Source organism: Cibotium barometz, chromosome 12 (genome assembly GCF_041138505.1).
Source record: "Cibotium barometz isolate CiBa-2024 chromosome 12, ASM4113850v1, whole genome shotgun sequence".
NCBI classification, from domain to species: domain Eukaryota; kingdom Viridiplantae; phylum Streptophyta; class Polypodiopsida; order Cyatheales; family Cibotiaceae; genus Cibotium; species Cibotium barometz.
The window spans coordinates 22,454,546-22,598,724 of NC_141057.1; the positions used below are offsets into that span (position 1 = coordinate 22,454,546).

General features: G+C 39.8%; 1 protein-coding gene across 4 annotated transcripts; it reads right to left on the bottom strand.

Moving 5' to 3' along the window:
• Positions 1–6,233: 6,233 nt before the first annotated feature.
• On the bottom strand, positions 6,234–61,708 carry LOC147633182 (agamous-like MADS-box protein AGL11). Of its 4 annotated transcripts, none has more exons than XM_086806201.1 (8): positions 61,601–61,708; positions 60,842–61,212; positions 29,371–29,446; positions 7,376–7,437; positions 6,993–7,092; positions 6,876–6,917; positions 6,711–6,752; positions 6,234–6,595 (listed from the first exon to the last, which is right to left on the bottom strand). In XM_086806201.1, exons 2-8 carry the CDS (start codon positions 61,201–61,203, stop codon positions 6,440–6,442), a joined length of 840 nt encoding a protein of 279 aa, XP_086662327.1. In that variant the 5' UTR covers positions 61,204–61,212; positions 61,601–61,708; the 3' UTR covers positions 6,234–6,439. The 4 variants fall into 4 exon arrangements, with proteins under 4 accessions (XP_086662327.1, XP_086662324.1, XP_086662326.1 ...); XM_086806198.1 differs by lacking the exon at positions 61,601–61,708 and adding an exon at positions 61,406–61,584; XM_086806200.1 differs by lacking the exon at positions 61,601–61,708 and adding an exon at positions 61,401–61,582.
• Positions 61,709–144,179: the final 82,471 nt, after the last annotated feature.

Below are 144,179 nucleotides of genomic sequence, written 5' to 3' on the forward strand. Positions count from 1 at the left end.
CACCATCTACATTACATATCATGGCAGACTTGGAGGCGATGCTATCGTCCCTTTGTAGCCTTCACGATATTGTTTAATGTAGATGAGTGGATAGCCCAGCATCGCACTGCTCCTGTGTCACATGGCCTGACATATCATCAGGTATGTGATCTTGGTCTGATTAGGGATGGAGCCTACTTAGATATTTTCCTAAATAGTCGTGGGTTGAGGCTTGGGGCGGGAAAGCCCCTTATTATTTCACGGTGTTCGCATCCTCGTATGGTGGCACATATCTACAGTCGATATGTTATCGCATATATGGGAGGATGCTGAACAACTGCCAGATTCCCATATACTTTTCAAAGCAATTATATGTGGAGTTTATCTTAGGGAAGCAGGTGGATTACACTAGCCCCATCAGCCTTGTGCCTATGTCAACTCTTGTGCCTATGTTGACGGTCAAGGCTCTTGGCACCTAGGTTGGCATCGACATACATAATACCACGGAGAGCATCTAGCACATGGTGCAATTGTTCTCACGATCGATACCAAGACAGATGGTACCACGGAGAGCATCTAGCACATGGTGCAATTATTCTCACGATCGATACCAACGACAGATGTCGAGGTATTTACACATTTATTACTTCTTAAGTTTTTTCATAGTCATTTATTTACATGTTTATATGTAATTTTCTATATTTTAAAAATGAGCGGCATGGTTGATTGTGTCACGTAGGTCCCACACCTACCACTGAGATGTTAAATTTGCAGCAATGTGATGAGCTATGGTGGATCAAATGCTAGAATCAACATCATTAACAAAGAGACTAGATGATAATTGACATGATTAGTGAGCAATTGATTGATAGCTTAATGTAGGCATGGATAATCGAAAACCAACAAATTCTCATTAGGCCAATGCCTCAATTTATAGAGTTTATATCAAAGCATCTAATCCCACTGATTTGTCCTTGATTCACTCCACCTCTTTTACTTGATTCTCTCCACCTTTTCCCAGAATATCTCCACACCTCCTAAATCTTCTCATGCTATCCTTTATTCTCTCCCAATAGATACTTCTCACCTTTCCATAGGTTCTCTCACATTTATAGGTTCTCTTTTACAACCTCTTGTCAAGGGCTTGTTCCTGCACACACCGTATTCACTTGTATATTTCAACACCTCCCCTCAAGTGAATACTCCTATCACATCTGGACCCTATACCAAGTTTTCCTGAAGGCACTTTGGTCAAGACATAGATTAAGTAATGATTTCTTTGCTTAATCAAATATTTAGGGTGATGATTAGCTATTGAAGCATGTTGAAGCTTTTTTGAAAATGTTTAGTGAAAGGCATCCATTCTCACTCCAAGGTGGCCCAGTTTTTTTTGGTTTTTCAAAATAGTGAACTTAATCACTAATGAGTGATTAGTGGACACTAATCACTATTTTTTTGTAAGCTCAACATGCCTTCTTCATGTGAGTCCAACAATGCAAAGTATGTCAAATATATTAAAGCCGTGAAGAAAGCCAAAGTCAAATCCATCAACAAAGTTCATGCCAAAAACAAACCCACTTCTCAGATTCCATCATCCTATCTTAAAGTATTACACTTATATGGGGAAGGCAACTTTGATTTCCCATGCATGTAATTTATTTGAGTGAGTCATTTTTTGGTATGTCAGAACACAAGGATAAAGGGCTTACTAGGTTTGATGGCACTAATTTCTTTACTTGGTCAGTCAAGGAAAAATTCCTTCTCATAAAGAAGGGACTTTGGAATATTGTCAATGGTAAGAACAAATGTCCAAACGGCAGAGACAAAGAAGATGAGAAAGCAGAATGGATAACTAAAGATGAAAAGGCACTTGCCCTTCTAGTGCTTAGTATGGATGATAATTTCATTCATCATATTAGTGCATGCAACACCTCCAAAGTAGCATGGGATACATTGGAGGAGTTATTTGGCGCCAAAGGGAAAGGCACCTTAATGAACCTCATGACAGAATTTTTTGGGATAATGATGCAAGCTAATGAAAGTTTCTCAACTCACCTCAATAAGGCTAAAATCCTTCTCTATCAGCTTGCCGGTGAAGGAGAAGTTTTGATGAAAGATGAAATAGTCATTGCTGTTTTGCTTAAAAGTTTACCTTCCACTTACAGCACCTTGATCACCACTTTAAAAAATGTACCAGATCTAATCTTGAAAAAGGTAGAATCTTCTATCCTGTAAGAAGAAAGAAAGATGGGCAAAGAAGGTCTCTTTCAAGTTGACAATGCAATGGTAGTAGGCAAATCAAAAGTATCCTGCTCCCATTGTGGAAAGTCAAGACACAAGTCGACACATGCAGGTTGAAGATGATATGCAGTTTTTGTGGTCTTAAAGGTCATTCAAAGAATTTTTGCTTTAAAAAGAAGGATAAAGCACACTTGGTTGAGGAAAAAGAAGTTTTTACAAAGGAAGAAGAAGCAAATTTTGCTTCTGTTGATTCTGATTGGGCTTTTTGAAGTCTTTTTTGATGTATGTTACCTCTGAGCACCACATGATGTAGCTCATGTAACTTTCTTAGTAGTAGTAGTGGGACTTTTGTATGTTACCTCTGAGCACCACATGATGTAGCTCATGTAACTCTCTTAGTAGTAGTAGTGGGACTTTTGTATGGTTACCTCTGAGCACCACATGATGTAGCTCATGTTACAACGTTTTTGCTTCCTAGGAGGGTAAATCTTTTTAGTTAGTCCCATAGTGTTTGGAACATGGAAGGGTATTTTGGTATTCCTTCACACTTCTTGGATGCTCTTGTCTTATTTTCAGGCCATGTTGAGGTCCAGGGAGGGTATTGGAATTTATGGCCCCTCTACATGGCTTTAGTAGTGGACCTTAGTAGACTATTTCTCTAAGGTCTAGTAGCTTGATTTTAGATTTGGACCTTAGTAGATTATTTCTCTAAGGGTTAGTAACTCCTTTTTGGATGGTCCTATTTTCAGCATTTTTATATGCCTTAGTGGAGAATCTCTACTTCTTGCTCTCTATTCTAGGCTTTGGGTGCTCACTTCTAGGCAAGTGATAAGCATCTTGATTAGGATTAGATCCTAATCTCCTCCTTAATCCTTTTGTACTTCAGCCTATTTAAAGTCTCCTCATCTAATGAAGAAGTCACTTTAGTTTTTGCCTTAATCAAAACAAAGAAATGAGTTGCATTGGGTGGGTCGTTTGGCCAAAGTATGTCCCTTTGGTAGCAAAACTAATAAATTTGGGTCTCTAAAAAGCTTTTTTGTCTCTTGTCCACCCACTTATATTGTTGAGTGCTCATGAAAGCTTATCTTTTGTTCTCTAAATGAGAATACTTGTAAAGGAGTCAATAGGGGGATTATACATTTTGGCTGTCACATGCACCTTGTTGCTGAAGGAGTGACTAGACGAGATTTTGTTGAGATTCAGAGTAGAGTGAAAGAGATGGTGTCAAAAGATTTTAGTGGAAGACCAAGATCAATGCAGCAAAAGTTAGCTAACGAGATTGCGATGCAGTCAACACTATTTGGGAAGCATGAGAATGATGCCAAACCTTGAGACAAAGAAATCAATGACTTACTAGTAAAGTTAGCACCTATATTAGACAAGTGAGAACTATCAAGGTGGAGAAAGGAAGCCCAAGTGGAGGAAGGTCAATCAATGGGAGATTATGATGCTATTTTCAAGCTCAAGAAGAATTTAATATTTGATTATTTCCAAAGCATGGTGTTTCTAGGACAATTGTAATTCTCAGGGTTTGATAGGTGCCATGTGTTTAAGATGTTCACTCAAGCCCTAGAAATGGTGCAGAGCTTGTTAAAAAAATGAGACCAGGAGGTAAGCTAGGTAGCTATTGGATTTTTTTTAATTTTGTGAAGAGGATGCATGACTGGACTACAATGGCTTGCAATATCTACAATCCATATGTTCAAGAAATGCAAACCATAGCGATTGGTGATTTTAAGGTCGAGGATACAGAAGCTCAGACCCTATTTTGGAACCTTCTTAACAATGTGATGGAGAAGGAGGGATACGAGAAGCTAAAATTTAGAGGATTCATGGCTGATAAGGCCCAGGCAAACTGGCATGGTCTACAATGGTGGCCCCAACAATGGGATGACGGGTGCGGAAAGATCTTGCTTATTTCATTGGGAATAAATCTTACAACAACACTACAAAAAATGCATTCTGCCACACAGTCAGGAAGAGTTTAAATCAAGATGCCGACGGTGGAAGTCTCACCATCAAAAGAAGCTACTGAGATATAATTAGATTCTTTACGAGCTTGGTTGAGACAAGGACATGCTGACAAGCCAAAGCTATCCATGTTAGAGACATGGCTAGTATGGTGGCATGTGAGAGTGGCACATTAGGGTGAATACATGATCAAGGTATGAACGATGGCTTGGTAATAGTAATTTCTAGAATTTTTAAACTTCTAGATTAAAAAATGTGTACTTGTTATGCTTGTTGATAAAGATATTGTGTGTGGTTCTCTTGTCAATAGGCAATCGAGACCAATGAGAAGTTTTTGGTGCCAAGAACAAACTTGGCAATGTCTGTGCATGGTAGCTACTTGACATCAAATGATGGAGTAAAGTATATCTCTTTGTATAATGCTTGTCAAGGTGATCTTATGACAACCCTTTTGCAACAATCAAAGCATCCATACTCCCATCAAGGATGGAGACTCACATCATCCAGAGTATGAGTATGTGACTCGAAGGGTAAGACGGCCTAAGCCATCCCAAAGAGAGAAACAAAAGAGATCAGGGACTGAAATTGACATTCACCCAACAAGGTGGGCTATTCCAAGGACCAATCCAGGAAGTGAGGTTAGATACCTGCGCAACAAGGGAAAAAAATGCAATGATTTGATTGATAAAAAAGGAATAGTTGGGTTATTAGGTGTCCCAGGTCCTTGTTTTCAAGGCTTTGTTCAAGTTGCATTAGGTGTCGAGAAGATCCAATATGTGTGGTTCTGTGGGAATGACATTGATCATACTCGAGGACCAAAAAACATTGTATTGGAAAGACCAACATTGTATTGTTTGAAATGATAGTTTTATCAACCAAATTTGGTCTACACACACCTTGTTTTTGCCACGAAGCATATGTCTTTTAACAACTGCAGTAGCTACGTTTTGTCTTCTCACATCTTGTTGGCACTTCAAATGATCTATCTTTTGATAATTGTCCTAGATAAATTTGGTATTGGCATACATGTTAGGACTATAGATCAACTATCTTTTGAGAATCGTGCATTGTACATTAAGTTTGACCACACATGTTAAGGCTATGAATCGTGTATCGTTTGATAATTGGGTTGCCTTCTTACAATGAGATGGAAGGATGAAGGTTATGTTTGATGTTGTAAATAATGAGATGGTTGGTGTATTGACATGCAAGATGGAGAAAGCAATGATCTTAGGCCATGTGTGATGGAGAACATAGCACATATGTTTTGATAATTGTATTATCCAAATATTGTCTACACACACCTTGTTTTAAGCAAGTGTCTTTTAACAACTGTGTCTTGGTACAACATGTCTGCTCACGTCTTTTCGGCACTTCAAATGATCTATCTTATTGCTTTGCAAGATGGAGAAACTTATGCCACGGTTTTCTTGTGAAATATGTCATATTTTGTCATTAAAGTTCACTAATGTTTTTAAAGAGATGGACTCTTTTTTCCCATCGGTTGTATTGCTCATACAATTTTGCTTGTATAATGCTTGCCCCCGTGACCAACAAAGATGATGTGATGTATGTATGCATCATGATCAAGAGGCCATGCTGGGGATAATAGTCTTTTCTCTTGTATGCTTGCCCCCGTGACCAAGTTGGAGGGCCAATGGGTAGTTCTCATTTAAGTCCAACATCTCCATGTTGCTCACACTTAGCCAATCATGGATTTCTTGGTCATGTATTACCATTTCAAAAAACTGTGACAACAATGCGTAACTTTCCTTGCTCATGGATATTGTCGCTAGAGGTTGAAGATTGTGGATAGTGTGGCCTTTTGAAGATTGTGTACATGGAGGTTGGGGATTAGCAAAGCAACGGTTGTGCCTAACCAAGAGTGGCATACAAACTATTTGATAGATTTTTAAACAAGCGAGGTTGGGCTAGGCTCTCGGAATAGTTATGGTGGGCACCTTAGAACCCTTGTTGATAACAACGAGCCTTACACACGACCTCAACACGATATTCTTTTAAGACCTGTTTTTGTGTAGAAGTTTTTAGGAAATTAGGTCATGTTCATTATACGCGCCATCGTGCATGGTCTCACACTTTTCTTTACATAAACCAATTTGTTCAGAAGAGAGTTTTTGATACAGAGATTTTATGAAAGTTTTTGATTTCTTGCCGGAGCAAGATATATATATACGCACATTTGGTTTGCATGAAGGGTGGTTTCATCCGCAATAATCATCCTTATTATCTAGGAAGAGTAACCCAGCTGAAGGGTGGTTTCAGCAACACTCATGATGCTTGATTCTTCTTCCTTTGAGGACGCCTTAGCTGCACTCACCCTGTCTATGGGGCCTGTTGTCGTAGACACACCAGCAGGCGCTTGCCATGCATGAATCTCAGCCAACTAAATGACGATTATGTCAGTAATCACCCGAATTAAGGCGCGGTTTGGGCGTGCAGTTCATTAATCAACAAAGTTAGTGCGATAAAAGCTATATTGAGCCTTGGGGTTTGATTACCTTGGATCTTAGGGATTCATTCTGCGCTCGAAGCAAGTTCTCCTGAATGTAATTACCAATCCAAAACCCATTTAAGCTCTTTGTTATGTGTGTTCTTATCGTATTACAAAATTAGTTTGTAAAATATCTATCCTACAGAAAAAGAAAAATGCATGAAACACGCACCTCTGTACGCAAATCTTCAACTTGTTGCATGAGCAGTTGTGTCTGTTCAGGAAAAAAAAAATGTATTTAGTTTAGGATAGAAATGTCGTATTCATTTAACAAAGTATCGACAATTACCTTTCTTTCTCTCACACGAGATAGGCCATTTTGAAGTTTGTTTTCAAGTTTTTGCAAGCTCCTAATCTGCAATTTGTCTAGATTCTCACCTGACATATTTCTTTAAAAATCGAGAAAAAAACAGAGAAAATTTAGTATACTGCTTCGATAGTATATACGCTGTATACATACTTCAAGTCATGCGATACGACACAAGCTACCATGAAATGCTTACAAGCATTTGAGGTGACAAATTTGGCACAAGCATATATTCAATGCAGGAAAAGTGTTCTTACCTGTGCATTTCTTCTAGGACTTCTAGTTGGTTCTTCATTCGCACAGCCTCATGCCTCCAACACAAATTTGGCACAAGCATATATTCAATGCAGGAAAAGTGTTCTTACCTGTGCATTTCTTCTAGGACTTCTAGTTGGTTCTTCATTCGCACAGCCTTATGCCTCCAATACTAAACAACACAACATTATTGGTTATTAGTGGTCTTACCAATTGTTAAGTGTGAAGACCAAATTTGCCAAAGTCAAGACATGTTGTAAAAGTCGTCTTTGAAGTCAAGCACTGGGGAGAGCTGTGGCTAAAAGTATAGGACACGTCATGAGAGATAACGGATAGAGTAGCTCTGGGAAGGTTGCACAAATCGGGAAGCCTACACACAAGTTCAATGGAGACGTCAGCGATCCTAGAACTCGAGGTCTTTGATCAAGTTTACGAGGCCTTATGTGGTGAGAGGGATGATCTTGCAAAGATCAACACATTTAGCCTTACAGTAGATGGCAAGGCTGATGATTGGTATCAGACAGTGAGAGTTGAAGAACGTCTAAACTTTATTAGGCTTTGAAGGTTATTGCTAAAGCAGTTTGTGTGTGAGGGAGCTTTGTGGAGTATGGCTTCATAGTTGCACAAAGCTGAGAGAGAAGAAGATGAGTTAGTGAGAGATTTTATTACCGCATTTCAACTCTTGTTGTGCTGTACATGAGTACTTTTCCAACAGTCAAGTGCTCCATCCATTTATCCATAGGCTTAAACATAAACATATCCATAATGGTTTGGTAATTAGAGGTATCACCACCTGGGAGGACGTCACGGCTAATGTCATCCAACTTGAGGATAACTTGATGATAAAGGGAGTAAAAGCTTCAAATTCTAAGTTTGTTGTGTCAACTAGCGGTTGTAGCACTACCACTGCAAAACCTGTAGCTAAAGGTAATACTCTAGTAGAAATGACTTGGACTCACTTCTCAAAAGACTATAAGAGGAAATGAAGGTTACCAAAGCTTTGAGCAATGCGCACATGTATCCAAGGAGAGAGCTACATTGGTGTTCCATTTGCCGTTAGGGACATACCACTAGCAAATTTTCAATTTTAAGAGCTCGTTTACAATGGTAACTATAGCTTTTGTGGGCGCTATAGTCACAAAGCCCGAGATTTTTGAATATGCCTATAGGCTATTGCCAATACAACAAGACCATATCTAGCATTTCTGGCAATGCAACAAACGATAGCCCTCGGTCTTGTAACAAATCAAGAAATGGTTCAACATCCCATGCAACAACTCTTATGAAAGGGCATACGCCATGCACCCATTATGCCATTACCTCCACCTGTCTTGGGACCACAACCTCCTCCACCAAGGGTGATACCTCTGAATCAAGGGTGACACCAAGGGTGACACCTCTGAATCAAGTAAGCTTTGAGGAACCTATTAAATTACCAAGAATATGAGGTAGATATCAAATCCACCCCCAACCATTTGAGGACCCCACAAAACTTCATCCTGTAGTGGATGGGAGAGGGGGAGTCAAGCCAATTTACCAACTTGCTACAATGGGAAGGGACTCAGACATTAACATCACAGCTAAAAGAATGCCTCTTCAATATGTTACCACTATCAATGGATTAAGGAGTACTCCAAAAATATTGTGGTGACAAGCCCAAAGATAGGACCCATCTTTACACCCCTAAACATGATTGGGATAAGTAATCAAACTCAAAGGCAGATTCTAAAAAATCTAGGTCACAAATATTTTCATGCTATCATTTGCCTACAAACCCAAAACCAACATGTTTTTAAGCAACTATTAGTGGCCTCGGTAGCAAAATCTAAGAAGAACAAGAAAATCGATCGACCAAGGTGTGAAGGCTGGGAGCCAAGACAAGAATAAATTTGTATTCTCACCAATCATTCTCTTATGGAGCTAATAGAATGCCCTTCTTCTCTACTCTCTTTCTCTCTTGTGTCTTTATTTCCTAATTCAATTAAAGATGTTATATACTCATTGTGTATGCATGAGTGTATGTGTGAGAGAGAGAGATTGAGTGAGAGGAGGGTCGAGCTTCCATTGGAGTGCAGGCAGAGTGGAGATTTGGAATGTGGTTGTGCAGCAACATCGTCTCTTATGAGAATATAAGCATAAGTATTCATGAGGTGAGTGACACACCTTTCGGATGAAATTGTGAGCTAGGTCATGGCATATTGGCTTCTTGATTGAGATGTTTTATGCTCCCGAGTGTGGTTGGATAGTAAAGCCCCATGACATTGGTTTGTTCTTCCACTCTTTCCATGGTACAAGGGCTTCCCATCCAGCTTATACAAAGAGGCAGACATGCATGTAGAATGGCTGGAGAAGATGGACCTAAAGGAATTTGCAAACCTGCCTTGGGAAGTTTTGCAACACAATTTCAGGGCAAGTAAACAATTGGGGCAGCTTCAATGCTCCAACATCATCATGCTCTCCTCAGGGGAGAGAAAGAAGTTCACGGCCATGTATGTATTAAAATTATTTTGCTTTCTAGTATAGGGGGAGATCAAAATCAAGCTAGCAAAAGATGAAGATCTCATCACAGTGTTTAGCCCACTAGAAGGAAAGGCAAAGGCAAAGGAATACAAGATAACAGGAAATGCTGATGAGGACAGACAAAAGTAGATAAGGTTTATAGTGGAGATGATCAACCTTACACACAAACCCTATAAAATGTCTAGAAAGGCTTTTGGGATGGTCAAAGCTACAGAGGCTGGCACACTGGTGGCATGGGTGGAAGTTATGTTCCATAAACCAAATCGGCAAGCTCACGAGGTCTAGCACCAAAACCAAGATCGGGCCGTATCTCAAGGAAGCCAAAAGAGAGAAGGTGGAAGACACAAAGGACCACACCCCTAGGAAACTTGAAATCACCAAGCCATCTGGAAAGACCTTGGAAACAACCATCGCCAGGTGGGACAAGAAAAGAATGTTTGTGTTCGGGAAAGTCAGGTCAACACTACCAAAAAGAGGAAACTCTCTGAAGGAGATTTTAGTGGGAGAATGGTGTTGCGGCATTTACCGGTTGATCTACCTTTTTCCTTCCCTTTCTGTGATACATGTGTACCTGTGTCATTTCTCAACTTGCCTGACCATGGGCTAATGTGGGATCCACTACTCGAGGACTCCCTAGGTCCACTCACCAGTGATTGCTGCTCGAGGACTCCCCAGGTCCACTCACCAGTGATTTCTGCTTTACATGTGATGTAACATCATCACTTCTTACATCTGCATCTTCTATTGCCTTCACTACTGGTACATACCAGCTACTCATCTCATCGAAGACAACATCTCTGCTTACTCGCATCTCACGAGTGGTAGAGTTATAACATTTATAACCTTTTTGGTACATAGCATAACCACAATGAAGATGCATTTCTCTGCCTTTGGATCCAACTTTGTTCTCACCTCATCAGGAACATGTACATATGCAATACACCAAAACACTTTCAAGTGAGACCATCCGATCTTATGCATGTAAACTTATGTTCAGGAGTCATACCATAAACAGCTGCAATGGGTGTTCTATTCATAATGTACACAACAATTGCTACTGCTTCTGCCCAAAAGTAATGTGGCATATTCTTTTCAGCTATCAAGACACGTGCCATTTCTACAATGTGCCTGTTTTTCCTTTATGCAACACCATTCTGTTTTACAGAGTGTACCTGCACGTAAGCTGCCTCTTGATTCCCTGCTTTCTCAAGATATCACTGAACTCATTGGAGAAAAATTCTCCCCCACCATCTTATCTTAGGCATTTTATTTGCATGCCTTTTTCCTTCTTGACCAAGGCTTTCAATCTCTGAAAGTGAGAAAACACCTCACTTTTCTCCTTCATGAAATAAACCCACACTCTCCTAGTGTGGTCATCAATGAATATAACATAGTACCTGCAACTTGCAATTGTTGAAGTCTTGGTTGGTCCCCATATATCTGGATGTATGACATCCAATGGCCTTGCACACTGACATGCTTTTCATGTGGGAAAGCATGTTTGGCCTGCTTACCAAGTTGGCATGCTTCACATATCTTATGCATAGCCACCTAGGATGTTATTATGTCTTCCCTCTCTCTAGACGCACCACGATTACCCCAAAGAAAGGATGCCAATGTGTCAAGCAAGGATAATAGTACCAACTCACAATAAAGCTTTAAGAGCTAGAGTCCTCATGTTCACATCAATGTTAGGTTTCCAAATGAGTGCTAAGGGCACATGGATACTATGAAAGGATCAGAAAGATATGGGTACCTAAACAATAAAGAATGAAGTAAAGCCATGTATGTAATAACCTTGTCATTGACCACCACCAATCACCCAAACAACTACATCAAAGCCAGCTAAAAAGATTTGGAAAGGATAGGAAAGGCAAAACTAGATCCCTATTAGAAAATCAACCCTCCCAAACCAAGTATCAAAAAAGATGTGGGTGCCAAAAAATATACCAAGTCAAAAAACTAACTCAAGTGGCCACACAAATTGGTGCCCATTGAAGAGGTGACTGGGAAGCTATAAGAAGCTAGACAAAAGCCACAAATACCTTTACAACGTGACATCACACAAGATGCCAATCAAATTGGGGTAAAATAGGTGAACTACATAATTCTCTGTCTCAAGGGCAAAGCTATCGTAGCATGCACACACGAACACATGTCCAAACAAGACATGTTCACACAAGAACCTACTATAGATTCTATGGATTGGTTGATTCAATGGATGAAGTAAGAGTTGTTATGTTCCATAGAAGAACTATAAGTGTTATATCAACACACTCCTTATACATTGAGATCTTTATCCCGATGGATTGAACCAATGGAGTATCAAGCTACTAAATATAATGGCGATCTTGTAGTACAAGCTCCGGAGGACTAACTTACTAATTGAGTTCTAACACTACTAACAACCCTGTAGAAATCACTTCACTCACAATTCAATCGGATTCACCATCATGATTTTATAGAATCACGCCGATGATTTTGGCTCCCATCTTGGAAGCCATAAATTACTCCTACAGTGCATCATCTTCCACTCTCCAACCTCACATGTTCATAAACTCACATTCCTATCACTGTGATTCTACATAAATCACGGCCGTGACTTTGAACCCTATAGAATCATGCCATAGAAAATGAACCAAAACTAAAATATATTAAGCCCTCAAGACGTGTTGTGATAGCTTGTGCTTGAATTAAGTTTTATTCAGATGCATCTCACTTGACATGATTGGAACCGTGATATCGCCTACTATTGTTTGCCATGATTATAGCCATTGTTGATGTGATCACAGTAATGGTAGTAGACGTGATCACGGCCTGCACTTGTATGCTAGTAAGAATCAAGATGCTACCACATGTCACATGCATTAACCATAATCCCGCAGGCAGCAATAAGTAGGTGAATACTTCTTCATTTTTTTATTTATCTTTTCCATTTTTGAGTTTTCAAGCTTCTGATAAAAAACAGAAGCAGGAGGGAGCACACATAAGAGAAGCAAACCCTAATCCATATCCTTCAATCATAAAGAAGGAGAGAAGCCATAGTCATCATCTCTCTCACACACACAAAAGAGAACACAACATAGTGTTATGTCCACACTACAAAGTAAACCTAATGTAATGTCCACACCACACATGACCAGCTGGACGCGGTCATAAACACACCACACGATATCTATCTACCATACCGTCACTCTGTCAGCACCCATGTGCTATCCTCCAGCTATATACGAGCTTGACATTTCAACACTCCCCCTCAAGCTCGACATGTCCATCTCTAGGACTCCCAATCTAGTACGGAAATACTCGAACTTATCCTTACCAAGTGCTTTGGTAAAGATATCTGCAACCTGCTCATCTGTCTGTACATATGTCAAATCAACATGCCCATCTAGCACTTTCTCTCTGATGAAGTGATAGTGGACCTCAATATGTTTGGTCTTGGCATGATAAACTAGGTTGCTAGCAAGCCGAATACTACTCATGTTGTCACAATGAATGACAACTCTCATATCACTCTGTAACCTGACATCATCTAGCAACTTCTTCAACCACATAGCCTCACATGCAGCTATGGCTGCTCCACGATACTCTGCCTCTGTGGTAGATAAAGCAATTGTAGGTTGCTTTTTACTGCTCCAACTCACAGCTCCACTACCAAGGCTGAAAACATAGCCACTGGTAGACCGCCTGTCATATGCACTACCGGCCCAATCTGCATCTGTATATCCATAGGCATGCATGTCTTTTCCTGCCTCATAGAAAAGACCATAATGCACGGTAGTTTTGACGTATCTCAGAATACGTCTCACAGCATCCAAGTGAGGTTTACGAGGACTCTGATCTTGTCACTCCAAGCACGAGGTGCTTGCTTCAAACCATAGATTGCTTTCTTTAACCTGCAAACAAAAGTAGGATATTTTGGATGTACATATCCTTCTGGCTGTTTCATGTACACCTCTTCTTGTAGTTCACCATTCAAGAAAGCATTTTTTACATCCATTTGATGTAAAGCCCAACCTTTTTGTGCTGCTAGTGCAATGATAGACCTCACTGTAGCCATCTTAGCCACTGGGCTGAAAGTTTCATCATAATCAAGACCATAAGTTTGTGCATATCCTTTAGCGACCAGCCTTGCCTTATGTCTCTCTAGGCTGCCATCTGACTTGCACTTTACCTTATACACCCATTTGCAACCAATTGCATTCTTTCCTTGAGGTAACTCAGCCAATTCCCATGTATCATTTTTGTCCAAAGCATCCATCTCTTCATCCATGGCTTTCTCCCATACATGCTCTCCAATAGCCTCTGTATAGCATGTAGGTTCCACATGCTTTACCATAGATGTCATGTATGCATAGTGCATAGAAAAATCTCGATATGTCAATCTTTCAACTGGATATCTGACTCTCTGGGATCTCCGCAATGCATGCGGGTCACTCTGTACACCTGTAACTCTAGCATGTGATGGCACATATCTGTCCTGCCTAGCACCAGGTGTGCGTAAAACAGGTATGCCGAGCTCCTCATCCAAACTCTCAGAACTAGATGACTCATAACCTGTGATTCCAATTCCTTCAACTTTCTTCTTGCCTTTATCCAGAGCACTACTCCCAGTGCTCACACTCTCATGCCTCAAACGTCCTGACCATAGACGTACACTGCTACTCTCAGCTTCTGCTGCTGGCCCAGACATAGTAGTAGAACTAGAACTTGCTTGTGGCAAGTTCACAGGCACATCTGCTTCAAGTGAGTCAATGACTCCCTCATCTTTTGCTTTGTACCAACTAGCAAGCTCATCAAACACCACATCTCGTGAGATGACTACTTGTCTAGTTTGAGGGTTATAACATTTGTAGGCCTTTCGATCCTGTGCATATCCAACAAATACACATTTCTCTGCCTTAGGATCCAACTTCTATCTTCTTTCGTCAGGCACATGGACATAAGCTACGCATCCAAATACTTTAAGATGTCCAATGTCTGGCCTGTAACCTGTAAGCCGCATCTCTGGCGTGCTTCCATGAATGGCTGCTGTAGGTGTTTTGTTCAGGATATACACTGCAGTAGCACACCCTTCTGCCCAATAGTAATCTGGCATGCTCTTTTCATTGAGCATTGCCCTTGCCACTTCACATATGACTCGATTCTTTCTCTCAGCCACACCATTCTGCTGAGATGTATACGTGCAAGTCAACTGTCTTCTTATTCCATGCTTCCGCAAGAAATGCTCAAAAGCTTTTGAGGTGTATTCACCACCTCCATCTGTTCTCAAACATTTAATCCAACAGCCATATTGCTTTTCTACAAGAGCCTTGAAATCCATGAACTTTTCCAACACTTCACTCTTCTCTCTCAGAAAGTATATCCATGTCATCCTGCTGAAATCATCTATAAACGTCACATAGTATAGACTGCCTTTAATAGATGGGTTTTGTGCAGGACCCCATACATCACTGTGTACTATCTCAAGTGGCCTGTTACTCATATTTCCTTCTCTAGGAAACCTCAACCTTGCCTGCTTTCCAAACTGACAGGCTTCACACACATGCATATGTCCATCATATTTGAATCTAGGCAATCCACTGACAATGCCTCTTGTTTGCATGTTCTTTAATCTTTGTATATTGACATGTCCAATCCTCTTGTGCCACATATCAATATCCTGCACAATCCCATTGCTCTTTGAAAACATGGCTAAGCTCAATTCTGGTATGCCTGCATCCAATTTGAACAACCTTCCTTCCTTCTTGCCCTTGGCAACCAATCTACAGCCATGCTTAAAGTCTTCCACAAAACAGCCATTCTCATTGAATCTTACTTGTAGTCCCTGCTCAACCATTTGGCCTACTGATGCCAAATTCTTTGTAATGGATGGTACATATAGCACTTTTGACATATTCTTCACATTTCCATCATGCATCCTCAAAGGCTCACTGCCAACATGTGTTATAAGATGCTGAGTATCATCTCCTGTGACCACATAACCATTTGTATCCAATGGTTGCATCTTCTCAAACCACTCACCATGACATGTCATGTGGTTTGAGGCACCCGAATCCATATACCATGACTCATCTCCAGCATTCTGAGAATCCATCGTCCCCATAATGTGCTTCATTGCAAAAAGATGATTTGAACTCCCATCATTGTTACTAGTAGATGCATAATTTCCATGTTGTGGTCTTCCATTCCTGACATCATTCTGCTTTTTGTAACAATCTTTTGCCATATGTCCAAGTTTGCCACAATAGTGACATTCAATCCCATTCAAATTTTGTTGAGGACCTTGCCATCGTCCTCTACCACGAGCACCTGTTCCAACTCTCCCCCTATGGGATTGAAATCCACGACCTCCACGTGATCCAAATGATGACTGTGAATTCTGTAAATTCTGATTTGATTGTGGTTGAGTAGACCTGTCATTCCAACCACGTCCTCCACGGCCTCGAGGAGTAAATCTCCCCCTGCCTCGAAAGCCTCTAGATGAGTAAAAAGCCTGATTCCTTGCATGCTCATCATTACTGGATGAGGATGCACCACTTGTAATATTCATACCACTAAGTCCAAGCTTCAATTCTTCCACAATGAGCAATGACAAAAGCTCATTAAAGTCTGGCATTCCTCCCAACCTTACTGAGATGGAAGTGTCAAAAGATTTGTATTCTTTGCCTAAACCACGCAATGTGAGAGCAACCAAATCATCATCATCCATTGGGGCATGGATTGATGACAAGGAATCTGCATAACCCTTGATTTCCTGAACATACTCATGTATACTCCTATTCCTTCGTGTTACACTCTGAATCTGTTGCTTTAGTTGTATCTTCCTTGCACCAGTGTCTGTCTCATACATTCGGCACAATATACCCCATGCTTCTTTTGGTGTATCTGCATCTTGGATGTGAATAAGCAAGGCATCTGTTACACATATTGAAAAGTAATGCAACACTTTCGAAGACCGTTCTACCCATTGCTTGTGAGCCAGCAACAACTGAGCATTATTTGGTTGAGGAGGTAGGAATGGCTCCGGGTCTTCATCCGACACGAGACTCCATCCCGGGGGGTGCACCTAAAAAAATGTAAGTGTAGCACGTGAGTTCATCAGGAGGGTTTTTTTAATTGACAAAACCTACAGGATTACATCTACAAGAGGGGGTTTTTTATTACACTTTTGAAAAAAACCCGTAGGTTCCTTAAGAAAGAGGGGTAATTTTATTAGTTGATAGCATGTAGGTAGAGGGGGTTTTTTATTACCCCTTGAACGCACGTGATACATATGATTTCTTAGTGGTGGACCCCCCGAGGACTCCATAAACCTTTGCCTTTCAAAAAACTCTTCATTCGAAACTTCCACACTTGAAAGTTAGTTCTGTCGAGCTTCTCTCCAACAATTTGTATCGGACCATCTCCCATGTTGGCAAGGTAGTAGATGTACCCCTTTGATCACAATGTATGAAGTACCTGTAATGCTCCAAATCTCTCCAAATCACATCAAATGATTGCAATATATGTGCTTTTGGATCCCACAATGCTTCATCAACAATGTATACTCGATCAAGGTTGAAAACAAATGATACTTCTTCACAAAAAATTTTTTGGTTTTTTTTCCTCGCGAGAGAACCAATCAAAGATCTTGCTCTAATTCCTTCAAATCTTGTTCAAATTTGATGTTTGTGCATTCATTGGCTTCATAACACATTGCTCCAACATATCCTAGAAGGGTTTGATCAAATTCTTCAAGGTTAATGAGAACCACCAATTTTTGTAGCTCCCTGGTTTGCCTTTTTCTGCATATGTCAGGTACCACCTCTCACTAAAAATGCTCTATCTCCTTCAAATCTTATCCAAATTCAAAACTTTTTGAATCAAAAGTTTAGCAACTCATAGGAATCTACTTGTACCAAAGGAATTAGGCCAATTTGATATAGACAAGGATTAATGCCTTGATTAATAATGCTATGTTTCTGGACAGACTTTCTGCAAACCTGCACACCTCTGATAAATGACTTCAATGAGCTCCAAATACATCAAATGAGCTGAAACCAAGCTTCACAATGCCTTAGCAATGTCTTTGCTAAACTCCCCAAGCTTTGAATGGCATCAAATGGAGTAGTAATGAGTGAATTAGACCAAAAAGTATTCAACCTGTCCAAGAACCTGCAGAGAGATGCGCCGCCTGCTCTAGAAGGTTGTAGAAGAGGGGCAATTCACATTTGAGTTGATAGGTCTCTTAGCAATGACCTAATCTATCATGGGTATAAAGGGCAAGCTCCAATTTTGAGTAGAATTGCCACATTTGATCCTCCACGGGGCATGTATTCTCTGGTTTGCAGGAGTGTAAAAAAAACCAAAATTTTTCTTTCACAAATCTCCTGAAATACATCAATGTTTCATGCAATGGTTTGCTCCAGTGTTGCTAATACGTGTGCCCTTTCACAATACATGAGAACCTCTGTGTTTCCTTTGTATTTGCCCCAATACATTTGACAAAATACATTCCTTCACAAGCTTTCCATGAAAGCTTCAAAACCAGAAATTTTCTACTTGCTTTATGCACTTCAATCTTCACTGAACTTGCTCTTTGGCACCTGCAATCCGCTCAAGGGAGTTTTGCTACTCTTACCAGTTAGGCCAAGCTTCAGATCTGTAACCGAGGTGAGCTCCATAGCTTTCTTTTGCTCCACAGCTTCAATGGAAATCTTCATAGCTTCTTCTTCTTCTTCCCTCTTCTCTCACTCACTCTCACAACACAACTAATGAGCTCTAGGCTCTGATACCATGATAAAAAACAGAAGCAAGAGGAGCACACACAAGAGAAGCAAACCCTAATCCATATCCTTCAATCATAAAGAAGGAGAGAAGCCATAGTCATCATCTCTCAAAAAGAGAACACAACATAGTGTTATGTCCACACTACAAAGTAAACCTAATGTAATGTCCACACCACACATGACCAGCTGGACGCGGTCATAAACACACCACACGATATCTATCTACCATACCGTCACTCTGTCAGCACCCATGTGCTATCCTCCAGCTGTATACGAGCTTGACATTTCAACAGCTTCCTCCGTCAACGATTCCGCCTACACACCTACTACTTCACATACATTCATTACCATCACCCATAGCCATCTCCAAGTAGGAGCATCTGGTTTCCCCTATATCCTTCATAAGAGTTCTTAATGTGTCTCTTAATCTACATGCATGATTAATGATGGCATGGTGAGTATGATTTGGTGTTAATCTTCTCTCACTCTTCCCCTCCCATCCTTGTATTTAATGTACATTCATTTGGTAGCACAAACCTAGGTGACCTCTTTCTAGCCCTCACTATCAATATCTCATGAGCGAAACTATGATTTTGCATTCTACAAAAGCACGATCCTCCTCCATCACTGTGATTGCATAACCATGGCTACCAAAACCAAGCCAACTCAAAACTTACCCCTTTCCATTCAAGGGGCCAACGGTTCTCATTGTTGATGCCCAATGAATTCAATTAATCACCATGATTCTACAATCCATGGAATCACAACTGTGATTCCTACATCACTAAGCACAATGCCAAGTCACCAATCCAAAGGCTTGCACATGCCATGGTTACCACATCATCAATCATGGTGCCATGTCACTAATCATGTCCTAGAATGTTACGTCAGCACTGATCATGCAATCACAATGCCAAGTCACCAATCCAAAGGCTTGCACATGCCATGGTTACCACATCATCAATCATGGTGCCATGTCACTAATTGTGTCCTAGAATGTTACGTCAGCACTGATCATGCAATGCAATCACAATGCCAAGTCACCAATCTAAAGGCTTGCACATGCCATGATTACCACATCATCAATCATGGTGCCATGTCACTAATCATGCCCTAGAACGTTATGTCAGCACTGATCATGCAAGCATAGCTCAGCTTTACAGCATCAGTTAGCCACTCTAATCGTCCAAGAGACTGTTTTAAGAAAAATATCCACAATATTTTCACCATGATTCTGTAGTCTATAGAATCATCACCCCGTGATCACCAATCATGGCACCACATCACCAATCATGGTTATATAATACATCATGATTTCCATGTCATCGATCTAAAATCAAGTCACCAACAATCATGTACAAAACCACGAATCAATTTCCATCATGCATAGTCCCAATTCTTTATCCTTGATACCAGTGTTCTGCTTCCCAATGGGTGAAGACCATGAGGTATATCAAACCATGATTTGATAGTTCGCTAAAGTCATTCTAGAGAGCTATAGCCTATAATTCATCCTCTAATACCCTCAAATAGTTCTATGCGAACATTCACAACTTATCCTAACACAAAATTCTAACAAGAAAAACTCTTAACAAGAGAAATGGTACTCTTGCCAATCAGTGAACTGATAAAGCTCTCTTTGTTTTAGTAGCATGGTAGGTAAGGATGTGAATCTTGACCCCTTTTATAAGGACCCAAGGTCACCACTATCCTCAAAGGGAGATGGTATAATCCCAAATAAGAAGGCCAAAGAAAAAGTAGCCAGACCTTTCCATCAAAAGACTAGCTACCTCAAGCCCCTCATGGATCAATGCAACAGCACCATACTCAGCCATACCAAGACAATGGTGGAGAACAAAAATGTGTATTTTAAGTACCACTCTCCTAGGTGTATGCAACACAGAGATAAAAGAGAAGCTTAACCAAAGAGGGTTCAGAAGTTGGGTAGAGGAAGTACAATGCAAGGTGTACACCAAGGTCGTGCCAAATTCCTAACCTCTTACTAGCAAGGATCCAAAAGAGGAACAACCACCGACATAGATGGGTCAACTAAGGTAATATTGATGATAGAAAAACTCATCCAAGAAGCCATGCACCGAACGTTTTTCCTAATCCCACGCCCTTCTCAAAGAAGCTGGATTTCTTGGATATTTTCCTAGCCAACAAAGTTAACAATGTTCAAAGGTCTTGAAATCTCTACCCTCAAAGATCCAAAGCTAAAGAAGGCATGCTGAGTGTGTCATAAATGATTATGAAAGTCAAGTCAGACATATACAATAATGCACAAGGTTTACAGGTTGCACAAAGGTGACAAAGATGATTGGGCTAGCATTCTGCATAGGGACTTCACCCATTACTTAGTCAAGCATGGAAGCAAAGTGGTCAACCAGTATATCCTCACATAGGTGCTTTACCACACTGCTCGGATTCTAGAGAGCCACTCCCAAGAATCAAAGAGATTTCCCTGGATAAAGAAGCATTCCAGAAGTGATTACAAGAGCATTCGGTAGTGTTAGTAGAGTAAAAGGATTTGATGGCAATGCTTGAGTTGGGCTCCCCGCCAATAGAACATTTAAAGAATAAAAGAGTTAATATGAACCCCTAATGACTGATCTCTATTCTCCCAACATCCTCGGCCCCACCTCATGAAAAGAAGAAGGAAAGTATGGTAGGCAAGGTTTCAAGAAACCAACCACCCACTGCCTTCTCCATCTCTGCAAGAACCCACAACCATGAAAATACATGAAGAGGCCACTCTCCCTAACATGCCCATCCTGGAGTTTGAGGTGTTAAGCATCATACAAAACCAAAAGGGAAGCCCCACAAAAACATGAAAAAGTGGCACCTCCTTGGGATTTAGATGAGACTTTCTAGTTGGAGGAACTAATTGCCCAAGTGTCTACACCCGAGTCATAGAATGAGCAAATTGAAAGCATTCAAAGCAACTCTAGCAACAATGAGGTGGAATTGGTAGCAAAGCACCAAAGTGAGAAGAATAACAAAAAGAAGAGGAATCATTTAAGTCACTCCTCCCCTCTAGCTTTAGGATATAGACACAACATCAAGGAGGGTGTTTTTATACATGAGATCAAGAAGGGTCTCCTTCACTACCTCCAAACAAGTACAATATGGTAAAAGAGTACTTGAAATAGGGTGAAAGAGAAAATTATGAGATGGAGGCCTATGTCTTGGACCTTAATATCTTATCAACCCAAATGATGGAGAGAAATTTCTACATGTAAGCCTCTACCAACCGCATGTTCAAAAGACAAGCTAGTATCCTAGGAAAGGTAAATGTCCAAGTAATGGCTCAAGGACATTGATATTAAGCGTAAGGAGACACCAGGATCTTAACACAAAAGTATAAGAACTCCTTGCACAGTTGGAGTACCATAGGTAGGAGGTAATATATGAAAAAGACCACCATACATAGTTGCAAATCTAGGTGGAGAGCCTCACAAAAAAAGACCACCATACAGAGTTGCAAATCTAGATGGAAAGCCTCACAAAAATAGTTGTTATGACCTTGAAATACACTAGAAGAAAAGGAGGAGTTATAGGCTACTAAAACAAGCTTAAAGGTTGTGAGAATTATGAAGTACAGGCCCGAGATATCAAAGAATCCTTGTAGGACTTGCAACCTAAAAAGGTAAACATGATACACAAAGCCATTAAATCTCACATCTAAATAAACAAAATTTGGATGCACACACAATCAGAGAAGGTCTATAGATCGACGTGGTGATCCTCACAAAGAAGAGAGATGGCCTCACCACTTAGAACCTACAACTCAGTGAATCTCGCCACCAACAAAGCGAAATAGAGGTGGAAATTCTCACAAAGAAGACATATGGCCTTGCCACTCAGAACCTATAACTCATTGAAGCCCACCAACAAAGAGAAATAGAGGTAGCCAGTGTATTAGCTGACCAAGAAACCCAGGTGTAGCAGCTCTCCAACAACAACTAAGCTACCCCAAGGAGCTGATCAAAGCCAATGACAATTCTTTCCACCGTAAGCTAGTGGGAAAGAGAATCTCCCCTGGTTGGCCTTCCACAGGGCTCTTACACAGACCTTTACCTTGGTTCCTAGGGCTTTTACACAGACCTTTACCTTGTTATTTATTTCACTAACACTCTCTCTCTCTCTCTATCAATATAACATAAATCTAAGTGAGGAACTAACCCAAGGAGATTTGGCATTAATTTAACAAAATACCACAAGATATGTTGATCCCATAGTCAGAATGGTATACTTATGGGGGTCCTCGAGCTAAGGATCAAGCTCGATATATATGTCCCCTACACTTTATTATACGTAATGTTCAATCAATTGGTGTAGATTGCTCATACACCCAACTAACTTTAATGAATGTGAGGAGCTCCTAGAGCTCATGAAACTTACTACCATTAATTCTTTTATTGCTTCTCTCCCTAAAATACAACAAATCTTTAATTGTATACTCACACATGGGTGAGTAGAAGCCTGGGATACATACCAGTATCTTGTCCTCCATAGTAGTAAATCTTACTACCCTTATGGCATTCTCAAAATTTTTGATATCATTTGTGCACATCTGTATACTTTACTAACATCATTAGTATATGATTTTGAGAAAGTACACATTGAATACCCTTCATTTCTTGAGGATGAAGACCTCCATGCAATTCATGATTTCTTTATAACACCTACTTGATGTGTTTAGTCCAATCACTCTTATATATCTAATATATATGATAGTAAAAAACAAGGATGACACTAATGTACCACTAACTAAGAGTGATTTTCCCTCTTCCTCCTTTGATTTCCCCACCAACACTCTCAACCCCGAGGAACCCCTGGATGGCAAACCAAAGGCCGAACCTACTACTCAACAAAGTCATGAAGTTGCGGATTATTACTGCATCGACCCAATCTTAGATCTGCCAATAGAAGAGTATGAGAAAATCCATTACTTAAACCCTATCTCATGCACCAAGAACTCTTACAAATAACCCCTTTTGATCCCACGATTCCTATACAAGTAGAAGCATATGAAATGGCAACCGAGTTGCTATAGGTTTACCATATCCTTTAGTTCGTTAGGACCAACCAGAAGCAACAAAGCTTGGGTAGTTGGATCAACATGATTCATTATGTACAAATGTGGTGAGAATCTCAAGGCTCGCTAACCCATGGCTTGCTAATTTTCTTGAAATATGCATTGACACATTTATGATCTCCCATGCTTATAAATGATGAAAGCAAGAGCATTCAATAGAGTCAAGGGGAGATTATGAAGAAATCTAGATGAACACTTATGGCAAAATTCCAGTGGAAAACTTTGGTATCCAACAGCAAGCTTGGCGGAGGTGCCATTCCTTGCCATAAGGCAATGTGCTGACATCTACAGGGTATCCCCACGGCACCTTTGCATAGATCCATTATACATGACAATTAAAATACGGTTCATTGGTTCTGATCGAAGCATGCATTCAGCTCAAATTTCATATTTCTTGGGAAATTGTTTTTTTTATATATTTGAAGATGCGAGATGGAACATGATTTGTAACATGTTGAATCGGAATTGAGGGTTGTCAAGTTGGCATATGAGATGTAACTGCTTCTTGGTATATTAATATATATTTATATTGCTCCCAAAAAAAAAGGACTAAAAGAGAATTCAAGTAAAGTCAAGCTCGGGATTCACACTTCCTTTACAAATTTCCTTACTTTGAGCATAACAAATTTGAGACTCTCAACAAACAATGGTAGTTTATGCTCACCACAATGCATACATGGAGGGAAATCCTAGATCTAGTTGTAGTAGCCTATCTATAATTTTTTTAATTGATCTTCTTCTCATTGACATCCAAGATGATGTCTACAGCTATAACCAAGAGGAGACATGCTTTGATCTTAACAGGGCCTTCCGATAGTGGTATCATGTACTACTAGCATAGGCTACATTGTCTACCATCAAGCATGCATACTAGTTTTGAGAATATGATTCATACCAACTTTTGGAGGTCTCTCTACTTTCTCCATAGAACGTGGTCCAGAAAGAGTTTCTACAAAGAATATCTAGGTCAACCGGCCCTACAAAAATAGATTCCAAGGATGGAATCTCCAATAGGTAGGGGAGATATTAATCCCATTTTGAGGTTAACTTAGCATCTCTCCATTACAGAAGAGATATAGCACAATAAGTGTCATGAAATGGTACTATAAATGTTATAATTATGGGAATGGTTTGCAATGCCAAATCCATGTATCTTGTAATCATTTAGCTCTTTTTTTTTAACATTTTGGGTAACCAACTATGAATAAGGGCCAATTGTATAAATAACAAATTCTCATAATGCAAGACCCAATCCCCCTTTGTACCAAATTGAGTTTAGCCTTATCTCCTTGCTCTCTTGTGACTATGATGCGGAGAGAGAGAGTTAAGGAGAGAGAGCTTCATTCTTGGTACACATTTCTCCTATGCTTGTGCTCATGAGAGTGAGAGTAGAGAGAAGTAAGTGTCATTGTATGAGGAGAGACATCCTTATAATGATAGTTTGAGGAAGGAGAAAAAGGAATGGTGCTAGCTACCACTAGAACAACATGGAGTTCTCAAAGATAAGAGCTTGGATTCCATCAAGTTTCCCACAACATGTTAAGGAAAGCATTATCCATTGCATTTGGAGAGAGATAGTGTAACAATGCCTTATCTTTTAATGTGGCCGAAGTAGCAACTATAGAATTTGCAACAAGAAATGGTTTCCCAAAAGTAGCAATATAGGATTTGCAAGAAATGGCTCCCCAAAAGTAGAAACTATAGGACTTATAGGAAGAATTCTCAAAAAAGATTGTAAGGTTATAGGAGACCCAAACAACTCATGAGATGCAAGACAAGATTAAAATGGCAAAGAATGCAACAGAACAAATAAAGAATCTACTACACAATTGAAAAAACAAGCTTAAGAAATGAAAAATAAGCCAAAGAAATAAGTTTAAGATATAAAAGTACTTCCTGTATCAATGGATTATGCAAAAGAAAACTTTAAGGGAATTACATAATAAGGCCCACTTCAGAACAATGTTTACAAAGGTAAGAAAAGATGGCAATAGTGAAAAGAGTACTAAGCCACCGAGTGGTGCTTAAAATGCCACCAAAAGGTACTAAGGAACCTAAATGACAAGCTATATGCTACAAATAAGGAGATAACTAAGGTAGAAATTTAACTTAAAAAATTATAAAGTAAGGCAAAACAAACCACAAATCAAGTTGAGATTACCATAAAGAATCACAAGGAACTGCTAGCAGTAAGACATGTACAGGAAGATTTTATCTTCCGACTCCTTATACACACATAAGCACAACAATTGACTATTCACCTATAAGATCAAGCCAAACCAAGACCACAAGAATAAGAAGGTGATAATTTCATATACCAAGTTATTGTAGGGCTCATTAATAGGTATCCTCCTTAAAATGTCTTCTTATTATTCCTACATGAACACTCTCTTATTCTATTTTCACCTTAGGACATATATCCCTCATTAGGTAAGAGGTGTGAGACCATATGATGATTATATCTATCTTTCATGCTTACATACACCTCTCTAATGCTACATCCATGAACTCATACCCTCTACACCACAATATAGTACTTAACTTATGTCCTCATACCCACTACACCCTATACTAAATTTTAAATATCAGTATGCAGTGCTACAAAATTCTACCATCTTTGATATGATATAGGGAGAGGATGCTAGAGATTCATTTTTGCAATTGACTTAACGTATGTACTCATACTCTCTACACCCTATCCTAAATTTTAAATATTGGTGTACATTGCTATAAAGCTCTACCATCTTTGATAGAGGATGCTAGACATTCATTTGCCCAATCCACTATCTTCAACACCAGCCTCTCCAAACTAGCCTCCCTCCAAAAGTTACAACAGAGTTTTTATGATTTATTCAAAACACAAGGTTAGCTCAAAGCTTATGAAACCTATGAGAACTTACTCCTCCATAATATCTTCTTATGAAACCTATCAGACTTACTCCTCCACAATCTCTTATTATGTTATCTAGTGGGTATTCTTGCTTTATATCATAGAATATATACTTATTTAGAAAATCTTTTATGATATTTAGTTTTTGACTTTTATATTGATCATATACCCCACAATCACATGTCAATATGAGCAAGAAGTATGTATATTATTTGATTCTATCAAGACTTCCCCTATGACCATAAAGATGAAACATAATAATAGCAAGAGAGAGAGAACTTACCTATCTCATTGAAATTGTCCTCTAACTTTAAGACTTCTTCCATCTCACCTTCCTAGGAAAGGTGAGGCCCGTAATGGTCATGTAAGTGAAAATATTAGTAACTATTATTTCTTTCCTCCTCATCACTATTCACCTACTAACCCTGTATTTTCCCACTACTCAATGGGTGTACGTTGTTTTTCCAAAAACAAGGTCCTTCTATTAGTTAATAGAAAAAAACTCAAAATCCTAGATAAAACTTGCCTCTGTATGGAACGAGGATCAAAGAAAAAAAAGGAGAAAGGATGTAAGGCTATCTCATACAAGGGATGGTGGAGGGAATAACTACACAAGTGGTCTGTAGTGCAAAGTGGACTCACCACCCCTTTCTGTGAGAGAAGGACCAAGTTGCTAGAGTCTCAAGAAGTCTTCTCCACACATACATATGGTCAGAACTACCTTGATGCTTCCCCCACCATTGACTCCATGGGAGAGTGTACTTGGAGGAAGACCTGCATACAACATACATTCAAAGGGTATTAAAAAATACCCTTTTGTGAACTTTGACTTAGTATAATGATCTCTTTTTCTTTATAAACTTACAAGTTCTTTTTAAAATACCATTTAAAACCCCTTTATGTAAGTACATTTCTGTAAATGTTTCTCAAAATATTGGTTTAAAAACCCCTCCTAATGATCCCACATAGTAGACTTACATATTTTTAAGTGAGCCCCCTAAGACCTATTAACTCTCTCTCATCCTCACTGTTATCAATTGTCCCTCCTACTAATCCTTTAGAGCATGAGGACTTAGTGGCAGCATAACCAAATATAGTGATTTTTAAAGGTCAAGCTAGAGAATTTGTTGCATTAGCAACAACAGTCGAAGAGCTCCAACAACAAACAAAGTCGAAGAGAAGTTATGCTAGCTACACCTTTGGATGAGGACAATAGCATGGTCCATATTGGTATAATAAACTATACTAAATCCTAAGTTAAGGCTCATTTCCTTGTTTAGAGTAACATCCTTTCATGATGCCACATACACTTTTAGCCTAGTAAAAACCTTGAATGTCATACAATGCTAGATATGATTGAGCTACCACTTATGAGTGAAAAAGGAACCTTAAGGGAGAATGTGGAAAAGCATTAAAATTTAGCCATATTTTAGAAATCAAGTTAGATAATTATGTGCAACTATCACATGTGGAGGCAAAAGAATCCAACACACATAAGGGGATGACATAGAGATGATGGTACATAGATATGAACAAGATAAAGAGAATCCTCATCTCATTAAAAACTATGAAATATAGCCAAGATAAATATAGAATGACATAAGTATTTCCTAAAAAATGAAGCCAATATAAGTCTTAGATGCATGCTCCAAGGGGATTAGATCCATGCTACATGCCAATATAACATAGGTATAAACCAACATTGGAGTTTTGTGGTGAGAAGGAGAAGAATTCATGCTTTTGTTACAACTTCCCTTTTTTCCAACTTGCACCTTCAACTTGGAGGTTTCTAAAGATATCCGTGGTGTATCGGCCACTAATCTAAATAAAAACTTGAGTCATTTTTCTTGAATAACTTATAATTTGATAAGAACAAAGGTCTAGAACTAAGAGTAATCAGGTATTACTAGCATCCACTACACTCCTCACACCTCCATACATGCACAAACTTTTGAAGATATGATTAACAGAGGATTTTGGATAACACTTCCATATTTTAAATAAACTCCATGTTGCAAAAGTACATGAACTACTGCTCACACACTCTTGATGATTTTCCTTTCAAACAATAGGTAAACTTTTAAGGACAACATTATATGTATTAAGTAAGGGGGATGTTAACCTCATCCCAAGGGTTTATAGTTACACTCTGCTACACATGAGAGAAAGTGATAAGTGTTATATGTAACGGTAGTATAGACAAATCTATCATTTTGTGAGAATCTAGCCATGTCCAAGCTATCCGTGTAATGGCAATATCAGCAAATTTAATCTTTGTGAAAGGCTAGCCATGTCAAAGGTCTATTTAGTTGACTTTCGAGTTCTCGGTACCCAAGTATGAACAAGGTGCAATTGTGGGGGTACCCAAACACAAATAAGTACCAGTTGTATACAAGTGATTTTATGCAAGACACAAATCCCCTTTGTGTTATGACTCATGATTTTATGCTATCTACTTACTATGTAGCTCGTTGTATATGTGTGAGAGCTTAGAGTAGAGGTATGCTATTCTTGGTCCATGTTGAGAGGAGTAAATTTCCTACTTAGAAGATAAATTGTAGGAGAATAGAGCTTCAACACCTAATTGAGCTTACAAAGTTCAAGAGGCTTAAACTTGAGAGAAAGGTATGTTTCCCCATGATAAGTTACATTATACTCTTCCGTAAACAGTCAATGTGTAGAGTTCTAGAAAGGGTAAGAAGGAGAAATAACAAGTTCATATCAATGGGGAAAATATATATATTTTAATTTAATATACTTTATATTATTGTTGAAAACTCATAAAACATAATCACTTTGTATAAGTAACATTTTTTGTACCTCAGTATTTGATGCTATAACATTTCCACTCTTTATCCTTGTGCACATTTCATGTCTTTCAAATATCTTTTGCATCCTGTCAAAATAAAATTTTTAAATTTAATCTCTCTCTCTCTCTCTCTCTCATAACTATAGGCATACTTTAGGAGGAACTACTCTACTCCTTTCCCCTGCCTCATTGAGGGGAAAAGGGCATGGAAGAAAAAGATACATTGCTATTTTGTAAATATCCAGATGGCCTCCAACTCTGTTGCTTGATACCCATTTCCTGATTAAGTAAAGGAGATTTAGTTCTCATTAGACCCTATATCAGGTGACTCAAGGAGTTAAGAGGAAACCCATGGGACATTAGTACTAGTGGAATTTTCTCTCTTACTCCACGATACATAGATGTTGTTTCATTATAAGTGGATAGTTTTTAGCAATCAATCTTACATTTAGTGTAGACAACATAAACCCAACCTTTAATTTAATTAGTTGATTACAGATACATCTGAATGTATTGAAATCTTATACCTTACATGTTTCATCTTGATGATTATATGAGCTGAAGAATTGTTCTCTACTAATGACATTATAACAACCTTACTATAAGAAACAAATATTTACATCTCATGATCATACATACTTAGAGAAATCTCCATGGTTTTTCTTTGTTTCATGGAATCATTATGGAATCTAAACCTTGATTCTCTTTGCTATTTTCTATTGAGAATCTAAGGTGCTAGGGATAGCCTTAGTAGAGTGTTGCACATAACGATAGAGATTAGAGAGAGATCAGATTAGGAAGGCTTAAAATAATCAAGATAATCCATGATTAAGAGATGTGAGCACACCAATAAGAGCACTCAACAATAATGTATTGCAATAGCTTGTGTCAACCATAGAAAGTGAGAGGTTTCTAATATAGATAACCTCAAGCCAAATATCTTTGAAATGTGGAACTCTTATCCTTGCCATCTTACACCATGCGTTCACACCACACACTCCATTTTTCCAAATAACTTCTCACGCTCAACTTTAACATAAAGACTTTCAACCACATAATTTAGCATATTATGTGTGCAAGTGTGCCTCTAAACACTCCCCTGAATCACATTAATTTGTGACACCATATTTTGTACTGCTCCCCCATGGTGTCACACCACAAATCTAAGAGCACTTTCTTTCTCTCACTAAATTTTCAACACCCCTCTTGGTGTTATATTTGCAAACTCCCCTACTATGTTCACATGAACTTACCATGTCTCTCTCATGGATGCAACTCAACACACACATACATGCCTCTTTTGGGTAAAATTTGAGTTTAAGCCTCTTCTTATCCTGGGTAGAGCACCCTCATACATATACAAAGAAAATCGTGACACTCAAGATCACCATCATATCTTAACATGACTATGACAACACCTCGTGTGTCCCTTAGACATGTTATGATGGGATACACATGGCCCCAATGTGGACTACATGACCACCAAAAAACTAAGTATGCCTACCCTTGGGCACCTTCACACCAATGTGACTTTGCATGTATACTTTCATAGAAAATACATCATGCAAACTAGTCACAATTAAACTAAGAATGAGTTTCTTGTAGGCTCCATGTGAATAACCCTTAGAGAGGTCCTTTTTACACCATATCTTTGAGGCTCTAAAGGTTTATCCCTTTCGATATGCTTTGAGACAAAAAAAATGATCTTATCTCAAATTATTGTTGGTGGAGAGTGCCTCTCTCTTTTTTGTGTACCTGGTTGCTGCTACATTCTTTAGTTCCTCAAGTTTGACTCATGGTAGTGTGAAGTAGAAGTCAAAATAGCTTTCACAACAAAAGCTATATAATTTCTTTCCCACTCGGCATAGTTTTGAGGCTCTAAGGATTTATCCCTTTAAATATGCTTTGATGCACACAAAAAAAGATCTTATCTCAAATTCTTTTTGGTGGAGACTGCCTCTCTTTTTTGTGTACCTTGCTACATTCTTTAGCTACTCAAAGTTCAACTCATGGCAGTGTAAGAATTAGAAGTCAAAATAGCTTGCAGAACAAAAGGTGCATAATTTGTTTCTCACTCAGCAGTTTTGAGGACTAAGGGTTTATCTCTTTTGATATGCTTTTAGCCACAAAAAAATGATCTTATCGTCGCAAATTATTGTTAGAGAGTGCGTCTCTTTTTTTTTCATACCTGCTTGTTGCTGCATTCTTTAGCTACTCAAGCTCAACTCATTGTAGTGTAAGAAGCAGAAGGCAAAACAAAATTCATGACAAAAGGTGCATAATTTGTTTTCCACTTCATTGTTCAGCGTTTTTCAACTCTTTCAGTATCACTTGGACATCCTTGAAAAGATTAGCAGCTATGTTATTTTCTTATGAAGGCTGACTTCAATGAGACAAAACTTCTTCAAAGCATTAGGCCTACGCTAGCTCTCACTTATCGTTCAGCACCTTATCCTGAAGCTCTGATACCCTATTGCGAACCTAAGGTGCTAGGGATAGGCTTGGTATAGTGTTGTACAAAATGAGAGATATTAGATTAGGGAGGCTCAAAATAATCAAGATAATCCATGATTAAGAGATGTGGACACCAATAAGCACACTCAGCAATAATGTATTACGATAGCTTGTGTTAACCATACAAAGTGATAGGCTTCTGATATAGATAGCCTCAAGCCCAATATCTTTGACATTTAGCACTCTTATCCTTACTACATTTACACCATGTATTCACACCACACACACTCTCCATCTTCCAAATATCTTGTATTCACACCATGGTGTGAATACATTTACACCATGTATTCACACCACACACACTCTCCATCTTCCAAATATCTTGTCACACAGTTAACTTTAACATGAAGCCTTTCACCAACATAATTTAGCGTTACGTCATGTGTGCAAATGTTTCTCTCAACACCCCCTCTCAAGCACATAAATTTGTGACACAATATTTTCTAACACTTTCTTCTTCCTTAAATATAAAAACAAGACTAGTAGACACAACATCCATAAGAACCACCTCTTCACTCGTTTCTTTTTTTTCTTTGAGAAACAAAGGTAAACTCATCAACATATTGACCCACATCAATGAGTATACTTATGTAAGTGTTCTTGATCACATATGTTTTACTATTATTAAGGTCCTCATTATCCAAATGTTTACTGACTAACATGGCTATGATATGCTTTCCTTCCTAAAACGTTTTCTTTCCTTCCTCATCTAACATGATAGTGCATCGTCATAACATACTAACTCATGTACTTGTTTAAACACTCTCGTTCATAATTTTTGTGTCAAGGTATTCCCACGGTGTATACAATTTTTAACTTCATGAACAAATTCCATATCTTACCATACATCATAATATTCTTGGAATTAAAAGAATGATTTACTAGTTCTTTGATTAATATCTTTAAGATTCTTTCATGACTCTATGCCATCTTTCTATTCTCATCCATCTTCTGCCTCTTAACTAAATTGTTAGAAAGAAGATTGATTCAAATTCCAAGGGAGTTTGTCATGCCATAAGTGTGCAAACTTCTTAAGACCTTAGCCCATTTACATCCCTTTGTTGTAGTTCCCATGAATATGTCATTTCTTGCATTGCATCCTCATACTATAATTAAAATCTTCCACATCTTAAGACTTATGTCGATAGACATAATTGCCTATATTTGACTCAATGAGAGTAAATTCATATCCACATACTAAGATCTCAACATCCAATTCCTCTTCCTTATTTAATAGATGTAAGATTATCCCTTGAGGTATCCCTTGGGACAATTTGAGCTATAAACATGGTTTTTTTAAAGAATATTGCCAATTTATCAACTCATGGAACATTAAATATTCTCAAAACGCTATCTCACTTATTAAGAACAAGGTTTTTGAGATTCTATTTTTTTTTAATATGTAGATTAGTGAAATAACTTACTAATTTTTCAAGAATACTTAGTTTAGAAGATAATGCTTGTGGAGCACATGAGTTCTTATTGAAGAAGACACATGAATTCATGCTTGTGGTGCTCCTTGTAATTGAGGAAAAGACACATGAGTTGAAACTGAAGAATCCAACTTAATATTGAGTGGTTGCAAGATTAGGTTGCCTAGTTTGTCCACTTAGGCACCCTGTAAATGGTAAAAAAACAAGCATCTATTTACCTTTAGTGGTGGCCAGTGTCTCCTAGTTAATGAAGGAATTTCCTTTCAAGTTCTTTTGTTGAAACATCGCAAGAAAAGTTGAGAATATAGTTACATAATTTGATTAAGCATTAGATAGTCAAAAGTCCTCATTTCCTTACGTAAAAAGTCAATGTATACACCTTGTCCCAAATTTGGACAACTGATTCCATAAAATGCTAATATCTTTTACATATAAACTCATATGAGATTCTCACTTTGGACCTTAGATCTTCACATAATATAGAGCTTAACTTGATTTTTTGAGAAATTTTTAAGCTATGTGTCTATTTTCTTTAAATATTTCAAGGTCTTTAAAGTGTGATAATATATGACACTTTTTGCACCCACAATAACTACCACTTAAAATGCTCAATATTGTAGATCAAGAGAGTGGTAGATAGTGAGACATTAGTAGAATGTGGTGGTTAGTCAAAATTGCAAATCCAATGGTTGGATGTTTAATGATATCTTTTCTAAAATTCTCCCAAGCTATCAAAAGGCTTGTAAATATTAATGATCTAATTTGTAAAATTACATTCTTGATGTAAATCATATAAAACCTATAGGGATTAGTGTACTTATAATGGTGCATCTATGAAAAAAAATTGGATCGCTATAAATACGGAAAGATCAAATTTTTATTATTTTATCATATTTTGGATTCCTTTTGATTAATTAGACTAATTTATATTAATTTAAATTATTTTAGGTTAATTTCAATGCATGTATATTTTCTATTAGTTGCTTGATCTCATTTGAAGTACCTTACCTCCTAAATTTTCTCTCTAGGCATTATCCTAGTCGAGCATAAACTGGACAAAACTAGACACCCTGAGCTTCCAACAACCTAATTCATTGTGTAACACATACATTAGTAAAATCACTTACCAACATTCAAGAGTACTTAGTTAGAAGATAATGCTAGTGGAGCTCCTTGTAATTAAGGATAATACACATGAGTTGAATAGTAAAGAATCCAACTGTCTTTATCTCCTTCACTTTTACTATCCACACTTTAAAAGAAGTGGGATTTTTAGCTTTTTTAGCTTGGAATTTTTGATGAATTGCTTAATATAATAAGCTAAAAAGATGATTCAACTTAGTTTTAACTTAGTCTTTATCTCCTTCACTTTTACTATCCATGCAAGAAAGATAAAAAATTAGGGATAAGTTTAGAGATACACTCAAGTGGAGTACCATCATAGCCAAGAGCTTGGGCTCAAGATTTATATTAATGATTGTAAAAGATAAGTTCCCATCTCCCCTAACTCACTTATATGGTCCATGTTGTGTTCACATGGACTTCAAGTCCATTATTTATTTGCATGTCTAGGCACCCATGGCTAATTTCCCAATTAATGTGTTCCCCTTCATTACAAACCATCCCAAACCAAATGGTTTTGTCCTCAAAACCTTTGATTAAAATCACACAATCACAAGGGTTGGATACAACATTATGGAGAACACAATATCTCCTCAATTCCAAATGTGAATGTAGCATGTTGAGGTAAAACATGCCCATTTACTTCATCAAAGCATCCAACAACACTTGGTGATGCTCCATCATAGAAGCAAGTTGCCATGAAGCCTCTTCTTTGGGAAATCCTTTCTATTTAACAAGGTATTCCACATGAGTTTGATTACCAAGAACCCTATCTCGTTTTTCCAAAATCTTATCCATAAGTTATTCAACTAATACTTCTTCATCCAAAAGAGATAATTTCTCATGAATATCTACTTCTGGCCCCCACATAGCTTTCAAGTGTGAAACATGAAAGACATCATGAATCCTTGTTGATGAAGCTAACAACAATTGAAAGGCTACTTCACCAACCTCCCTCAATACTTTGTAGGGTCCATAATGTTGAAATATACAAGTGAATAAGCTGTGTGCGGGAACAAGCCCTTGATTAGAGGCTGTAAAAGAGAATGTGTAAATGTGAAAGAACCTGTGAAAAGGTGAGAAGAATCTACTAGGAGAGAATAAAGGGTAGCATGAGAAGATTTAAGAAGTGTGGAGATATTCTGGGAAAAGTGAAGAGGTGGAGAGAATCAAGCAAAAGTGAATCAAGGAGAAATCAGTGGGATTAGATGCTTGGATATAAACTCTATAAATTGAGGCATTGGCCTAATGAGAATTTGCTGGTTTTTGAGTATCCATGCCTACATTAATCTATTTATTAATTACCCACTAATTACATCTTAATTATTTGCTAATCACTTTGTTAATGATGTTGATTCTAGTGTTTGATCCACCATAGCTCATCACAATGCCCTAATTTCAACATGGTATCAGAGCCATGCCTAGAATCCATCATTTTGTGAGCTCATTATCTTGCTAATTATTTTTCTAATTAAGATTAGTAGAAAATTATAATTCTCCCTCTTTTTTCAACTCACCTCTGTATCCCCAGCCAGTGGAGGAGCTCCCTCTCCTTGCACACATAAAATTAGGCCAAACCCTTCTAGCACATGATAGCTATCTCATTGCTCTTCAAGCTCATCAAGAAAGAAGCACAAACTGCCAACGGAGCTGGGAGAAATCGCATTTTTAGCAGGAGCCGTTTTTTTGAGTTGATTTTGATATTTCTCCTTTCACAAATCAAATGTGTCTAATTCCTCTTAGCCCCGGGGGTTTTCAAGCATGCTCTATAAGCTGGTGAAGACAAAATTCAATTTCATCAAGTCTACAGTGAGATCCAAGCTCTTCATAAAATCTGCAGGTGACTTTGGTAAGACAGAGATTAAGCTTTCAATATTTGGTCAAATCTTGTGTTTCTTGGCTTAATCCTCTACTAGACTCATTTCTATTGATGTCTTTGAAAGCATTTGAGCTCATTTGAAGTCTAAAGCACCAGATTTGGACTCCTTGCATACTCTGTTTTTTGCACACAAAATAGTAGATTAATTTACTAATCATTGATTAATCAATGCTAATCACTATATTTTGGTGAAATTGAGGGTTCAAATTAACCATTAGGTATCTGATACAGATCCCTATAACTTCATATTGCAATTCGGAGTTGGTTTGATACTCTAACCATTCCGTATAAATTAGTTACCCTTGATTTAATCTAATTTTTGGTGATTTTATGCTGATAAATTTGTTGTAATCATCTCTTAAACACCAAATTGAGTTGTAAAAGAGTAGACAATACAAAAGTATTAAGCAACAACTGGCAACCATTGGTAAGAAGATAGAGAATGATGAGGCACTAGCAGTGCTTCTGAAGAGTGTGGACAAAGGAGAATATGAAAACATATGGCAACCTTAAAGAATGTACCTGAATTGAAGCTGTATGAGATAGAAGGAGCTCTACTAGAGTAAGAGACCAAGGTCAAAGAGAAGAAAGGGATGGACCCAATAACTAGAAAGAAAAAAGCATTCTTCACCCGAGGAGGATTCTCACAAGGACAAGGACAAGGAAGAGGCAGGGAAGGAGGAAGGACCTTCACTTGCCACAACTGTGGGAAGCCAGGACACATGGCAAGAGATTGCTATAACAAACCCAGTGAAGAAGGATCAACATCGGCAAACTTCATGGAGACTCCTAAAAGAAAGTGGAGTCAGATCGTCTTTTCTAAGAGAGAAACTCAACAACCCAATGTAACCTGCGCCAACAGAGTAAAACCACCACCAATGATGTAGGCCATGTGGTCAATGTATGTGTGAGCACTTTAGTCAAGGTCATGGACACTTGTAGTAAGCCTTGAATACATAGAGAGAGAGTGTCAAGGACTATGAGTTAGGAACTTGAGGCACTGGTCGCGGGCTACTAAGTAAGAGGGAAACTTGGTATAGGATCCAGGTGTACTAGGATTTTTCACTTGAGGGGAGGTGTTGAAATATACAAGTTAATGGGTGTGTGCATGAACAAGCTCTTAGCAAGAGGCTATAAAAGAGAGTCTGTAAATGAGTAAGTACCAGTGAAAAGGTGAGAGGTATCTACTGGGAGAGAATAAAGGGTAGCACGATAAAATCTAAGATGTGGAGATATTTCGGGAAAAGTGAAGAGGTGGAGAAAATCAAGCAAAAGAGGTGGAGTGAATCAAGGATGATGTGTCCTCCCAGATGTAGGGGAGGTGGCACAAATCAAGAAACAAATCAGTGGACAGATCATGGACAAACTTCTATAAATTGAGGCATTGGCCTAATGAATAGTTTGCTAGTTTTTGAGTATCATCATCTAATCTTATCTTAATCATCTAATCACTTACTAATGATACTTCTTGAATTTGATCCACCATAGCTCATCACTTTGCTTGCATTTTAACGTAAGCATCATAAGAAAGTGTGCACAACTTTGCATCATACCTTGTTGCTCTTGTAACACACATGGCTATAGGATATCCATCATCATAGATGTCTTCATTTGATCCCCTCGAATCAAAAGGAAACTTGCCACATTGGACTCATGATCCTCATCATCACCCAAAGAGTCAATGCACTCATCAAATATCTCCACTTCATCCTTGTGCACATCCTCTATAACTTCAGAGAGCACCATGTTGTGTGTCATATTCCTTACTTTACATGACTTTGGGTGCTCTTTACTCCACTTTTCTCCGTACAAGTCCTTACTTCTCAAATCATCGATACAATCTTCTTTAAAAATTTTACTTTTTTTAACCCCATTAGAAACTTTTCTATCACCAATGGGTCCATTTGACGGTGCTCCACCAAATCTTAAATTGGTCTTTTCACCTCTATCATACACCGTAGGATACCTTGGAACAATGGTAGTGGTTGCAGAAGATTCCTTAGATGACGTCCATGATGGTGAAGAGGATACATCAACCTTATAAGTGCCCTTGTGAAAACCTTGGCTAGTATACTTTTCTTCATAGTTCTCGGCCACAATACTATTTCTTGCTTGAAAATGATAGGATTTTGAGCCTTCACATTAGCTCCAATGTTTGGGTTCAAACCCTTGATGTACTTGACAATCTTGAATTACTTACTAAATTCCTTCATACACAATATGAGCTTAACAAACTTGTGAGTGTATGCCCTTACACACCCCGTTTGTTCTAAAGCATCCCATTCGCAAATGAGCTTGTCCTTTTGAAGTATAGAAGTGAGGATCTCTCTCATCTCTTCCTTAAAAGCCTCCCAATAAGTGACGACGCAACCATCACTTTGCAAATCTCACCATCAAGTATGGGCATAGCCTTCCAAATGTAGGGTGTCAAAAGTTAACTTTGTCCTTCTCATTTCTTAGACTAATCTCGAAATATATATCTTATTTGTTGGCCCATTCTTTGAAATGCTCATTGGTAAAATTAAATTTGTCTTTTGCTCCTTTGAATTCATCATTGTACCTTGGGTTAGTGACGACCAAATATGGGACCTTGTTCAAATGAGCCCAACTCCTTTCAAAGCCATCAATAACAGTTAGTCTAGTAGAGGATTAAGCCAAGAAACACAAGATTTTACCAAACACTAAATGCTTAATCTCTGTTTTACCAAAGTCACCTACAGATTTGATGCAAAGCTTGATTCCACTTCTCCTTTTGAGAAATTTCACAAATCTAACATCACCAGCATGTAGAGAACCCTTGAAAACCCCTGGGGCCAAGAGGAATCATACCAATTGCTTCTGGTGTTGAGAAGATCTCAGTTTTGCTTCAAAAAGAAGGTGTTTGAAAAATCATGAAAATCTATAGCTGCAACTGACGGTTTGATGATTTGAGTAGATAAGCTTATGCGTGGGAAGTATAACTATGTGTGGCTAAAAGGGTTTGGGCTAATGTTGTGGTAAGAGGGAGATCAAGCCCCTCCACCAGCTGGGGGTACAGAGGCTATTGAAAAAAAGAGCTAAAAACTTGATTATTTTTTAATCCTAATTAACTAGGTGATTAACAAGATAATGAGCTCATAAACTTGATGGATTCTAAGCTAAGCTTTGATACCATGTTAAATTTGCAGAAATGTGATGAGCTATGGTGGATCAAATGCAAGAATCAACATCATTAACAAAGAGATTAGACGATGATTACGATGTAATTAGTGAGCAATTAACTGATAACTTAATATAGACATGGATAATCAAAAACCAGCAAATTCTCATTAGGCCAATGCCTCAATTTAATCTAATCCCACTGATCTCTCCTTGATTCACTCTACCTCTTTTGCTTGAGACTCTCCAACTCTTCCCAGAATATCTCCACACATCCTAAATCTTCTCATGCTACCCTTTATTCTCTCCTAGTAGATACCTCTCACCTTTTCACAACTTCTCTCTCATTTACAAATTCTCTTTTACAACCTCTTTCTAAGGGCTTGTTCCTGCACAGACCCTATTCACTTGTATATTTATAGAGAAATTAGGTTTAGGGTTAGAGATACACTCAAGTGGAGTACCACCATAGCCAACAGCTTGATGCAAGAAAGAGAGAAATTCGGGTTAGATGCCCTCAAGTGGAGTACCACACATATGCACTCAAGGGAGTACCACCATAACCAAGGTCTTGGGCGTAAAATTTATATTAAAGATTATAAAAGATAAGTATCCATCTCCCCTAGCTTACTTATATGGCCCACGTTGTGTTCACATGGCCTTGGGATCCATTATTTATTTACATGGCCACGCACCCATGGCTAATTGTCCAAATAATGTGTTTCGCTTCATTAAGACATGAAATTTTAGAATTGAAATTTTAATTAATATAATAAGGGGACAAAATGATTCAACTTCATTAAAACACTTGGTAGTGTTTTCGACCTTGTTCACCAGCTTGGATTGGGCTCCAAATGTATGAATAGGGGAATCATTGTATTATCAATTATAATTATAAAAAACATTACATTTTTTATGTAAAAGGTGGTAGCTTGTTTCATTGTAAAAGGTGGTAGATTTCTTAATTATACATGTGGAGAAGGCAAAAAATTTTGGTAATGTAAAAGTGAATTACACAATCATCATTGATGATGAGATTAATGTGCAATGGTGGACTCTTCTCTATTGAGAGAAAACTTTATCACTCTCTGTGCCCATATGTGCAATGCCATTGGACGTGTAATAAAAAATGCAAGGTGATCTCTAGCTGCTAGAGACACCACAATGAGTCACCTGTGTGGAAAGAGATAGTTTCTTAGTTTTTCCTCGTTTTGTTGTTATGTGGATTTTCTCTTTATGCTTACAAATTTCTTGCAATGTATATAGGAAGGAGTTTATAGCATAATTTTGTGTGGACCAATTTTGGTGATGCCTACCTTATACGTTTTATTAAATTATGCATGTGTACAACTTAGTAACTTTGGGTGTAATGGAGAGATTTTGTCTTGCTACAAGAGGATTACTAACAATTACCATGTGTGATGTAAGTGAGAAAAGCGAATAGCATGTAAGTGAGAAAAGCGAATAGCATGTGAGTGTGTCCTTATGGGACTTTTAGTGTAAATAGGTAAGTATAGGCTCAAATAGGGTGGATGATCAAAAAAATTCAAAACACATGAACTATAGAGCGATAAATGTGGAGACATGACTACATCAAGGGGAGGAATATTGAGAGGCCATAAAAGAAATGACTAGATATAGAAGGAAGCACATGCTATAGCTGCCCTCTATGTAAATCTCTTGAGATCCAAACCTTTACCCAATCGAATACCTCACTAGCTCATAGGGGATCATTCAAGACTCTCTCGTGCCATCCCCTTGGATGTCAACTTGGTTGGCACTAGCTACCTATTATAGTTCCTCCTATGTCACCTATCATTGCCAATGCCAAAATCCACAGATGTGTTCTAGAAAGGATGACCTACTTTTTTCTTGGAACCTCTCGGGGTTTGTAAGGAATAGAAAGAAAAGATAAGAAGTGTTATGGTGGTTTTTTTAATCAGAATAAGCAAATAAATAATGGAGACAATACATCTCTTTTTACACAATAGTAGGTCACCGATAAGAAGTGTTATGGTAGTCGTTTTAATTAGAATAAGCAAAGAAAGAACAGAGACAATACATCTCTTTTTACACAGTAGTAGGTTACCTTTGTTGAGATGTTAAGCTCAACATGAGTTGACACTCATGACGTACCTGGCTAACTGCTCCACCATTACACCATTGGTGTGTTTGGTAGTTGACATGATGGATCTTTGCTTACATACTTAGTGTATTGAAATTATGGACCGCTTGTACATATTACTCTAATACTTATGTTGGTTTTTACTTATTTTTGTAGAGCTCTTTTAAGAGAAGAAAGTAGAAGAAGACTGCATCCTTCCATCTATGTGTGTCTTCTCCATTGTTATAAGAGAATGTGTGCTTATAAGAGCTCAAGCTCTTTCTCCTCTCCCTAATTATATTAGAGCCTAGTTCACGCTAAGAAGATAAGTGACAAACAAAGGAAGTTACAAAGACAAAGAAAGCGGTACATGGATAAAAGCCATCATCATCTCTTTCCCTTCTTGTTTTGGTAAGACACTCCTTAGTTAGTTCTAGGAGCTATACATCTTTGAATGAGGAGCTAACTTTGTGGGCGTGAAGGTACCTATATTGTGCATAGTACTTTGTACTAAACTTTTATGGCTAGATTTGCATTTTTGGCATATTTCAACCTCTCCTTGGCTATAAGGTGTTTTTGGCCACTTATGGGAAGTTCTAGTTTGAAACTACCTCTATTCAAACTTTGGTATAGAGTACAGTAGTGCATTTTTGATATGCAAACAGTGATTATTTCACGTATTTCTGATTGTGGGTGTATGTACCTATACTCTGGTCATGTATTGTGACATATAGATTGTAGGTGTATGTACCTATACTCTAGTCATGTATTATGACATAGATTGTGCATATGTACCACTATAGGAGTTACAACAGATGCTGCTATGTTGCAAGTTACATACAGAAATTACATATTATAGATTTCTAGTTAGTGCAAGCAAAAATGTCTAACTTCATCAGCCAAATTGTCAGTGAAAAGTTTAACAAGAATAACTTTCATGCATTGAAGTTCAATGATGACCAATTTCTTGATGGGAAAAGGTTTTTAGGACTATGTTGAAAGAGAAAATGAGGAATTTTCTAAAGAGACTTAAACCAGGGTACAAGGAAAGTCATGCATTGGCTTTCCATCACTTTGATAGATATGATAGGGCATATACAACATGCCAATACTTTAATAGTTACATGGCAAAACCTAGTGAAGAGTTCTAAGACAAACACAAAGGTAAGGAAGTTGTAGCTAAAATAAGAGCTGCATACAGTGGAGAAGAAGAACATTCAATGGATATGCATTAAAGTCAAGGGTATTGTTGAATCTCTTGGATCTATTAATGTCTATGGATGATGATAAGTTGGTGAGCATCTGTTTGAATAGACTTGGAAAAGAACAAAAGCCATTCAAGACATCTATTTTTGTAAGAGAGAATATTCCCAACTTTTGAAATTTGGCATCTATGTTTATTATAGAAAATAAGTCTTTAGGTGAAGATTGTTCCTCCAAAAGTAAGAATAATTTAGAGATAACAAGCTTTTTACTCAAATTTAGATAGAGGTCCGGGTCTTGAGGCCAAGGTGATGACTGTTTTGAAAATTAGGATTATGGACAGTAGCAGTCCAATGACTCATAGCAGTAGTAGCAACAAACACACATAGGTGGAAGAGGCCAGTCTCAAGGGAGATGGAGCCAAAGAGGTGGAGGTAAATGACAAAGACAACATTCAAGATCATGTTCAAAGGATTGCTTTTATTATGACAAACCATGTTACTTTATAGGTAGAATGTTGCAAAGAGCATAGTGACATAGAAACACTACTAGAGGTTTAGGGCATACCGATGCTAGAATACCGACGCAAATGTCGAACGTCGGTATATACGTCCTAAACTTGGAGGCAAAGAGTATGGGCGAGTAATTTTCAAAAGGGAGTATATCGACGCTTATACCCTAGCTTATACTATAGCAGATACCGTAACAGATACCGACGCTTATACTATAGCGGATACCGACGCATATTCTGACGCATATTTCGACGACGTAGATATCGACGCCCGTAACTTTTTTACAGCCGAGAACCTCTCATTCTCTATTTTGCAAGGCTTGAAATGTCAAGACAAGGTATGCATGTCTTTCCCCTCATCTCCCGCAAGCGGCGTTCGCCTTGGTCCATTCGACCCACTCTTTATGTGTGTATGTGTGTGTGTGGAGAGAATTAGTGAAGTGTGTGTGTAGATCTCCCTCTCTCCTTGCGCGTTTTGCCTCTCCCCATCTCCTCATCTTCTTATGTGTGTGTGTATATCTCCTTCCCCTCTCTCCATCCTTCTTCTTACCTTCTTAATTATGTTTAAAGAGAGGATTTGTATGTGTGTGTAGTGAGAGATATAGAGAGTGAGAGCTTGTGTATGTGTATTTATTACTAATGTATGCAATGTGTGTAGGTTTATTCCTCCCACGTGTGTCCTAGCTTGCAGATCTGCTTCGAACACGTACTATCCAATCCACATTTGAGAGGTAAGCACATTACCAATTATGTTGTTTTATTACTTTTTTTTTGTTATATTTTAATTTGATCTCAATTTATAATTATTAATTAAAATTATGAGTATGCAAGCTTATTTTATGTACATATATACTAATATTAGCATATATGTGAGTGCATAAGAAATTAATGTATGTGCTTATTTGTCTACACACACACACTTTGCAAGAGAGAGATAGATTTTCTTTTTGGCATATACCCAAGGCGTTTCGGTCTCTTTTTCGACTTGAAATCTAATGTCTAAGACATGCATGTCAACGCTATGTCTATATGTATATACTCTAATGTATATACCTAAAGCACATATCCATAAGCTATTGTATATGCCTAAACATCGCTAATGTATACTTGATCTCCCTTAACAGCTAAAAAAAAGAAGCCCGTTTGACGCTTTAAATGTTATTTTTAAAATCTCCCTCACGACTGAAAAAAAGAAACCCTGTTTTATGGTTTACATAATGCTTAATTATATGTATAATACGTAATGATTTGCATTTAATGAGCTACATATACATGTTATCCTGCTAGATGGAGCCTCTCAATCTTGAAGAGAGAATAGCGTATCCATGCATGCGATGTAAGTACCAAATATTTCAAAAACGAAAGATTTACAACCAACATATTTATGACGTTGGCATATTTCCAATGGAACGCTTACAAAACTTACGGTTTCAATCGTACAACCAAGCAAGTGTGCAACCACATCTTGATAACATTGCACCTATGAATTCTCGTCTCCAGCAAAGGATGAGAATATCGAAGGAGGGAGTGACAGATGGAGCTCAATTAACAGCACTCGAGGGAATGGAAGAAGGTCTGAATTCTCGTCTCCAACAAAGGATGAGAATATCGAAGGAGGGAGTGACAGATGGAGCTCAATTAACAGCACTCGAGGGAATGGAAGAAGGTCTAATGGAACGCTTACAAAACTTACGGTTTCAATCGTACAACCAAGCAAGTGTGCAACCACATCTTGATAACATTGCACCTATGAATTCTCGTCTCTAACAAAGGATGAGAATATCGAAGGAGGGAGTGGCAGATGGAGCTCAATTAATAGCACTCGAGGGAATGGAAGAAGGTCTAATGGAGAAAATGTTGGATGCCTTTCTCGAGCAACAAGAAGGTGTTGTTAATTGAGCTCCATCTGTCACTCGCTCCTTCGATATTCTCATCCTTTGCTAGGGATGAGAATTCATAGGTGCAATGTTATCAAGATGTGTTGCACACTTGCTTGGTTGTACGATTGAAACCGTAAATTTTGTAAACGCTCCATTGAAAATATGCCAACGTCATGAATATGCTGATTTTGCAAATCTTTCATTTTCGAAATATTTGGTACTTACATCGCATGCATGGACATGCTATTCTCTCTTCAAGATTGAGAGGTTCCATTTAACAGGATAACATGCATATGTAGCTCATTAAATGCAAATCATTACGCATTACACAAATCATTACGCATTATGTAAACCATAAAGTGAGGCTTCTTTTCTCCAACCGTGAGGGAGATTTTAAAAATAACATTTAAAGCGTCAAACGGACTTCTTTTCTCCAGCCGTTAAGGAAGATCAAGTATATATTAGTGATGTTTAGGCATATACATTAACTTATGGATATGTGCTCTAAGCATATACAATAGAGTATATACATATAGATATAACGTTGACATGCATGTCTTAGACATTAGATTTCAAGTCGAAAAAGAGACCAAAACACCTTGGATATGCGTCAAAAAGAAAATCTCTCTCTCTCTCTCTCTCTCTCTCTCTCTCTCTCTCTTGCAAAGTGTATAAGTGAGTGTAAAGACAAATAAGCACATACATTAATTTCTTATGCGTGCATAAAACAACAAGCTTGCATACTCATAATTTCAATTAATAATTACAAATTGAGAACAAATTAAAACATAACAAAAAGAGAAGTAATAAAACAACATAATTGGTAATGTGCTTATCTCTCAAATGTGGATTGGATAGTGCGTGTTCGAAGCAGATCTGCAAGCTAAGACACACGTGGGAGGAACAAACCTACACACACATTGCATACATTAGTAATAGATGCACATACACAAGCTCTCTCACTCTGTACATCTCTCACAACACACATACAAATCCTCTCTCCAAACATAATTAAGAAGGTAAGAAGAAGGATGGAGAGAGGGGAAGGAGATATACACACACATCACACATTTACCCTAATTCTCTCCACAAACACACATAAGAAGATGAGGAGATGGGGAGAGGCAAAACGCCCAAGGAGAGAGAGAGATCTACACACTTTACTAATTCTCTCCACACACACACACACACATCAAGAGTGGGTCGAATGGAACAAGACGAATGCCTGAGAGAGATGAGGAGAAAGACACGCATACCTTGTCTTGACATTCCAAGCCTTGCAAAATAGAGAATGAGAGGTACTCGACTGTAAAAAAGTTACGAGCGTCTGTATCTGCGTCGAAATATGTGTCGATATCTGTGCTACGATAGAAGCATCGGTATCTGCTACAGTATCTGCTACGATATAAACGTCGGTATACCCCCTTTTGAAAATTACCCGCCCATACTCTTTGCCTCCAAGTTTAGGATGTACATACCGACGCTCGTCGACATTTGCGTCGGTATGCCCTAAACCTCTAGTAGTGAAGTTATAACAAAATAATTATGCAAAATAATTATTCATCTTCAAGTAATAATGTTGAAGATAGATGTGAGTATTTGTTTGTTATGTAGAATATATTGAATTCAATGTGGATGTATCCACAAATAGTGATGATGTATGGTAAGTGGATTTAGGAGCCTTTAACTACATGACCTATCAGTGTTTGTGGATGTATATGTATCCACAAACAGTGATGATGTATGGTAAGTGGATTTAGGAGCCTTTAACTACATGACCTATCATGGTGGTGAGTGGCTTCAAGATGCCAAAAATTGATGTTATTGAGATGAAAAATAAGCACATTGCAAAGGTTTCTCATGCATTGATTGGTTAAGAAGAGCATGCCTCATCATTATTAGGCTGAAGTAGTTGACAAGTGTACTTTATAATTATGAACAGGACTTGCACAATGTGACAATACATGGTGTGACTCCAAAAGAGTATACTAATAGAAAACTAGATTTGTCACACTTGAAAGTATTTATATGCATTTCACATATAAACATTCCTGATGAGATACACAGTAAGTTGAATCCCAAAGCTAAAAAATGTGTGTTTTTTGTTAATTTCTTGAGGAAAAGGGATACATATATTATAACCCTGTTACACGAGATGAGGGTGAGTAGGAATGTTATCTTTGATGAGATAAGTAGTTAGTATGCTACTATAAAATACTTGATTGGGACTGATACACAAGAGCAGGTGGTTGCACAGAATACATATTAATAATCAAAGTCATTAAGTAGACTAGGAGATTCCTCTAGTAGTGGGTCATGTCGAAATATCATGGATTGGCAAGCTACATCATAAAATTAGCCTTAAAGGTTCAGAAAGTGCATCACATAACGGTAAAGAGAAGATTGATGAGTCTCTTGGTATGCTTGGAGTTTCATCAGAGCATTCATATATTGATGAAGAGTCTAATAGCTCAGAGTAGAGCCTTGATGAGGAGTTTTGGATTCCAGTTATTAGAACACCTAGTGCAAGGAAGGCTAAGCCTATCATAAGGACAGTAAGGATAGATCTAAGACCATGCAAGTTAAACCCATATGTTTTGAGGATATTATTGGGCATGTACATTGGGAGAAAGCCATGGACAAAGAAATGGTTGCATTGGATGCAAATAAGACATTGGAATTGGTGCCTTTTCTTGAGGGTAAAAAATTTAATTGGATGTAAGTGGGTCTACAAAGTGAAGCAGAACTCAAATGGAAGCATTAGTAGGAACAAGGTGAAAATCAAGAAAGTTCTCTTGATGGAGCTCTAAAACTAGTTGTATTCTTTACCAAGACCATTGAAGGTCACGAACACCATATCATTATTATCTACTAGAGATTCAATAGAAGCAAGGACACCTATAAGCCCTTTAACCTTCATTAAGTAATAATTTATACATTGCTTTCCTCTGGTCACATTATGCGGCTTTTGAGCTTGGGTTCTTAGGTTGTACATCTTCAATAAGGTGACCCAAGTCTCCTTAGATGTTTGCGTATCTTGTATATACACAACCATAGAATATATCACACTCACAAATAACTAGTATAACACCTTTATAGCACTTTCAAGCCATGCTTTATATGCTTGCATTTGTCGAGGGGAGTGGTATTTTCTTCCCCAATCTTTGGCTTCCTTTTTATCATCCATGATGAACTCCCAATATCTTTTTCCCATAAGGAAATTAGTTATCATGAACTTTCATGCTTGGAAGCTATTCCTATCTAGCTTCTCGCTCACAATTTGGGATGGATTGTCAAACATGATCTCTTGCTTATTAAATATTGTTTGAAAAAACTTATGCACTTATAGACAAAACTTGCAATCTCTAACATTGTGGTACTAGAAAATTGTTATAATGCCACTACAAGTGAATCAGTTTACACACATACATTCAACAACACTTGTAAACACTTAGATTCTCTGACACTATATGAGCCAGTGAGATATACATACATTCACCAATACCTATATATAAACTTGTTATATTACCACTATATGTAAACTTACTATAATGCCACTATATGTGAACCTCAAGGGGGGGAGGGGGGTCACTGTACTAACCCCATATATAGCACATGCATTGAAAGGGCATTTAATAAAACTCCTACTTACTGATTTTTAAATTTTAAAAGCAATCCTTTTGTAACACTTCCCCTTATGTATCAAAATTTTCACCATTTCAATTAAAAATTCCCTTATGTATGTAATTTTTTTGTAACTCCACAAGAGAAAAAAACCCCCTTCTGTTGAGCTCACATGCTATCTTACATATTTTTATTGAACCCTCCCTCTTCCCCCCCCCCTCCCTGCGGTGAGATATGAACGAATCACATGTACATACATTCACCAATACGGTAACACTTAGATTCTCTACACGAACTATCCTCCAATGAAATGTTTGTTGTAACTTTGTAGTAAACCAAAAATTGAGCATAGACAGTCAATATCGACATTTAAAGAGAGTATCTGGGAAACTTGCAAAGTTAAAATAGGACGTGAAGCGTCCCTTAATCATGCCAAAATGTGTAAAAACTCAGTTAACAAAGTTTCTTACACATAATATGGTCTTCTTCCTTCATCCAAGAGGATGCCTCAATTTGATATAATGACTTCCTTATCTTCCTGTAGCTCTCACAGCTACCAAAGGTGTTGCTTCAAAATCAAAGATGGAGAGATATGGACATACCTTTACCCATGTACCTCTTCTTTGCTTGCCTTATTCTTGCCTCTAAAGAGAATGCAGAGAGAGAGAGAGAGCTTCAGTTCCTTGCAAGCAAACATGGACACACAACAAAGAGCAAGATACAAGATAGATGTATAAGCTAAATTTTCTTATATCTTCTTCTCTTCTCTATAACCATTTAACATAAAGAGATAAGAGTATATACTATAAGGAAAATTACTCTCCTACTATAACATACAATGATCAGTCCATGGTGTGAACCCGACTATATGAGTTGGCACTATACCTATGTCATACTCTAGTAATCTAAATATGGCTATCAAACAGTATGTTTTCCATTGGTAGAATATCAACCATAATCTCACCAACCATGAGAATGGTAGAAGTGTAGAAACTATCACCTAGGTGACTCATCAATATCCAAAGCACTAGTTGATCTCAATATCTCAACAAGTATGAGCTAAGTGAGCAGGAATATTACACGAAGGACATAGCATGCCTCACAACCTTCTTATCCTTTAGAAGTCCAAGTCTCAACAATAGGTTCTCTTTTACAATGAATTTATCAAGTTTGGAGAGACTTATCTGACTGGATGACTGGGAACCTAAGAGTCCACAAATCTGAGCTGAAAGAGGAGGAGCATGAGCTGTGTGACACTAAGCATTATTCTCTACTTCATCTTGCAATTCAATGATTTGTATTGTAAAGTTCTCATTTGTACTGCTATGTATTTTTTCTTACTTGGTGTAAGCTCTAGGAAAAGCTTTTTTTGGAAGTTTTGAAGGCATATCTAGAGAAATGTCTAAACTTTCAAATTACACAATTGTTCATACCTCCACCATGCGATGATGGATAGTTGAATGAGAAGTTCAAAATTAGTCTTATTATTGATTCCTACAAGCTGTAGAAATCCATAAGATGGGTTTATGCAAAGAAAAATCTACTCAAGATCTAGTAGATCTAGTACAACCATGCCACATTGGCAGATCCACTACAAACCATAGTGTCAAATCCCTCTCTTGCTTTGGCATAGAGGCAAAGGAACACAAAAATTCTATTTGTCATCGTCAATAGAGTCATTGATTTGATGATGATCGTGATTCAACATATTACCATATCTTTTGAAGCATAGCAAGTTCTTAGAACCAATATGAAACAAGGACTAAGACAAGGATTCAAAACCTTGAGAATCAACTTACAGAGTAAAAAGGCATTCTAAAGGAGTAGTATACAAATTCATATCATAGACAAATAATGTGCAAGTGCATCTGAGTGTTGTCCCTAAAATATGACAATTTGGTGACTTCAATGAACATGTAATTGGACTACCTGCTTCTTAATTTCGAGGAGTTTGGTGCAATGCTTATGGAGGAGTAGATGTGTTTTTAATATAGAGATGGTAGTAATAGTGCATTCTCTATAAACACAAAGAAAAGAAAGGGAAAGGGCTCCAATAAACCCAATGCTTTTGAGAAGAAGAAATCAAATGCAAAGTGTTTCTAATGTGAAACCTAGTCATGTGATGAAATCAGGTACATTGACTCTTTGAAGCCACTTTAAAGCCCTTGAAAGAGTTCAAGAATAGTGTTGAAGCGAAACTAGATCTATTTATGATAATTGAAGAAGTCTATGCAAAGGTAGAATATTCCTCAGAATCTATCGATGGTTCATAGATCATCGATATTGGAGCATCCCAACATATGATAAAGTCTGTAGGGAGATTCCATCCTAGTGACCAAAAATGATGCCAGATTCCTAGGCGTAGGGGATACCGTACAATTTCTTTTGTTTCTAGAAATGGCAATTTTAAGTTGTTGTTCGATGTCCTTTATGTCTATTTTTATGTCCATAGTTTACCTTGACTTGAAGCTTCTCATCATAAACACAAGCATAATGTCATAGGGAGAGAAATCTTATAGGGAGAGGAATCTGACACAATGACTTGTATGAGCTATCAACTTTCATAGCTTGAGTTGATATCAAGACAAGAAAGCTACAACACGAAAGATTTAGCCACATGAGCTTTGTAGTCTTAAATGAGATGCAAAGGTCTAGGATTGTGGCACATCTACCAACATTTTTTGAGATGTCAAATATATGTGAAGCTTATAAGATGGCATACCCTTAATAACAAGAGTTACGTAAAGGCATGGTACCTTAAGAATATTATTTTAGTAAGAAACTTTAAGTTACATATTTCAAGACATTTGGATATGAATATTATTTTGTGCGTGTTCTTGACTCATCTAAAAGCAAGTGGAATTCAAGGAGTAGGAAGTGTATCTTCTTGGGATACAATATGGATTTAAAGGGTTACCAATTATTTTTTGCATGTTCTAGACTCAACTAGGACCAAGTGGATTCCAAAAGTAAAAATAGTATCTCTTTGGGATATAGTTTAGAGTTAAAGAGTTACCAATTATAAAACCTAGAGGCATTGTCATGATGTGGTGTTTGAAGAACACCCTCATTAGGTGGAGGAGAATGCTTTATCACTTAGGGCATAGTCACTCTCAAGAAATGTCCATATCACGTGCCTTAAAGCACTTATATATATCGCCTTTTTAAATTTGTCACTTATTTTAAAGGACCCTCTACTATATAGAAACTTCTTTTTATAAAAGGATCTAATGTATATATACATTTATCCTTGCATATTTTTTATAGCCCCTATACAAAGGAAACCTATAAATATACTCCTTGTATACACTGTATATGAAAATATTAGGAGAGGAGAGACTTATGCTCTTGCAAGCACATATACACATCACAACAATGCATAAAACACATAGAGAGAGATGGAAGGTTAAAAAATTTTACTTGTTCTCTCAGAAGAGGTCTCAAAAGAGACTGAAACCTTTTTCCTTGTTGCTCTCAAAATAGGTCTACAAAAGATAAGTGATGAAAACCAACATAATTACTGGAGTACTATGTACAATCGGTCTATAATGTAAACACGCTAAGTAGGTGAGTTGGCATGACAAGTATCCCATAACTCAGTTAGACTAGGTAGGTGTAGTTCAATTGTAGAATCATCAACGAAGATCTGTCGTGTCAACTACCAAATGCACCAATGTTGTAAAGGTGGAACGGTCACCCAAGCATGTCGTGAGTGCCATCTCATGTTGAGATTCACATCTCAAAACTCTCCCTCAAGCTTGACTCAATCTCTAAGACTCAAAGCATGTGCAAAATCTATGAAGCTTCTCTACTCCCAAGGGTTTTGTGAATATCACCTACATGCTCCTCTGCGCTAATGTATACAAGATCAACATCTCCTTCTCTCTAGTAAAGTGATAATGGACCTTTATCCATGCATGAAACACTGGATGCAATAGATGACATGCAACTCCATATCTCCACATTCTGTACTTATACTCATCCGTTCAATACTTTCAATACGTATCATACTGGTACCATGATTTTTATACACATACTTTTAAAAAAAAGTTTAAAGTGACTAGTCACTAATACTACTAGTGAATACATAATATGTAGGTCGATGTTGAGGAGTTCGAGCGTCGCAAACAATAGCATACCGAGGAGAGTGACATAGTATGTGATGATCTAGAGGAGATATATAGATAGCTTCACAAAGAGCTCGAGGACATTGATAGATGAGTCACTCAAGATCAATATCAAGCTCTCATGACCACTTCTCTCACATCTTTAGCTCAGGAGCATGCCAAGGGGAGTAACATAGTACGTGATGAGCTAGAGGAGATATATAGACAGCTTCATAGAGAGTTCAAGGACATTGATAGATGAGTCACTCAAGCTCAATCTCGAGCTCTCATGATTACTTCCCTCACGTCTTTAGCTCAGTAACATGTCAAGGAGAGTGACATAGTACGTGAATGAGCTAGAGGAGATATATAGATACTTTCATAGTGAGCTCGAGGACATTGATAGACGAGTCACTCAAGCTCAATCTCGAGCTCTCATGACCACTTCCCTCACGTCTTTAGCTCAGCAGAGTTGACTTTCCACCTCTAAAGGCACCAAGGTGTAGTGTCACATGCAAAATATCTGGGAGTCTTCTTTCAGCCCTAAACACCAACTTAGAACATGATGATGCAAAACGCATGCAAAAGAGAGGAGAGAGAGAGAGAGAGAGAGAGAGAGAGAGATAGCTGAGTACTCATTATATTCTATATTACAAAAAGATACATACAATCTTGTAGCCCTTGGATACCTTCATGAAAAGGTGTAAATCCTAATGTAGGCCTATCTCTAAGACTCAACCCAATGCTGGACTGAATGGTCTAAACGATGAGCAACTAATGCCTTTTATAGGCCTTAGGAAGTCCTAGTAGACTAGCTGACTGCTAGTTGGCTTCCCAAACAAAGTATTTCCTCAAATATTGAGGCCGACAAGTCTTCAAAGCTTTCAGGCACTAGCCAACAACATCCCATTATCGTCCCTAAGTCACATGCCCGTATCAGCAACAAAAATTTCTCCAAAATTAGATTCAAGTCTAGTTCTTTTATCGGTTGCCTCTTCAGGATTAGCTTTGGGATTAGCCAGTGCATGTCTTGCACATGACACTCTTGGTGCACATTCAAGAGGGAGAGCCACCAGAGCAACATGTAGAGGTGATTCAGAGCACTAACTGTTGACTCTTCCCGAGAGACCTGGACCCTCTACCATTGTTGAGGAGATACTTGGTACTGATGTACCAAGTGATGTGGCGAAGCGAGAGTACTATATAATTTTGATGGGAATCTCCTCACGGATGGAGACTACTCATCATCCTCATCTGTAGTTTTAGATGATGAGTGAGTGGTGACTCATCATCATCTTTAGATGATGATGAGTGAGTGGTGACTCATGAGACTTGATTTATTAGCCAGTATCCTTGTGGTGATTGGTCGCTCTTACTAGTTAGTAGTTAGCATATCAATATTTATTTTAGTAATGACCATTGACTAGTCACATATTCAGCTTATAGCTACTAGCAGCTAGCCTTGTACTTTCATGATTTATGATCAAACATGTATGATGTCATTATTTTGTGGCGGCCATATGACTATTGGCATTTGTACTAGTATTTCAGATTCAATAGGACTTCATGTTGTATGCTCGTAGCTCATTTGACATTTGTAGAGCATAGATGTTTGAATTCAATTATTTTTTGCGCAATTTTGTGTACCAATGTTGCCAAATTACGAATGGTTTATAATATATGTTTTTTATTATATATACATTAATGTAAAATAGTAAACGTACTTAAAGTACTCATCTTGATGCACACTTTACGTACTCGTAATAAGCATACTGTACCGTACCACACCGTACCTGAAGTACGCAACCATTATGTCTCCAACTAGCTTAAGTAACCAAGATACCTCAATGTTGCCATCGTAGCATCCGTATACTCTTCCTCTCTACTATTGTTGGATACTTCTTGTTGCTTCATACACCACCACTACCAAGGGAAAATATTGACTTACTGGCCATCGTAGCATCCCTATACTCTTCCTCTCTACTACTTTTGGATGCTTCTTGTTGCTTCATGAAACACCACCACTCTCAAAGGAAAATATTAACTTGCTTGCTGGTAGATCTTCTGTCCAAGATGTTACTAACCAATCTCCATGAGCGTATCCATATACATGCAACAATTTTATATACCAACCTCATAGAAGAGGCCATAATCAATTGTGGATGTCACATAACGTAGTGTGAACCTCACACTATACAAATGCGGATTCTAAGGAAAAGTTACATAAATTGGCTCTCTAACTTAACTTTGTAGTTCATGTATGGCGTGGATCATCATCTAAATCAAGATGCCCACTATCTTCTTATACATAGTGTCATTCTCCAAAACCTTACCTAAATTTGCATTCAGCTTACCATTTTGATCCAACGGTATAAAAATGGGCTTATATAGCTAGCCATATCATGTTTGGAAAACATGTACGATGCATACTGTCTTTGTGGCCTCAGACGTCTTGATGATCTCAATGCCAAGAAAGTATTTTGGCTCACTCAAATCCTTCATATCAAACTTCTTCTTCAGGAGACCTTTTATATTCTCAACTTTCTCTTCATTGTCATCCCCAACAATCACGTCAACCACATAGATCGTGTGATAACCACAATGCTCGTATAACTCTTTTTTCACATATAGTAAATGATTAGCATTTTCCATATGAAAGCTAATGGTGATAAGATATTATGCAATCTTATCATGTCATGCTCTTGATGCCTGCTTCAAGCCATACAAGGCTTTACATAGCTTGCATACATAATCTAGGTCATGAAGTCTCTCTCGATCCACTCAATGACTATGATTGCTGGCATGTATTCTGCACAATCACCTGCTCTTGTGTATCAGCCCTAATCAAGTCTTTTGTAGTAGCATACCAATTGATCTTCATTGTCTTTGTTATGTCTAGGTTGTTGATTTACATGAGACCTACACTAAGATACCCTCAATAAGATTCCTCTTTTGGTTAAGGTAGTGGCCATAAAAGGTGATAAGGGACTTAGTAACTCCAATCAAGCCAAGCTCTATCACACCACTAGATGAAAACTCAACATGATCAAGGTAGAGGCAACTAATCTCAAAGAAATCTCAGAGCCTCGTGAGGAAGATATAAGGCATGTTTCTAAATACTTTTAAGTTCCACAACATTGGGGACATAGTAGTACATAGAAAGAGAGCCTAAAGAATCTCAATTGGAGAGCCTAATATCTCTTATGATGCCCCATTAAGGTCCTCAACATTGGGGACATAGTAGTACATAGAAAGAGGACCTAAAGAATCTCTAATATCTGTTATGATGCCCCATTAAGGTCAAAGAAGTAAACCTCATAGTACATACAATCTAATGCTTTGTTTTTACCATCAAATAATGTACGCAAAGAGTGGGGTTAACACCTAAAAATTTGGTAGATATCCTAGTTCTTTGATAGCAACTCTAAATTTTGAAAGTTGATAAAAAATGTATGGATTAAACGATCAATATACTTGAGGATGATCTTAGTTGTGACAATACAAATTGTAGCATACTGTAGTACGATCTTAAGAAGATATGGCCTTACTGTACATATGCAAACCTCCATGCTGAACACACACTCCAACAACATATCTTTTTTACCAACCAACTCAAATCCACAATGTACGAGTGATCAAGCTCAACTTCACTTACTGGAAGCATACCTAGCGTTTGGGGAGGATACCTCTTGGATGAGAACTCCTATGAGCTCTTAGTGGTGGAAATGGATGCTTATAAGAGCTCCAGCCTAGAGCATATACATATATTTACAAGGGACACATAGAGAAATTTTAAAAAACTTTTCAATTTACCTCTTGTAGAATGTAAAATTTTGGACAAGGACACAAGAGACTAATCTAGCGGTGGACCAAGAGAACAAGGTGACCAGTTTGGTAATCCAAACTCATCTACCGAACTAATCATCACTCCTCTATGTATTGTGCCTCCATTTATTGTGGTTCCTAATCCATCTTGCACTTCCATAAACAAAGGAAAAACAATACTCAAAGGTACCAACTCTATTCATGGCTCGTATACTTTTCCAAATATTAGTATGTCTATTCTCCAAGAGTAGGTGGATAGTCTATGCACAATAGGCTAAGGACTTGAGAGAGAAAGTTAGCCAACTAAAATCTCAAGGAGAATGATGCCAAATACAAGAGCAACAACAAGTAGATAGAAAGAAGATTAAGAAATTAAAGGAGGCCTATAGTAAGGACCAAAAGAAAATCAAGTAAGGAATTACACATGGTGGGTACAAAGCTAGATGGATATGAGGCCACCATGGTGAGAACGCATGCACACAATGAAGAAGATTTGTATTTATCTAAAAAATATATTGCCAGCCTACAAAACAGGTGAAACTTATAAACAAGGGCAAGAGAAGCTTGGAAATCATAAGCTCACATGTTGTACATTTATATATCCATGTGTTGAAACCTTGGTAGATCACAACCTACCCTATCTATCAAATTGGCCTTTTATTGACCATATGCTCTATACCTTCTATACCTATAGGCCAATGTGATTCTTGTTGCAGCTAGGCCACTATCTCCAACAACTATTAGAGAGCCAAATGCATGTTCTCTAGTGCATGGGGTTTTCTCGCATCAACATTGGTTTATTCTCAACCTCCCCCATGCTTTTTGTGCCATTATAGTCTAGTCAAATGATTATAGCCCCTAGACTTAGCAACCTTAGCTACTATCATGAATCTAAAGAGATCATAGATACCAAAAGCTAGTAGTAGTACTTAGATACAAAGAAGTCTTAGCTACTAGCATGACACTAAAGAGATCATAGATAAAAAGTCAATAGTAATACTTAGATAGAAAGCAGCCTTAGCTACTAGCATGACTCTAGAGTCTAAAGAGATCATAGATATACAAAGTTGGTAGTAGTACTTAAACACAAAGTAGTCTTAGCTACTAGCATGACTCTAAAGAGATCATAGATATGAAGATGGTGGCAAAACTTAGATACAAAGCTTGATGAAGCCATTTCTATAAAGGTCATCCACCAACACATGGAAATGACGTTAATCATTCTATAAAGGTTATCCCACTAACACATGGAAATGGCTTCATCAAGCAAACAATATTTTGTCCGTCCATAAATGCAAGTTTACCTTGGATATATCAATTTTATACATCAAATAGAGAAATAATGCATAAGTAGCATAAAGGATTTGTTTCGCCTATGAAAAAGTAACTTGACCAAGAGATTTCTAGATAAAGATTAGATAAGAAATGTCATTTTAGAGACGTGTATTTGCTCTTTTCATGGATGTTAATAATACTTCACAAACCTAGAAGGAGGAAGAGACAGACTTGTTAACATTAAAAAACACCATATATCATAAATGCTAAGAGCTAATAGGAACTTTCACTCTAAAACTTCAAGTCTTGACTTATTTTGATAAATATTTTAAATCAAAGATGTATGGTCACTAGAGGCTACTAGGAACTTGCACTCTAAAACTTTAAGTCTTACCTTATTATTCATCCTTACTTTGACAAAGTATAGAAAATCCCTTTTCTATGAAATTTTCATGAATAAAACATACATTTTTCTAAACCTATAAATGTCCCCTTTAAATGGTACCCTTCTCTATGTAAAAAAATGTGTAAAAAATGGATTTTAAAAATCCCTTTTGTTGAACCCACGTGCTACACTTACATATTTACGAGTGGCCCCCTCAGGCTTATATAAGCTAGGTTATCAAAGATATTAAGGAGACCAAAAGTTTCATTAAGTTAGATAGATAATACGGTTCTTACTTCAATTCCTAAATGTTCTAAAGTTTGAATATGCATATAAATAATGGAGAGTGAGAGTTCCATTAAGTTGGATAGATAATACGGTTCTTACTTCAATTCCTAAATGTTCTAAAGTTTGGATATGCATATAGATAATGGTGAGTCAATTGATACCATGATTTATTCGCCCACATCAGAGCTTAGTCTCAAAAATATTTTGCAAAATCATATTAATTTTTTGTCATTCTATATGTCTAGCAAGGTTAGGATCTACCTTGCAAAGATGAAGATGAAATATCTTTATTAACCAAGGTCATTAATAGTCATTACACATTAGAGTAAGTTTGAGCTCATTTTGGGACCCTTTGAGGATATCACATGAGAATATTCCTTTAAAAATGGGGACATGAAAAATTTTCAATAAATCAGCTCTAAATCTGTCAGAGTTTGCATTTTCAAAACTTTCTCTCTAGGAGCTTTCCGATGATATATAGCATGATAGGAGTTGGACATGGGAAGGGAAAGGTACCGAGAAGATTCTTTTCTTCTCCCAAAAGATTCACCCACGTTAAGAAGAAAGGAATATTCTCGGTACCTTTCCTTTCCCATGTCCAACCCCCATCATACTATATATCATCGGAAAGCTCTTAGAGAGTAGGCTTTGAAAATGTAAACTTCGACAGATTTGGAGCTAATTTGCTGAAAATTTTCCATGCCCTCATTTTTAAGGAATATTCTCATGTGAAATCCCAAAATGAGCTCAAACTTTTCTTAATGTACTTTTAGTTTATCAAGTTCAAAATCAAAGTGTGCTCTTTTGTTTCCTTATCACTTAGCCTTCAAGCTTCTTCATGATCCATACATATAGAATAATCACAAGAAAAAAGGCTAGTTAAATAGCATATTCATATTTTCTTTAAAACAAGACACTACACACATGCCAAAGTAGTTATTGGAAAGAATTAAGTGTTTGAAGAGTATCTGAAGTTCTTTTTAAAATTTAAGTTTTATCCAAAATAGCTACTATCAAGTAAACTAATTCTTATTTTTTTGGACTTTTTCCTAATTAAGGACTTGCATTGAAAGCTACCTTTAAGCATAAGAAAGCCGAGTTAGGAAATTTCTTGTGATCCTACTACTTATAAAGGGTAGTCAAATGATATACCTTAGACTCAAGTGTTTTTTACTCTAGCTCCTTAAAATATCAAAGTTAAAGTGCTCCTCAACATATGAATCTTGTTTGTTAAAAAAGGTAAATTTGTAATCTTACTCAAGGGCAAGGTATTTCTTTGATATGCCCAATTTATTTTATAGCCTTTTGGTATGATTACTAGCCATTGGTATAAGTGATACTAATGTATCCACGAGGTTATCCTACAATTTAGCACACGCATCACAAGGATGGGTAGCCATTGTTATTGCGTTTGAGAGTCCTTGATGGAAATTTCAAGACCTTTGATCTTTGCATTGACTCTATCATTGCCTCTATGAATCTTGTAGAGCCTTTACAACTATGCCTTTAGATAAATAAGGAGATATGCCTTTGGAAGATCCTTACATAGGTAAAGAGAAAGGCAACTTTAGAGCCATGTCTAGAGTGGAGATACTTCTTTAAACAACGATGACTACATTAACCAAGAAGGTGGGAAAAAACGGCCAATTTTTAAATCAATCCCTAGCAAAGCACATGAAGGTAAGGTATATTGTGATAATCATGACAGGAAGGATGATCTGGAGAACTAGCTAACGATTGGTTTGTCTTCCTCCGTACATCTTTTGTACACACCCTCTTCAAATGAAAAACCGTCTTGATCTTCTTTCCTCAAGGGTTCGATTCAGTCATATTATAATACACATAAATACATACATGTAAGTAGTAAGTATGTATGTAAATACATGTATATATTATAATACACATAAATACATACATGTAAGTAGTAAGTATGTATGTAAATACATGTATATAATATAAATACACATACATGCATGTGTGCAGTCATGCAAGATGCACGTACACAAATGGAAAATTTGAAGAGGTTATATCAATGAAAAAATGAGCATATATACACGTATACGCGTGGGATGTGCACGTGTGCGTGGGTGCTTGCACACACATATGACGATTACGCATCACTGAAAACTTAAGCACTATACATTCAGGATCGCCTTCAAGAATATATGAGAAGCTTCAATTTGCAGGAATTGTACCTGGAGCTTGCGTATTCGAAGAGTTTGCCGGTGGCGGAGAAGATGATGAGGCCGATCTCGGCATCGCAAAGAACAGACAGCTCGTAGGCTTTCTTCAGGAGGCCATTCCTACGCTTGCAGAAGGTGACCTGGCGGCTGGTGGTGTTATGGATTCGTCTGATCTGGATCTTGCCGCGAGGGCCGACAGCAGCAGGAGCTGGGGCAGGCATATTGATCTTATGCTGCAGCAGGTCCAGGCAACCGTCGTCGTCGTCGTCGTCGTCGTGTGTGTACTGGGTCTCCGCGTGATCGCGCTCTTGTGCTTGCACTGCTGGAGAAACTGTTGCGTGGGCATCTTCAGCTGGAGCTTGAGCGGCTGCCATTCTTCTTAGCTGTAACGTGCACGGAGAGAAATTATATCCCGAGAAGATACAGGCTATGCTTCTAATCTACTTATACTTAGAAGATGAGGAGAAGAAACCTAAGAAGCCAGGAACGATCTCCACGCATCAAGGCTATGTTTCCTATTCAACACCAAGCTTCTAATCTACTTTAGAAGATGATCTCCACAGGGAGAAACCTAACAAGCCAGGAACGATCTCCACACATCTCCACAGGAAAAACAAATTAAGCCTCGCGCATTATTACAGCACCGCTTCTTCTTTTTTTACAAAATTAAAGAACGCTTCTTTACTTGGAAATTGCATCCATGATCCCATTTTCCATTATTTATAAATTGAAAATTATAATGGAAAATGGGATCATGGATGGGAACAGTACCGCCTGAAAACGAAACCTGAAGCTTTTCTTTTTTCTTTTGCTTCACTTTCCCGTTCTACCCACCCCCAGTACCACCATTCGTGTCTCTTGTCCTTTCTTCAATATTTTTTACATTGCTAGAGGACAACACCGCACCACCATTCATGTCTGTTGTACCCCCCCTTTTTTCAATATTTTTTACATTGCTAGAGGACCACACCGCGTGCTAGATGATTCTTAAATTCAACAAGAAGCCTCAATCAGTTTCTACAAGGAAAACAAGGTATAAAATCCAAGATAAGTTTATGGTCGCCTTCGGCCTTAAGTGTTCGTAAGGCTCATATAGGAGGTAGACGTTCACCCCATTTGTACTCCGTTCGTCCGCCTTTAATATTGTTATGAGGCGTACAATGTACATGCCTATTGATGTGTCTGCTTTATTATTGGTCTTACATACCTTAATGTGTCCCCTTAGGCAAAAGATCATCAATCATGAAAACGTCAGGCAGCCCTCAGTTTCTTTTATAATGGCCACTACTAGAAGGGAGCAAATTGGCCACTACTAGAACGGAGCAAAGTACTCCGTGTGGACCCCTCGTATACTCTACAAAGTGAGCGCAAGGTAACATCAGGTGTTCACCCAAGGATCGAACCTAGTACCTTCAGGTTACAAGCCACCCCCATCAATCGCTAGAACAAGCGTCCAATGTTAAGTAACCCTCGCTTTTGAAGACTTCCCACTAACTCCTCTTAACCCTTCACATAATGGCACCAAAACTTTTGCCCCTAAAAAATTTTAAAAAGCCTTCCAACCCACTCTTTGTCCTACTACTACTACTACAAGTCATCATAAACTCGCTTTTGAGGGATTATTGATTCACGAAAGCATTCTTAAATTTTTAAAATAAAAAAATGAAAGTATGAACAAGCTCCTAAGTGAGACACATGTGTACAGAGGTTCGTATTAACGTAGTTACAATGGTAGAATATGGTTCCTTAACTTCTAAATTTGATAAGGCTTTCAATAACTAACCAAACATTATAATACTTTGATTGATGTTTTTAAATTTTGATTACAACCTCAAACTAGTATCAAGATCATAACAATACCACAAACTAGGTGTGTGTAACCAAAATAACCCATTATTTGTATCACAAACCACAATGGAGTACATGTTTACAACGGTCTTTTTGAAAAGAATAAAAATGTCACACCCTCTATTAATACATTAGCATCCATACATGTATATTTTTCGTTTTGATTAGTAAACAAAAAGGTTTATGTTTACACTCTTTAATGTTTTTGTAAAGTTTATGTTTACACTCTTTAATTTGCGGTCTACATCTTGACACATATCTATTTGTCTCATGAGGAAAATAAAGGCATGGTTTTTGAAATGTTCCTCGTTTATAATGAATTACAATTAATTAATACTTTCAAATATATAAAAAAGATAGCATCCCATTCACAATCACATAAATCAAATATACAAGAATAGGGAACAATAGAAATTATTTACAATCAAGAAGCATGTGCCTGTAGTCATTCGAGAAGATAAATAAGTTTGCACACCAAAGTCACTACAACACTCGAGAATAATCTCGATCTGTTGAAATGTGCAATGTAAAATGAATGGGTTATTTGGTTGACTGTGTGAAAGCACCCTAGAGGTGCAAGATATTGTGGCAAGATAAGAATGCCACATGTAATATTGAATGGTATGTGAGTGTTGACCAAAAGAGTGGAAAAGGGAGTGCCACATGGATGATGACATGTAAAGTGAGATAAGGCTAAAAAGCCTATATCATTGTATGGTTCACTTGAGATATGCAATAGAATTGAGTGTTGAGTGTGCATTCTCTCTCACGTATGGAATTCTTAGTGTGGTTTAACCCACCTTAATTATGTTGCTTAATCTATGTCTATCACCATGATCAATCCCATTTTAGGATTGTTTAACGTGGTATCAGAGCTTGGGTGGGCTCTTGGTCATGGTGAATATTTATGTATAGTTTTTCTTAGTTATGAGTTCTTTGATTAAGCATTATTTTTAGTTTATTATTAAAAAAATTAGCACACTCATTGTCATTAGTATTGCATTTGGAGAGAGATTATGCTCATGGAGGTTTGGAGATTATGGTGATGCCCCCAAAGAAGCTAAAAATGGAGATTTCAGTAAATATGAAGGTTATGGAGTCTTCGATGTCAACAAGGAAGCTGCAAAGAAGTTTGTGGAGGTAATTTGTGAAGTTTTACCTCAATGTTTTTGGTTGTTAAGCATGGGAGAATGCTCTTGTGGAGGTGCATGCTTGTCAAGATGATGGAAAGTGAGATGGTGGACTCAATGGAGTTCACATGTGTGTGCATCAAGAAGAGGATGCACTTGTGAATGTTTCTCAAGGAGATGAGCAAGTGGTGGAAGTCATGGGGGATTTTACTATGTTTGGCACCTTGGTTTTTTGTGGGAAACCATTAAATTGGATAGAAATTCTTGAACATTGCATGCTATGATGAAGAAGCATGCATTGTGCGCGGAGCTCAATTTAAGAGCTCATGGAGGCCAGAATGGTGGCTATGTGGAAAACCTCATGATGGAGGTTCACTGAGAGGTAAAGATATGTGCATCAAGACAGATGCACTCTTAGATATGTGCATCAAGACAGATGCACTCTTGAAGCAAGATCAATTGTGGAATCTGCATAGGCGGCAAAGTCTACGCTTATAGCAACAAGGGTTAGCCGTGAAGCTACAAGGCTATAGTGGTAGATTTGTAAGTGCTACAAGCTTGTGGCTATGGCAAGAGGCTCAGTTGGGTGAATGGTGCATAACAACTAGGTGAGCAGTCGCTCGTTGCAGAGCATAACGCAAAGAGGAGCAAAGCATGAAGCTTGGGGACTACGCTCAAGTAGAGGCATCAAAGAGAAAAGCCAGGCTTGAAAGCTTTGGCTATATTCAGCTCGAGCATCATGGAAGGAAGAGAGAAAGCGTAGCATGGACACTCTCAGCAGCACATTGCAATTGCAAGGCTGCCATGGAACCTGCAGAAAGCAAGCCACGTGTTTGAAAGAAGGTGGAGAAGAAGACGCGTGGGTCCCAAATCTGCCAAAGATAATTGCACAAAGGTGCAAGCACTGAAAAAGAGCTAGAATTATGTGATCCTTTCACCTAACATCATGAAGGTTTCAGACTGCAAGGCAGTAAAACGTCATTTCCAGAGAGGATGGCGAATGCAGCTGGCAACATCTAGAACGTTAATTTTGAAGAGAGTATTTTTAAAGATAAGTTGAACTCTTAGTCATTTAAAGGGTCCATCTATACAGCAATATTGGTGTTGAACTCAAGTTGGAATTCTCCTTTAAAAATATGTGTTCACACATATACTCTCCTCTAGCCTTGAAATATCAGGCAAATATCGGCTTTACAAAAGCCGTGGTATTTTTGACCACTTGGATTTTGTGGGTACCCTGCCCTTTCTTAAACACACAAAATGGTTGTATTTTTCCTCAACCAAAATTATGAGGGTGGTCCCCTGCCCGAGCCCATGGGTTCTCGAAACGGTTTGTAATGTGGTGTGCGTTGAGTTGTGCACGCATAGGCAATGCACTTCATGGGTTGGTAACTTGGTTCCCACCCAAACTTCTATGTTCAAATTGGACTCAGTGGTTCCGCTGTGAGCGAGTCGGTTCAAAATGGACTTTGTGTCTATGTTGGCTAGGCACATGCACACACACTTGTTGAACACTCCAATTTGCATTGAGGGGGAGTGTTGAGATTGGCAATGCCAAATTGGTTGATGATGAGAGGTGAGTGATCAAATTGATTGGAGAGATTTTATGCACACACCCAAGTTGACATTGAGGAGGGGTGTTGAAATGTGCAATGTAAAATGAATGGGTTATTTGGTTGATTGTGTGAAAGCACCCTAGAGGTGCAAGATATTGTGGAAAGATAAGAATTCCACATGTAATATTGAATGGTGTGTGAGTGTTGACCAAAAGAGTGGAAAAGGGAGTGCCACATGGATGATGACATGTAAAGTGGGATAAGGCTAGAAAGCATATATCATTGTATGGTTCACTTGAGATATGCAATAGAATTGAGTGTTGAGTGTGCATTCTCTCTCTCTCTCTCTCACGTATGGAGTTCTTAGTGTGGTTTAACCCACCTTAATTATGTTGCTTAATCTATGTCTATCACCATGATCAATCCCATTTTAGGATTATTCAACACGATCCACATGACCACCCCTAAGATACCTTACTCCACACTCGCCCTTACACTCGTACTCATGTCATTGTGCAGATACTCTTTGAACCTCCATACAGTATTTGTCACATGTGCACTTGTATCTCTGTAGGGAGTCTTTCAGCCTTCATATAACGAATTTCTCATAATTGTATTCTGTGTAAAGAGCCATTCTTGCCTATGTAGAGGTCTTATCACACTTTGACTTACACTCTCACTTGTGTCTCTGCAAAGTCTCATAACAATTCATCATATTCTCGCCTCCATAAAGTTCTCTCCTCAAAGGTTCAACCATAATCATGAGAAAAATAATATAACTAACAAGACTATTTATCTTTATCTTGATCTCAGTCTCGATCTCGATCTCCTTCTTCATCATTTTCTAAGTCTTACTCGCACTCATATCACATGAGAGAATCAATCTTGATCTCAATCACCTATAAACTCATAAGGAACACATGTATTATATATATATCTCTCTCTCACTCTCTTATTAACTTCTATTTCTCTTTCTCATAAAAATATGAGAAGAAAAGGCCACACTTCTACTATGAAAAAGAAATTACATGTATAATTACATCTCAAAACATAATTTATCTATTAAGCATGCATAATAAGAAAACATTAGGTTGAGAGAGTGTACTTCCTTTTCAAACTTGTCCTTTCTTTTTGCTGGGGTATCTCTATCTTGAGTTTAAATTGGAGGTTTGGAGCATAGTCTTACAGTAGTCATAAGTCTAAGGTTTTGAGCATACTCATGTTTGTACATAAAAGACTAGATCAGTCCTGATCTATAACTCCTAGCAGGCCACTTTGCAAAAGACTCTTTCAACCTTCATAGAGAATTAATCACACTCTGCTCACACTCACATCTTTGAAGATATTTTTCAACAACCTACATACGAGATTTATCATGATTATAATCTCTGCAGATAATCGATCTTACCATTCAAAGAGGTTTTACACACTTACTTGCATGTGCAATCTTACTCACACTCATGTCGCTACAGACTTAGATATAACAATTCAGTACATTCTAGCCCTCGTAAAGATTGAAATCAATCCCCCTCCCTAGCAAAGGTACAATCATAATCATAAGAAAAATAATATAACTAAGAATAATATTTGTCTCGCTCTAGATCTTGACCTTTATCTCCTTCTTTATCTTTATCTAAGTCCCGCTAACACTCGTATCATATGAGCGAATCAATCTTTATCTCAGTTATGATTTAGATCTCAATCACATGTAACTTAAGGAGAAAATATGTTATATATATGTATGTATGTATATATGTATATGTATATGTATATCAATCTCTATTCATCTTTCTCATAAAGCTACGAGAACAAAAGAATCATGTTTCTAATCATAAAAAGGAAATTACATGTATAATCACATCTCAAAACATTATTTTTCTATCAAGCATAAGAAAATATTAGGTTGAGAGAGTGTACTTCCTTTTAAAGTAGTCCTTTCTTTTAACATGCATGTCTCAATCTTGGGATTGAGTTGCAAGTTTGGTGCATAATCTCAGAAGAGTCATAAGTCTTAGTTGTGCAACAAAACATAAATTTTATTGGTACTTATAATTACCATAGTAGTCCTCCTTTATAGCATAATGTGTGCCATTTTCTAAAATATCGACATACATAAAAGTCGACTTATGTATGGTATATTTTTATCATAAAAGTGGATTTTTATAACTCTTTTAATTTATTATAATTATATAAGGTTTCTTAAACATATTATCTTGAAAGAAGTTAATATCATAATTGTTTTCCTTTTTGGAATCTAATTTGAAAAAAAATACATATCAATGAAGAAAATCTAATCTATTCTTTTTCAAGTTAGCCCAATGTGAATCCTGTTAAAGATATCAGGCTAAAACAATGCTATGGACATTAATGACCCACTTGGGTGATAGCTTTTATACTTATGCCACATGTGGGTTGGTGAGATTATGAGTGATATGCTGCCAGTTATTTTACAGGTTGTATGACCACCACTTTGGTGTACTAGAGTTATGACATAGCTATAGTGCTAGCTTATGTAGTAGTAGGGTTCACATTATGGACCAACCTTTGTAGGTTATAGTAGAAGAGTACTTTCCCTTATAGTATGTACTTTCCCTTATAGTAGAAGAGTACTTTCCCTTATAGTATGTACTCTTATCTCTTTAGTTTATGGTTAAGAGAAGAGAAGAGAAGAGAATAAATTACAGGTTGTATGACAACCACTTTGGTGTACTAGAGTTATGACATAGCTTATGTAGTAGTAGGGTTCACATTATGGACCAACCTTTGTAGGTTATAGTAGAAGAGTACTTTCCCTTATAGTAGAAGAGTACTTTTCCTTATAGTATGTACTCTTATATCTTTAGTTTATGGTTAAGAGAAGAGAAGAGAAGAGAATAAATTACAACCATCCATCTCTCTTATGTGCTTACCTAATGTTATATGTGTGTGTTTATTTATAAAGAGCTTAATCTCTCCCTCTCCCTTGCATTCTTCTCATGGTATGAGAGTGCTAGTTCATGTGAAAATCTCAAGAGACTCGCAAGAGGCAAGCATAGGAAATGATACATGGGTAAGTGTAACTTCAACTCTTTCCCTCTTTGATTTTAGAGCAACACCTTAGGGTAGCTGGTAGAGCTATAGGCAGATAGGGAAGTCACTATCTCAGATTGAGGCATCCTCCTAGGTGAAGAAAGAAGACGTTGTGTGAAGTTAACTTTGTTAACTAAAAATTTACACATTTCAAGGCACTTCGGGCTTTGTTTTGGCTTTGCAAGATTTTTACAGGCACTCTATAAAATTGTCAATTTTAACTATGTATGCTTAATTTCTAGTCAGAGTAAAGTTACAAAAGAAATTTGGTTACAAAGCTCCATATAATTTGAGATTTGCAAGTTGTTAGTGGATGTATGTTTGTGTGAATATTTCATATGTAGTTATAGTATAATAGATTTACGGTACCACTATGTTGGAGATTGTAAGTTTGTTGTAAGTGTAGAAGTATTTATAAGCACTAATCATGTCTAACAGTCTATCTCAGATTTTGAAATTAAGGCAACCAATGTGTTTGCGCATGGGACATATATCATTGGCAATATTCACATATGGGAAAAGTGAATTGGTCATGTGAATCTCGATGTGAATATACAGTGGGCTAAAGTCTATACAAGACTAAACTATTATTGTAAGTTTGACGAAGTTTAAGGTTGATCGTATGCGTAAAGTACATAAAGCACGATAGCTTGGTAAGTAGGACAAACACAATTTCTCGCATAAAAAGCACATCAGTTCAAGGCTATTGGATGTTATACATTATGATATATAGGGACTAACCAAGACTAGTTGTTGTAGGTATTATGTTACATTCATTGATAATAATCACACTAGAAAAGTGTGGGTTTATTTCAAGAAAGAGAAAAGTGAAGTGTTTTCTCACTTTCACAAATTTCAAGCCTTGGGATGAGAATTAGAAAATATGCAAATCAAATGCCTAAGATCAAGATGGTGGAGGAGAAAATTTCTCTAGTGAGTTTAGTGATTTCTTAAGAAAGCAAGGAATCAAGAGGTAATTCACATACACATAAACTCCACAGAATGGTGTTGTACAAAGGAAAAACAAGCACATTGTAGAAGTTTCTTGTGCTTTGATCTGAAAAGAATATGCCAAATTATTTTTGGACTGAAGTAGTGTAACTACTTGCGTACATTATGAATATAACCCCCACTACAATCTACTCCATGCTGCACTAGTCTCTAATTTGCCTTACACTTAGTGGAATGAGGCAGTTTACTACATCTTGTTATCTCCAAAACATGACCTTCACATCAACCCTTCCAAATCAAATACCGTATTCCATTTGGTTTGGTTAAACTCTTGAGACCCATCACATCTTAAGGTGTTGGTTCACTAGCCTATTCAGTTCTCCTAGGGCAAGCTAAATTCATATGCCGCTTGGGCCATGTTTGTAGGCTACATGGATTGTTTTGGTGTCAAGGCCTATAAGCTATATAGTCCCCACACTTGGCACTTCTTCTCTAGTTGGAGTGTCATCTTTTATGAACTCACTCTCCTTAAAAGTGAAGCCTCATTAGATCCCTCACTTAACTCTTGAAGAACTGCTCATACCATAAAATACCCAAATATTACATGGGATGAGGTAAAGATGGACTTACCTATGGCTCAAGTACCACCTCTTGTCATGGTTCATAATCCTCCACTTCCTTTGGTGCCACACCGGTAGATTCTCCAACTCTAAATAGCTCTTATCCTTAGTCATCACTCACGACCTAAAGAGAATGTGGGGGAGAGAGAGAGAGAGCTTGAGTTCCTTCTTGTTGCAAGCACACACACACACACACACAAGAGATTCCAAGACACAAGAGAGAGATGGATGGCTGAATTTTCTTCTATCTTCTTCTCTTTTCTACAACCATATAGCTAAAAGATAAGAGTACATATATAATGGGAAATTACTCTCCTAATAACTTCTTCCATCTGCATCTCATGTTGCCTTCACAACTGGTGCATACTAGCTACTTATCTCATCAAAGACAACATCTCTGCTTACTTGCATCTCAACGAGTGGTAGGGCTCTAACATCTATAACCTTTCTACTCCATAGCGTAACCCATAAAGATACATTTCTTTGCCTTTGGATCCAGCTTTGTTCTCACTTCATCACAAACATGCACATATGCAATATACCCAAATACTTTTAAGTGAGACACATCCAGTCTTATGCCTGTAAACTTTTGTTCAGGTGGCATACCATGAACAGCTGCAGTGGGTATCTTGTTCATAATGTATACATCAGTTGCTACTACTTCTGCCCAAAAATAATGTGGCATATTCTTTCCAGCCACACCATCAAGGCACGTGCCACTTCTGCAATGTGGCTGTTTTTTCTTTCTGCAACACTATTCTATTGCAGAATGTACCTGCAATGTAAACTATCTTTTGATTCCCTACTGCCTCAGAAAATTGCTGAACTCATTAGAGAAATATTCACCCCCATCATCTGATCTCATGCATTTTATTTGCATGCCTTTCTCCTTCTCGACCAAGGATTTAAATATCTGAAAGTGAGAAAACACCTCACTTTAAATTTCTCCTTCATGAAGTAAACCCACACTTTCCTAGTATGGCAATGAACATGTGGGAAAGCATGTTTGGCCTGCTTGCCAAGCTGGCATGCTTCACATACTTTGTGCATACCATCAACCTTAAAGTTTAGCAAACCTACAACAATATTTTGGGTTTGCATAGACTTCAGTCACTGTACATTCACATAACCAATACATTTGTGCCACATGTCGATATCTACAATGAGCACATGTTCCATGCGCAAACATGGCTGCCTTTACTTTAGGAATGTTCACATCCAAAGTAAACATCCTGTGATTTCTATTACCCTTTGCAACCAAGCGACAATTATTTTTGAAGTCTTCCACAAAATATCCTTGAGGATTAAACTTGCTTAACCATCTTTCCAACAAAAAACAGGTTCTTTGTAATATTTGGAACATGAAGTACATCTGTGAAGTACTTTATTTCGCCATCCTGCATACACAATGGCCCTTTACCAACATGCGCAATGAGATGCGTAGTATCATCACATGTTTCTACATAACGTGGTTTTTCCATTTCTACATGTCTTTAAACCTGCTATTTGCATTCTGATTTCTTTGCCAACCACCTTGGCCTCTTTGACTCCCCCTGATTGTGCTGCTGTGAATCATTGGATTATTCTTGTCCAAAATTCTAATTTCCTTGTCGACCACTAGCTTGGCCTCGACCACAACCTCTACCTCTACCTCTACCTCTACCTGAATTGGAGTAGAAGGCATGTTCTCTTTGTGAAGAAGAGTCCTTACCTAAAGACTTTTGTTCTATGATTAGCATAGACACAAAGTCCCGAAAGTTAGGAATATTCTCCCTCACTTTAATGGAGGTCTTGAATGGCTTATACTCTTTGCCAAGCCCATGTACACTTACCAATTCATCATCTTATACTGATACATTGATAGATCCAAGGGATTCAACAATGTCCTTGATCTTTAAAGCATACTCATTGATAGACATGGTTTACGTTTCCACAGTATGCAACTCTTGCTTTAGCTGCAATTTCCTTGCCTTTGTGTCGGTCTACAACATCTATACCAGATTCTGCCACGCAACTGCTAGAGTGTTGGCATTATTTATGTGTCTTATCATCGTGTTTGTCATACTAATTGAAAGCCAATACATGACTTTCCTTGCACCTTGATTCCAATCCTTGAATGCCTTTATATCTGCTGGAGTGGCATTCTCTTCAGACAACTCTGGAGGCTCCTCATTGTCTCTTTCCACATAGTCCCAAAATCCTTTATCCATCAGACTTTATATCTGCTGGAGTGGCATTCTCTTCAGACAACTCTGGAGGCTCCTCATTGTCTCTTTCCACATAGTCCCAAAATCCTTTATCCATCAGACTTCCAGGCATGGAAGTTATTCTTGTCCAGCTTCTCACTGATAATCTGATTGATTTCGTCAGATATGTTCTTCTACAATAATCAAAAAATTGTAACAGATAATTTCTGTATGCAAATTGTAATACATTTAGTATCTTCTGTGACTACTGTAGTTGTACTTCACATTAGGACATTTTGAAGGTCTTTTAGAGGAGAGAGAAAATAGAGTGCAACCAATCAGGAAGAGGCTAACGTAACGTAGAGAAATAGCAAAAAAAATCAAAAAACTCAAAAAATAGTCAAGTGCACATTGAATGAGGGTACCTTTTTCAAAAATGGTCAAGAACACATTCAATGTAGGTATCTTTTTTAAATGAGATGGAGATACTTTATTCAATACGGCTACGGAGAAGTACTTTGGAGCTAAACTTTATAGTCACTTGAGTCCATACATTTCTTTTGATAGTATATTGGGAGTATAATTTAGTGTTTTTGACATCACCATTGCGTTCAAAGTGGCCGAAAACCCCCATAATGACTTTCGAATCACTTAAATCGGACACCCAGAGAGGTAAAAACGACCAAAATAGGTCTAGAAGAGACTCATTGCCATTTGGCGGGCAAATAGAGGCTTTCAATGTTATTGAAAGCCTCTATTTGCACCAAATGGCAATGAGACCATCTCCACCTTTTTTGGCCTATTTTTGCCTCTCCCGGTATCTAATTTAAGTGATTCAAAAGTTGTTCTTGGGGTTCTTGCCCGCTCCGAACATAATAGTGATGTAAAAAATAACAAATTCTACACCAAAATACCACTAGCAAAGGGTTTAATCTTAATGTAGTATCAAAGTTTTGGAAAAGGTACCATAACGAGAACCAAGGAGATAAACAAGTGTGTTGAATGGCGCTGGGATCCAACTTTGACGCACCGGGAGAAGTGATTGTGATGCCCAAATCCATGCACAGAGTGATGTGGACATAGAGCAACTTCCCTAGCACAAGTCCGTGTGGTCCGTTCTCTGATGGGGTCCCGGATCCTCAACTTCTAACTCTCCGAATCCTGGTTCTCGACAAAAATGCACGAGCATGCTAAATGGCGAAAATTTCCAACCGTGGCCCAAACGATGCCCACGAGGCATGAAAATCGAATCATGCATGGACAAATGTGTGGCAAGAAACCCAGATCTTTCTTGTTGTGTTCAGATGTGATTCGGACTCATTTCGGACCCGAAACTCTGTTATGGCGATTTTGCACTATCTTCGTCGGGACCCAACTTTGACGCGCTGGGAGAACTGATTGCATTGTGCCCAAATCCATGCAGCACGAAGTGATGTAGACATAGAGCAACTTCCCTAGCACAAGTCCGTGTGGTCCGTTCTCTGATGGGGTCCCGGATCCTCAACTTCTAACTGTCCGAATCTGGGTTCTCAAAAAAGATGCACGAGCATGGTAAATGGCAGAAATTTCCAGCAGTGGTCCAAACGGTGCCGAAGAGGCATGAAATTCGAATCATGCATGGAAAAATATGTGGCAAGCAACCCGGATCTCTCTTGTTGTGTTCAGATGCGATTCGGACTCATTTTGGAGACCCGAAACTCTGTTATGGCGATTTTGCACTATCTTTGCCGGGACCCAACTTTGACGCACTGGGAGAACTGATTGCGATGCCCAAATCCATGCACGGAGTGATGTGGAACTTCCCTAGAACAATTCCTTGTGGTCCGTTCTGTGATAGGGTCCCATATCCTCAACTTCTAACTGTCCGAATCCTGGTTCTCGAAAAAAGATGCACAAGCGTGCCAAATGGTGAAAATTTTCAACCGTGGCCCAAACGGCGCCGAAGAGGCTTGAAAATCGAATCATGCATGGACAAATGTGTGGCAACCAACCCAGATCTTTCTTGTTGTGTTCAGATGTGATTCGAACTCATTTTGGATCCGAAACTCTGTTATGGCGATTTTGCACTATCTTCGCCGGGACCTAACTTTGATGCGCTGGGAGAAGTGATTGTGATGCCCAAATCCATGCACAGAGTGATGTGGAAATAGAGCAACTTCCCTTACACAAGTTTGTGTGGTCCATTCTCTGATGGAGTCCCGGATCCTCAACTTCTAACTGTCCGAATCCGGGTTCTCGAAAAAGATGCAGGAGCGTGGTAAATGGCGAAAATTTCCAACAGTGGCCCAAACGGTGCCGAAGAGGCATGAAATTCGAATCATGCAAGGAAAAATGTGTGGCAAGCAACCCGGATCTCTCTTGTTGTGTTCAGATGCGATTCAGACTCATTTCGGATCCGAAACTATGTTATGGCAATTTTGCACTATCTTCGCCGGGACCCAACTTTGACGCGCTAGGAGAAGTGATTGCGATGCCCAAATCCATGCACGGAGTGATGTGGACATAGAGCAACTTCCCTAGCACAAGTCCGTGTGGTCCATTCTCTGATGGGGTCCCGGATTCTCAACTTCTAACTATCCGAATTCGAGTTCTCGAAAAAGATGCCCGAGCGTGCCAAATGGCGAAAATTTCCAACCGTGGCCCAAACAGTGCTGAAGAGGCATGAAATTCGAATCATGCATAAACAAATGTGTGGCAAGCAACCCGGATCTTTCTTTTTGTGTTCAGATGATGCGACTCGGACTCATTTCGGATCTGAAACTCTGTTGTAGCGATTTTGCACTATCTTCGTCGGGACCCAACTTTGACGTGTTGGGAGAAGTGATTGCGATGCCCAAATCCATGCACGGAGTGATGTGGACATAGAGCAACTTCCCTAGCACACGTCCGTTTGGTCCGTTCTCTGATGGGGTCCTGGATCCTCAACTTCTAACTGTTCGAATCCGGGTTCTCGAACGAAAAAGATACATGAGCGTGGTAAATGGCGGAAATTTCCAACAGTGGCCTAAACGATGCCGAAGAGGCATGAAATTCAAATCATGCATGGACAAATGTGTGGCAAGTAACCCGAATCTTTCTTGTTGTGTTCAGATACGATTCGGACTCATTTCGGATCCGAAACTCTGTTATGGCGATTTTGCACTATCTTCGCTGGGACCCAACTTTAACGCATAGAGAGAAGTGATTGAGATGCCCAAATCCATGCACGGAGTGATATGGACATAGAACTTCCCTAGCACAAGTCCGTGTGGTCTGTTCTCTGATGGGATCCCGGATCCTCAACTACTAACTGTCCAAATCCGGGTTCTCGAAAAAGGTGCACGAGCGTGCCAAATGGCAGAAATTTCCAACCAAGACCCAAACGGTGCCGAAGAGGCATGAAAATCGAATCATGCATGGACAAATGTGTGGCAAGCAACCTGGATCTTTCTTGTTGTGTTCAGATGCGATTCGGACTCATTTCGGATCTGAAACTCTGTTATGGCGATTTTGCACTATCTTCGCCGGGACCCAACTTTGATGCGCTGGGAGAACTGATTGGGATGCCCAAATCTATGCATGGAGTGATGTGGACATAGAGCAACTTCCCTAGCACAAGTCCGTGTTGTGTGGTCCGTTCTCTAATGGGGTCCCGGATCCTCAACTTCTAACTGTCCGAATTCGGGTTCTCGAAAAAGATGCACGAGCATGATAAATGGCAGAAATTTCCAACAGTGGCCCAAACGGCACCAAAGAGGCATGAAATTCGAATCATGCATGGACAAATGAATGGCGATTTTGCACTATCTTCACCGCGACCCAACTTTGACGCACTGGGAGAACTTATTGCGATGCCCAAATCCATGCACAGAGTGATGTGGACATAGAGTAACTTCCCTATCACAAGTCCATGTGGTCCGTTCTCTGATGGGGTCCCGGATCCTCAACTTCTTACTGTCCGAATCCAGGTTCTCCGAAAAAGATGCACGAGCGTGCCAAATGGTGAAAATTTCCAACCGTGGCCCAAACGGCACCGAAGAGGCTTGAAAATCGAATCATACATGGACAAATGTGTGGCAAGCAACCCGGATCTTTCTTGTTGTGTTCAGATGTGATTCGACCCATTTCGGATCCGATGGCAATTTTGCACTATCTTCGCCGGGACCCAACTTTGACGCACTGGGAGAAGTTATTGCGATGCCCAAATCCATGCACAGAGTGATGTGGACATAGAGCAACTACCCTAACACAAGTCCGTGTGGTCCGTTCTCTGATGGGGTCCCGGATCCTCAACTTCTAACTGTCCAAATCCGGGTTCACGAAAAAGATGCACGAGCATGGTAAATGGCAAAAATTTCCAACAGTGGCCCAAACGGCGCCGAAGAGGCATGAAATTTGAATCATGCATGGACAAATGTGTGGCAAGCAACCCGGATCTTTCTTGTTGTGTTCAGATGCAATTCGGACTCATTTCGGATCCGAAACTCTGTTATGGTGATTTTGCACTATCTTCGTCGGGACCCAACTTTGACGCGCTGGGAGAAGTGATTGGGATCTCCAAATCCATGCACAGAGTGATGTGGACATAGAGCAACTTCCCTAGCACAAGTTTGTGTGGTCCGTTCTCTGATGGGGTCCTGGATCCTCAACTTCTAACTGTCCGAATCCAAGTTCTCGAAAAAGATGCACGAGCGTGCCAAATGGCCGAAAGTTCCAACCGTGGCCCAAATGGTGCTGAAGAGGCATGAAATTCGAATCATGCATGGACAAACGTGTGGCAAGCAACCCGGATCTTTCTTGTTGTGTTCAGATACGATTTGGACTCATTTCGGATCCGAAACTCTGTTATGGCGATTTTGCACTATCTTCGCCGGGACCCAACTTTGACGCGCTGGAAGAAGTGATTGCGATTCCCAAATCCATGCACGGAGTGATGTGGACATAGAGAAACTTCCCTAGCACAAGTCCGTGTGGTCCGTTCTCTGATGAGGTCACCCATACAAAGAGAAGAATCAATTCACTATGCATACCCAGATTGTCTCACAAATCTTCTGTTGCATAAATGTAGTTGTACCACATGGTAGAGCTAGAACACTCTAAAGTCTAGCTGGGGTGGAACCATGTGGTAGAGCTAGACTTAAATGGGAGTGACTAATAAGGTTAGCCATAGCATAGAACCTTGAAAGGCCTAGTAGGTAAGAGTAAGTGATTTTTGACTCTTCAAGTTAAGATCGAGGTACGATACTAGATGGATGGTTTGTCATTTCAAGTCATCTTGCACTAGTTTAAGTCATTTCAATTCTAGCTCTACCATGTGGTAGAGCTAGAATGCATTTCTCTAGCTCTAGCATGTGGTAGAGTATTCAAATTATCCCACCAAATTTTAAATTAAAATTATCCTGCCCTTTAAGAATTTAAAATGGTCTTGCTCTTTTTCAAATTTTCCTTGACATCCATGTCGCTTATGTAATACAAACCTACTTTCCCATATTGTCATTGACAACTAGCACTTGGACATCATCGCATCCATTATCAAATTCAACGATACAACAAGGTACATATATTTTTGTCTCATATTAAATCATTATCTATGATTAGCTTTAAAGTTTTGAACATGTCAATTAGAATTTAGATCATACACATTGACATAGAGTAGAAAATAAAAGTATGCAAGAATTCAAAAAATCAGGAATGGTTGAAGAGAAAAAACTTGATACAGATTTGGGTAGCACTTCTTAGCAATGGTGATGTTGAAACTGATACGGGGGAGAAGATATTGAAACTGATACGGGCAAGAAGATTGGGTAGTGAAAAGCTGGTACAGGCCAGTAGAGAGCAGAAGCAGTAGATAGTCAAGAATCTACTTGAAGCTGAGCCAATATCTCCAGAGCAGAGGGGTGCATAGGGATGACCTCCCAGGCAATACTGGTGAACTCTGCCAGGTGCATGGAGCTAAGAATAGTGAAGAAAACATGGGAAGGGTTTTACGAGAGGATCGTCGAAGATGATTACGATAAATGGCATGATAAAAGGAGTGACATGGGCATAGATAGGGGCATAGATGGAGGCTTCAAAGGGGACAATCCTCTACATCATGTACTAAATCCATCTGCTAGATCCATATTTCTTGAGATGAGGGGCATAGATGGGGGCATAGATAGGGGCATAGATGGAGGCTTCAAAGGGGACAATCCTCTACATCATGTACTAAATCCATCTACTAGATCCATATTTCTTGAGATGAGGGCTTGGAGAGTGGATTCGTTTGGGTTATTATCAATGTTACTTCATCATGGTGTGTTGCCTTCCGACCACTAGTATCACCTTCTCGTTCCCATATCCACATTTTCTATACAGCAAAATTTCAATTAAAACCATATTATGAACTATGTTTCAGTATCTTATCATACATTGGGCTCTATGCATTGAGAGATATGTGCATGTGAGATCTCTATGTGCTGAGAGTTCTATGCATTTGAGAGCTCTATGCATTGAGAGCAGTGTGTATGTGAGAGATCCATGCATTAAGCTCTTACATGTGAGAGATCTTATGTATTGAGCTCATGCATGTGATCACTCTAGGCATAACAATCTCTCACATGCATGAGCTCAATGCATGTGAACTCTATGTAGCTCTCATGCATGAGAGCGCTTACACTCATGAAAATGAGAGCTCTCATGCAAAAGAGCTCTCATGAAAATGAGAGCTCTCATGCAAAAGAGCTCTTAATAAATGAGAGCTCTCATGGATAGAGAACTCACATGCATATAGAGATATCATGCAGCGCACGAGAGCTCGTACACTCAATGCAAATAAATGAAAATAAGAGATCTTATGCATAGAGATCTCTTGTAGCCATGAGAACTCTAATGCTCTTATAAAAAACTCCCATAGCACCCTTGTGGGTTGCAACATAAAAAAGAGAGCATTGGGTTTAGAGCTTACCACAACTCGGTAGGTGGTGAGGACCTAACACCAAAGCATGGTCGGGACGTGAGGTCAAGAGAATAACACAATAGAGAATTATTTACATACTTTTATTTACTCTGATGCATGTGATATCGATTATGCATAGAGGGCTCTCATGCATAGAGGGCTCTCATGCATATAGATCTAGGATATATCTATGCATAGAGGGCTCTCATGCATATAGATCTAGGATATATCTATGCAAGGTGTGAGAGCTCTCATGCATAGAGAGTTTTCATGCATTGTGAGAGATCTTACATAAAGCTCTCAAGCATGGACATGGAAGAGATCCATGCATATAGATCTCATAAATATAGAGCTATCATTGTGTGTGATTCATTGTGAGAGCTCCCATGCATATAGATCGCAAATCTCATGCATAGAGAGATCTCATGCATATAGATCAGCTGTTATCAAGTGCGAGTCATTGTGAGAGCTCCTATGCATAGAGGGTTATCATGCATGTATATCTCATGCATGAGAGCTCTTATGCATATCGATGAGCTCTCATGCATATAGAGTTATCATACATGACATCTTATGCATGGAGCTCTCTTGTATTCTAAGAGGTCTCATGCATGAGATCCCTCTTGCATTGTAAGAGCTCTCATGCATTAATAGCTCTCATATGCATAGATCTCTCATATCATGCATGAGAGCTATAGAGATCTTGGTCTTGCACTAGAGCTCTCATGCAAAGAGCTAGGTCTTGCACTAGAGCTCTCATGCAAAGAGCTAGGTCTTACATTAAGAGCTCTCATACATAGAGCTCCTATGCATAGAGATTGGTCTTGCATTAGAGCGCTCATTCATAGAGCTAGGTCTTACATTAAGATCTCTCATACATAGAGCTCACATGCATAGAGCTATATCTTGCATTATTATAAGAGTTCCCATGGATAGATCTCATGTATAGAGTGAAAGAGCTCTCATGCATAGAGCTAGGTCTTGCATTCAAAGCTCTCATACATAGATCTCACATGCATAGAGTTAGATCTTGCATTATTATGAGAGCTCTCTTACATACATCTCATGCATAGAGCTATATCTTGCATAGAGCTATATCTTGCATTATTATAAGAGCTCCCATGGATAGATCTCATGTATAGAGTGAAAGAGCTCTCATGCATAGAGCTAAGTCTTGCATTAAGAGCTCTCATACATAGAGATCGCATTCATAGAGTTAGATCTTGCATTAATTATTATAAGAGCTCTCATACATAGAGCTATATCTTGCATTATTATAAGAGGTCCCATGGATAGATCTCATGTAAAAAGTGAAAGCATGCATAGAGCTAGGTCTTGCATTAGGAGCTCTCATACATAGAGCTCACATGCATAGAACTACATCTTGCATTATTATGAGAGCTCTCTTGCATAGATCTCATGCATAGTCATGATAGAGTGTAAGAGCAGGAAAGTACAATTTCAAGCAAGGAGAGAGGGGAGAAGCTATGCTATGAAGAAGGTGGGGAGGGGTCTTTTGTGCATGCTCTAGGACAAGGGAGCTTCCATAACCGGCTTAGCAATGTTCTTGGCTACCATTGGGACACAAGAAGTGCTTATTTGAAGACACCCATACAAATAAGCACTGCTTATTTGTATGGGTGTCACTTCAACTCCAGCTCTACCATGTGGTAGAGTTAGAATGCATTTCTCCAGCTCTAGCATGTGGTAGAGTATTCAAATTATCCCGCCCAATTTTAAATTCAAATTATCCCACCCTTTAAGAATTTAAAATGGTCTTTCTCTTTTTTAAATTTTCCTTGACATCCATGTCGCTTATGTAATACAAACCTACTTTCCCATCTTGTGATTGACAACTAGCACCTAGACATCACCGCATCCATTATCAAATTCAACGATATCACAAGGTACACATATTTTTGTCTCATATTAAATCATTATCTATGATTAGATTTAAAGTTTTGAACATGTCAATTAAAATTCAGATCATACACATGAACATAGAGTAGAAAATAAAAGTATGCAAGAATTCAAAAAATCAAGAATGGTTGAAGAGAAAAAATCTGATACTCCGCCAAGTGCATGGAGCTGCAGTGCATGCCTTGGTTGTCAAGCATCCATCTCACTCTTTCAGAGTAGAGGCTAGCAGTGCCAAGAAGATCTAGACCAAGACCCAACTTAGTCCCTCTGGAGACACCAAGTTCAAGGGTGGCCTTGATGCATCTGGCAGGAAAGCTAAGGGTAAGGGTGTCTGATATGGCGATCACCTGATTGTCTCCTCTTTTCCCCTCCTCTTTATCTCCTTCGTAGGATCTAGCTATGTAGTCTTCCTTTTGAACGATTTTGTCATGATGTTTGGGGGAAAGAGAAGAGATAGTAGAACAGAGTTTGAAGAGAAGCTGGCGATGATGAAGCTTTTCTGGCTATGGTGTCCTGCTGATCTAGGCAGTGAGTCGCATCACAAGCAGTCGCAAGCAGCCACAGGCCAACGAACCAGCGCGCTAATCTAGGCAGTCAATCTCATCGCATCGCAAGTAGCCAGGCCAACGAACCAGCGCCACAGAGTCTAGAGAGAGAGAGAGACGCGGGATAAGGTTTCGTGGAAGTAAAGAGTCTGCAGAGAGAGAGAGAGACGCGAGATAATGTTTCGTGGAAGTAAAGATTTTTTTTTTTGGAAATTGCGGACAGCCCAATACCATGTAGGACATGTAATGATATATATACATTTACATAGGGTTGCATGTATTACCCAATCTACTTCACAATGAACTCTGTAATAGTGCTTATGGTACTACAACCCACTCTAAGATGTAAGAAATCAAGTAATACAAACAATAAGGAGGATCTTCACATAGGAGGCAATGGAGGATGGGCGAGATTGCCCAATAATGGCTCATGGGAAGAAGAGATTTTTGCCTTTCTAGAAGAAAGAGCAAGGCTCCTCAGTGAAAGAGATATTCACATGCAACAACAACAAAGTTGCAGGAGCTTATACTATGCATGGTGCATATTTTCAGAGACCCAACAACAAAAGTATGTATGCATCATCCATGACAAGATGGATCAAAAGAAAACAGCCATTCCCAGGCTACAGGTCCTTCCCAAGGGTGTGGATTCAGGATATAATTTACCAATTGCATTGATTGGTATAATCACTCATGGCCATGCAGAAGGTCATTATGGACACTTTATTTTGAATGGTTTATGGCCATCTGATCCCAATCTAACAATTGGCTCAATCGCAAGTTGTTTACATAACTTAGAGAGGATGGATAAGCATCCTCTTGGTGATCTAGTAACAAATGGGCTTCCAAGGAGCAATGTTTCACTTCTACATGCTTTAAATTCAAGGACAGCTTTAGACAACCACAATATGAGTGATGGTAAAGATCCCATTGTTGAACCATGTATAAATCAGGGAGACACAATGAATTGGGTTTCCTCATTTCGCAAGTTGCCAAAAAACTTGTTGCTACAACTAGATAATTGTGTTGGGGAAAATAAAAATCGGTACTTATTTGCCTATTTGTCATTGCTTGTTGCACGGGGTGCTTTCAAAATTGTACAGTTGGGATTTCTAATGGTCGGACATACACATGAGGATATAGATGTCATGTTATGCAGGTTTTCACAGAAATTAAGAGTGGGGCAAACCTTTAATTTACCACATTTGATGGTGGATACTTTAAGAACCAGTTCAACTTCTTCTCCAGCTCCCTTCTTGCTTATACAGAGGTCCCTGACTTCAAGGCATATTGTGATGGCTACATTTGTGATGGACAAGAAGCACTTATAGGTCACTCCAAACCACTTCTATTCAGGTTCTTCATGGAAGGAGACACATCGGTAATGCAATTTAAGGCACATGTAGCTATTCATAATTGGAGTGGAAGTATCCCTCTTTGGAAGACAGACAATGAAGGTAAACCAAGGTTACCAAAAGGAGATCCACCTCTACTACCAATGGCCGAGCATATAAAGATGCATGCAGAAGTAATATCAGGATTGAAGGGTTACATAAAATTTTGGCAGAATCTAAGTAATGGTTCATTTGTGCCAAGATATTATAGGCCCGTGATAGATTATTGGAGTAATGTAATCGAAGAGCTTGGAAAACCAATACAATCAGAGACAAGAAAGTACATAGATTTTTGGCCAAAATCTGAAGGGTCCCATCAATTAGATGATATGAATGTTGAACAATTGCAGGCACAAAGACTCTTAGGCAGCATTGAAGAACATAATGATCATTATTGTGGGCCTGCATGGGATAAACCAAGGGAGGCATTTAACCCTATGCTACATGTTCCGCAAGGACACTTTATCATGCTGCACCCAGATGACATAAACACCTATCCAGTTTGGCTTGCTATGGCTGAATCCGATATTGATGAGCCTACATCACCAAATTACAAGAGACTCTTGATTCAATATTGGGGACCTTGTGCAAGGAAGAAAGGTTTGACAGATGCTCAACTTATGCTGATTGTTGGAAGGGATATTGGCAAATTAATGAGGCAGAACAATAAGTATGGAAAAATGCTGATGCAATTCTTTGGTCATGTGGAAACCAAGGAATCCACCACCATACAATAGAATCAAGATACCAGAAAAGGAACCCCGTAAAGCAAAAGCATGCTTAGGCTTGGCTTGTGAGGATGAAGCTCATATTGATGGTTCCTTCAATGAGGAGTAGCATTTGTAGATTCAATATTGACAATGTGGATTTTTAGGTTAATATAGCTCTAATATCCAAAAGAGATGTACTTTGGTATCTTCTTCATTTTTTATTTTCACTTATTGAATGAAATTTTTCTTTGTGCCTCCTACATTTTTTTGATATAATAATGTTTCTATCTTATTTGTTCAATTGTTTCATAAATTTTGGGCAGTGTACAACTCCAATTGGTGCAAGTCCTTGCAAAGAAACAAATACCACTTTCTTATTAATGGTGTTTATCAACACCTCGTCCACCTTCCTACATGATTATCAAACTCCTTTCAAATATGTTTATGCACAAATAATAATACCACTTTTTTGGTTTGAACGGTGATTATCAACACTACCTTCCTCCGTTCTACATTAAGAAATTCCACAATAACTTTTCCCACATTAAGTGGGAAATTCCCATAATACATGAAACCTCTCAATTTCAAAATTCCCATAATGCACGATTTTTCCCATAATACCTAATACGGTCTTCATGGCACATCATATTGTGAAAGATCTTAAGAAGTCTGGGGCACATCATATTGTTGCTCAACAAATGTCAATGAGCGGTGCAAAGGCAAGGCAATTCTTTCATCCTATGAACGATTGAGGGAGGAGCCTGTGATGATGGAAGCATTGGAAAGATATTTGCAAGTGCACAAGAGATCTTGACAAGGATCCAACTCTACAAAACAAGCAAAAGAAGGTGTGGGCTTACTTTGACAAGGTTGTGATAACTATGTTTGTAAGATTCCTCCCCAGCCCCTCAAGATGTCCAGTTTCTTCCCCTTCAGAATAATAAAAGATCTTGTTTCTACATGTTTTGGCCTAGAGAGAGAAAATGTTTTAGAGAGAGATAATTCAGTTTCTAGATATCTTTGGATGGAAAAATATCCTTTCTTATTAAAATAAATTTTCCTGAAATAGAGCCTAAGGATCCATATTTTCTAAAAATTTTGGATTAAGGTTCTTATGGACCAATAAGATTAATCCAAATGTAGGGAGGAGATAAATTGAAGAATAAAAGAAAAACCTCCCAAAAATGAGTAAATGCTCACATAAGATGAAGAGTGGACTAAGGACCAAAGAAAAGATTTAAAAACTGAATTTTGACACCTCAGAGTGGGGATCTCCCCTCATGAAGTAGGTGCCTTTCTCTCATCATTACCCCCCAATTTTAATATTTCATCTCTCCTCTCTCCTGTCTCAAAACTAGATCCAAAAAGTAAGCTGAACTGACTCAAAAATGGTCAAAAATTGACCAAACTAATCTCAAAAATTTTAGAATCACTTTGCTTGGTTTGAGCTCACGTTTTCCTATAAATAGAAGCCTCACCCTTTGTAAAAACTTCATGGTGTTTATGCACTGTTACTCGCCCTGAGCCATCTACATTGAATTTCTTGATAATTCAATTGTTTTTAGCCTAATCCTCTCCATAGTGAATTGGTGGCCACTGTTGCTTCAAACAAGAGCACAACCCTCAATCCCTCAAGCCAAAGGAAAGCTTACAAGCTCCATGTAAGCTATTTTTTCTAACTTGTTTAATTTTTAAATCTATGGTTCTCTTGATTTTCATGTTTTACTGTTGATTGAATTAAATTCAAATACTATGTCTTTGAGGAAAAGGCCACCCCCTTCTCTTCTTTACATTTCAGCCCTTCTTAATCCTAGAAAGATTAACTAAAAGGTTAAATTCAAATGCTATGCCTTTGAGGAAAAGGCCACCCCCTTCTCTACATTCCAGCCCTTCTTAATCCTAAAAAGATTAACTAAAAGATTAATTAAACTTTTCTTATTGTTTACTCTCTTGAATTTTAAAAATTGTGTAGATTAGAGTCCTATATATCTAAATTGGGTTAATTTAAGTCAATTAAAGAATGCAAAAAATGAGAAATGGTCAGCCACACAAAAGAGGTTATAGCAATTTTTTTCAGAATTTTGTGGAAAAGAAAGTTTGTTTTTATGTTATTCCAAAAAGAGTAATTCCCACCATTTTTGCATCTAAAAGAAATATTCTAATTACTCCATGTACATATTCACCTATGAATATGCATGGATATCACTGACATTAATTATTAAAATTGATTTCTATGCATAGAAAGATGCATAATGAATTTTTTTTATTATAAAAGTGTTATTCTCATTAAATTTAATTTCTATGCTTAGAAAGATGCATAATGGAAATTTTTCTATTATAAAAGTGTTATTTTCATTAAATTTTATTTCTATGCATAGAAAGATGCATGATGGAAAATTTTTTTATTATAAAAGTGTTATTTTCATTAAATTTAATTTCTCTGCATAGAAAGATGCATAATGGAAATTTTTTATTATAAAAGTATTATTCTCATTAAATTTAATTTCTATGCATAGAAAGATGCATAATAGAAATTTTTTATTATAAAGGTGTTATTCTCATTAAATTTCATTTCTATGCATAGAAAGATGCATAATGAAATTTTTTTAATTATAAAAGTGTTATTTTTATTAAATTTAATTTCTATGCTTAGAAAGATGCATAATGGAAATTTTTCTTATTATAAAAATGTTATTCTCATTAAATTTGGTTTTTATGCATAGAAAGATGCATAAAGGAAATTTTTATTATAAAAGCATTATTCTTGTAAAATTTTATTTTTATGCATAAATAGATGCATAAAGAAATTCTTTTTATTTTAAAAGTGTCATTCGTATTAAAATTGATTTTATGCATAAATAGATGCATAAAAGGATTTTTTTAGTGTTATTCCCAGTGAAGTTGATTTTTATGCATAAATAGATGCAAAAAGAATTTTTATATCAAAACTAGAATTATATTAATTCTATGAGAAATTGATAAATGAATAATTAAATACTCTCAGAGAGAAATTTCTATCGTTTTATACTCACACACATTGTAAAAAGAAAATTTAGGAAATCTATTGAGATCGAAATTTTCAGATAAATGATTAATTTATTCCTCATTGGAATTTGTAATTTAGAAATCAGTTAAGTGAATATTCAAAGAACGAAATTCAGTAAAATAGTAACTGAATCATCAAACCTTTTCGAGAAAGATAGTTCAAGAAAAATCTTATCAGACTCGAACCTTGAATCAGACTATGACCAAGACCAAAATCTTTCGTTAGTTTCGAGGAAAGAAGATGTGACCAATTTTAAAAAATACCCTCAAAACTCCCGCCAAATCTGAAACTAAGTTTGAGATCGTTTGAATTGATCTGTGGATCAAGGTTACAGAATTTGAGGAATTCTGGTATGAAATTTAGAATTCTGGTATGAAATTCATAATTTCGTTCAAGGAATTTAGGGGATATTAATTCAAGATATACTCATTGTATTCAAAAGAAAATAGAACTAAAAACTTGCATAGAAACCCTATTTTCTTAAAGGAATGTCTTACGCCAAAATGCTGGGAGGGAGCATTTGGGATATGTTCTTCTAAGGGAAGTTCGGTTATAACAGCTGGCGCGGGGAGTGTTCAAAGGACAACTCACGCGGCAAAGCCTGGGTCTTGACCAGCCTCGGTACGGTTGTTAAAATGGTGCGCTTCCAGTATGATGGACAAGGGTCGACAAAGCGGTCTCCCTGAGTGAAGTGCCACGACACCTAAGGAGGATCCTTGAGGGTTTTGACTAGGCGATGCACGGGCTCGCGATGCCTAGGACACCCATGCATATGTCATGGAAGATATGTATGATGGACGAAATGATTATTGTAATCTGTTACCGGATCTCGTTGTTGCTGACCAGCTGGTCTCAATGAAGAGTCCAGAGTGATATTGTTTTTTTTTAGAAGTAAGGGATTGGATGGAAATTTTGAGTTATGACATCTATAACCAATAACTATTTGTCAATGGATTGTTTTATAAGTTAAAGTTTTAAAGAGGAGTGTGTACGTATGTGTATTCGAAAGCAAAAGTTAAGAAAGACATTCAATTATGGGTGGGTGAGTAATTGTCTGGTTCTACCAATTCCAATGGTTGGGTGGTGTCTAACCCATGGGCCGGATGGGGTTAGGCTAGAATCAATGGAGTATTAAAAATGAAATTAAAATAATAGGAATATGCTTAGAATTCGAGTAGTTAAATAAAAACCTGAAGACTTTCTCAAATGATTAGGTCAAGGGCTATGCCTGATTTCGGTTAGAAAAAAGCGTTGATTTCTTCAAGTTAAGTATGTAATAGTTTTCCTTCTATCTGGTTTAATCAGGTGAAGGATAGTTTAGTTCTCTTGACCCCGTTAGAAAATTCGTTTAAGAAAATCAAAAAGGTGGAATTGTCCCCGTTTTCCGGGCAAGGAAAATTTTCCCGATTTCGGTTTCGGAATGACCACCACATTAGTCTCATGTCCGGCGGACATTCGTGGGCGAGGCTCCGAGTGGGAACCCTGCCCTGTGCAAGAGGAAGCTACTTCCGCTGTGCTAACAACCAAGAATCCAGTGCGCGGAGGCGCAGAGGAGTCCCATAGCTGGTATCAGAGCGTTGTTGTAAATTTATGAAATAGTAACAAAAACTGCCTAAAATTTAAAAGTAAATCTGGGAAATAATGTTTTCACTTGTTAAGATTATGTTTGAATTGAATTCATAAATTGAAAACTCATAAATTGAACTGGATTTTTAGATGGATACTGTGATGGCCGTACGGACGCGAGCCCAGTACGAGCGGACGTCCGGCACGAAACACCACGTCTTTGCCGCACGCGGCCCTTGAAAGCTCATGACGGCTCCGCCGGCCCGTCGAGCGCGTTGCGCGCGTTTGCCTTGAGGGTCTCACCGTCACGTGCCCTTCATGCCCGGCTCGGCTCCAGGAGGCCTCACCCGGGACTTGCCTTCAATCCATGCTACGCCGGCCTAGGGTCCATCGCGGCCCCGTCGGCACGGCCCGGCCCGCCGGCCACGTCAGCGGCCGTTTTTCCACCGTCCACGGTCCCCCGTCGGCTCATTCGGTCCCGACTCCATCAAGGTAGGGAGGGCATCCCCCGGGCACACGGCTCCCTAGCAACCCCGCTCGCGAACGGGATTGAAGGCAAGTCCCGGGTGAGGCCTCCTGGAGCCGAGCCGGGCATGAAGGGCACGTGACGGTGAGACCCTCAAGGCAAATGCGCGCAACGCGCTCGACGGGCCGGCGGAGCCGTTATGAGCTTTCAAGGGCCGCGTGCGGCAAAGACGTGGTGTTTCGTGCCGGACGTCCGCTCGTACTGGGCTCGCGTCCGTACGGCCATCACACTTGGTATCAGAGCAGACCAACATGGGCTAAGGAATGCAAAAACGACGGGACCGTCAGAAACGGCGGAAACGTCGAAAACGGCAAAAACGGCCGAAAAACGGCGAAACGGCGAGTCGAGCCAAAGTGACGGCCACGAGCCGAAAACGGCACAAAACTGCCAACTGAGATTCGGGCCTCAAGACAAGGGAATATGCCCGTTGTGACCTTTACCGATCTCGTGGAGCAGGGTGAAGGCTACAGGATGGCATGGGTGGCCGGACCCGACGGGACCCCGAACTGACGGCGCCTGGGGGGGTGGACCGTTCAGTGCCCGTTGGGCCTCAAGACGAAGGAATGGGGAGGAAGTGCTTGGAGGGGCAAAGCATGGACCTATGGTAGGCACCGAGACGCACTCATGCACGGGTAGGCACGTTAGGCCTCCCGCGTTGGGGATGCCCTCCCTACCTTGACGGAGTCGGGACCGAATGAGCCGACGGGACCGTGGACGGTGGAAAAACGGCCGCCGACGTTGCCGGCGGGCCGGGCCGTGCCGACGGGGCCGCGATGGACCCTAGGCTGGCGGGGCATGGATTGAAGGCAAGTCCCGGGTGAGGCCTCCTGGAGCCGAGCCGAGCATGAAGGGCACGTGACGGTGAGACCCTCAAGGCAAACGCGCGCAACGCGCTCGACGGGCCGACGGAGCCGTCATGAGCTTTCAAGGGCCGCGTGCGGCAAAGACGTGGTGTTTCGTGCCGGACGTCCGCTCGTACTGGGCTCGCGTCCGTACGGCCATCACAGATACCCTAAATCTGTCTAGCATTCTTGGACTCTCCGAGAGTCAGGATATGATTGCCTTTACCTTTGAAAATCTCATCAACTCCACTACAACCTGAGAAAGCAGAGTGAGGCTGGCTCGCGATCTATACTTTCCTGATCTAGTAGAGTGACGTCAGCATATGTGGTTCCCTGGAGGGCGAAGTATTAACGTCAATACCAATCAACATCAGAGACTCAGACAGAATATCTCGCTAGCCATGATCTTGATAAGGCTAGGAGTTATTCATTAGGTCCAACTCTATAATCATTCACCCCAGAATTTTAGAAATTCTTGTCGTATTTTTAGACTTCTTAGCTGCTTTATTCCTAGGAGAAGAATTACAGCACCATTATCACTAATTAATCGTGTAGATCATAGCATGTCTCCATCGCAGTATCGCCTTTTTATGCGTACATGATTGAGGCAGTGACTTTTGGAGCCGAGACGCTCTATGTATATATATTAGAAACTTTTGATAATAAATGATGTTTTGCAAAAGATTTCAAATTGATTTGGTGGTTGTGAATATTGGTTAATAAAATTATCAGAAGTGAATCTTGTTTTTAAGAATTATGATGGAATATTTATTTGTTTAAGAAATAAATCTCAAAAATTAAATAGTCATAAATTTGATGACAAAGTTAAGTTGACAAAAATCTTGTTTTATCAGAAAAATGAGGCCCACGCCGGGCTGTGGTAGGCAACCCGATCCTCTTACTGATGATGAAGAGTTAGATCTGGACATTGGTAAAGCCCTGCACCGATCCCAACATGTTCTCTTCAAGGGTGAAGGGGAACAGTGTGCGCTTTTCCTGCACGAGTCAGAGATGGGGACTTGTCGAATACCATATGCGAGCCACGAATGGCTGCAAGCATATAACTAGAAAACTAGCAAGCTCAAAGAGAAAGCAAAGATGTGTCACTCACTGCTCAAACCGCCGTCGTCAAGGATTCTCGCGTCGCAGTGAAGAAGTCGCAGTGAAGAAGGAGCCGCCGTCGTCGCTCTATCGCCTCGCCACCGCCGTGCTGCCACACAGTGCTCGATCGCTGTCTCTCTCTCTCTCTCTCTCTCTCTCACACACACGCAGGAGAAGGGGACCGAGAAGATAAGACAAGGGTACACTTTGTATTCAACACATTTGAGAATGAGAGTTTTAGGGTTACATTTGACTCTTATATGAAACCTAACCGTTCACACATGGGCATCCACACATGGCCGGCCGATCCTAACCCTTATCCCCTGCTGATATTCAAGGTGCGCCTCTCATCGGCGGCGGCAATCACCCAATCCCTTCATCCTTTATATATGGTGCCGACAAACCCGGCCCATGACTCAGAATACTTAAATTAATTACATGACGTAAAACATAGTACGTCTCAATGTCCGTCATAGGTTAACATGCCCCCTTTCTTGATGTAGATTCCGTCCTCGAAATCTATGGTATGGTAAGCTCGATAGGGTTTGTTGTGGTAGACCATCTGCAAAACAGGAAAGTAGAGTGAAAGTATGCTGGAATCTACCGGAAGATATAAAGTGTAATAAATTCAAGCATGTTAGACCACAATGGATGTTGCCATGAGACTTTAGTTTAAGGGGTTACACGAAAGAGTTAGTGTAGCAAATTAACAAGAGTTTAAAATTATTAAAAGTAAATCAAGAGTTAGCAAGGTGTCAAAGGTTAATCAAGGTCTATAATTGGTCTAAGTCAAGGAAAATTACCAAGCTTAATAAATAAATAGATGACCACAATGTGTCTTCTCTAAGAACAAGTTAATACCACGAGTCTATGGACACAAGAAACATTAGAGTTACAGGAGCCTTTTGCCTTTATTTCTTTATGCACGTGACATTTTTACACACAATGGCGACCTCCCTAAGGCAAAACTAACATCGATCCTGGTACCATGTTTAACACAAGGCATTCTCCAGGAATCTATTAGTTCACCTTAGGCAAGGCTACCCCCTACCAACCCAGGGCATCGGTCTGGAGTAGAATACTCCTCACCGACCAACTGTCAATAAGGCAATAAGCCAACATTAGAGCACATAATAGACTTGCATTGCCATTTATTGTAGGCTTTTTTTTAAAATTTTATTTCTTTTGATCTTCGCTCCTGAACTATAATGTGTTCTTACATCCTTTCGATAAAGGGGTAAAAGCTATGTCCGAGAGGTCTACATACACACAGCCAGGTTGTTCAAACATTAAGATGGTTATAACCCTAGACTTAAGACAACCATATTCCCAGGTTAACTAAAGACTTCATGCATTCTCAAGAATATATCCAATAAGGTTAAACTCATTAATGATTTACACTAGCATGTCAGGCAACTTCAAAAACTAAGTAGTGCTTTGACAAGTTCCATGTGGTCATGCATTATAATTCATGCAATTAATTGAGCAGTAAAAACAAAAGAGAGTGGGCATGGAAGAATTACACCTGTATTTTGGAGATCTCCTTAATTCGATGAGAAATGCTTGTAATTTGATGAGATATTTATGTATGAACGTTGCGGCAGTCTCAGGACTTGAAAGCGAACCCACCTCAAACTTTTCAACCTGTACAACCAACTAACAAGAACTATACCTCAAGAGGTACATCAGTGTGAAAAATTAAAGATTGTTTAAGGACTCCAAACTAGAAACAACTTGAGAACACTAACCTACCTACCAGTCACACTACTACTAAGGATATGGTAAGAGGATGTTGTAGAGTCTTGGCTCTAGCCCTAAGGCTAAGCCTCTATCCGCATCATCCAAATAAATAAAGTCAGCCTCGGTAGTGCCATGAGTTTCATCCGTCCATTCATCGTTGTCAGATATATCTTTTTTCCATCCACATAAACTCATCAAGAATGTAACTATGCGAGGGTAGTCATCTTGTGGAAAAGGAAAGTCTTGGGCTATCCGGGATATGTCCTCTACGGAGTAGGGGTCAGTCATGGTCAATAGGTGAATTAGCCATTCTAATTCCTCAACATTTTCCTCTCTGGCTAGTACATCTATATGATCCAATTCGGTTTTAATTACAGGATAGCACATGTGAAATATCTGAGAAAGGTACAGATGATACCTCTCACCCGAGGTGGGAGTGGATGAAGTGTGTGATGCTTGTGCATATCTGCAAACACAACTAGAATAGCAGTAGTAGTTTGACAGGTCAATCTAGTTCCTGATTGTATACGGATATTTCTCCTCTTAATGTGCTCTTTTTACTATTTTTCTTTTCTTTTCTTTTCTTTTTTGTGTATGAAGCTATATATACATCCCCTTGAATTTGGCAATTACATGGTCAGGGGAGAAGGTTAGGGAGGAAGTAATAGAATGTCGAGCGTGAGTACATGCTCCCCCTTTCCTTGGGTAGATCATATTTTTTGCAATGATGTTGCAGCCTCTTGGAACCAATTTGTCCAAGCGTCATAGGTGGTGATGTGGGCAAATAGCTTTTTATGACCCTTGTGGCCACATCAAATTGCAGAGATGGTAGTGTACGCTCCCATGAACGAATGGAGGAAATGGTTTCCGACGATACTTTTACAAGGGGAGACATAGACTCATCGGTCTCTTGTTGGGTGTTGACAAGAGTAGGTGTAGAGCATGAAGAAACTATATCAACGTGTGCCTGGCATGAGGAGCTAGAAGCTTCATGTGGCTCCCCCCTTCCTGAGCTAGGTGGTATTGATCGATATCGTTTGGGAATCCAAACTAGCTCTGGAAGAAGTGGTGCGGAGCACTCTGTTACCTTTCCCTTACCACGGTCTTGAATTATCGTTGTTAGGGTGGCAACATTTGGTTTGCCAGGTGTCAAGCGTTTTTCTGAGAGGTATTCTGGGCTTGTGTACATCCGTGTGCATGGTGTGAATAAAGGTTTTGCTATGGAATGTGTTGCCAGGTGTTCAGTGTGGATGGATTTGTTTTGAGGCTCGTGCAGGCCTGTCCAGAACGAGGTTTACTAGAGGTTGGCTGGGATGATATCAATTCCTCAGTCGCCTGATTATGTGCGTGTCCAATGTATAAATGGGCACTAAGTTGCATTTGAAGATATGGAAGGCATGGGGCCAGTGTTGCCTTAGATTGGTGTGAAATGGAAGCATAGGATGGTGGCCATCCATTAGGCCTTGGAAAATAAAAAAAATGATAATGTTGATGTGGCCACTAAAAAGCATAGCCACGTAGAGGATACCAGCGCTGGCCAGCACGTGAAGGAAGGTTGTAGAAGTGTGAATTTGGGAGCGAAGCTGGTAAAAAGGGATCCGCGGAGAGAGAACAAGGGGCCACAGAGGATTATAGCGAAGAGGGGCTGGAGACCACCTCTGTGTGCACTTGACAGGTGACAGACTGGTGGCTGGGAGGCTCTCTGGCGCAACTGTAAGAAGAGTTGCAGGGCAGCTGGAAGCGCAGAGTGTGGCTGCTGGAGGACCAACGTGGTGGCCAACTAGCGAAAAAGAAGGCCGCCTGGTGCGAGAGCTAGCTGGAGAGACTCGGGTGATCAGCGGCTTGGAGCGAAGCTGCAGGCGTGCAAAGAAGAGGCCAGAGTATGATGGTTGTCAGCGGCTAGAGACGCAAAGGCAGAGCCGCAGGCGTCCCTTGTGGAGGGCACGCGTAAGCAAAGAGCAGAGGGCGCAGCCGTGTGTAGGAGAACTAGCAAGCAAAAGCAAGGCTGTGAGGAGTAGCTGCCAGTGGGCTAGAGCCTTTGAAGCAGGTAGCGAGTGCAGACTCGGCGGGAAGAGAGAGTGCCCGCCTTTGAAGTGGATAGCGCAGCTGAAAGTGCTGCAGTAAGTGAGTGAAGCCGGTTGTGGAAGCACTGGCGGGTGCTGGCATCAAAGGGAGCTGCTAGCGAGGACAAAAGGGGAGCAGATAAGCTGCAGGCGAGACACAGGGCTGGTGTGGGCCGCATAAGTGAAGATTGGAGCATGGACGGACTGAGGTGGTGTGGCCTTGGTTCGGTTAGTCAGAGAAGACAGAGCAGGGTGCCGAGTGAAGCAGAGAAAAAGATAGGTGTTGCTGCTTGGTGGTGGGCCGGTAGCAGGGCAGATAAGCTTGCTTGGGTTTGTTGTGAGGCTGGCAGAGGATCAGCACAGAGATAGAGAGAGAGAGAGAGAGATGTTTGGGTAGCTGCTGCTGGTGGCGACACATACAGAAGTGATGGGCTGCAGAGAGTTGAGGGTTAGCTGGTGGGGCGCCTTCTGAAGTGAGAGTGGCCGGGTTCTTTCTGGTGTGGTTGGTACAGCATGCAGGCGAGAGGTTCGTGGTGATTGGGGATGTGGTGTATCCTCGGCAGACAGGTCTGAGTGTTGATATGTTTGGTTGTGTGAGTAAGGCTTCTGTGTCGGGAGAAGCTTGTATGATGTTTTGACTGGGGAATATATTGCTGGGTGTTTACTTTTGTCTATGGTGCCTCCGTTTGTGTTGTTGTTTCCAAGTTTGCGGGGTGAAGGGCTATAGAGGCAGTGGTCTTTTCTTCTTTTTTTCACCTCACATCCTTCTGGTGCCCCCACAGAGGATAGCTCTGGCGTTGTTCTTTACCTAGAAGGGCGTATGTTCCACTGAGGAGAGCTCAGGGATTGTTACAGGTTGTCAGGATGTGGTCTTATCCGGAGTTTCATGGTAGGAAGGGAGAATATGTGGTTGACTTTTTGGAGCAAATGGAGTTGGCATGCATTAGCAATCATGTGACAGAGGAAGAGCAGGTTCTGAAGCTGATAAAGATTTTCTTGAAGGGAGATGCCCGAAGCTGGCTGAAGGATTTTGAAGCACAGAATGCGGCATGTGAGATACATGGTGTTTTGACCTTAGACAGGTTGAAGGAAGGTCTTTTGGAGAATTTTCTGCAAGCGGAGGATTCTAGTGTGATTTGGCAGGAGTTGAGCATCTTGAAGCAGGTACATGGGCAATCACTAGATGATTTTGTGCAGGTATTTACATGTTTGTGGGGTAAGTGGTGTGTGACATTGAAGCAGGAAATTCCTCCTATGTTGGTGAAGAAGAGTTTGTTTATTGATGGTTTGCTACCTCATTTAAAGGTCAGGGTTGAGTTAAAGAATCCCAAGTCATTTGATGATGCTGTTAGGGTTGCTAGGGAAAACGAAGGCAAGATTTTAAAGCAGATGGAGATGGGTATTTATCCGTATGAAGGTGTTGTGTTTGCAAGGGATATACATGTGAATGTGGTTGAGATGGATAAGAGTCCTATGCAAAGTTTGATAAGACAGGAGCCTCAAAGGCCTATACAGGTGCAAAGGGGGATGTTCTATATGCCTTCTGATTTTTTTCCAAGGTTTTTAAAGCATGTGCAGGTGAATGAAAAGCAGGTGAAGGAGAAAAGTGAAGATGAGAAGTTGCCAGTGGATTCTTCTTTGGATTTGGACATCGTGGCTGTTCATGACAGTGATTTGGAAGGTTCTATTGAAGATCATTTGCATTCAGATTTGGATGACATGCATGCACATGGAAGTAAAGAGGATGATGCCTTGGGATTGGCTGCTGATAAGAAGGAAGAGGAGCTGGATACAGGATGCTTTGAGGATGATTCTTTGCCAGATTCTACAAGGGAGGAGGATGGGGCAGAGACTTCGGATGAAGTGAAGATGGTTTGTGATGCAGATGTGGAGAGTGAAGGTCCTATTATCTTGGATTTTCTTGGACAGCTTGATGGTGGTCTGGTACCTGCGATGGATGATGTGGATGTTGTTCCATTTGATGCAATATATGCTGGGGAGTCTTTGGACGATGATACCAGGGGGGTTGGCAACACTCAAGAAGGTATGTATGTAGATTGGGCGGATGAAGAGCATTGTGAGGTGAGTAGTGTGCCTGAGGATGATATGTGGGAAGTTGCTAGCCTTGATGAACAGGAGCCAAAAATGGATATGGATGCTGATATGGTTGGGAGTGTAACAAAGGCTTCTTTGCGGGTTGCTGAGATGCTAAAGGCAGAGTACATGGATGACAAGGGTTTTGAGCCAGTTGAGCTGAATGGTTGTGAAGAGATGCCTGGCAAAGTATGTCAGGCGTTTTTCTGAGAGGTATTCCGAGCTTGTGTACATACGTGTGCATGGTGTGAATAAAGGTTTTGCTATGGAATGCGTTGCCAGGTTCAGTGTGGATGGATTTGCTTTGAGGCTCGTGCAAGCCTGTCCAGAACGAGGTTTACTGGAGGTCGGCTGGGATGATATCAATTCCTCAGTCGCCTGATTGTGTGCGCGTCCAATGTATAAATGGGCACTAAGTTGCATTTGAAGATATGGAAGGCATGGGGAGTAATTAATGGTTAAAGGGCCAGTGTTGCCTTAGATTTGTGTGAAATGGAAGCATAGGATGGTGGCCATCCATTAGGCCTTGGAAAATTAAAAAATGATAATGTTGATGTGGCCACTAAAAAGCATAGCCACGTAGAGGATACCAGCGCTGGCCAGCACGTGAAGGAAGGTTGCAGAAGCGTGAAGTCGGGAGCAAAGCTGGTAAAAAGGGAGCCGCGGAGAGAGAACAAGGGGCCACAGAGGATTATAGCGGAGAGGGGCTGGAGACCACCTCTGTGTGCACTTGAGAGGTGACAGACTGGTGGCTGGGAGGCTCTCTGGTGCAACTGTAAGAAGAGTTGCAGGGCAGCTGGAAGCGCAGAGTGTGGCTGCTCGAGGACCAACGTGGTGGCCAACTAGCGAAAAAAAGAAGGCCGCCTGGTGCGAGAGCAAGCTGGAGAGACCCAGGTGATCAGCGGCTTGGAGCGAAGCTGCTGCTGCAAGCGTGCAGTAGAGAAAAGGCCAGAGTGTGATGGTCATCAGCGGTTAGAGACGCAAAGGTAGAGCCACAGGCGTCCCTTGTTGTGGAGGGCACGCGTAAGCAAAGAGCAGAGGGCGCAGCCGTGTGTAGGAGAACTAGCGAGCCAAAGCAAGGTTGTGAGGAGTAGCTGCCAGTGGGCTAGAGCCTTTGAAGCAGGTAGCGAGTGCAGACTCGGCGGGAAGAGAGAGTGCCCGCCTTTGAAGTGGACAGCGTAGCTGAAAGTGCTGCAGTAAGTGAGTGAACCCGGTTGTGGAAGCACTGGCAGGTGCTGGCATCAAAGGGAGCTACTAGCGAGGACAAAAGGGGATCAAATAATCTACAGGTGACAGAGGGCTGGTGTGGGCCGCATAAGTGAAGACTGGAGTGTGGACGGACTGAGGTGGTGTGGCCTTGGTTCGGTTAGTCAGAGAAGACAGAGCAGGGTGCCGAGTGAAGCAGAGAAAAAGATAGGTGCTACTTGGTGGTGGGCCGGTATAGCAGGGCAGATAAGCTTGCTTGGGTTTGTTGTGAGGCTAGCAGAGGATCAGCACAGAGACAGAGAGAGAGAGAGATGTTTGGGTAGCTGCTGCTGGTGGCGACACATACAGAAGTGATGGGCTGCAGAGAGTTGAGGGTTAGCTGGTGGGGCGCCTTCTGAAGTGAGAGTGGCCGAGTTCTTTCTGGTGTGGTTGGTACAGCATGCAGGCGAGAGGTTCATGATGATTGGGGATGTGGTGTATCCTCGGTAGACAGGTCTGAGTGTTGATATGTTTGGTTGTGTGAGTAAGGCTTCTGTGTCAGGAGAAGCTTGTATGATGTTTTGACTGGGGAATATATTGTTGGGTGTTTACTTTTATCTATGGTGCCTCCGTTCGTGTTGTTGTTTCCAAGTTTGCGGGGTGAAGGGCTATAGAGGCAGTGGTCTTTTCTTCTTTTTTTCACCTCACACCAGGTTTTACAGGTGATGTAGAGGGATTCAGCTTATGTTTAGGGACCCAAATCTGGCCATTCCCTTCGTAGTACCCTTGAGCTACTAATAATTTTTTTGGAATCCATCGTGATGTTACGCTGCCTTTTCTCGAGCGGATAGCTGCTTTTCTTCTACGAGGCTTCTTGTCTGGACGAGATTGAGTAGGGGAGGTAGCTTTTAACGAAGCTTTTGGGACTCATTTATATGTACTCTTTGGCATAGTAAGTGGAGCCTTGGAGACCATAGTGCCTGTTTTCACTCTTGGCGTTGAAGCGTTAGAGGGGTGGCAAACAATCAAAGATGGTTTTGCCACTTGACTTTGTGATTTTTCGTTATCTAGCATTTTGTCCAGAGGTGATGACTTAGGTGCGGGATTTTGAGTAGTCAGAGCGGGTTCCTGCGTTGTAACTCGCCTGGTTGCCCACTCAATATTGTACTTGGTGGCTAACATCCATTTGCACCCTAAGTTTACACTCCCCTCCATGGTACCAGTAGGCATAATCAAAAAGCTTTGAATTACGGTCCCCTTGTCATAGGCAACCAGAGTGTGCAGAATTCCTGAGACATGGGTTTTCTTCTTGTTGATTTCTTTAACTTGGATAGCACTCTTGGATAAAGGTGGTTTTCCAAGTTGACACCACACGCCATATGATAGCAAATTGTGTTGAGCTCTTGTATCCAATAATGCATTATACAGCACCTCCCTGTAAGGACTCTGTAACTCAATTGGGTATCTTAGAGGCGGGTCAGATTCCACTGAATCCTCCTCTGCCTCCTCGAAAAATGCTTGCGTAATCCCCAAGTTGGCTTCTCGTTGGCGCCTAGCACGCTGTTGATGTTCTTTGGCTTCAATTCTTGCTTGTATCTTCTTAAGCTCAGCTTGTTCTTTAGCTGCTTTTTTCTGATAGATTGCATGTAACTCCTCTTGGCTCAGGGAGTCATAGTATCTTTTGAATTTACTCCCGTTGAGGAATCCAATAGTTTCAACTCCGTCGAGAGTTTCCACCCGGATGGTACCTTGCGGGGTAATTTCACATACTCTATACGGTCCCTTACCAGCATACTTAAGCTTCTTCTTTTCGTTACGCACTCCATACATTAGGACTTTATTCCCAACATTGATGTCCTTATCTTTCAGGTGGCGATCAAACCATTTTTTCCTTCTATCCTTCTCCACGAGGGCATTGTACACTGCCAATTGTCTTTCTTCGTTTAGCCGCTCAAAGATATATAGATGCTCTAGTAAGGGATTACCATCCCAACCCTCTTGAGTAGCAACACGAAGACCAGGAATGACGAATTCCCACGGCATGACTGCTTCTTGGCCATATACCATTTTGAATGGTGTGCAATTAATAGCCACTTTGTACGCAGCAGTACGATAGGCCCATTGTGTGCTTTTGCTGCATAGGTCGTAGCTGGGGACTTGCCAAACACCGTATGCGAGCCACGAATGGCTACAAGCATACAACTAGGAAAGCAAGCTCAAGGGTGTGTCACTCACCGCTCTAACCGCCGCCGTGAAGGATTCCCGCGTCACAGTAGCAGTGAAGGAGGAGCCGCCATCGCCGCTCTACCACCTCACTGCCGTCGTGCCGCTACACAGTGCTTGATTGCTCTCTCACTCTCTCTCTCTCTCTCTCACACACACGCAGGAGAAGGAAACCAAGGAGATAAGGCAAGAGCACTCTTGTATTCAACACATGAGAATGAGGATTTTAGGGTTACATTTGACTCTTATAGGTGACTTGGCCATTCACACCTGGGCGCCCATACATGGCCAGCCGACCCTAACCCTTATCCTACTGATATTCAAGGTGCGCCTCTCATCGGCGATCACCCAATCCCTTCATCCTTAACATATGGTGCCGACAAGCCTGGCCCATGACTCAGAATATTTAAATTAATGACGTAAAACATAGTACGTCTCAATGTCCGTCAAAGGTTAACATGCCCCCCTTCCTGATGTAGATTCCGTCCTCGGAAGCTATGGTATGGTAATCTCAATAGGGTTGTTGTGGTGGACCGTCTGCAAAACAGGGAAGTAGAGTGAAAGTATGCTGGAATTCAAAAGATATAAAGTGTATAAATTCAAGCATGTTAGATCACAATGGATGTTGCGATGAGAACTTTGTTTAAGGGTCACATGAATGAGCTAGTGTAGCAAATTAACAGGAGTTTAAAATTATTGAAAGTAAATCAAGAGTTAGCAAGGTGTCAAAGATTAATCAAGGTTTATAACTGGCTTAAGTAAAGGAAAATAACCAAGCTTAATAAATAAACAGATGACCACACTGTGTCTACTCTAAGAACAAGTTAATACCACGAGCCTAGGGACACAAGAAACATCAGAGTTACAAGAGCCTTTTGCCTTTATTTCTTTACGCACGTGATAATTTTTATACACAATGGCGACCTTCCTAAGGCAAAACTAACATCGATCCTAGTACCATGTTTAACACAAGGCATTATCCAGAAATCTATTAGCTCACTTTAGACAAGGCTACCCTCTATCAACCAAGGCATCAGTGTGGAGTAGAATACTCCTCACCTACCAAGTATTAATAAGGTGATAGGTCAACATTAAAGCACATCATAGACTTGTATTGCCATTTATTGTAGGCTCTTTTTTTTAAAAATAATTTCTTTTGATCTTCGCTCCTGAACTATAATTTGTCTTGCATCCTTTCGACAAAGGGGTAAAAGCTATGTCCTAGAGGTCAACACACACATGGCCAGGTGTCAAACATTAAGATGGTTTGTCCCTAGACCTAAGACAATCGTATTCCAAGGTTAACTAAAGACGTCATGTATTCTCAGGAATATATCCAATAAGATTAAGCTCATTAATGATTTACACTAGCACGTCAAGCAACTTCACAAACTAAGTATTACATTGACAATTTTCATGTGGTCATGCATTATAGTTCATGCAATTAATTGAACAGAAAAAACGAAAGAGAGTGGGTATGGAAGAATTACACCTGTATTTTGGAGATCTCCTTGATGCGATGAGAGAGATGCCCGCAATTTGATGAGATATTTATGTATGAGCGTTGCGGCTATCTCAGGACTTGAAAGCGAACCCACCTCAAACTTTTCAACCTGTACAAAACACCATATTCGTGAGTTTGGGAATCTCCCAAGTCCCATTTTTGTAATACTAAAAAGGTGGGACCCGATTAACATGTCTATAAGTTTCTCAAAACCCTATCATGTGACCTATCATTGGAAAGCGCTTGAAAAGAGGGATCTATTAAGCTTTAAAGTGCACAATTTGGAGTAATGGTGTTCAATTTATGGCAAATCCAAAGTTTTGACCACGTGTCCCAAACTTATGGGAAATTCCCATATTCCCCAATATGGTGTTACAATCAACTAACAAGCACTATACCTCGAGAGGCACATCAGTGTGAAAAATTAAAGACTCGTTTAAGAAATCCAAACTAGAAAAAACTTGAAAACACTAACCTACCTACCAGTCACCACACTACTACTGAGGATACGGTAAGAGGATGTTGTAGAGTCCTGGCTCTAGCCCTAAGGCTAAGCCTCTATCCGCATCATCCAAATAAATAAAGTCAACCTCAGTAGTGTCATGAGTTTCATCCGTCCATTCATCATTGTCAGATATTTCCTTTTCATTTTCCCATCCACATAAACTCATCAAGAATGTAACCATGCGAGGATAGTCATCTTGCAGAAAAGGAAAGCATTGGGCTATCGGGGATATTTCCTCTACGGAGTAGGGGTCAGTCATGGTCAATAAGCGAATTAGCCATTCTAATTCCTCAACATTTTCCTCTCTGGCTAGTACATCTATATGATCCCATTCAGTTTCAATTACAGGATAGCACATGTGAAATATCTGAGAAAGGTACAGATGATACCTCTCACCAAAGGTGGGAGTGGATGAAGTGTATGATGATCGTGCATCTGCCATATCTGCAAACACAGATATAGCATCAGTAGGTTTGTGACAGGTCAATCTTGTTCTTGATTGTATACGGATATTTATCCTCTTTTTGTGCTCTTGCTCTTTTTACTATTTTTTGTTTTTCTTTTCTTTGTTTTTTTTTTAAATGTATGAAGCTATATATATACATCCCCTTGAATTTGGCAATTACATGGTCAGGGGAGAAGGTTAAGGAGGAAGCATTAGAATGTCGAGCGTGAGTACATGCTCCCCCTTTCCTTGGGTAGATCATATTATTTGCAATGATGTTGCAGCCTCTTGGAACCAATTTGTCCAACGGGTCATAGGTTGTGATGTGGGCAGATAGCTTTTTATGACCCTTATGGCCAATTGTAGAGATGGTAGTGTACGCTCCCATTGACGAATGGAGGAAATGGTTTCCGACGATACTATTACAAGGGGAGACGTAGACTCATCGGTTTTTTGTTGGGTGTTGACAAGAGTAGGTGTAGAGCATGTAGAAACTTCTATATGAGCGTGTGCCTGGCATGAGGAGCTAGAAGCTTCATGTGGCTCCCCCCTTCCTGAGCTAGGTGGTAATGATCTATATCGTTTGGGAATCCAAACTAACTCTGGAAGAAGTGGTGCGGAGCACTCTGTTACCTTTCCCTTACCACAGTCTTGAATTGTCATTGGGGTGGCAACAATTGGTTTACAAGGTTTTACAGGTGATGTAGAGGGATTCAACTTATGTTTAGGGACCCAAATCTGGTCATTCCCCTCGTAGTACCCTTGGGCTACTAATAATTTTTTAGGGATCCATCGTGATGTTACATTGCCCTTTCTCGGGTGGCTAGCTGCTTTCCTTTTACGAAGCTTCTTGGTGGCTGAACGAGATTGAGCAGGGGAAGTAGCTGTTAACGAAGCTTTTGGGACCCATTTGTATATACTCTTTGGCATAGTAAGCGGAACCTTAGAGACCACCTTGCATGTTTCCACTCTTGGCGTTGAAGCGTTAGAGGGATGGCAAACAATCAAAGATGGTTTTGCCACTGGACTTTGTGATTTTTCATTATCTAATATTTGAGTGGATGACTTAGGTGCGGGATTTTGAGCGGTCAGACCTAGTGTTGGTTCTTGCGTTATGACTCGTCTAGTTGCCCAATCGATTTTGCACTTGTTGGTGGCCATCATCCATTTGCGCCCTAAGTTTACAGTCCCTTCTATGGTACCCGCAGGCATAACCAAAAAGCTTTGAATTACGGTCCCCTTGTCATAGGCAACCGGAGTGTGCAGAACTCCTGAGATAGGGGTTTTTTTCTTGTTGATTCCTTGAACTTGGATAGCACTCTTGGATAAAGGTGGTTTTCCAAGTTGACACCACACGCCATATGATAGCAAATTGTGTTGAGCTCCTGTATCCAATAATGCATTATACAACACCTCCCCCCGTAAGGACTCTGTAACTCAATTGGGTATCTTAGAGGTGGGTCAGATTCCAGTGCATCCTCCTCTGCTTCCTCGAAAAATACTTGCGTAATTCCCAAGTTGGCTTCTCGTTCTCGCCTAGCATGCTGTTGACGCTCTTTAGCTTCGACTCTCGCTTGTATCTTTTTAAGCTCAGCTTGTTCTTTAGCTGGCTTCTTTTGATGGATTGCATGTAACTCCTCTTGGCTCAGGGGGTCATAGTATCTTTTGAATTTACTCCCATTAAGGAATCCAATGGTTTCAACTCCGTCGAGAGTCTTCACTCTAATGGTACCTTGCGAGGTAATTTCACATACTCTATACGATCCCTTACCAGCGTATTTGAGCTTCTTCTTTTCATTATGCACTCCATACATTAGGACTTTATCCCCAACCTTGATGTCCTTGTCCTTTAGGTGGCGATCAAACCATTTTTTCCTTCTATCCTTCTCCACAAGGGCATTGTACACAGCCAATTGTCTTTCTTCGTTTAACCGCTCAAGGATATATAGATGCTCTACTAATGGATTACCATCCCAACCCTCTTGAGTAGCAACACGAAGACTAGGAATGACAAATTTCCATGGCATGACCGCTTCTTGGCCATATACCATTTTGAATGGTGTGCAATTAATAGCCACTTTGTACGCAATACGATAGGCCCATAAAGCTGTTGTAAGCTTTAGATCCCAATCCGTGCGATGAGCTTCAACTCTCTTTGTCAAAATAGAGATTAAGGTCTTGTTGGTACTCTCGGCTTGGCCATTCGCTTGTGGATAGTAAGGAGTAGATTTATGATGGGATATCATGAAATTTGTTGTGAGCTCCTTAATCACTTCATTTATAAAATGCGTACCATTGTCACTCACAAATTCAAAAGGACAACCGAAGCGTGTGATTATATTTTCAAAGAGGAACTTGGCTGTTGTCCTTGCATCTACCTTACATGTCGCTTTCGCTTTAGCCCATTTGGTCATATAGTCAGTGGCCACAATAATATAGCGAGATTGTGTGTTTCAGGCCGCTGGGCTAATTGGGCCCACAAAGTCTAAACCCCACTTTTCAAATGGTTGGTTTACTTTGATTGGATGTAGGGGCATCTGATCTTCCCTCTGGGGTTTCTTGTATCGTTGGCATTCATCGCAACCCTTCACAAAGAGTGATGCATCTTGGAACATAGTGGGCCACCAATACCCTGATTGTAAGATCTTTCGCGCAATTAAGTCTCCTGAGAAGTGACCACCGGCTACACCCATATGTGCCTCTTGCAAAATGTATAGATACTCATCCTCTCGGGCACAACGCCTAAGAACGTCATCCTTTCCTCTTTTATAAAGAGTCCCGACTATCAGGCAATAAGGTTCGCATTCTTTGATCAGCTTTTGAGCTAGATCTTTACGAAGCTCCTTGGGTGGAAAGCCATTAACCAAAAAGTTAACAATCTTCTCACTCCATTCAGGCATTGTCTCCACCATGAACAGGGAAGTGTCAGGTAAGTCAACATCAACCCCCGTAGGAGCCTCACCATTAGGTATGTGAGACAAATGATCAGCCTCATAACATGTTTTTTGCCAGGTCTCACAACAACAGTGAAATCAAACTCAAGAAGAATCAATAGCCATCGTGTGATTCTTCCTCTGGAGCATGGTTTGTTTACTAGATACAACAATGCTTGATGATCCACATAGAAAACAAACTTGGTGGCAAGGAGATAATAACGAAATTTCCTTACTGCATATATCATTGCCAACCCTTCTCGCTCCGTAGTGGTGTAGTTCATCTCAGCATCGTTCAACTGGCGACTGGCAAAGCTAATGGGGTAGTCTAATTTGTGTTCTCCAGGTTGAGTTAACACACACCCAATAGCAAAGTTTGATGCATCAATATGCACATGGAAGATTAAATACCAGTTAGGCATTCGCAAGATTGGAGCACTCGCTAAGGCCTTCTTTAATAGCTCATAGGCACGGTCACATTCTTCGGTCCAAATAAACTCGATGAGAAGCTTATACAATGGTGGAGCTATCTCGGCGAAGAATAGAATAAACCTTCGATAATAACCAACGTGGCCCATAAAGCATTGGACTCCCTTATAGTTGGTGGGTGGGGGAAATTCCAGAATGACCTTGACTTTACTCTCGTCAGTGGAAATCCCATTTTTGGACACTATATGCCCTAAGATAACTCCGTGTTTAACCCAAAATTGGCATTTGAAAGGATTCAATGAGATGCGATATAATCTACACCTTTCAAATATTTTTCGTAAACACATCAAGTGCTCGTCCCAAGAGGAATGAACACAAAGATCATCTAAAAAAGCTTCACAGAAGTCCCTTAGATATTCCTTAAAGGCCGTGTTTATCAATCGTTGGAATGTTGCAGGTGCATTGGTCAAGCCAAAAGCCATGACGCGAAAGGCAAACACTCTAAACTCCGTGATAAATGCTGTTTTAGCTTGGTCCTCGACTGCAATTATGATCTGATTGTAACCCAAGTACCCATCTAAAAAGCTATATGCCTCCTTGCCTGCCACTCTTTCAAGCACATGTTCAGAATATGGCAAGGGGTAATGATCCCTTCTGGTGGCTGCATTAACCTTTTTGAGATAAACGCACACTCTGAGTTTCCCATTCTTCTTTGGTATGATGACTATCGGAGAAACCCATTCTGAGTGCTCGATAGGGTATATGAATCCACATTTTACAAGCTTTTCAATTTCCTCTTGTACAATCTTTCCGTACTTAGGATTCATTGGGTAGGGACGTTGCTGGACTGGTTTAGCAGTGCTAATCATTGGAATCGTGTGTTGCACCACCGAGGGTGGAACACCCTTCATATCATGATATGTCCAAGCAAATATGTCCTTGAATTCTTTAAGAAGCTTCTTAAGTGCAGCTTCCTCTGACTGGGTGAGGTCTTGAGCAATAAAAACTAGTTTAGACTCCTCACCCGGATTTGCTAAGTCTATCTCCTTAACTACCGCAGGGCTATCGTAGACACCGCTACTCCCATAGGCGTTCGTTGGGCTTTTGTGTAGACCACTTTACATTCTCCTGTGGTAAATGATTTGAAATGCTCGGGTGCGGGGTGTAAGTCTACTGGTTCTTGTTGTGCCAGGCTTTTTTCTTTCAATTCCGCCTCCTTTTGTTGCTGAGCTAACTCTTGGTTTTGCCGCCTTCTTGCAGTACGACTTAGTTTCGGCTGCTCTTCGATTTCTAATTGGGCAACGTCATGAGGTTGCGGAATACACCACATGACACTTTGGAGGTATTGTCCCCAATTATCTGCTAACTTCCGATGAGCGTCAATGGCTCCTACATAACTAAGCCATTCTGTAGTGGATCTTTCCTTGTTTATTGCAGTGCGTACATTAGCTCGATAGCGTTGGCGCTTATGTCTCGTTTTCTTCTTACCAAGTTTTTGATTTTTGTTTCTGTCAGATTCGAACTCACTTGGTCGATTTTCACTTGTGTCCCCCTCACTTTCGGATGAACTGCAGGAGGTCACTATCCTAGGCCTTGAGCACCTTGTTTCCACATTTGGGTGAATATTTGATTCATCCCCTCCATCAAGCTCAGAGTCAGTTTCTTCTTGATATTCATACTCAGAGTTGCATTGGTCAGAGTCTTCACCACTTTCAGTGTCAGTGGAGGTTGCCGCTTTCTCGCCATCAGGAGTCAAGTGCATAACACCTATCATGTTTATTGGCACTAACAGTGGCATATCTTGCCCCTCAGGTGTTACCCAACTTGTGCCTCTATTTCCCCATGTGTCTATGGTTGTCGCTAGGTGTACCCAATCCACGTTATCCGACTCAGTCATACCCAGTAGGACATCCATATAAGGAGAATCTTTCCCATCATCAGTCTCTTTTTTGCATGTATAGCAATACCTTAATGGGGCGGAGTGAATAGTGGTATCCGATCGATTATCAATGATAACCTTGATTCCTAAAGGATGTGCACGACCATTCTCAAGATCAACTCGAATGACAGAGTCCTGGAATTGTAGATAGACATGGTTTTTCGACCAATCATGCACCATTTGTGCTTCCCTCATGAAAGGACGTCCTAAGATCATTTGATATGACATAGGATGCTTGGAGAAATCCATTACAATGAAGGTATGTTTTACCTTGTATCCCAGGACCTTGATCTTAAGGTCCCTTAACATTCCAATAGGTTTAGCAATAGTTTCGTTTGCCATCTTAACCACTATGTTTATGACTTCGAGGTGAGGTCTCCCCATAGATTCCCAACAATTTTTAGTCACAATGCTCACTCCAGCACCACCATCAAGGATTCCCTTTAGCGTTAATCCCTTAATAGTAATGGGGAGGGTTGCATTGGATTCGTCACCTTCAAAGTACTGTCCCAACTTGTTAACAGGTATTTCAACGACCGAATCTTCATCTAAGTTGGGTTGTAGATCCCAATGCTCCCCTTCATCTTGAAGCGTGTTAGGTCTATCCATATTTGCAAATTGTGGTAGCCCCGCCTTTAGTTCTCCATTGAGAAATGCCCGAAGAGCTAAGAATAGCTCAGGATCTCCGTATAATTTGGATATGATCATGGTTCTGGTTTCAGAGGACATGAAATCCATTAGCTTAGACACATTCAACGGTACTTTTCGAGACATCGCCCCTTGACTAGGGATTGGTGAAGATGGAATCACTTCCTCTTCGATGGGGTCAGGCATTCCCTCACTAAACATTCTTTCAAGCAAAAAGGGTGTTTGCCCACTTCCTGATGTCCTATCCTCACTTTCTTCTTGAATGATACTAGGTATAGCTAACAGTTTATGGTTCCTGTGAGGCTAAACTTGCATAGGAAACACTGTGTCTGGAATTTTGATTTTTCTTGGGTTTGGCTCCAGTTCTCTTTGTATTTCTTCCACCAAACCCCTTAAGTGCTGCACTTGTTCAATCTCCTCAACTGGGTTTGGGTAAGTTCCAATCTTTTTCTTAAGGGTTTTTGGCCCACGTGGCTTGTCTTGGGGAGTCTCAGTCAGTTTTGGGTGGTCGAGAGGGCATTAACTGACTTGGTTGTGGGGCCGATAAAGTTTCCTTCTGTTTTCCCTTATTTATGTACTCGCTTGATTCTCCTTCATTGAGCTCCCGAGTGGGTTCCTCCCTTAAGGTAGTGGCTGTTGCGTGACGAGTGAAGATCAATGCAAGGATGCAACAAAAAAGACACTTAGGGCTCTTGTAAAGAGTTCCAAGTTATAGATGAATGTGGGAGTGGGCTTGACAATAATCCCACATGGGAACTTTTGAGAGTTTTAGAGTTTTTGTATAAAAAGTGGCTCATTTGAGAGCTAGAGGCACTTTTTGGTCATTTGGTTGAGAGGCTCATAGAGAGAGCTTGCTCCATAGCTCCTTCTCATGTGCTCTCCCAAGGCTCTCCATCTCCATTCTTGCTTCAATCTTGTACTCTCTATTCTCTACATATTCAATGATATGAGGTTGCGGTCTACACACTTGCTAATCTAGATTTCATAATGATGTTTTGATACTAAAATCTGATTTGTGAATTGTAGAGTGCATGTGATGAATCTTGTGCATGAAATGATGTGTAGTTGAGGCTTGTGTGATAGCTCTTTGCATGTTAGATTCTTTGCATAAGTTGCATTTTTGTGCTTAAGTGTAGCCTAATCTTGATGCGTTGATTATGCTAGATTGAGAAGGAATCAACGATTGATTGCTTGATTGTTGAAGAAGGATTGAGTAGGATTAGAAGTCATTAGAGTGTGTGGTTAACTAATCTTCTCCCATTCGGGATAGCCTCTATGCGCTAATCGGGTTGCATTCACGGATTGACAATCTGTGTGGGTTGGAGTGTAGCCTCCGCTATGCTATGATGTCCCAAACAATGGCACCGCTGTCGGGGAACGCACACCTAAGTTAGTGAAGGGTGTTAACCATTACTTCTTACTAAGTGCTCCATTGATTGCAAAATCGTGGATTAGGGTAGATTACAATAGAGTTTGCAAGGGCATTGAGTGTGTGATCTCAAGGGCACCTTGTGTGTTTTTTGTTTTTTGATTAGAAGCAAAAAAAATTAAAACCCCATTGCGGTAGAGTAATCCCGCCATTAATTAGGTTTAAGTGCTTTCTGTTTTTATTTTTTGAAGTGGCTGTGGGAGGTGAGTCGTGGAGGTGCAGCAAAGAAAAAGAAATAAATAAATATATATATATATTCGTTGAAGCGTGGCAGCAGGCGAAGTGGCTGTGGGGAGGCGTCTTCATCGGGCGCAGCAACCGTGTGAAGGCGGTATTTGTAGGCAACCAAGCACCAGCGGGCGAAGGCTTGTGGGAGGTGTGGAGCTGGCGGTCGTAGGGCCGTTGGCCGTAAGCAGATGTAGGCGCGCAGTAGCCTGTAGAAGGGCGGAGGAGAGGTCGTCGTTGCGTGGGGGCTGCAGCTGATGTGGCAGTAGAAGTGGGAGGCGTGGAGGCTGCGTCTAAGTGGGAAGCGTGGAAGGCGGAAGGCCACGGCGTTGAAGCTGGCAGTAGCTAGCCGGCGAGAGGCAGCTGAGGCCGGTGAAGAAGACTGAAGCAGCAGAAGAGGAGGTCGAAGTGCAGACTGGGCCGACAGTGTGAAGTGAAGGCGACTGAAGCGCCAGTAGGCGCAAGCAATGCGTGTGGGCTGCGTGGAGTTGGAGGCGTGAAGACAGGCAAGTCGAAGCGAAGGCAGGCCGGCAGAGGCAAGACGAGAAGAAGGCGTTGGTAGTAGGGCGGTGAGGAGATCTGTGTGTGGGCTGCGTGGAGTTGGAAGCTGAAGGCGGGCGCAAGCAAAGCAGGCGTCTGGCGCAACAGTTGGAGAAGAGCGTGGGTGCATTGAAGACGCTGGCGAAGAGTCCGGCGAGGCGCAGAAAGATTCGAGCTGATAAGGTTGGTTCTTTTTATTTTTTATTTTTTATTTTTAATTAATTTTTCATGTTTTTATATATTTTTAAATAAAATAATAATAAAAAAACAATAAAACAATTTAAAAAATATACTTTTTTTTAAAAAGAAGAAAAAAAATAAGAGAAAAAAAATTTAAAAAAACAAGAAAACAATTATAGTGTTTGTATTTTGAGTTCATTTTTTAAATTTCTGTAAAATTTTGCATAATTAGAGTAATTTGCATTGTTTTAAATTTTTGTAATTTTGTGCATAATTAGTATTTGTTTAGCGTAATTCATATTTTTGTGTAATTAGTACGAAATTTATTAGTTTTTTTTAAAAGAAAAAAAAGGAATTCTGTAAATTATTTATTTTTTTAAGGAGTCCATATTCTTTGCATATTCTGTAATTTTTTATTTTTTTTATTTTTGTAATTTTTTGCATAATTAGAGTAATTTGCATTGTTTTAAATTTTTATAATTTTGTGCATAATTAGTATTTATTTAGCGTAATTCATATTTTTGTGTAATTAGTATGAAATTTATTAGTTTTCTAATTTTTTTAAAAAAAGATAGGTATACACATATTCATTTTAGTTGCATTTAGTGGTTAGATAGGGTAAAATATATATATATATATATACATATATATTTATTTATTTATTTATATTTAAAAAAACAAAAAAACAAAAAACAAAACAAAAACAAAAACAAAACAAAAAAGAAAAAAACACATAAAAAACCAAAAAATTTTGACCTTATGTACTTGCGGTCGGGACGTCTTATAGATTCTGCCATAGGGTCTAGGGCACCTTCTAGAGTACCTACGCAGGAAAGTGGGACCCAATCGGTAGGAAATTTGGCACATATTGTTGAAACCCTTTCCGAATCCCAATCCAATACCCTTTCCTCCAAAACAACTAGTTCATTGTCCATGGACAATCTAGGGCCGTCAAATAGTCATCCCTTAGCCCCAAATAGGACACCCACAAGATCTTTTAATCCTTTTGAAGCTGACACCATGGGGTTAACACTCAATGTGAGACTCCAATATGTCTACACGAATGCTCAAGGAGCTGAGATCTTTAGGGATCCACAACAACGGTATCTTGTTAAGATCGCAGACATTTTCTCAGAACTTGATAGAGCACCTCTAGTCAATGACCACGATAACATGTACATGGGTGGAGATGGTGTTCGCTACGAAGTCACCTACCATCCAGAAAATGTAGACAAATTAGGGGAGCTCTCTAAAACTGAGTTCTTAGACTTATCAAAGCTTTCCAAAGCAAGGGAGTCTAGAGATGACTGGCTCATTGAGCCGGACATGCCTACTTCTTGTAGATCTAAATTTGGAAAGGGATAGGAAAGGCAAGAGCAAAATGGATCACGGGACTGAGAACCAATGGGAGTTTGTACGACAAATTCCAGTGACAAAGGTCTTACAGGATGACCCACTTCAAGAGGTCTATAAGGACTCGTTGGAGGGATATTATGCCACAACTAGATTGCCACAGCTCAATCTTCCTCTAGCACTAGTGGTGGTAGTTGAGAAGCTTGCAGGACACATGAACCGAATAATTGATAAATGGGCCAATGAATACCGAACCTTAGATTGGAAGGAGATTCGGGAGCTCACGTGGAAAGGACAACCATTATTCATGGAAGTGTTCTCAACAGATACAGCCAAACCAAGAGAGAGAGCCTTTCCTGGAGAAACTGTTGCTCCTCCCCTACGAGAGTTCACTAGAGAAGGACCCTCAATATCAAAGTGGACCACTGCTAGTAGCCCAACTCTAGCACCAAGATATTGTCCTACACCAAAAGTGCGACCACAGGTCACACCACAACAACATTTTTCTCACTGTAACAATCGGAGGGTAGGGGAGCCAACTCGGCCTCCCATAAATGCACCTCCTGAAATGCGGGTGACAAGATCTTTGGAGGGGTTTGGTGAGGCTGGTAATAGGGGACCCACACCAATTTGGGATGCATGTGGACAACCTTACCAAAGAGAGGAACAATTTCCACTGAGAGTGAGGGGCCGTAGGCCCTATGATGAGTATTCACAAGACAAGTAAGGCCATCAACTCTTCAGAAATTGGTAAAGAAGTATGAAGGGTCGGGAGATCCATATGACCATGTAGCAGCATTTAGGCAAGCAGTTCGAGCTGAGCAAGTGGCTGACAAGCATACTCAAATTGAAGGATTTGGGCTCACTCTTGAGGGAAAGGCCCTTGCGTGGTTTCAGACACTGGAGGCTTCAGGCACTAGAGGCTTCAGACAAATCTTCTTTACGAGTTTTGGAAGAGAGATTCATTGCTGCTTTTTCCTTGATGGGGATTCAGCATGACACGGTAGCAAACATCTACTCTTTCAAGCAAGGTGAGAAAGAGAGTGTTAGAGACTGTGTAAATAGAATGAAGCAGTACATTAATCATTGCCCAGAAGATGAGAAGCCCGCCCAGAGTCGATTAATTTCTCTCTTCTTAAAAGGACTCAAAAATTCAACACTGCATACACATCTCTATGCAAAGAAGCATACTAATTTCAATGAGTGTTGCCATGATGCTATGGATTTCACCGATAACTTTAAATTCCAAGATGGTTCTGGCCCTGAGGTGAAACCTAGAGATCAGTGGGGTGATGACCAAAGTTCAGGGTCTAGCACGCTAGTAAATCTAGACCAGATAGCTAACCTAGTACTAAGGAGATTGGGATAGACCTATCGCCCACCCATGCAGCCACCACAACAACAGCAACGAATGAGGAGTGTACTTCCTACAGGTCCTCATCTTTGTGGAGCATGTGGAGGTAACCATAAAACCGAGGAATGTAATACCTTTTCTCCTCTAGTCACAAACCAACCCACAAAGAAGTGGTGACAGGCCTGTGCTTGGAACTTTACCCACACCACACAGGAATGTACTCGCATTGCAAGAATGAGACAGGAGCGTGAGCAGCCAAGGGGTGGAGTGGCTCCACAAATGTATCAGCAGTATACTAATTTTGAACGTAAGCCACCAATGGCACAAGAGCAAGCACGACCTGTTCTTGGTGCTCAACCTCCTGCTCCTGGGACTACTCCTGTGAGGGTTGTTGACTACGACAATTCAAATATGTGTAGAGACTTGGTAAACCCAGGCTATGTGGAGGAGGAATATGCATCATATTCATCCAAGGAAAATCTCTTTGAAAGTCCCGCATACCCAAGCAAAGCACTGGAGATTCAACTAGGGGAACAAAACTCTTTAATGTTGCTAGGCGGCTACCAACCTAGGACTCCAGGCCCCTCAGGTCAATGGCAGCAAAGGAAAGTAGAAGCCAAACTAATGGGCCCATGTTATGAGTGCGGAGAACCCCATTGGGCTCGTGATTGTCCACATCGCTCAAGGCAAGCAGCTCGATCCAATACAACAGTACCACAGTTTCCACCAATTGAAAGATATTGTCTAGGTTGTTGTGTAGAACACTTCCCAAAGGATTGTTTGCTGAAACCACATGAGGAAGGCACCCACTAGTTCTCAAGAAGCCTCTAAACAAAACATGAGGGATAAAACTTTCCAAGAAGTGCATGAGGAACATCAACCTCAACCTGGGCCTAGTGCTAAACAAGATGAGGCTAGTACGACTGAGGATAGTTCTAGGGGTTCTGTTTTTGTGGATAAAGTGAATGAGACTTTAGATGCCATCATTGATGCTCATAGAAGTCACATTGCAGCTTTATCTGAGCTACCCAAGAAGCTTCAAGAATACCCAAACCCTCGTGAGGAGAAGATCAATCTAGCTGTACATCAACAACTCATTAGGGAAGCTCAGTCAATACTTGAGGGACCACCTCCACCTATTCCTCAGGGCCCAACCTCTCTTAAGCCAACATTAGAAACCATACCAGAAGTGTCATCAAGTTGGGAAATGAAAAGTGAGTTCATCTCACAAGCTCATAGCGAGAGGTCTGCACCAATTGACACCCCATTGAAAGAAGAAATTTTGCCACCCCCTAGCCTTGTCTTCCCCTGCAATGATGAAGTTATTGATGCTAACGAGGACATGGCAAATGAGATGTGGGCAGCAATTCATGAGAAAGTTAAGGAGAACATATCCTCTATTAGTTCACCTCCATTCTCTGAGGTGGATGTTACCAGGGGCACAGAAAATAATTCTAGTCGCCCAAACATCCAGGAGGAAGTTCAAACAATTGTTTCTCCTAGAAGTAAGCATACAATGAAAACCTTACCATCATATCTCCAGGGGAGAATATGAGAACTGTTCTCAAACCTTGAGGATACCCTCCATGCATAAAAGGTTGACAAAGGAGAAGGATATGAGTATTGTGCAAGCTATTTTGTCAGCACCAGTGGCTTGTACCTTACCTTTGCTTGATTTGATAAAGCTTCGACCTGAGTTGTGGAATGATATTGCCACATGTTTGTCAGAGCAGGTATTGCTACAGAAGGGTCACCATGAGTGTACTATACACCCTGAGACAAAGCATGTTATGTCAGTTCCTATCAACAAAGTAGGAAAATTTTGTGAGGATGATCAGGGAAATGCTACCCTCCCATTAGAAGTGCGAAAAGTAGCTTCAACTGCAATACTTGATAGTGGTGCAGGAGTGGGCATTGTGACAAGGTCCATTTGGGAAAAGTGGGGCAATTAGGAGTACCAAGATGCGCTTGCAGTTAGCAAATGGAAGCTTAGAACATCCCCTTGGGCTGCTTGAGAACATATTGGTCACCACATGTGGGATTGAATATGAGCACACCTTTGCAGTAGTGGATTTTGGAAAACATCCAAACTATGAAGTGATATTGGGTAGACCATTCATGCGACAATTTCAAATGATTCAAGATTGGGGATACAATTATTTGTACCTCCGACATGATTCTGTCATCACAAGGGTCAACCTAAAGAATCACTCATATCGTGATGTAACAAGGTCTCCAATAGATGAGTTTGATTCTACTTCATCTGAGGGCTCGAGAGTTACATTGTCAGACGGGCGAGAAGATCTATGGATGTGTGGAGCCTCATGTAGGGATTTCAACACTGGGAGACTTAAGGGTAATCGAAGTGTATCAGATGAGGCATACATTCCACAACCCTTCCCTGAGCATTTAATTGATCCACTAGAATGGAGTCATGTCCTTGCAACATTATCGACATGTGCTTTACCTAAGCCAATTCAATTTTGTGACTCAGATGGATATGACATTATTCCTATACGAATGGTACAACCACGTGACCTTCTAGATGATTTGTACTATAGGGATGCATCCACAACAGCTCTGCAGGTAGAGGAAGTCTCAGTGGAGTATTTAACACTCGAATCTGCTAATGATGCTGATAAGGAAGATGGATGGGACTCTGATTTTGATAATAATGTGATAATCCCTGAGGAAGAGTTAGGAAAGGCACGCCTACTCTTGAGAGGAAGGGAGGTTCAAGTAGAGATCCCTCGAAGCTGACCTAAACGTAAATGCTGTAAGATTCATAAAAGAATTCGTAAACAAGATGAGAGGGAGCGACGTGAGAGACTACAAAAAGAAAAGGAGGAGGTTAAGAGTGAACACTCTCGACCACCACCTCACTTCTCAGGAAAGAACGGATATCTATATTATGTCCAAGCACAAGATAGTATCAAAGACCAAGTAAAACGATCAGATGGATTCCAAGCAGGAGAAAAGCTAAAAACTGTTAGCAAAAATCGTAAAAAAAACAAAGAAACAAAAACCAAAACTCAAGTCTAAAACCGATTCAAAAGAGAGTATTGGAAGTGCAGAGACAATGGTTGAACAAAAAAATCCGATGCAAAAGGGCAAAGGAGAGCTCAAAACCACATGGTCTTCAATGAGTGATAACTCAAGTGGACAAGAACAAGGTCTCAATGTTCCCCCCAACTTCACACAGTACACTCTTCAAGATCGGAAGATTGTTCTTCAACAGCCCATGCGACAAAAACCAAGCGTGCCAAGGGTTTCATATGATGGTCCAGAAGATGCAAAAAAGATTGATATCGCTAAGCCAGGAGAAGAGCCTCGCTATGTGTGGATTGCCACAGACTTGTCCTTAGATGAGGAGAAGTTATTAATTCAAACAATAAAGGAGTATCGCGATGTTTTTGCTTGGAGTTATAAAGACCTCAAAGGAGTTGATCCAAGCATATGTCAGCATACAATTCCATTGCGAGAGGATGCAAAGCCCTCCAAGCAACGTCCTTATACTTACAATGAAAATTTCACACGGAAGATAAAGGAAGAAATAGACAAGCTCTTAGAGGCAGAATTTGTCTATGAGATTGAACACACTGAATGGGTCTCCCCTATTGTAGTGGTGCCCAAGAAAAATGGAAAACTTTGAGTATGTGTAAATCTCAAGAAGGTAAATGCAGCTACTGTGCGTGATCATTACCCACTTCTAATCACGAATCATGTTCTGGAACGAGTTGCAGGGAAAAAGGCATATAGTTTCTTGGATGGATTCTCCGGTTACAATCAAGTGTCAATTGATCCAAAGGATCAACACAAGACAGCCTTTGCTACTTAAGATAGCACCTTTGCCTATCGTGTTATGCCATTTGGTCTAACAAATGCACCAGCAACCTTTCAGCGGTTAATGAGTCATGTATTCAAGGAGTACCTTAGGCAATTTCTTGAGATCTTCATGGATGATTTATGTGTTCACTCACAAGAGCGTGATGATCATATAGAACACCTCAGACTTGTGTTCCAAAAGTGTCAACTTTATTGAATATGCTTGAATCCTGACAAGTGCAAATTCATGGTGAGACAAGGAAAAATCTTGGGCCATATTGTTTCTCGCAATGGGATTTCAACAGATATGGATAAAATTGATGTCATTGTCTCATTACCTTGGCCTATCAACCCTAAAGGGGTACAAACATTCATGGGACATTGTGGTTATTATCGTCGATTCATCTACATGTACGCTGTCCTAGCCAGACCATTATATGCTCTTCTTATAAATTTTAATTAGACTGATGAGTGTGAGGAATCCTTTGAAAAGTTGAAGCAAGCATTAGTGACTGCACCCATCTTACGGGCACTAGATTGGAACCAAATCTTTCATGTCCATATTGATGCTTCAAACTTTGCAATCGGATGTATTTTGGCCCAATCGGGAGGACATAATTAGGATTTCCCAATCTCATATGCTAGTCGACAGTTAAACAATGCTGAGAAGAATTACACCACAACAGAAAGAGAAGGATTGTCCATGATATATGCAGTGAAAAAGTTTCGCGCTTTTGGCAAACAAATTCATATTTTTTGTGGACCATCAAGCATTGCTATATTTGGTCAATAAGCCTTGTGCAACTGGAAGGATTGTGAGGTGGTTTATCATCCTTCTTGAGTTTGATTTTGAAGTGGCAGTTTGAAAAGGAACAACTCATCTTAGGGCATATCATTTGTCTCGAATCACCTCTGGCAAAGCTCCTATGGGTGTAGATGATGATATGTTAGATTCAACACTTTTCCTTGTAGAGACAGCTCCTAGATGGTCTGAATCCATCTTAGAAATTTTGACAAGTGGGCAGATACAACTAGCAGGTCTTAATATGGACCTATGGCGACCATTCAAGTTAATCTCAGGGAGATTATATCGTCAGGGTAATGATGGAGTGTTGCGGCCTAACCAATATGAAGAAATCTTGGAATGGGCACATGCAGGTATCGATGGAATCCATGCATCAACTACTACTTGTGTGCGACGTATATCTCAAGATGGGCAATGGTGGCCTACCATGCATGCAGATGCTGAAACATTTGTTCGTAATAACTGTGCTTCATGTCAAATTCAACAGCCAATTCATAATATCACATTATTCCAAATTTCAACTACACCAAGTTGGAGTAAGTATATTGTGGACTATCTTTAGTATGGTCATACAGATCAAAAAATTCCTAAACATCGAAAGCGTGCTATTAAAGTTGAAGCAGCAAACTATATGCTGATAGAGGGCCAACTCTACAAGAGGGGAAAGGATGGCAACTTACGCATGTGTGTATGTGAAGCTGACTATTTGAAAATCTTAACTCATGCACATGCAGGTGTTGGGGGTGGACACTTTTCAGGCAATACCACAGCTAAGTTGATTAGGTGGTCTGGGCTTTGGTGGCCAACCTTACAAATGGATGTCGAAGAATATGTGAAACGTTGTAACGATTGTCAAAGGACCAAACCTCCCATTACTAAGGACAATATGCCATTGCGGCCTATGTTAAGCACATGTGCTTTTGCAAAATGGGGTATTGATTTTGTCGGTTCCATTAAACCTCTAGCTCGTCACACGCATGTAGAATATATTATAGTCGCAATTGACTATTTGACCAAATGGGTAGAGGCAAAGGCTACAGTCAAAAATGATGCCAGAACCACAGCCAAGTTTCTGTATGAGTACGTGTTTACACGCTATGGCTTACCTATTGAGATCGTTAGTGATCAAGGTGTGCACTTTGTGAATGAGGTCATAGAGTTTTTACTTCAAGAATTTATGGTAATTCACAAGGGCTCTGCACCCTATCATCCCCAGACCAATGGACAAGCTGAGAGTACTAACAAGATTCTCTGCACAGCACTCACAAAGATTGTTGAGGGACATAGGACTGATTGGGAGCAAAAGTTGCACTCAGTTCTTTGGGCATATAGGACAGCCTATAAAACATCTATCGGCACAACCCCATTTGAGCTTGCTTTTGGATTAGATGCAATTCTTCCCATTGAATTTCTTGTACCTACTCTACGAGTTGCCAAACAATTGGATTGGACTGGTCATGAGCTTTCACAACGCATTGATGAATTGGAAAAGCTTGATGAGACCCGCTTATTGGCGGTAATGGGGATGTATGCTGAGAAGAGGAGATAGAAGCAATGGTATGATAGAAATGTAACAACTAGCCAATTCAAAAAAGAAGACCTTGTGCTCTTGTACACACTTAAGAAGCATAAGAGAAAGCTCAAGAAACGGGGCCTAGGACCGTTTGTGATTAATGAGCTTACTCCAAGTGGTGCAGTGCATTTAGAGACACTAGAAGGTGAGCAAATGCCTAACTTCATTAATGGAAGTCGTCTCAAGAAATACAATGAACCATTAACTGAAGCCATGCTTCAACAAATGCATGCTGCACAAACACGGAAAGAAGCACTTGACCTACTTAAACGTCAGGCTCAAGACGAGGCTAAAGCTAGAGTTGCAAAAGCCAAGGAGCGTCGCAAAGCTTCTATGATGGCCTTACAGTTGGCTACTGATGAACCATATGTCGATCCTTTCAATATTCAAGTGTGCCTTCATCTTCAAGAGACTACCTACTTTGTCTCTGCCTTAATTGACTCTGGTGCAGATTATAATGTTCTCTCATTTGACACATGGAAAGCCTTGGGACAACCAACACTTGTGCAAATTCCTGTTGACTTACGAAGCTTCTCACAGGGGAAGATAACCCTATAGAGGGAAAATGTATCATTATGATTTCCATTCAGGATCACCAGATGTCAGTGCCCTTTTATGTGGCAAGTAAGTCCAAGGCAGTAGTAGAGGCTGTTCTCGGTCGATCGTGGGGTTAAGTGCTACCAATTGCACATTAGATTGGAAGAATAGACAATACAAGTTGCAAATTGATTTTGATTGCATCTTGGGATCTACTACTCCATGAGCTTTATCATGTCAAAAGAGTGGTGTTTCTACCCTACACAACCCACTTTCAAAATCTATTCTTGAAGCTCCAACACAAATGATGTGGATAATTGATGAGTACTCAAGTGAGGGCCATGGCTGGCATGTTCCAACTACTTTAGTCACTGCTCAAAGAAGGCCAGGCAAGAAGGAATTATCAATTTGGCTACCCAAAGATGTGTACAAACTTGTACCATCTAGCCCAGTTTCTAAGCCTCCTAAAAAGCACATCTTTTCCAAGCCTAAACCTCAGATCGTTGGGTCCCAAAACATGTTCTTAAAGCACAAGGCTATTATGAGGGTGAAACAGTAATTTGGCTTCCAAAATGCCATGGTTTGCTAGGGGTAAAAGAGTGTATCAGAAAGATTCCAAAAGCCACCCTTGGTTTTCCATATCAGTGGGTGCAAAAGAAATCAACACAACCTCTTCAAGATAGGATAGGTGGCTGCGATAGCACCTACAAATCTACTTGTGTTGGTCCTCCTAAAACATGTATTGAAACACCAGTTGTCCCAATTTCTCCTTGTTACACAATTCCACCATCAACTTGTGTACCTAAGACAAGTCCAAATGAGTATCATTTGAGCATAGATTCTAGAACTTCAATGCCTAAATCCTCTTATCTTGCTCAAATTCCAAGACAATTGCTAAAATTCCCACCTAAGAAGGACATATCCAAAACCAAAGATAAGGCATTAACACTACAATTGAAGCTCTTTGGTAGATCAGTGTTTGCATAATGTGGTTCCTTATGCCATTAGAAGATGTGTTCTTTTTGAGATAATCTTGTTTTTGATTGGAATTGTAATGATGGATATGAGTGTTTCTAAATTTCATTGTTCTACGTCCAGATAACTCATGATGGACATTTGGCGAGATACATGTCCACCATGCATGGACCCTGATAGTACTCAACCTGATCATCGCGGGGGTTATAGTGCTCCTCCATTTCAAACTCATTCTAGATACTTCTATGCTCCCTTAGGTGAAAATTGCTGTGGGCATCACTTTGTCACGTTATTCTATCAACAGCATCACCCATTTCCACATTGTCAAGAGTGTGCACGACTCGTATTAGGAGAAGCTTCACACATTTGTTGGATATGCCGCTCTTACTTTAGACGATATGGCACGGGCTTAATGAAACAAATTGTGGGAATTACACCCCAACGCCATAATCTTCTTAATGTGAGAATACCAGAGAGAGGACCAAATCAACGTAGATTACCTGAGGAGGTTCAAGCACAACAATGGAGGGATACAAGCTTAAATGACTTGCAACCACCGCAAGCCCTCCTTCCCCAAGCCTCAACATGTCAATATTGGATCAATATGAGTACCTATATTGCGCAGTTCCAAAATCAAAATTGTCTGCTTAACCTTCCCATAGAACCAATGCCATATTTTAGCGAGGAAGCACTCCTTCCTCTACCACCATTAGGAAAAATATGGACTCAAAAAGGGGCCGTGTAAGAGAGCCCATGTGGTGGGGACGTGTAAGCAAAAGGCGAATACTTTTGAATATAATATTTGCTTGTGGAGCCTTGGATCCCTCTGAAAGACCCAATTTTTTATTCAAATGCCTGACATGTGGTGTATTAGTTTATTCTAAAGGCTGACATGTGGTGTAATAATTTATTCCAATGGCTGACACAATGGTGCAATATTTTATTCACAAAGGAAAACGCTCCCGTAATCACATTTTTGAAATGTACTACCTTAACCACATCTCCTAAAACTGGACCCTTCCATCCAACAACCCCTCCACATTGTCCCCTTCCCTCTCCTTCAGTTTTTCATGTCCGCACACTTCCTCCTATCCAAATCCTAGTTCTTTTGAGCGGGAAGCTCTTTGGGTTTATCTCTTTTCCACCCTTTCTTTCCATTTTTGAGCCGAAATAGCCTGCCAGTTTCTCATTTCCCCTCCCATTTCAATGAGTGTCTCTCTGCCTCCACCTTTGAATCTGTTGCACATTCAATGAAACATTGATTTGGCACACGTCGAGCTTTGAGGAGATCTTTGGGCGGCATTTTTGAAAGAAGATGGAAGGGGTCTTGATCTTCAAGCACTTACACATGTGTGTGCATGAATATGAATCTCCTTCCATCCATCTTTCAAGGGAAGGTTGTTTCGACAGCATTCTGGTGCACTTGGGCTATCATCGGCCTCTCTTCACACAAGGAGGGGCAGCTATTTTGTTTGCCCAGGCCTCCTTGCATTGTGGTGAATCGTTTTCTTCTTATCAACAGTACTTTGAATCATGTGTGAGTCGATTCACAACAACGCAAAGAGGGGCCACTCTTTTGTTTGCCCCAGGCGTTCTCGCATGGTTGTGAATGGATTTTTTCTCATTATAAGCAAGTACCTTTGTGTTTGTGTGAGTCCATTTTTTCTCATCAGCAAGTGCTTTTGTGTGTGTGTGTGTGTCCATTCACAACAACGCGAGGAGAGGCCGCCATTTTGCTTGCCAAGGCCTCCTCGCGTTGTGGTGAATCATTTTCTTTTTATCAGCAACAAGTACTTTGATCTATGTGTGAGTCGATTCACTACGACGCGAGGAGCAGGCACTATTTTGTTTGCTCAGGCCTTCTCGCGTTGTGGTGAAAAGATTTTGTCCTTACTTTAATCCTGTCTTTCTTTTAGTATCACATGGCTCGCGTCACGCATTTGGCCAGGCCGAAGGAAAAATCGGCTTCGAAAGTGACCCCTAGATGTCAAAGCTGAAGGAGTTGAAAGGCAGGAAGGCTCGCACTCTGAGAGGAAGCTCGGGTAGAACATTCCAAGAAATAAGCGTGTTCAGCAACACCGGTCAGTTCTGCAGGAGCTGAGGAAGTGCCAGAGGAAGATCACCTCGGCGATCCCCCGGCCATAGCTGTGGGTGGCGACCGAGTGGCTCTTAATGCCCTCTTGCTTTTACGCGGCTTGTTCGGGGTTGCATCTGACGATGTATCCATCCCAATTTGTGTTTTGTGCTGTTCAATCTGTGTCGTCTGCGATAATGATAAGTTGGTAGAATCCTTATGGTGTGCTTATGGTCTTCGAAATTCTTCTTACAGTACCCTTCCTTGTCGCTGTACACGAATTTGGATGTCCATGCTTTTAGGGAGGACATCATATGCCACATTCTGGAGCACGCACAGGATGCGGCCGCGGATGTAGCTGTCGATTTTGTACCCCCTGCTCCACGAGGATCGTTGGGGCTCTAGGCTCCATTTGTATGAAGTTGCCAAAGTGTATTATTGCTGTACATTTAATTCAAAATCATAGGTTTTGTTGTGCACATTTTCAAATGAGTTTCCGTGATTTATGTGTGAATATGGCCCTTGATAACAAATTTGTGAGTAATTGTGAGTATATCAAGGGAATTTGCATTCCGAAATATAATTGTAAGTTTAACATTCGACTTGAATGAGTAGAGAAAGCAAAATAGCAACCGTCGATATTGCCGCATATAAATTTTTTTACAACGAGAACAGTGTTAGAAGTTCTTTTCCCAATGTCAAAAAATACATTTTAATCATCATACAATTTCTAATGCCTCCAATTCATGTGGGGCTACAATGTCTTTACAGATGATCTGTCTTTCTCTTCTTCTACTCAACTTGCTACCATCAAGCTTGAAGTAAATTGGTCTGGAGAATTCTGCACTGCAACCTCCATTTCATTCCTTACATATTCGAGGGTCCAATTCTCTTCCACTTCCAATGTCAATGATGGATGACCCTGTCGAATATCTACCAATGGAGAGTGGTTGTCAAGTCTCGTGTCTTGGTCCATGCTTTCCCAATGGTTGTTAATCCATCGCCATCTTCTATGAGTAAATGACATGCACAGCTGTTGCCTGCCAATATAATATCTGATACCCAAAAACAAGTAAGACATATTATTTTCAAATGCCATGATAAATTATTTGAAGACGACTATTTCCAATCAATACAATTGATAGTCAACTCACCTAAATGTAATGTCGATCATGTTCAATCGACATTGAATGAGATCATCTCCCTCCACTGTTCTGACTGTCCACCCTTTCTCTAACAGACTGTCAAGCCAAGCTTCATCCAAAAGCTTGCACATAAAAGTTGTTTTGGAACCTCTTAGTTGTTGGCAGTCTGAAAAAAAATCAACAAAGCATGCAAATGGAAGAAACCAACTCAAACTGGCATTTTTTCCACCAGTGCTAGGCTTCATGGCACATTGAATGTCGTTAAACATTTTTGTCCTATATGCCTCTATCACTTGTGTATCAGGCAATGGCCACTCGGGACTATCAAGTGTAGGAAGAGGAATATTTTCAAGCTTTCCTTGTCGTCCTGCTTGAGTGGGCACAATATAAAGCGAATCATAAAAATATGTCCCACTTCTTGCTAGATCAATTGGTGAACGGCGTTCAAACTAAAGTTCCCCCACCTTAGCATGTATAACATTCAGGAAACCCGTCAAAAGCACTGAGCGGATTGCCACTCCTAAAGATTGGAAGGATACAAATCTGTGAATGGGTAAAACAACGTTCCTTGCATTAGCACCACACGAGCAATGTATTGGAAAATCAATCATGGTTGTTTGGTAAAGAACATACATGTACTTACAATGTGGTCTATATCTTGGAAGTCCCGTGTCTGGTCCCACATTAAACTCTTTTTGCATGAAGACGTGTTGGATCAACACCTCTTTGACAGATTTTCCTCCTGGTGTCATCTTGACATCGAGGATCCTTCCTTTCCAGTGTTTTGATAAGTCTTCTGAGCCCTTTCCCTTCACACGATAGTGGCCACGAGCATGATGACCCATGAGTACTTCCTGTATAGATGGGAAATCCAATCTTCCTTCTCGTCCTTGATGTTATACAAAACCACTGACGAGATATACTCCTTGCCCACTTCAACCCACTTTCGCTTGCCATAGAAAATGAATAGATGTCTAAGCAAGCAAGGAGCAGCAAAAAGCGGACGTCTGCGGGTCAAGAAAGGTTAAGGAGCAGCCACTGTCTCTCTCAAAAGGGAGGAAGAAATGAGGGACTGACTCAGAATGATAGTTCAAGGGAGAGAAGAGATCCAAATGATGAGACTTGTTTCAAAATCTGGGGGGAGCAACCAGACGTAGATTCAAAATTTGGACTTAGTTTGTGGATCTATGTAACGAATTCGTTAGTTTGAGTGTGGTGAAAATACTTTTATATTGCTGAAGGTCTGACAAACAAAGCTAATAAACGTTATTTTATTATATGAGGGGCAGACAGCAGGTGTGACAGAAGAATTTAAAATTATCATAGGACTGACACGCAGGTTTTGTTAATATTTTTTGAAGATTTGGAGTATCTCCACGTTTTGGGTGGGTTTGTATAGAGGACCCACCACCAATGAAGCCCATTGGGAGGATTTCCTGCCACTGAACCCATGTGGTTATTATTATATAGAAGTCTGAAACAGCCCCCTTTTGAGTCCAAATTTTTCCTAATGCTTCTCCAGAGGCCGGTTTTTGTGAAGGGTTGTCCCTGCATCCTGAGGAAATTGATACCATCTTTCCAGCAGAAGTGGACACGGATCCACCACCAGCGCAAGGGTAAGCTCAGTAACTCCACAATAAGATCGACAAGCCAGGGTACTTTTCTCCCACTGGGTTTTTTCCCCTCGGCTATATTCGGTGATTGGCACCAATAGCAAATTTTATTCCTTTCTTTTCTTTTCTTGTTTGTTAATAAACATTTTGCAGAAATCTCAGCTAAACAAGAGCATCAACCACGCCCCAATACTCCACCTACTGTGCACACAAATTAGGAAGGGGGGAGACATGCTACGCCTACAAAGACCAAGGAGGAGCAATCTGCACAAAATCAGCAATGCATCAATGCAAACGAACAACATCAACGGGCACTACAACAGGTGTATTCAAATCTTAATCTTTTGTTCTTTATGTGCTTTTATCTTTTGGATATATGGTTTGCACACAATGTTGGCTGGTTTAAGTTTTTGATTAGTTGTTAAAATATGGTGAGTGAATTCTAGATTCTTAGAGGACTTAGTAAAAGATATTTCTATCTAAAGACAGTGTAGGATATATACCAATGGAGTATGCCAAGTTCTTATGCTTTCAAGGTATATTAGTTATCCCTAGTGGTAGCTACCTCTTAGGTATGAGCTAGGTGCTAGGATTAATAACAAAATTTTTTAAAATTATACCCAAAAATATATATATATATACAAGTGAATCGAGACATGACGTGTCTACAGCCATGTGGAATGCTTGGTAGGACCTGGGGTTGTCTTAGCACCTTGGGGCCGATGCCTTGGTTTCCATGGGGTGAACACTGACATCTAAAAGCTTCAGAAAAAAGAACTTCAAGGAATCTATCGCCTTGATAGATGTTGGTAGGACTCTGGGGTACATTATGGGCCCTCGAGACCGATGCCCTCATCTTCATGGGGTACTCCTTATGTCATAAAAGAAAGAAAAGGGTCTGTCGCCCTTGAGATACTTAGCGGCTTTTAGATTCTCTTGGCAGAGGTCTCTTGGCCATTGCTTGGGTCTCATTGGGATGGAACCTTAATCTTTATCACCCTCTACACACACATAAAAAAAAAAGGTCCAATCACCAATACTCATATTTAGGAGTAGGTTTGCCACTTAGGAATAACTTAAATACTTGTAGGACATTGAGACTGCGGTCATAACCTGTGGTGTGCAAGCACACTTGCCTTTGCATAGCACTATCTACCACCACTTAGTCTCACTTTGACTAGTCTTTACTCACCTATTTTAGTACTCTTTAAAACTTTAATCAGCCTTGCACTTGTATGCTCACGTGTGAAATTATCATTGCTAGTTTTTTTCTTTTCTTTTCTTTTCTTTTTTTCAATAAAAGACTTTACTTGTATCCATTGTTTTTTGCAGCTCTTGCTACTACCGCGCTCGAGGACGTGCGCAAAATAGGAAGGGGGGAGTGTTGCGTGACGAGTGAAGATCAATGCAAGGATGCAACAAAAAAGACACTTAGGGCTCTTGTAAAGAGTTCCAAGTTGTAGATGAATGTGGGAGTGGGCTTGACAATAATCCCACATGGGAACTTTTGAGAGTTTTAGAGTTTTTGTATAAAAAGTGGCTCATTTGAGAGCTAGAGGCACTTTTTTGGTCATTTGGTTGAGAGGCTCATAGAGAGAGCTTGCTCCATAGCTCCTTCTCATGTGCTCTCCCAAGGCTCTCCATCTCCATTCTTGCTTCAATCTTGTACTCTCTATTCTCTACATATTCAATGATATGAGGTTGCGGTCTACACACTTGCTAATCTAGATTTCGTAATGATGTTTTGATGCTAAAATCTGATTTGTGAATTGTAGAGTGCATGTGATGAAGCTTGTGCATGAAATGATGTCTACACACTTGCTAATCTAGATTTCATAATGATGTTTTGATGCTAAAATCTGATTTGTGAATTGTAGAGTGCATGTGATGAAGCTTGTGCATGAAATGATGTGTAGTTGAGGCTTGTGTGATAGCTCTTTGCATGTTAGATTCTTTGCATAAGTTGCATTTTTGTGCTTAAGTGTAGCCTAATCTTGATGCGTTGATTATGCTAGATTGAGAAGGAATCAACGATTGATTACTTGATTGTTGAAGAAGGATTGAGTAGGATTAGAAGTCATTAGAGTGTGTGGTTAACTAATCTTCTTCCATTCGGGATAGCCTCTATGCGCTAGCCGGATTGCATTCACGGATTGACAATCTGTGTGGGTTAGAGTGTAGCCTCCGCTATGCTATGATGTCCCAAATAGTGGCTTTGGTCCCCATGGCTTCTATTGAATCAGAATCATCTTCAGGATCATTCATATACACGGGGTCGTCTCCTGTCCCTATGTTAGTCTTTGAACTGGGCTTGGAGTTCGTGGCATTAAGCAATCTCTTCTGCCGTGTTTTCTTTTTCTTTGCCTAAGCGATTGATGCAGTATCCCTCTCTTCAAGAATGTAGTTTTGATTTTGAAGCATTGACCGTGTAACTACATTCGCGGGTACAACGGGTGTGGTTCCTCGTGCTTGGTTGGTGACCTCAACCAAATTTAATGGCGTAATCTTGGGTGCATTAGGATTATGTGGACATTGAGCGATCAAATGATCTATGCCACAACGATTACATGTAAGTACCAGCATTCCCGATGTGCTCCCTTGATTTGGTTGCATATGAGTAGCGATCTTCTATAGCCTATTAGGGCACTCCGCTACACGATGCGGTCCACCACAATCGTAGCATTGAAGAGGTGGTCTCCTCACCAAGGTATTAAGGTTTTGCCCTCTTGTGGGGCGAGAGCAGCCGCTTGATATACAGGCTTGACTTGCCCGAAATGATCTTCCATGTAGTACTGGGGAGTCATTTCAAACGTATCAATCCCATATGGAACAGTGGGGTCTATCTCCTCTTCATAATCCCCACACGCACTATGTGACTCACAACCCATCTGGTTTATTGGGGTAATCCTTGGATGTGGAGGTTGTGGTCCTAGCACTGGCAGTGGTAACGGCACAGACGGGACTACATTCGGATTCCTTGGAACTATGTGCTATGACAGTTGCTCGACAGGTTGTGCAGGCATTAGCACGGGTACTTGAGGTGTGTTTGACCAGGCTAGTGGTGCCTGATTTGCCAACATTCGCTTAAGTACTAGGCAATCCTTAGATTGATGGCCGTACTTACCACATGCATTGCAATTCCCATTGAATTTGACTCTGAATGTGGGACATTCACTCGTGCTATGTGGTCCTAAGTAAACCGAACACCATTGTTGTTCTCTTCTTGGGTACATATGGCTATTTTGAGGAGCTCGATTACCCCTAAAGTATTCTTGGAGAGCCTTAGTAAGGTCGGTCACACAGACATTTCGGATATCTTGGGCTCCTTGGCAATAGGTTTTACCGTCATTGGCTCGTGCCCATATACTTGCGAACTAATGGATTTTGTCTCCGAAGACACCTTTTTACCTGCAATCATCAAGTTGTCTTCTAACTGGATTGCATTGGTAGTGACTGCTTCCCACGTTGTAAGACCTCTAATGACTAGGCCATTGTAAATGTCCTCATGGCGCAATCCTCGGATGAATCTATCGAGAAGTTGGTTATTATTGAAGCGCTCATCGGGAGTGCAGCGAGAATTTAGATGCTTCAATCGACTAATAAAGTCTCTCACTAACTCCCCTTCCTCGCGTTCAGCTTTTTGGAGTTGAGATGCTACTCCCCAAAGCACACCCTCATGTATGTATTCTTTCAAGAACAATCTCTTGAGAGTGGGGTAGTAAGTGCGCTCTTCAACCCTTAAGGTTCGATACCAATCTCCGGCCTTCCCACTCAAGGTTAAGCCTAAGGCTTTACACTTATGCAGCTCATTGTGCTCTTCCAAGGAATCACACACGTGTTCAAAGACTTCAATGTGCTTCCTAACATCCTCGTTACCACTGAAGTTTTGAGTGAGCTTAGCCACTTGTATTGCCTTGCTTCTAGGTTCTCTCTCAGGCATGTCCCGCATGTTTTCCGCAATAGATCGTCCGATCTTCTGAGCAAACGCTGCGAGATCACCTAGGTGAGCAGGCATAGTAGCTGGTGGAGGCACTTCTGGGATAGCCTGGCTGATAGGAGTTAGCATTGGTCCGAGTATGTTGGCAAATGATGTAGGATATGATATGTGGCTAGGCCTATTTCCTCTTGGATAAGGGTTGTGATAAGGCGGTCGTGGAGCATACGCCATTGGCATACTAAGAGGCATAGGAGCTACATGAGCATGAGTAGCGATAGGTACATAGGGTCGATAGGCACTGGCACGCACTGTTGTAGGTACTGTTCCACTAGGTAGCGGTGTCGTACTAACTACAGTGGTAACAGGTGCGCTTTCTGTCATGCTCATCATTGGGGTAGGTATTGTGGATTCCTTAATGGAAAGTTGAGCCAAGGTTGGAAAGCTAAAGTTACTGCTCATGGGCTCAACCTGCATTGAGACTCCAGGCGAAACAACGTATGAAGGGTCTATGGGACTCACCGAGGGAGTCTCCAATTGTGATAGGGTTGGTTGTTTGGCCTTGCCCGTATCCAAAAACCTCATAGGGCCAGTGGAAACTAGGTTCACTCCCCTATTTTGCCTCTCAATTTGGATAATTCTATGAATAACCTCACATATCATTTGCTGTTGCTCTTCTAGATTAGTAGCACTAGATGTAGATCGTAGGACTTCTAACCAACCTACATGGTATGTGTAACCCGTGTATAGGTCAGTTAGAGTCTCTGTGTGTAGATCATATTCCCAATTTTCATTGAGAAATATCCCATCCAGACTTGGTGTGCCAAACGGTTCTCTTGAAGTGGATGCAATGTCACTTCTTATGGATTGGCTTCTAGGGACCTCTACTTTAGGAAGAGCATAGGAAGGTGGTAGCTCAGTAGGGCCCTCATTAAATGAAGTGGGTAGAATATCCACATGGACACTCTTTGGGAGGGTAGGGTCTACATAAGATGTGAATGGCGAATCTACTACCCCTCCTTCCTCATTTACTTCGCTTGTCGCATGTTCAGAGCATGTAGCTCTACTAAAGGTCTCTATTAGATGACTAAACATGCTAGATCCAGGTTGTGGGGCCCAAACTGGCATGTTTTGGCTTGTCTCCTTAGGGTTCTTGGTAGGGTGCCCTTCCATGGCTTTTGAGTCAAAGGACGAGTCACTATCCATTATTCGTGGATCTTGGGTTGCACTCCCTTGGGTTTCAGCCGAAGGCCAAGATGCTAACGTGGAGGGATGGTGTGAGCCTGCATAAACTGAAACGCTTTCTAGTGGCTCAGGCTCTAGCACCCGACCAGAACGTAGATGCATGTGACGTGGGTACCCTACGTGCGTTGGTAACTACCCTTGAAGCCTACACAAGTGGTTTCTTGCGTATTTCGCACCCTGTTTTTACTTGTTTTTACTTGTTTTTAGATTGTTTTTAACCCGTTTTTGACCCCTTACTTATGGTCAAACCTGGACTAGGGCGTGTGATAGCTCAAAACGAGCGTATCGTTCAAAGGGTCCTAGTGTGCTTTACAGCACCATATTCGCCTATCCAGAGCTCCTGTAGTCCTCAAAATAGTCTGTTTCCTTGTGGGGAAGGAGCGAAAGCCTATTTGCTTGTGGAGAAAAGGGTGAGGGCTTTATCCCACATGCTCACTTTACTCCTTGGGGGGTGGGCTTTATCCCACATGCTCACTTTACTCCTTGGGGGGTGGGCTACATACAGGGCACAACTTCCCATAAGCTCTCACTTGAAAGAAAGCTATGGAGGCTCACTCTCCTATATATATATATCAAAAGACCGAGACCGAGGCTGGGGTCGGGGTCAATTGGGGGTTTTTCTTTTCAAAATTTTTTTCTCCAATTAAAAAATCCTTCCTCTCCACACGTTTGGTTTTTTCTTTGAAATTAAAATTTATTTTTTTATTTTTTATTTTTTTTTCCGAAATTAATTTTTTCTTTTTTTTGGGATAAGTTTTCTAGGGTTTCTTTCTAGGGTTCAATCTTGACCGTGGCGCAGTTCGCACACAGCACAGGTCTGGGGATTCAGAAATCCCCCCTCGCACGCAGGAAACCAGATATAACAGAACGCACGCCCGCGCGAAGCAAAAAAATAATAAAAGAAATAGAAATGCAGAAGACAAATTGCAGAAACAGATTGCAAAACACGGAAACACCTCCACAACAAACACACAGTCACTTTCCTAGAGTGTAAATTAAACTTCACGCAGCAGCCCGAGCTGCAAATTGGAGCTTGGTGCAGGGCAACTCCCCGGTAGCGGCACCAAAAATGTGCGCTTTTGCCACACAGGTCGTAGCTGGGGACTTGCCGAACACCGTATGCTTGTAGCCACAAATGGCTACAAGCATACAACCAGGAAAGCAAGCTCAAACAGAATACAAGGGTGTGTCACTCACCGCTCTAACCGCCGCCGTGAAGGATTCCCGCATCGCAGCAGCAATGAAGGAGGAGCCACCGTCGCCGCTCTACCGCCTCACCGCCGCTGTGTCGCTACACAGTGCTCGATCGCTCTCTCACTCTCTCTCTCTCTCTCTCTCTCTCTCTCTCTCTCTCTCACGCAGGAGAAGGAAACCAAGAGATAAGGCAAGAGCACTCTTGTATTCAACACATGAGAATGAGGATTTTAGGGTTACATTTGACTCTTATAGGTGACTTGGCCGTTCACACTTGGGCACCCATACACGGTCGGCCGACCCTAACCCTTATCCTACTGATATTCAAAGTACGCCTCTCATCGGCGATCACCCAATCCCTTCATCCTTAACATATGGTGCCGACAAGCCCGGCCCATGACTCAGAATATTTAAATTAATGACGTAAAACATAGTACGTCTCAATGTCCGTCATAGGTTAACACCCATAGAGCTGCCGTAAGCTTTAGATCCCAATCCGTGCGATGAGTTTCAACAGTCTTTGTCAAAACAGAGATTAAAGTCTTGTTGGTACTCTCGGCTTGGCCATTCGCTTGCGGATAATGTAAGATCCCTGTTCCCACCGAGCAACGGATTCAGGATACACGCAGCGGAAGTAGCACTTCTCGCACGGGGCAGGGGTCCCACATTCGGGGCCTCACCCACGGATATCCAAATAAGAGACTAATCCGTTGGTTGTTCCAAAACCGAACCCGAAAAAACTTCCTTTACCGGAAAGCACGGGTGATTCCACCAGGAAAACTTTTTACTCTAACGTAGTCAAGATCATTTCTGATCAAGCTGATCCAATTGCATCTTCAAGATACTTGATTAGATCAAGGAAGAAACTTGCACTTGGATCATTGGGATCAACGCTTTTTTTCCCATTCAAGAGGCACAGCCGTTGATTCCTATCCATAGAACAATTACTATCCGAGATTTACTTTATCTATCGTAATAACAAAAGTTGAGTCTCGATTTACGGATCCATCAGTCCAGCCTAACCCCATCCCAGTCCCATGGGTTAGCCAACCACCCAACCACTGTAGTGATGGGATCCAATTAAGAATTTGTTAGGTTTTGTCCCGCGTACCAAGGAAAAGAGTTCCAAGGCCCCCTAGCCAGAAGTTCATGCAAAAATAAAACTAGTCACACCACTTACACACCCAATATGAAATTGCCTTTTCACAGATTCAACCAGTTTTAAAACAATCCTTTAATAAAACCATAGTATCACTGATCACCATCTTCCAATTTATCCAGTTGATTCTTAATTTCCCATCATTCCTTCATCAGAGTATCTATGGCATCATTGGCAACTAGGACGCTCACCACCTGTCCACTCAGGGGCCGTTTCAATAGTTCCTAGCCCATAATACTTGGCAATATAATCACTTATCAAGATGGACTCTCGTTGAAGATCAGCAAGATCAACCAACAGATCCATATAAAGAGCCATGGACTCATCCGTTGAGGACCAGCAAGGTCAATCAACCAGATCCATGCCCCGTTTCAGAAAACAACTCTTACTCCTTGTTCCAATATCTTCCTCGACGCACGCATGGGTGTCCTGGGCGACCCAGAGCCCGAGCACCGTATGGTCAGCACCCTCTAGGATCCTTCGCAGGTGACCTAGTGCTTCACTCATAGGCCGCTTCCTTGGCCCCTCATCCACCGTACCGGAAGCTCCCCATTTTAATCGCACCGAGGCTGGTCACGGCTGACCTTGCTACGCGAGACGTCCTCCATTGACTCTCCGTCAGCAATTGCAACTTTATTAGTTAGGTCTCCACGACCTTAATCACAAGATGGTCAAAATGCTTTCCCAGCATTCTTGACATAAAACAGTCATTTACAAACAGCATTTACAAACAGTCACAAAATACAGTTTCTATATTAACTCTCATTTTTCCACATTATCCCTCATCAATCCACATTGCTTATTCCACATTCCAGTTATATGTGTACTCATCCCATCACATCATTTTCCATCTCATCACTTCAGATTCCTTCACATCACATATCATATATTCACATCCATACATATATCCACATCCACATCCACATCCATACATCCACATCTACATCCATGCATCTATTTTCACATCCACATCTACATGCACATTCATGCAGCCTTATCCATACATCCACATCTACATGCACATTCACATCCATACATCCACATCTATATGCTTACATTCACATCTACATGCATACATCCACATCCCATCCATGCATCTACATCGACATCCTCATTTACATCCATACATCCACATTCACACTCACAATCCATACATACACATCCACATTTACATCCATATTCTCACCCTATCACAACCCATATACATCTTATCCCATCACATACACTTCTTACCTCATCCCATACACATCCTATCACTTCTTAACTCATCTTATCACATCCTAACTCATCTCTTATGCATACCTCTATGCATGAAATTCAATTATGCTAAAAGTAACTCTTTTATAACAAAATATTCATCTCTTATGCATACCTCTATGCATGAAATTCAATTATGCTAAAAGTAACTCTTTTATAATAAAATATTCATCTCTTATGCATACCTCTATGCATGAAATTCAATTATGCTAAAAGTATCTCTTTTATAATAAAATATTCATCTCTTATGCATACCTCTATGCATGAATTTCAATTATGCTAAAAGTAACTCTTTTATAATAAAATATTCATCTCTTATGCATACCTCTATGCATGAATTTCAGTTATGCTAAAAGTAACTCTTTTATAATAAAATATTCATCTCTTATGCATACCTCTATGCATGAATTTCAATTATGCTAAAAGTAAATCTTTTATAAAAAAATATTCATCTCTTATGCATACCTCTATGCATGAATTTCAATTATGCTAAAAGTAACTCTTTTATAATAAAATATTCATCTTTTATGCATAATATAAAATTTTACTTTTTCCATGATTACTATGAAATTCTTTCAATTAATCTAGGATGATAATTCCTAGAATATGGTAGGAAATCCTCTTTTCATGCTTTGAATGAAATTATTTTATGTGTAAATTTTTATAAAATTTTACCATAGCTCCGCTACTATAACTGATAAATCTTAATTATTTTAAAAGATAGGTTATCTTTAAGGGAATGATTAGAATGATCCCTAATTGGATCATTAACCCTTAATGGATTAAATAAAAAATAATCATAAACTAAAAGCATAGATTAAAAAAACTATTAATTTATTCTCAAGCATAGATTAGTCTTGGATTAAGAAAAAGCTTTATGAAAAGCTTCATTTGGATTGAGAATGGGTCATGAGTATGACCATTTCTTAAGTGAGAGAGAGAAAAAACCATTAGAATTAAACATAAATAGAAATTTATGTAATTCTTTATTATCATTAATTAATTAACTTCAATAGCATTTCAAAAACCATACCAATTAAGCTTCTCAAGCTTGAGAGGGGTTGAGAAGAGAGAAACATTGAGAAAAGATCAAAATTCACCATACTTACCTTACAATTTGCTTGATTCTTTATTCACGGTAGAGGCCCCCAACCAATCAATTGGTTTAGTATGTTGATGGAGCCACCAATGGGAACTGAAGAAAGAGAGAAGTGTCAAAAACTAGTGAATTATTAAAGAATTCACAGTTCTTGGCTTAGGTGGAGTAGAGTAACAATGTGTAAACACTATATATTTTTTTTCAACAAGGGGAGGCTTCTATTTATAGGAAAAATTGAGCTCCTAACCAAACAAACTGATTCTAGAATTTTCCAAGTCAGTTTGGTTAAATTTGAACTAGATTTGGATCTAGTTTGGTTACTTTTTGATTCGGTTTGGTTCCATTTTGATTTGGTTTGGTTCAAGAGAGAGGAACGATAAAAATATCACATTATTTTTGAGTTTAAAACTCATTCAAGCATGTGAAATATGCACCTCCTTTAAAGAACTCCCCTTCCTTACATATGTGTCAAAATGGAATGATTATACCCAAAATATCTCATATTTTTAATATTGCTCATAGTTTTTTACTAATAAACCTTGTACATTTTCAACTCTTCATCTTATGTGAGCATTTACTCATTTTTGGATACTCAATTTATCTCATTTTTTTGATATTACTCATAGTTTTTTTACTAATAAACCTTGTACATTTTTAACTCTTCATCTTATGTGAGCATTTACTCATTTTTGGATACTCAATTTATCTCATTTTTTTGATATTACTCATAGTTTTTTACTAATAAACCTTGTACATTTTCAACTCTTCATCTTATGTGAGCATTTACTCATTTTTGGATATCTTCTTTTACAAATAGGATTTATCTCCTCCCTACACATGGATTGATGCTATTGGCCCATAGGAACCTTAATTGGACCATAATCCAAAAATTTCCGAAAATCTAGACCCTTAGACTAAGGTTCTTTATACCTATTTCCAATTAATTCCAATTGCACATTGGAAAATTCTTTCTGAATTTCTGTTTCAGGGGAATTCATTTTAATAAGGTGAGATATTTTTCTATCCAAAAATATTCAAAATCTGAATATTCTCTCTCTAGAATATTTTCTCTCTCTAGGTTAAAACAGTTAGAAACAAGGTCTTTATATTTCTGAAGAGGGATTGATTACAGGGGAAGATACTAGACATCAAAAAGGGGTTGGGGAGGAATCTTACATTCTACCCCACTTTAAAAATGCGAGATGTCCTCATCTCGCAAACTGGGATAATTTCGCAAGATGCACGAATATGAGACTTAGAGAAAAATTTTAATCAAGATTAACCACCAAGAAAAGTCTTAAAGAGAGCAAGATTCAAAATAAGAACAAGATTTAAACTTTATTCATTCTCGGAACTTATACAGTAAAGATAGAAGAACTCTTTACACTTCCATAAGCCCTTCCATCATATGGTCACAAAAGCAGCACTCACAAGCTGCACAAGTATAGGGTAACTCATCTATGGGAATGATTCTGCTGGTTATTGCCACACCTATCTCAGTGGTATGAGGTGATCTAACAAAAGGACCTCTGAGAGGCAAGCCAAAAATGGGATAAAGGCATATCTTCTGATGAGGAGGAAAACACGCTAGTAGGAAGACCCACTCAGAAAACCCAAGATGCCTTGATCTCACGACGCAGTAGTATCGGGGACCCAAACCCAAAGCTTCAATAACCATGGCCAAGCGGACATTGTTACGAAAGTGCTGCTGACCCGAGGGTGTTACCCTAGTTATGTCTTGATAGGTCCACCATTTGGTCTGAGCTACATAAGTTCCTAGGTGAGGAAAAAGTGAGCGCTCATACTGTTCTATAAAATCTTTCTTCACAGACTCGCTTGCGTCTTGAAGGTGAGAAATCATCATGGATAAAACTAATTCCTGTTGCCAAGCCATGAAGGAGATTAAGAAGAAGGGAGATCGATGGAAGTAAGATTACTGTGAGCGACAAGTAAAAGTTACGACTTATATAAAGGAAGGAGCTAGCGTAACCTAGAAGCCAACGGTAACTTGCCACTGAAGTTTTACCGTCTTTCCATGATTTGGGTTTGGCACATTTTTCTATAGAAGGCATTAAGAACTTTGAGATGAGGAGATAAAAGAAGCTTGTAGGCTAAGTCACCTACTTTCATTGAATTCAGATAAGGCTCACAATATCTGGGGGATAACTTCTTATACTCCCCAAGAGATAAAGAACTTCTTTTGGGCCGTACTCGAATGAAAACCAAAACCTTGGTATCCAAAACACCGATTTTCACTTCTGAACTCATTGTTCTGAATCCTTAAAACAGGTGGGGCTCCTGAGAAGTATTCTAGGGAAAGGGTCTTCCTTTTTTTTAAACAGAATCTTTCTTTTATTTTAGAGAGAGAATAATTATAAGATCAGAAAGGGAGGTTCTTACTCCTGTATACCTCGAAGGTTGGGGGAAGAATCTTACATTCTACCCCACTTGAAAAGTGGGGTAGAATCTTACATTCTACCCCACTTGAAAAGTGCGAGATGTCCTCATCTCGCCAAGTAGAGGACAACTCTTTTTCTTAAGATCCAATTTATTCTGGGGTTCCTTATATTCTGGTCAACCCAACAGAATACTGAGATAAATATCCCTTATATAGAACTCATCATTAAATAACAATTCATTCAGATCATATTATTCATATCTTTAACATGATAATGGTCCATTAGACCGCAAAATTCCCTTTTGAACATTCCTCTATACAGAAATTTTAGTTAAGCAGTTCTCAATTTGTCATCCCTTAACTTGATCTACCGAGTCAAGTGTTAACAGTAACAGTTTGACAGCACAACCCACTAATCTCATAGTGATTTGCTGAAATCATTATCATCATTCTAGTTATGAATATCATCACAGGGACTCGTCCCATTCATCCTCATTGTGGTTTTGTTCAGATTATTATATTTCAACTAATTTCAAAAATCATCATTTTTCAATCAAAATTTTCAATCAGAATCCAAATCAATTCATCAATTCTCAAACAGAATTAAAAATCATATCAACCACATTCGAAATCATCATCTGGATAGCATTAACACTTATAATTTCAAGTCTTAGATTTACTCGTATATACTGTCAGTAAAGAGCTACAGTTATACTCTCGGTATATACGATACTCACGGCCCTTGGAATTATAAGGTAAGTACCATCATGTCTAGGCCTCAAGCAAGTCAGGGATTCTATATAATTGCGGAACTTCCATCTAAAGACCCAATTACCAAATTACGAATTTCAGTTTGAATATCAAATTGTATGAATTATATCACACAATTATAACCTTTTTGTGTTTCTTGATAAATTTTTGACATATTTGTCTTCTCAGTTGATCTTTATTAACCAAAAACTCTGATACCAACTGTAAGATCCCTGTTCCCACCGAGCAACGGATTCAGGATACAGGCAGCGGAAGTAGTTCTCGTGCGGGACAGGGATCCCACATTCGGGGCCTCACCCACATTCGGGGCCTCACCCACGGATATCCGAATAAGAGACTAATCCGTCGGTTGTTCCAAAACCGAACCCAGAAAAACTTCCTTTACCGGAAAGCACGGGTGATTCCACTAGGAAAACTTTTTACTCTAACGTAGTCAAGATCATTTCTGATCAAGCTGATCCAATTGCATCTTCAAGATACTTGATTAGATCAAGGAAGAAACTTGTGCACTTGGATCATTGGGATCAACGCCTTTTTTCCCATTCAAGAGGCACAGCCGTTGATTCCTATCCATAGAACAATTACTATCCGGGATTTACTTTATCTATCGTAATAACAAAAGTTGAGTCTCGATTTACGGATCCATCAGTCCAGCCTAACCCCATCCAGTCCCATGGGTTAGCCAACCACCCAACCACTGTAGTGATGGGATCCAATTAAGAATTTGTTAGGTTTTGTCCCGAGTACCAAGGAAAAGAGTTCCAAGGTCCCCTAGCCGGAAGTTCATGCAAAAATAAAACTAGTCACACCACTTACACACCAAATATGAAATTGCCTTTTCACAGATTCAACCAGTTTTAAAACAATCCTTTAATAAAACCATAGTATCACTGATCACCATCTTCCAATTTATCCAGTTGATTCTTAATTTCCCATCATTCCTTCATCAGAGTATCTATGGCATCATTGGCAACTAGGATGCTCACCACCTGTCTTCAGGGGCCATTTCAATAGTTCCTAGCCCATAATACTCGGCAATATAATCACTTATCAAGATGGACTCTCGTTGAAGATCAGCAAGATCAACCAACAGATCCATATAAAGAGCCATGGACTCATCCATTGAGGACCAGCAAGGTTAATCAACCAGATCCATGCCCGGTTTTAGAAAACAACTCTTACTCCTTGTTCCAATATCTTCCTCGACGCACGCGTGGGTATCCTGGGCGACCCAGAGCCCGAGCACCGTATGGTCCGCACCCTCTAGGATCCTTCGCAGGTGACCTAGCGCTTCACTCATAGGCCGCTTCCTTGGCCCCTTATCTACCATACCGGAAGCTCACCATTTTAATCACACCGAGGCTGGTCAATACCTCGGCCGACCTTGCTACGCGAGACGTCCTCCATTGACTCTCTGTCAGCAGCAGTTGCAACTTTATGAGTTAGGTCTCCACGACCTTAATCACAAGATGGTCAAAATGCTTTCCCAGCATTCTTGACATAAAACAGTCATTTACAAACAGCATTTACAAACAGTCACAAAATACAGTTTCTATAATAACCCTCATTTTTCCACATTATCCCTCATCAATCCACATTGCTTATTCCACATTCCAGTTATATGTGTACTCATCCCATCACATCATTTTCCATCTCATCACTTCAGATTCCTTCACATCACATATCATATATTCACATCCATACATTATCCACATCCACATCCATACATTCACATCTACATCCATGCATCTATTTTCACATCCACATCTACATGCACATCCATACATCCACATCTATATGCTTACATTCACATCTACATGCATACATCCACATCCCATCCATGCATCTACATCGACATCCTCATTTACATCCATACATCCACATCCACACTCACATCTACATGCATACATCCATACATACACATCCACATTTACATTCACATTCTCACCCTATCACAACCCATATACATCTTATCCCATCACATACACTTCTTACCTCATCCCATACACATCCTATCACTTCTTAACTCATCTTATCACATCCTAACTCATCTCTTATGCATACCTCTATGCATGAAATTCAATTATGCTAAAAGTAACTCTTTTATAATAAAATAATCATCTCTTATGCATACCTCTATGCATGAAATTCAATTATGCTAAAAGTAACTCTTTTATAATAAAATATTCATCTCTTATGCATACCTCTATGCATGAATTTCAATTATGCTAAAAGTAACTCTTTTATAATAAAATATTCATCTCTTATGCATACCTCTATGCATGAATTTCAATTATGCTAAAAGTAACTCTTTTATAATAAAATATTAATCTCTTATGCATACCTCTATGCATGAATTTCAATTATGCTAAAAGTAACTCTTTTATAATAAAATATTCATCTCTTATGCATACTTCTATGCATGAATTTCAATTATGCTAAAAGTAACTCTTTTATAATAAAATATTCATCTTTTATGCATAATATAAAAATTTACTTTTCCCATGATTACTATGAAATTCTTTCAATTAATCTAGGATGATAATTCCTAGAATATGGTAGGAAATCCTCTTTTCATGCTTTGAATGAAATTATTTTATGTGTAAATTTTTATAAAATTTTACCATAGCTCCGCTACTATAACTGATAAATCTTAATTATTTTAAAAGATAGGTTATCTTTAAGGGAATGATTAGAATGATCCCTAATTGGATCATTAACCCTTAATGGATTAAATAAAAAATAATCATAAACTAAAAGCATAGATTAAAAAAACTATTAATTTATTCTCAAGCATAGATTAGTCTTGGATTAAGAAAAAGCTTTATGAAAAGCTTCATTTGGATTGAGAATGGGTCATGAGTATGACCATTTCTTAAGTGAGAGAGAGAAAAAACCATTAGAATTAAACATAAATAGAAATTTATGTAATTCTTTATTATCATTAATTAATTAACTTCAATAGCATTTCAAAAACCATACCAATTAAGCTTCTCAAGCTTGAGAGGGGTTGAGAAGAGAGAAACATTGAGAAAAGATCAAAATTCACCATACTTACCTTACAATTTGCTTGATTCTTTATTCACGGTAGAGGCCCCCAACCAATCAATTGGTTTAGTATGTTGATGGAGCCACCAATGGGAACTGAAGAAAGAGAGAAGTGTCAAAAACTAGTGAATTATTAAAGAATTCACAGTTCTTGGCTTAGGTGGAGTAGAGTAACAATGTGTAAACACTATATATTTTTTTTCAACAAGGGGAGGCTTCTATTTATAGGAAAAATTGAGCTCCTAACCAAACAAACTGATTCTAGAATTTTCCAAGTCAGTTTGGTTAAATTTGAACTAGATTTGGATCTAGTTTGGTTACTTTTTGATTCGGTTTGGTTCCATTTTGATTTGGTTTGGTTCAAGAGAGAGGAACGATAAAAATATCACATTATTTTTGAGTTTAAAACTCATTCAAGCATGTGAAATATGCACCTCCTTTAAAGAACTCCCCTTCCTTACATATGTGTCAAAATGGAATGATTATACCCAAAATATCTCATATTTTTAATATTGCTCATAGTTTTTTACTAATAAACCTTGTACATTTTCAACTCTTCATCTTATGTGAGCATTTACTCATTTTTGGATACTCAATTTATCTCATTTTTTTGATATTACTCATAGTTTTTTTACTAATAAACCTTGTACATTTTTAACTCTTCATCTTATGTGAGCATTTACTCATTTTTGGATACTCAATTTATCTCATTTTTTTGATATTACTCATAGTTTTTTACTAATAAACCTTGTACATTTTCAACTCTTCATCTTATGTGAGCATTTACTCATTTTTGGATATCTTCTTTTACAAATAGGATTTATCTCCTCCCTACACATGGATTGATGCTATTGGCCCATAGGAACCTTAATTGGACCATAATCCAAAAATTTCTGAAAATCTAGACCCTTAGACTAAGGTTCTTTATACCTATTTCCAATTAATTCCAATTGCACATTGGAAAACTCTTTCTGAATTTCTGTTTCAGGGGAATTCATTTTAATAAGGTGAGATATTTTTCTATCCAAAAATATTCAAAATCTGAATATTCTCTCTCTAGAATATTTTCTCTCTCTAGGTTAAAACAGTTAGAAACAAGGTCTTTATATTTCTGAAGAGGGATTGATTACAGGGGAAGATACTAGACATCAAAAAGGGGTTGGGGAGGAATCTTACAGATAATAAGGAGAAGATTTATGAAATTTGTTGTGAGTTCCTTAATCACTTCATTTATAAAATGCGTACCATTGTCGCTCACAAGTTCAAAAGGACAACCGAAGCGTGTGATTATATTTTCAAAGAGGAACTTGGCTGTTGTCCTCGCATCTGTCTTATGTGTCGCTTTCGCTTCAGCCCATTTGGTCATATAGTCAGTGGCCACAATAATATAGCGAGATTGTGTGTTGCGGGCCACTGGGCTAATTGGACCTACAAAGTCTAAACCCCACTTTTCAAATGGTTGGTTTACTTTAATTGGGTGTAGGGGCATCTGATCTTTCTGCTGGGGTTTCTTGTAGCATTGGCATTCATGGCAACCCTTCACAAAATGTGATGCATCTTGGAACATAGTGGGCACCAATACCCTGATTGTAAGATCTTTCGCGGAGTTAAGTCTCTTGAGAAGTGACCTCCGGCTACGCCCATATGTGCCTCTTGCAAAATGTATAGATACTCATCCTCTCAGGCACAACGCCTAAGAACGTCATCCTTTCCTCTTTTATAAAGAGTCTCGGCTATCAGGCAATAGGGTTCGCATTCCTTGATCAGATTTCGAGCTAGATCCTTACGAAGCTCTTTGGGTGGAAAGCCATTAACCAAAAAGTTAACAATCTTCTCACTCCATTCATGCATTGTCTCTACCATGAACAGGGAAGTGTCAGGTAAGTCATCATCAACTCCCGTAGGAGCTTCACCATTAGGTATGCGAGACAAATGATCAGCCATGACATGTTTTTTGCCAGGTCTCACAACAATAGTGAAATC

Coding starts and splice junctions, on each gene's coding strand:
- LOC147633182 (XM_086806198.1), bottom strand. CDS start 61,429: ATGTGTGGAGATCGTTCCTGGCTT. Junction 61,213..61,405: donor GTGGAGATCGTTCCTGGCTT/GTTAGGTTTCTC, acceptor TGCACGTTACAG/CTAAGAAGAATGGCAGCCGC. Junction 6,753..6,875: donor TTGAAGATTTGCGTACAGAG/GTGCGTGTTTCA, acceptor AATTACATTCAG/GAGAACTTGCTTCGAGCGCA.